The sequence below is a fragment of the Hyalella azteca genome, unplaced genomic scaffold (assembly GCF_000764305.2).
Source record: "Hyalella azteca isolate HAZT.00-mixed unplaced genomic scaffold, Hazt_2.0.2 contig12239, whole genome shotgun sequence".
Classification (NCBI taxonomy): Eukaryota; Metazoa; Arthropoda; class Malacostraca; order Amphipoda; family Hyalellidae; genus Hyalella; species Hyalella azteca.
The window spans coordinates 297,928-442,106 of record NW_025942202.1 but is presented as its reverse complement, the minus strand read 5'-3'; the positions used below and the strand labels follow the sequence as shown (position 1 = coordinate 442,106).

At 37.6% G+C, this 144,179-nt stretch overlaps 3 protein-coding genes across 4 annotated transcripts in view; 2 read left to right on the top strand and 1 right to left on the bottom strand.

Moving 5' to 3' along the window:
• LOC108667677 (ABC transporter G family member 20) overlaps positions 1 to 5,634 on the top strand; it is an 11,738-nt gene extending 6,104 nt beyond the window's left edge. The window contains exons 7-17 of one of the 2 annotated variants that reach the window (XM_018154725.2): positions 1 to 67; positions 181 to 234; positions 1,048 to 1,209; positions 1,582 to 1,682; positions 2,008 to 2,212; positions 2,572 to 2,728; positions 2,935 to 3,047; positions 3,683 to 3,753; positions 4,085 to 4,173; positions 4,485 to 4,661; positions 4,928 to 5,634. The exon at positions 1 to 67 is cut by the window's left edge and continues 17 nt beyond it. In XM_018154725.2, the coding sequence (XP_018010214.1) occupies positions 1 to 67; positions 181 to 234; positions 1,048 to 1,209; positions 1,582 to 1,682; positions 2,008 to 2,212; positions 2,572 to 2,728; positions 2,935 to 3,047; positions 3,683 to 3,753; positions 4,085 to 4,173; positions 4,485 to 4,661; positions 4,928 to 5,226 (1,495 nt within the window). In that variant the 3' untranslated portion in view covers positions 5,227 to 5,634. Of the gene's footprint in view, positions 122 to 180; positions 235 to 1,047; positions 1,210 to 1,581; positions 1,683 to 2,007; positions 2,213 to 2,571; positions 2,729 to 2,934; positions 3,048 to 3,682; positions 3,754 to 4,084; positions 4,174 to 4,484; positions 4,662 to 4,927 lie in introns of both variants that reach the window. The other variant, XM_018154724.2, reaches the window with a different exon arrangement.
• A 51,838-nt stretch (positions 5,635 to 57,472) lies between these two features.
• LOC108667672 (transcriptional activator cubitus interruptus) lies at positions 57,473 to 124,880 on the top strand. The gene is made up of 13 exons (XM_018154717.2): positions 57,473 to 58,191; positions 60,670 to 60,832; positions 98,559 to 98,851; positions 109,150 to 109,257; positions 112,298 to 112,483; positions 112,836 to 113,074; positions 113,671 to 113,958; positions 115,847 to 115,996; positions 119,611 to 119,775; positions 120,986 to 121,243; positions 121,619 to 122,368; positions 122,539 to 122,952; positions 123,167 to 124,880. The coding sequence occupies exons 1-13, from the start codon at positions 58,116 to 58,118 to the stop codon at positions 124,766 to 124,768; spliced, it is 4,692 nt and encodes a 1,563-aa protein (XP_018010206.1). The 5' UTR covers positions 57,473 to 58,115; the 3' UTR covers positions 124,769 to 124,880.
• A 3,042-nt stretch (positions 124,881 to 127,922) lies between these two features.
• On the bottom strand, positions 127,923 to 129,659 carry LOC108667671 (uncharacterized protein YMR317W). Its single transcript, XM_018154716.2, has one exon. The coding sequence runs from the start codon at positions 129,455 to 129,457 to the stop codon at positions 128,090 to 128,092; it is 1,368 nt and encodes a 455-aa protein (XP_018010205.1). The 5' UTR covers positions 129,458 to 129,659; the 3' UTR covers positions 127,923 to 128,089.
• Between the last annotated feature and the right edge of the window lie 14,520 nt (positions 129,660 to 144,179).

Genomic DNA, 144,179 nt, shown 5'->3' with positions numbered 1-144,179 from the left:
TGGCCACCTGCTGGCCGAGGCGTCGCCGCAGAACCTCATGCAGCACTTCGCTAACCCTTCCTTAGAGGACGTCTTCCTCGAGCTGTGTCTCAGGGATGGAGACTTGGACCCGTCCGCTAAGGTGGGTCTCTATATTCATCCCAGAACCTCATGCAGCACTTCGCTAACCCTTCCTTAGAGGACGTCTTCCTCGAGCTGTGTCTCAGGGATGGCGACTTGGACCCGTCCGCTAAGGTGGGTCTCTATATTCATCAATTTACTAACGTTTCACGAAGGTTATAAGTAGAAATTTCAAGAAAAATAACTCAAATAAGATAATGGTGCCCGAATTAATGCGGAACTCAGAAGCAAAAAATCAAAAATACTCGCATACACGGGTAGAATTTATTAAAAATTTGAAGCAAAATAGACGGTTTAAAATGTTGCGATTCGGTATCATGACGAGAAAAGAAGTCAATAATTAAAATGTTTCTCCATTGAAAATAATTTCAAAGCCAATTCCTCTTAGCATCCAAAAAGTTACTGTCATGTAAGATGATGCATGTGCAACGATTTTTGGAGAATTTTTCAGAATTCAACTAAAAATTAAATAAATTAATACGTTGTTCTTGATGATTGCACAAATATAGAAATATTAGAATAAGGAGTCAATCTAGTAATTTCTCCGTTTCAACTCCTATATTGATTTCCAAAATTGATTCCTGAGCGTCATTATTCGCATCATTGTTCAAACTATTTACGCACAAATGATTAGTTAGCAATTAATGGTCTTATGACATAAATAAATACAATGATAAGGTAATTTACTAAGGTTCATTCATACATTAATTTATTATCAATGTTTATTATTTATTATTGTTGTTCCATTTGGGATCGTTGCGGATCACGAAGTCAGAATTATATGGCTTCTTAATACATTTCTTCAAATCAAATACCAAATGTAAATAATACAATTGTCCTTATTGTGAATATATATAGTTATTATTCTGAACCTAACATCAAAAATTATCATAATTATTCCTCTACATCGAAATGTTGATGTTTCAGCAAAATTCCGGCTTTGAAAAGGAAACTGACATTGAAATGCAGCCGTCCGACGCTGTGATGACCCGACGTCAGAGCCAAGCGAGCACGGCGCTCGTTGTGAGGCTCAACAGCAGCGGCCATCACTCTATGCTGCAGGAGCCAACGATCCTAAATCATATCAAGGTTAGAGTGTATTTTCAATTGAAGACAAATCAATTAATTGAAAATTATAAATGATTCCAAAGTAACTTGATGTCGACTGTTAGGAACACAGATTTCTTTGCTCATCAATTTCAGAGAAAGAAAAATGTCCATTAATTCCAACGTAACGCATGATATTTGAGGGGATAAATCCGATGACTAGCCTCTATTAACTAGTGACTTTCCTTTAAGTTTCCACAGGGTTGAAGGTAATGTTTATTCACAATCTATAGTTAAAAAACTTGCAGTGTTATAATATTTTCAAGAGCGATTTTTGTTTAATTATTTTAATTTAATTTATAATTTTATAAAATTAAATTACCTTAATTTTTTATTCGTAAATCGCGCCTACAGAAGCCATGGACCGCCACCTCCAAAAGAGAAAAGTTCTTGTCCGGCGCTAGAATATCCGCCCTCATCGTAAAGAACATCATCAATCTCACCAGGAATGTCATGTGAGCTCAGGGATAATATTTAAGCTTCTATTTATATGTGAGCTTCTCTTCCGAATGTGGGATAACATTTAAGGCTTTTCGACTCGTGTGTCGTAAAATAAAATCCTAAAAACATATTCAAATCATACATAATCGAAGATTTCTCTGGGTGCTGGTGCTAAAACCTCAAAAGTCAGACGTTAAAAGAGTGCATTCTTTTACATGATGTTTAAATATATATACGCTTTAAACGCATTTTCCTATAAATTTCCTGCAAAACAAACATCATGATTCATATAAATTAGTAACGTGAAATAGATTACAGAAGCGCATATGTTCTCATCAGGTTCCTCCTTCTGGCCTTTGCCTTGCCAGCGATTCAAACCGTCCTATTTTGCGTCACGATCGGAGGTACTCCCAAGAACCTACACGTCGCAGTCACCAATCTCGACAATGGCATTAATTTCGACAATGTCATTCCAAAGCTCAATTACAGCATAAATATAGCAGACGCCTACTTGAATGAGTTGAATGATGAGATCATCATTCAGGTAAATAGACAATAAATATGATTATATTTCAAAACCTTTACATGTACTTATTAAATATGATTAACGAATTTCGTGATTACTATTTGTTGTTTATAGGAGTTGAAATAATGCTAGTGTACATATATGAATATTTCGTTTAAACTGAATTCTGCTATAAAGAAAACATGGAGTTTTCAAATCTTCAGTTATTAAATATTGTTTATTACTCACTTGATAAATCTTTCGTGACACAAAATAAATTTACAAAACCCTTCTATGGCGAATAAGCTATACCCCAATCTCAAGCTCAGCCAGACTGAGGTACCAGGAGAAAGTCATACCAGTCAGACTGAGACTATAATTCGTTTGGTATTTACAAGGACGCTTTTGATACTTTTGACGCTGGATTCGGAGCTGTGGAAGACGGCGACGCGTGGGGCCTGCTTTACTTTCCCGAAAATTTCACGGTAGCTCAGATTTTCCCCGACGCCTATAATGTTTCTGAGAGACAAATTCACGTCTACATGGACAACACCAGTGAGTTTATTTGTTCATGATAAGTGAAAAAATTTTTGCTTCTGATTTTTTGATTTTACAAAGAATCATCACGAGGTGCTTGCATGTAATAGAAAGCTCAGTTAACTATAATTGCTGTTTTTCTCCTGGAATCTTGTTGTGACAAGATTATATTTATGCCCGTATCAATATGAAACTAATTCATTAATTAATGCTATTTATTTCAGATCAACAAATTTCGTACACGATCCTGCTTCAGTTTTTTGCCGCCCTTCAGCGACTTGTGGTTGACTTTGCGTCAAATAATTTCACGGATGTGAGCATCGTCAGTCCTTTGAAGGTAATTTACAACCGTCAAAAATATCTCATAATATTTCATTTTCTGATTAATGCTCAGGTGACCCAGTAACCACACTAACTGTGCTCTGAATAATTTCATGCGGCACAGACACTTTTACTTCACTTTTGTTCTCTATCTAGGGAGTGACGAGTAATCACTGACACGATAAGAAAAAATTCAAAGTTTTCCAAGATGGGGAAAGGGGAATAAGATATATGTAGAAGATAAGCATATAGAAGATAAAATCTTCTAAATCATATAGAAGATAATCATTTTTTCATCATAGTAAGGCAGGACCGTACGATGATGATGACTGTACTAATGAGAGATTTTATGCAGTCAAAACTAAAATGTAGAGTATCTATCAAATGATAAACGATCCAAATCTTTTGAGAGGTGATATCACTGATATGGTATAATTTTTCAGCGGTATATTTTAAATATTAATATTAATTTCTGCAAACTTTATTTCATATAATTCAATGGAAATTTGTAGCAATTAAAGTGTATCATTTTACAGGACCTATGTATATGGAATATAGATTGTAGATTATCACATTGCCTTTTCCCTATTTGTTGTTTACTTCTATTTTTTCTTCTCCATATGTCAAATTTATTTTATTGATGTCATAAAGATTGAGGATCCAGTCTACGGGAGCACCAACCCAACTTTCACCGAGTTCATGGCTCCTGGAGTAATCTTGACGTATGTATGGAGGAAATGCTCATTAAATTGATGTATTGCAATGACCGAATAAATTTTATTTGTGATTAAATAATGAAGTTACAAATACTATTATTGATGCATGAAACTCAAATCACTTTTCGCTTTTCTAACATGTTGAAATTTGTATTGAAAAATTTCCTTACAGATGTGCAATGTGACTATAAAAGCTTTTAGTGTTACAAAGACATTTATTAATGCAGTTTCTAGCAAACTTTACTTCCACATTAGAAATTATTCTTGCCTCAATTTGGTTTTGTTTTATTTATTTAGTCAATACATTTTATTCCAGAATTGTAATATTTGTTCTCAGGTTATCTTATTTCATGGCCATGTCTTTGACTTCTGTTGCCTTCGTTATTGAGAAAAAAGAAGGTCTTTATAACCGAGCACTTGTCGCAGGTAAGTTATTAGCGAGACGCCAGCGAGATTGTGTACAATAAATTTAAAAATTGTGAATTGACAAATCTTCCACGGGCCTATTTATTGAATAGTCATATAATATGAATATTTTATACTATTTTGTGGAATTTAGATAATTTTGCACACCTTTTAATGACAATATACCAATTGATAAAATATAATTCTCGAGTAATGAACTTTGCAATTTGTTCCCCGAAATTTATTGTGAAAATTGATCGAATTTTAGGATAATTGTTATTGCTGAAACACGAATACTAATGTTTTAACATAATTTTCTGTCTCGTGACAAGGCGTCAACAACCTGGAGATAATGTTAGCTCACCTGGTGACGCAACTCGCAGTACTCATCATCCAGGTCGCCATTATCTTGGTGTTCATGTTCGCTGTGTTTAACATCCCGTGTGAAGGAAGTATGTCCCTAGTGATCCTGCTGTCTCTGCTGCAGGGTCTCTGTGGCATGACGTTCGGTGAGTCGTAGCAACTTCATATTGGTTCATGAATAGTTTAGTTTCTAGTTCAGGTTAAATATTTTTTCGATAAAATATATTTCACGTTGAGAATTTTTGTAAATTCATGATGAGTTGCAGCATTTTTAAGAAACGTGTGTCAGTTATTGAACTTATATGGCCCACAAATTCGTCTAATTGAGGATTACAATTTAGTGCGACGTTCAATATTCGTGAGCTTATCAAATTAGATTGAACTCACCACAATACATTAATTTTATCCCCAGGTTACTTCATTTCGGTGTCGGTAGAGGACGAAATGACAGCATTCCAAGCAGCAATGGGCGTATTCTATCCCATTCTGCTACTCTCTGGAATAGTTTGGCCAGTTCAAGGCATGCCGATCGGACTACAGTACATTTCGTACGCCTTGCCTCAAACGTACGCATGCGACAGCATCAGAGCGATCCTCTACAGAGGCTGGAACCTTACTTACTTTGATGTGTACTTCGGGTTTATCGTCACCATCATCTGGATGGCTATTCACGTCAGTGGAGCTGCGCTAGTTTTGACGATAAAGCATTAGATAAATGCTTTTCAATTTTTTAGAGTATTTTCTTCTTGAAACCATATTTTATATTTGTATAATAAATGCGATGTTTATATTTGGATATATGCATTACATGCCTAGAATTATGGTTATAAATGCTCTGAAGAGCACAATTTTTCCTTGATCAACAAAATTTGGAAATATTTTTCAAATTTAAAACCCAAAGCCCCATTCTCTGCATGCTATTTTTTTAAGTGATTCAATTTCGCATCTCATCGCATCTCATCACACTCAATATAAGCTTGTTATTGAGTAAGATATTGAATATGAAAAATCCCCAATTTAATATATGTTTGTTCAATTACCCCTCACATGGGATTTATTTACATACATAATTTTAAGCTACCATGTTGAATTTATTATGTTGAATGGTATACTCTATGAATGAACAGTTTATTTATTCTTACTGTCATTTTTCTCATTTCCATACTTCAAAATTTTGATACTCAACAATAGGTAATTCATATTCAGCTTTTAAAAGATTATAGTTTTATCTTCGATCACTCCTTATCATGGGCTGATTTAAAAATATGTGGCGTTACTTGTCATTCAATTCCTTGAGGTATCAAAGGAAATCACAAAGTCAATTCCTCGCTGATGATGAGAGTATTAAGAGGTTAACATCGACTAAAGTCAGGAAAGCGTTCTGAATCTACTCTGGAACGGCGGTGAAATGAACTGAAAACGTTTGTCTCAGGTCCGTAGACATTGATTGAAAATTGTAAAATAATTCTTTCTGCTGAGTTGCAGGGATGTAAAAATGATTTGAATCTGTTTTATGGAAAGCTGTAATAAGAAGAGTATAATCAAGATGGATTTAATGCTAAAAATACGAGCTCCAAGTTAATATCATCTTACGTGCAAATGTATCATCAAATCAACAAAGAAACACAAGAAAAAAATGAACAAAAATTTATATCATAACACAATTTAGATTTTTCAAAATTAAATAATAAAAAAAAACATCATTATCAATTATGTCCAGAACACACACAATTATCCCAGGTATATATTTTGACAACCTTGAAATTCTTAAGCCACAGTGACTTGTAGGAGTGAAATGGCATGGTCTGCTGCAGCATCTGAGCCGCTCACAGCCCTATGATCAAGGAGGTGTAACTGAGTGACGTCTGGTTCTGATCCTTCACAACATACAAGGCAATAATTTGCTGGACACGCCACTCAAATCATCTGCCTGATAAACCAGAGGCTGATGGCAATGACTATATACTTCAGGCGTCTGGGCTAATGTTCCTAGGCGACGTTCTCTACACACTTTGGTGTCAGAAGACACTCGCTAAATGACACGAACATTAATGTAGAAAATCTAATAACAAAAAATTATATTCTTTGTGATCAAGGTTTGGCCCAGATAAAAAAACGATGAAGTTGATCATGTTTTCATTTAGCAGTGGATTATTGTACCCAGTTTATAGTAGATGAGCTAACGTGATTAGTATCAAGTTTTCTTCTTTCGTTTCTGGCTAATGCATGAATAATAATTACTTATTCTGCTTAATTTCAGTTAGAACAACGTGAGGAATCCTTGTTGTTGATAAAACAACAAATTGTGATTATCACGCAGTCAACATGCACTTCGTTGTTTCCCTCGTTTTGTTTACAGTTCAATATCTAAAATTAAAAACGGTCAAGAAATAGCTGCTTCATATTTCTTTGCGAACTGAAGAATGTTAAAAATAGCAAAAACCTACCCCTAAAACCTTTCCAATAGCTTCAAATTGCGAGGGCGCTTCCTCATTTTTGATAGCAAAGAGGTTGCATGAATCCGTAGATGTCATGCAATCGGCGGTCAAAAACCCAAAAGCCTCTTCAACATTTTCAAGAGTTTATTTAAGTAACCATAGCTGAAAAATGTTGACATAAGTTAAAGCTGAACATGTTGGATCTTTTATCAGCTTAATACTAAAAACAAATCACCAATAATCACTCCAATTGTGTTTACTTATAAGACATGGAATGTATTTTAAAAAGTTTAGGCGCATATGACGAAAAGTCTATGGATATGCAAAGTTTCTGTGCCGATGGACTAGCCTGGAACGTGAGAACGAAGTGGGAGCTCCACACACCCACGGACCTTGATCGAGCGGCGTGGCCGATCGAGCCTGTCGAAGCTGCCCTCTTGCGGACAATAATTGACTGAACAAGATGGTGGCTGCAAGAATCGAACCATCATTAGGGTATCCTCTTTCACAGCTAGTTAAAGACTAGCTTGTACACAGAACGAAACATTTCCGGGATGTACCAATGCCGAGCATAGTGATGATTTATGGATTATGTCGAAGTTTCCTGTATGAGACACGGTGGAATGTAGAACTCTTTATTTAAGCGCCGTCTTGGTAGCTGTCATTGAAAACGTCGAGTAAGCTGACCGTCTCAATAGCGGCTTGATGAAACATTCAATAGGTCGGCAAAGAAGAGCTCAAAGATGAGGGCCTCGATCTAACACCAGTCCTTCGACGCACTTAATTCTCCTGATATATGCGAAGTCAGTTTATGAGGATTTATCGCCTCCTTAATAAATACGAATCTCACTAGGCGTAAGACTCAAATTCGATTGAGTCATTACATTCTAACTGGCAGTCAGAAAAGGTAGAGAAGACCACAAACTGGTCTTCTGCAGCGACTCCAGCACTGCATTTCTAAAGCTATGGTGAGATAATTCACGCCGGCTCTGCAATTACATTCGAGACTCGACGCGATGCCATTTCTAGATTATTCGCATTGAAGTCAATCATGCATGCAAAATGCACGATATTTCCAGCAAATCATCGTTGACTGGCATTTATACGCAGGTTATGCGCTAAAATTACGTGATTTCTTCCTCGTGCAGTCTGCATGTGCGAATTTGTCTGTCGAATTCTATGACCGCTCAAATTAAAGGACGTTGATCTCTGCATATAGGCAAAAAATGCACGTATTAGAGCTCCTGTATATATAAAATAAAGATTCTCTCGTTAAAAATTTGGTGAAGTTAGTTCGCTGCAAATGTATGACACTTTGTATACCATTTCCAAGCATTTAATTCCATTTAAAAAAAAATTGTCTCTTCGGGCCGGGGAACGTTTTAACCATGTCACAGAATTATTTACTGTTTGCGCGCAGTATTAAATCATTTAAATCTGCCGTTTTAATATGAGTTGAAGATCTTTACAGCAAAACAGTTATTATTGAATTGCTCCTTAAAATTCCGTAATTTATTCAGAAATGTTTTTCATGCTTTAAATAGATCGTCATGCCACAAAAATCCAAAAAATTATAGACCTTGCCCCTACTATTATTAACTATTAACTATTAATAGTTTCTTAACTTGAACATGGCTACTTTTGACACTGCGAGCATTTTATATTCTTGATGATATGCAACAGAATAAATTGCTTAATTGGTTAAATGAATGCTGCATTTGAATATTCTCATATTTTCTATATTCATGTATCTGCTGATTTCGTATTCTAAGTCACTCATTTTGTGACGTTCATGATAACAACTGTGTGTGACCAGTCATTTTCGAATGATAAAATGTTGTGTCGTTTTGGTCTTCTCAGTGTAACTGTCAATATGTCGGTCTTTCTCTAACCAACACTAAATAAAAACTCATTAACTAGTGCTGCAAAATTAGTGCCATAATAATGTTTCAGTCAAAAGAGGCGATAGCATAACGGTGTCCGCTCTAATGAATTTTCAGTAAATCAGTCAGTTCAACAGAATCGAAATTAAGAAAAGAAAATCTTTAGGATTCGTAAACGCGTTTCAGTACGTCCTTTACAAAGATTCGTTAACTGTAGACGTAACGAGTTCAATTTGTGCAACCGAACTGCGCACCCAATTGTTCAACAACGAAAAGAGTGAACTCTACGAGCTCACCGAATCCCATGTTCTCTCCGCGTTATTATGATCAATTGAGTATATAAGGACGAAATTTAAAATCCAAGAGAGAGCATTTCACTGCATGCAACTCTGACCCATATAAATAAAATCAATGTTGAGGTACCAGCAGCCGGTAATACTTCATCCAGTGATCACAGATATCACAGCAAGGCAAACACGTACGTACTGCACTTTTACGTGCGGCAAAGACGCTGATCTCTGGGCGTGAAGACGAGATCGAGGAGCGCTCACTATTTTGTGTATCGCGTGAGATGCTGCCGTGGCGCGCCGAGAGAGACAGAGACTGAGGTGCGAGAGATCAGGGCGCTGGATATTTTGTGTATCACGTAAGATGCTGCCATGTCGCGCCGAGAGAGACAGAGACTGAGGTGCGAGAGATCAGAGCGCTGGATATTTTGTGTATCGCGTAAGATGCTGTCGTGGCGCGCCGAGAGAGACAGATACTGAGGTCCGAGAGATCAGAGCACTGGATATTTTGTGTATCGCGTAAGATGCTGTCGTGGCGCGCCGAGAGAGACAGAGACCGAGGTGCGCAAGATCGAGCAGCGCGGCGAGGGTGTGTGGCGCGTCTTGAGATGCCCACACAGAGCCGCTGCCGCGCTGTGTGGCGATCGCCCAGCCTCCAAGCAGCTTGCCTGGATCGCTGCCCCGCGCGTTCACGCTCAGTACAAAATCTAGCAAAACCAAAGCACAAGCCAACGAACTGAAGAGATCATAAAATTAATTAGCCACTTCTGTGACACTAACTCTATAAGTTGATGAGAGTTCGTTATAAATTCTGAAAAGAAAAAATGAATACCGAAAGAAATTACTGATACATGCGATTTTGTGTTCGTCAATGTCAATTAGTTATTCAGGAATAATCGAAAAAAATTAATATTGCGGTCGCAATAAACACAATATTTGGTCTCTTATCGCCGTCCAGATCAGATTGCAACCAAACTATGCTTAGCATAAGAATGGTTACGTACATGACTGATCGTACAAAAATCATCTTTATTATATTGATGATCCGTATATATGATGCTGCTTGGCACGTGTAATATGTACACCATAAAATTTCCCCCAGGTACCTTTCAGCGTAAAATTTAATAATTGTAATTCTTAATACGACATTGCAAATATATAAAACAAGTTTTAGCATTCTTAAAACCAAACAGAAAGGTTGATTAAGCGATAAGAAATTTTACAAGCAAAACTTGTAACTTTTTGTTGCGTATGAAGGAAATTTTTATTTCCTGAATTCAAAAGTAAAAAATCTGCAAACATTAATAACGCGAATTATTTATTTCTCAAATCACAGGTCCGCACGAACACTTCTCCCAGACTCATTTGGCTTGGGTATTCTAGATGCATATATGTTTGGTCATTCCACTCGAGCAGAAGCGAATTTTCAGTCCTCTATCCATATTATTCAAGTGCTGTCAAGCTTGTTCTATAGAAGTCATGTTCTTACTAAATACCGATGTTACTTGTATATAGCCTATAAGAAACTTTAATCAGCATTATACGCCAGAATAGTATCGTTTGTAAGAATACAACTCTATAATCTCGCTAACGGTGCGTCTTTCATTACTTTGTTCATAGGGGATTTCCATAATGAAAGGCAGAAATAACCTGCTATTGCTCAAACTCATTTTTAACATCCTGCCACTGTAGTTTAGAACAGGACTCTAAAGAGAACAATTATTAGACACAATCCATTCTAACGCTAGATCAAGATCGCTCTCGAATTATGCATGCTGTATTTTTTAGCCTCAAGCCAGGCAATGTGTTTTCTTCTCGCCAGAGCCAAAGCTTTACCTCACACATTCTCCCTTCGACGCCCAGAATACTGATAACGATCGCACCCCCAAATATTTATTCCAACGTAATTATAGGTAACAGGCTCCAAGACACATGCCTTGTTTGGAGCGGTTGCGGCTAGTCGTAGCTGCGAGAAGAGATCGCATGCGGCTTGTGAGGCTAAACGAAGTCTTGAAGCGGCGGCCTCGTCGGACAACCTCAACCTGGTAGTTGCGAGAAGGCTGGCCGCTTGGCCCGCTCCTAACTTGATAGAGTCATCATTGAGAAGCGTGTTCGGCGAGCCTTGATAGAGGCATCACGCTGGAGCGCGCGGCCAGGTATGATTGGACCTGAAGAAATGATGCGCACCGCTCACCATTACCTCTTTCAAGACGAAATTTTCGAAGTGCGTTAATATGCTACAGTATTTATTTCTCATAGGTTCGTGTGGGAATTTGAAACTTATATCGAACTTTTGTCTATTGTATAAGAGAGGTAACAGAACTATGAAACATATTTAGTCACCGTTTATTGCATAAATTTATCAGTTGAAGCGAATTTCAAATGAAGAGGCCTAAGTCTGTTCTATGAATGAGATATTTACATATTTACAATTTTACTGATATATATATAGAAGCAATTAAAAAATAAAAAATTACACAAAAAACACACACAAACAAAGAATACTTCTGTATTCAACCTGATAATCTAGCTAGCTATCTCGCCACATGTCTGTCGCGCCTGCAGCCGAGACGATATTAAAGCACCCATTAAGCTCGTATTAGTATGAGTTAGAATGACACTGCGATGTGGCAATAGCAGCAGCGGAGGTAGTGCCGACACCATCTATTTGGAGTGAGTGGTGCAAGGCGACGCCGTTGATACCACCTAAGTTCTCGGCGACGTCACCACGGCCACCTAAGTTCTCGGCGACGTCACCGATACCACCTAAGTTCTCGGCGACGTCACCACGGCCACCTAAATTCTCGGCGACGTCACCACGGCCGATGCCCACATGCCGCCGAGCCAGTAAGCCTAGCTCCTTGTAAGCGATATTCACCACCCAGATAGAAGGATGTACACGCTCTAAAACACACTCAGCACGCCCACCTTAACAAACTATTCTCCGAGGAATGTAAAAGACAAGTCCTGAATAACAAGGTGTCTGAATTGGGCTCGGAGACAACCAGTTCAAAGACACAAAAAATGCTTCGAAAGATTTTCAAGCCGCATCTTTGCTTATCCCCGTGATGGTGGCCACTAATCTCAATTAAAAGGCAGGAGGAATCCTGATGATGGTCACAAGATGTTTGTTACGTGCCTCTAAAGGAGTGAAGTTTTAGGTAACAATTTCCTCAGCTCGAATGCGGTAAGCTGGTGTCTAATCTGAAGCCCAATCTCACGCAAGTATATCGTTACGTTCCAGCCAATGAGGTGAAGAGGAGTGGTCTCTTACTCCGCCTCATGGGGGCGAGTCTCCCCAAAGTGATTGGCCTAGGTTTGTGTTATCCAGCAGGCTATAGCCTGGACCAACCACCCTTCTATCGGAAATGTTTCGTGGATGCCGCTGCTCCGCGATCGCCCATCCTGTTGAAGCAATTGCGAGCTTATCGTCAACGAAATAAATTTTCTTTGAAGTCCACCATCATTCTTTTCATCCTGCTGCCCATGATTGCAATCGTTCCAAAAACGCATCTTTTTCATTCCAGCATTAGGAATTATTAGGTGTCTTAACAAAATATTTGGTCTGGAATTTACGGGCTTTAAATCCAGGAGAAGCATTTAGTACGTTCTTTAAATTACAATTATGAAATTTCGTTTCAAATCTTCGTTTACTTCAGCTAATTAATAATTCACCTCAGCTATCAATGAAGTCATTCCAAGCTGCATTGATCATACGTTGGTTCATTGCACAACAATATTAGATCATGCAGATGCGCGGAAAAAATTGAAATATTGCATAACAATTAACCACATAATTACAATTGACCATGAAAATTATTTGTTCACAAAATTTTGGTATTTTCTTAACCATCTTGAAGAATTAAGGTTCTGGACGAACTCTTGATGTTTTTAAGAGTCATGGTAAAATTTTTACTTCTTCTACTAATTTTTACTTCTACTTCTTCATCACTTCTCCCCGATATTTTTTCTTAGTCTGCTTATTTTCTAAATTCATAATATCGAAGATTATCTGAAAGCTCTTTTTCTGAATAATTATAAAATTTGAAAATTATTTTCCAACTAATTTCTGGACTCTTCTCTATAATTCTTTCTGCTTGGGTTGATTCGAGGAATGAGGAATTTTCAAAGGTTATATTTAAAAACTTTCCAGTTTTGAATTCAAAATTTATTCATAAGTTAATATACTTGAACAACACTTAGAATTCGACCATAAATATAATATTATCTATCGAAAGTTTGTAAACATCTCAATTTGCCGTTGTTTAAAGTTCAGCTGATTTTATCGTTACCGTTCTTTTCAATTGCAAAAATCAAAGAATTGGTGCCACGTACTACATGAAATCATTTTACGTTTATTCACAGTAGTATATAGTAGTTGCATTCTGAATGCCGCACTTGTGTTCCTGAATTCCTGAGTACAAAATTTATTATTATTAATTTTCAAGTTGATTATTAATTAAATTTATGATTATTAATTAATTAGACAAGAAACTTTTTCATGAACGGTTCAAGGAAAGGAAAGGAAGAAAGTATGTTCAGGAAAGGAATATAAAGTATGCAGGTGCTGCAAATAAAAAATTCAGATATTCATTTGGTCTTACAGTTATTTATAATTAAAAAAATCGCAGCACCCGAATATCATTGCTGATACAAGTTATGTCCTAAGCTTGAAGCATTATATAACAACTTCATGAATAATAAACAATCGTTCAATATCCATGAACGATATCTCTTATCGTTCAAGGATATTGAACGATATCCTATCCTATCTCTTTATAATATAGAGCTACATTACTATATTAATTATGATATATTGAGCTACATTACTTAGTTATATTGCAATTTCTCGCGATACACAATTTATTGCGATTAAATTTGCACAAGTAATTGGAACTAATTCTAACTAAAATACATTCCAATACATTCCATTAAAATACATTCAAATACTCCAGATAATTCCTTCCATTTATAATTTTACGGGTATATGCCAAGAAACTGTTGCCTTATAGGACTACATGCTCAATGTATCCTGTGTTTATCTGTTTCAAATTTAACTTTCGATTTATAAATCTTGCATATGCCCCTAGCTGTGAAAATCAAATTCACAAAATAGGAAATTTTTATTTGTTGATCATTCTCTTATTCAATAATGTTACGATTGAGAAGTCATATACGTGCGTGCCCCGGGTTTCAATGCTCACATAATCAATTGATCTAGCATGTCGAAGCAGAGGGAGACCGTATTAGCATGATCATAGTAGAACATCCCATGAAAAGCTGATCCAGTCATGTTTCATATTCATGAGGGCCGCTGAGAAGAGACAGTCCATGTCGTGAGGGAAGTTATATGACCTCATACAGCCCTGGCCTCCGCATCGCGGCTCCGCTTACAAAAGACGCGAGTCTCGCGCGCCGTCTTTACGAGTGCACAAATATTACAGCCTTTCTGAGAACTACAGAATTATGTAAGACTTGAGAATTTGGTTCTCAAAAATTCTCGCTGGATTTTTTACGATTAACATATACGGTAGTTAATTGGAGTCACACGTCAACCACGACGAACGAGTTACGTACGTCTCCAGTAAATAAAGCTGAGATACATTTCTCGGTTATCTGTGTCATTGGAATTTTCAGGCACCAATTGTGTCTCTCTTGCTAGAATTTATTTGTACAATTTTTTGAAATCATTCCAATTATGCATTTCTAACAAAATTAAATTTCGTGCAAATCTGAGTAACTAAAATATTAAACTGCACAAATTTCAGGCTGTATTCTCTGTTACACCATATATCTTGTTCTCTGTTTACGGTATAATTAATTTACTTTGATGGCTAGAATTTCGTCCTCGACATGATGCCTACCTAGATTTTATCATTTGCAATCTACATCAAGCAGAGAAATGAATATGAATGGATAAATTATTAATTTTATTAAACATATAATGAATAACTTTCGCAAACAACTTTTTGAACATTTAAAAAGTTGGAAAGAGAGTAATTACGAGTGAAAACAATCCGTGCTTAGAGTAAAGATCAACGAACAACTTCGCGATCGATATCAGAACACGCCATTGTAGCGAGGGTTGCACCGGTTGCAGTCTCCTTGCTGATGTCAGTGGCCATTTTGCGATGCGCATCATCAGTTCAAGCTCGATGCTTTCATTCAATATTACTCGTACTTTTACATTATCATACGCTGACACTATCTGACTGCTATACAATTATGACACTTTAGTCATAATTGTATTCAAGTTCAGAACAGCGCGAATTTAGTTTTAATGTTGGCCAGTCAGCCGCGCGTGAAATTATATAAGTCGACAATTGTTATTACCAAGATATAGAAACAAATTCGAGCAGTAAAATGAATAATAAATAATCCTGTCAGCTCATGCCCCTAATAATGCTGCCCGTGACACAAAAATAATTGTGCATTGATGCGAAATCGACCCAATGATTTAGAAGCAATAAAAAACCTTATTGTAAAAAATAAATTCGACAACAGTCTTAGGCCTGCTACTACCAACAAGCTTCAATTGATTCAAGTTCCTAAAATTTTATTTAAGAGCAGATCTCTCTTCAAAAAATAGTTTATCTTGATGGAATGGTGATTAGTGTGCTCTTTAGCACGCAACAGGCATGCAGACTGTGGAATTAATTCATCTTCGGAAAATGAGACGTCTGCTCTCTGCTCAACACGAGGGACGTAAATTTTGTTTATGTCCTTCAAAATTCAGTGCGAAATAAAACCTGGAATGTCATCATGAAAATCAGGAATAGCTACAGGAAGATTTATGACCAGTAATTTTTTATCTTGGACGTTGGTTTATTTTTCAAATTTTGGTTGTGACTGTGAATGACATAGATATAACCATCAATTTTTTGAAGAGTTGATTTATTTCAAGACATGACTTGCATTCTGTATGCCACGACAAGCAAGTATGAATATCGCTAACAAAAACTGGAGATGTTTAACGCTTGCAGTTCCTCAACCTAGATGGTATCCATCTCCATTTGCAACGCCATTGCTCATTTTAAGGTGCGTTTAAAGATCTGTCTGAATAGAGTTTAAGTGCATGTAGCTACATTAACCAGACACTCACGTCTTACGTGCGTCAAAACCTCATAATAAGAGCTTGGTTCCTGCATTTTTAATGGGGTCGACGCTCTATCTTTTTAATTGAGCAATAATTATTGCAACAATGTTGCACTTCTGTTACCTATTTGGTCCTTCTTTTGTTATGAATTTCCTGAAAGAGATGAGTACACCTTAATAAATTGTGTAAAAAACGGGATTCTTACTTAAATTCGGTTCTTTAATAAAATAAAATAGCTCATAATTAAATATTATGTTCAAATTTTCCTGAATTTATCATTTGTTTTGTTCACCATATCCATTATTAATTATTATTGAATTTGAGTCTGTTGGGGGTAGTGAACGACAGGTCCAGCCAGCCCACTCGTGCTGCTCATTGTAAGACAAACCCACAACTCGGGACACAAAAGTTCGTCTCAACAATCACTCACTGCAACGCGGGTATCATAAATAACACTTCAGAGTTAGAATTTCCAAGACTTGGAGCCTAATTTCAGTGATATGGAAGGATTTACGACGCGGCTGCCTTCCTGCGACGATTCGTCCACGCAGTATAGCTTTCAACATATGTTATCCTGCATGTATAATAACCAATGGACAATCTCAATAACTTGGAGTTTGAGCATGCCGTTCTATTTACCATCGATGACCTAAAATAATTAAGGACGCGATTGATTACGCGAAATTTTATCGGAATGCATGTAATTACAAATGATGTTATCACTCCTTCTTTTGAATGTTTGTGTAGTGCTACTTAGGGTTTTTCGATTAATGATCAGCTTTAATCAACTACCTCTAATTATTTTATTTACATAACTCTACCCAGCTCTGAGCCGATGCGGTGCTCTTTTTAATAAATAAGTATTTAATGCACATTTGGTAATTAAAAATGTGTGATACTAAAAAATCATCATGCTATTGGGCGAAGAGAAGTTTCGTAAATTAGTTATGTTGTTGAAGATTCGTACTGGAAAGAGGGATGAAATCCAGTATTAAACTAATGAGCTAAAGTATAATTAAAATGATCATTAATTTAAATTGTTTTGTTTTATGGTCACTTGAATTCATCGTTAAAGATATACCTTGAACATGATGGAATAATGCAAGACTGGAAATAATTGAAAAAGAACTTTACTAAAGGTTCATCCCGAGAAAAATAATTGTCCAGACGCTTTCAATCAGTTATATAATTAATTGTCCATTTACGCTAAGAAGCGCAGTCAATTTAAATAAATGAAATATTCGAGCGTAATGTAAGTTTGTGAATGGCGCATGTGACATCGATGGAACATAAATAAGTTGCCATAATCCCACGATAGTCTGCTGTGTCGGCTGACAGATCAGTATAACTGATGTCACTCGCTCCTGAGGACAGGAGCAATCATCGCAGACTGATAAACCGTGCTATCGCATTTGTCGGATATGATTACAGAGGGCCTGCTAATTTCCGCCGCTCATGATCTCTATTTTCCGCCAAAACATCGAACCTGTGAACGAGCTGGTAGTCGTTTATGCTATGATGCTATGACAAGCGTATTTAAAGCTTATCGCAAAAGACTCAATTATTTACTTACATAACAAATTGCTCAAAAATTCTAGCCCATTGTTCTGGCGGCACAAAAATGCTAAGAAATAGAATTTTAAAGCATGAATGCCATGAGATATGAGCTGCAGAAGTGAATATTAAAATAAACTGAATATGATAGGCCATATCAGGACTACACTTCAACGCCGACATCACTATGTTATGTTATGGAAAGCGTCAAATTTAACTACCGGTATATATTATATTCTGATATGTATTATTCAATTCTAAAATGGATTCTTATAAATCTATTAAACAACCATTCCACGAATATGCCTTGCATTTTTTTTCAAGTAATCAATTGAGCAAACGCCAGCCTCCCTTTTTCACCCCGTCTTCAGATCACCATCAACTTTACTGCGCAAATGCCATAAAGTAAAGGAAAGCACGGGCTTCCGTAGCAGCACAAATTGCCGCAGTTCTAGACCGGTATTTTGATAACGCTGTGGGACAAACGAGGAGGTTTTTTTCAACAGGGCACCTTTTCACACTTCTGCCTCTATTTCTTAATGCTTATTAATTGATATTATTGGCAGTTCAACTCAAATAACAATCTAGTAGGAGAATATATAAGTTGTAAATGTTTCGCAATCAACTTCGATAATTGAGAAAATTGGTATTTGAATTTCTTTAAAAATGGTATTTATCGACGTGTAGTGTCTAAATATTTTGTAATAATTTTTGTTTTTGCGAGCATTCGGTAATATTTTTTTTCCTTTGTTGGCGTGTAATATTATTAATCATTTGTTTTCATAAAGTTCTATTAAAAACTAAAAACATGAGATATAAAAGTCATCGTAACATAATACATTTCAAAATTTTTTTATTCCTTCAAATCATCCCATTCGTTATAACAGATTTTGAATCCTATTCATTATAAGAGAATTAAGTCAACAAAATGCAGGAAGCGTTCTCGCAGAGCGTCATTAAACGATTGATTAACGTCACCATTGAAATTTTTTACGGCTTGCAGGTTCACAAACCGGATAAATTTTTTAATGCTAATTGTAGTAATTTCAGTAATGGGAATATTAATTATTACTTATACGGTAAAATCCTGGATCTACACAAATGGCTCTCCGATTACTTGCTGGATCGTATCGTGGCTGCAGGGGCGACCTCGGCTTACGTGATCATCTCCACCATATAATTACTTCTTAACTAAAGTCATATTCGAGTGAAGTGCATGTCCATTTTCTCCTAAAACAAACACCAGTCACGTACTATATACCGAGCTCACTTGGCCCTCTACAACAGCCAACTTCGGCGCCCGTAAACAGCAAACCATTACTCTAACCATCAGTTACACGTCTAATTATATTCCTGTATGCTTAATAAAGCATTGCGAGCGAGCATTAGGGCCGCGACGCAGGATGCTCGGCTCCTGTTGGTTTTCATGCCCAATTCACTTTATAATTGACAGTGCTCGGCAATTTGGCCACGGCTATCAGGCGAGGAAGTCTCTGAAAGATTGTTCACCGTATGCGAATTTATTGCTTTGTCACGGAGCAGTCGCGTGCTCGGCGATTCGCCAGAGTCTCGGGGAATTAAATGCATTTTTGTATGAACATAATAATTGTTAAGAAACACGGTATTGTATAAATGAATCAATTACTTTTTCATGCATACTGTACTGAATCTTTCAAACCCACAATCACCTAGCAATCAAGATAAAATTATTTCTCTTTAAAAGCCAACATTGCTCTTTCACAACCGGTTCATTTTAAGCGATTTTCACTGATTTGTAAATTATTCATTTCAGAACTCAAAATACAATGACATGAAATATAGAATAGAATTTATAGCTGCTCATTGCTTACTTTTAACGTGTCTTTAGAAGACAGTAATAATATATTTTGATTTCTGCAGAATATCCTCAATGAATTTCATTATGAGGCTGATTAGTGACAAATTGAGTTGAAATAGCAATTGAATGTAATTACGGCGCATTGCAATTTATCCAAAGCAAATTGTTTCAACATTAGCCTTACTGCTGAAGTTGCGGATGTAAGTGAAGCAAATGAAGCTATTTAGCGAGTTCAATTATGAATGAAAAGCTCGAATAAGCTACATCTCGAGCGCTCCCGTCATTACAGAGCTATGCGTGCTCCGATTAAGATGCAGTAGCCTGAAGATGCAGTAAACTCGTACTCCGCTCGCCAAATGCTGCTCGTTCTCACGGATATTCGACGCCTGGCTCATTGTTGTGCCTCCATCATTCTGTTCGAGAATTAACATTATATTTTACTGCCTCGTAAAAACGGCAATTTCCTAAACATCGGCAATTCTTTGCAGGTGATAGAATATACTTACGTAGACAGCAAGAAATTTTTAGATTAGATTATCACCTCAGGCCTAACGACTTATAAGGCCTTAATTAGGTTCAACCATAAGATTGAGAATGATGCGATAAAGTCTACTGCATTAAATCCCTCTAAACGATAAAGATGGGCAATTTGTCGAAGAATAATTTTTTTTTATTATCACATATTGTTTGAAATTTTGCATTATATTCAAGATTTCATTTTTGTTGTAGATCATACGGACAGAACTCGTTGTTTCGTTGCAGTAAAAAAAACAATTGCAATTTGTTCAGGCTGTCTGAACAAAGTTTTGATTAATGCGAAGTACTCCACGATTTATTTGGATAATTACGTGCAATTTTGTAAGAAATTCATTGTCATAGCAGGGAATTGAACAAGAATTTGGCGTGTTGATGTACATACGTGTACATCTCGCATGCTACTTTGTTATAGATATTATTAAAATGATTGCAAATTAAACTAGAGGTGCGAGCAAATTACTTCAACTTAAATCCCATACGAAACAGTAATTATAATAACATTTGATCAGAAAGTTACATAAATAAATAAAATTTGTGAATGTCTTCGTGGGTGCTATTCCATAATTTGTAAAATGCAAATGACGGTACATTAAATTCAAATTGCAGAGGGAGGCTTGATTTTAATTTGTAAAATGTATATAAAATAATTTCTATATTATATGAATCTCAATCTATTGAACTGTATTACGATTAAAATCCATGAAATTGATTATTAAATACATCTCTTGAATACTCACATGCATTTTAGCCTAAGAAATAAAAATTGTCAGCTATAATATATGTGATAGAAACTCGTTCTTATTCACACAGAGACCCAATTACCCACTAATAAAATATGACAGTTTATTCCCAACACGTTAAAGTAATTAAAGTTGCGATGCGAATGAATTACTCGAAAAACTCCGCCTGGGAGGTTATGATCACTTACTCATCTTTATCGCTCTATTCGCGAGTGAGTCATAAATACAAAACCACAGAACAGCTAAATTTTTATCGCAAGTACTGGCCATCGAGTTCTTATCAGCACGCGCAATGTAATTTAGCTTCAAAAACGAGTACTTATCGGTCATTACAGCCGTCTCCAGAGCAGCGGATAATTCTATTTTATACGGCAAAAGTCTGAACCGCCACACAAGGTTCGCTTATCTCCCATCTCCTAATTAATATTGGGCATCGCTAAGTATAGATTCTGACCAACGCACCGAGAGTCTTTGGATGGAGCGCTTCATTTGATCGCTAAATCCACGTCTGTAAGGAATCATCGGCGAAGCAGAGACAGCCCATATAATGGCCCATTAAATGGCCAAAGATGATGTGCCAATGATTTTTCGTAAGGAGGAGAACTCGGCATTGCAGATCAGAGCTTCGCTTTGCTTTGAAGTGGCGCTCGCTAGCTCCAGGACTCGCGCTGCCAAATGACGCCTCATTGTAGGGTACACGGCAGGAATGCTCGCCGCAGCAGATAGAGACATTATTTAGCCCAGCATCTGTCTCACGACATAAGAATTTTTATGGTATCCTGAGAGATGGATGCGATCTCATTTTATAAATTACCCTAAAACATCAAGAACCTATCGTCAAGTATCAATGTATTGAGAGTGCGTGTTGTTAATCGGATTCCCAGGTATTCAGCTAATGGAGTTCTACTGTTGCTCGCTCAATGATACGTCTCCTCTATCTGCTCATTCAGATAAATGTAATCTGTGCACAATGGGAAGAATACGGACTAAAATTTGTTGAAATGTTGTGCTAATCAAATAATTCATTGATGCTATTTTTCTTGGGTTTTCCAGCTGGCTTTTTTTTTCATCAAAAGTCGTTGAGAAACCCAAATAAATCAACTATTGAAAAATTACTTGAGGTGCATTCTATTTAAAATTATTACCGCCCGCGTGTCAGCCGAATTACGGTATATTATCATATTAATACAAATATTTTACTGCAAATGTTTCAAAGTCTTAAAGGATTGCTTACTGACTCTATAATGACGATTGAGTTTCACGTGGGTGAACGACCTGGCAAAAGGCACAAGCATCTACCGACCTCCAATTGACGTGGGCGTTGTTGCACATGCGCGAAAAAAAGTTCTGATTTTTGCCATCCGGCAGCGGAGCGTTCCCTTGACTGCTACCCATGCATACGAATCTGGTTATCAACATGTAAAGTAAAGCCTTTACGTCTCCTCTATCTGCTCATTCAGATAAATGTAATCTGTGCACAATGGGAAGAATACGGACTAAAATTTGTTGAAATGTTGTGCTAATCAAATTATTCATTAATGCTATTTTTCTTGGGTCTTCCAGCGGGCTTTTCTTTTCATCAAAAGTCGTCGAGAAACCCAAATAAATCAATTATTGAAAAATTACTTGGGGTGCATTCTATTTAAAATTATTACCGCATGTCAGCCGAATTACGGTATATTATCATAATAATAAAAATATTTTACTGCAAATGTTTCAAAGTCTTAAAGGATTGCTTACTGACTCTTTAATGACAATTGAGGTTCACGTGGGTGAACGACCTGGCAGAAGGCACAAGCATCTCCCGACCTCCAACTTACTTGGGCGTTGTTGCACATGCGCGGAAAAAAGTTCTGATTTTTGCCATCCGGCAGCGGAGCGTTCCCTTGACTGCTACCCATGCATACGAATCTGGTTATCAACATGTAAAGTAAAGCCTATAACTTACGGCGACCTCATCCATCATACACACGTTCAGCCGGTTTCTCATTACTGAGCTAGTTCACCGTCCGATGTGCTCGTTTTTTTTCGGCTGATCGATACCCGCTAAATCAATCAGTTTCAATCATTGACTTCTTGTACTGTAGCGCAATATTTGAACTATTTCAATATTTTTTATTCGTTGTGTGTCATCACATTATTTTTTTTTCAACCTGGAAGTTTGGGTTACGCAGCTATCACCAAATGAAGCTTGTGATTTTATATTTTTTATCGTAAATTAGCATGTTCAAGGGTTTTTATTAAAGGGACTCTGCGGATATAAGTTCCCAGAACCAACTGAACCGATGATATTAAGATTTATAGCTCCCAATTTCATCAGTAATTCAAATGATTAAAAAATTCCATGAAAATTCAACATATCATTTAAATGCTTTGGAGACCAGCTACTATAACATAATCAGTTTGGACTTTCAGTAACAAAAGGAAAGTCAATGTTCACACAGAAGGGACCAAAATCTGGAACCATCAATGCTTATCGTTATCATAAACGCACAACAAATGCCACATGATCGGGTCAGCTTCGTTTCACTACTTAATTTTTGCTCTGTAGGTTACTCGACAATTTCTTTGATATCACAGAACTAGAACAATAAATTTAAAAAAAAAATAATTTTTATACCACTCATTCCATATATCATTGTAGTCATAAATGGTTTCATGACGACAAATTTTGCCGCCACACACAAGCTGCTTGCTCTATCAAAGCTTATCAAGACACTTAATCTGGCCAATTTTGTCGGGGAACTTAATATTGCGTGCAATTTGTTCAATCATCCGAATCTTATGGAAGTGCTTAAAAGCGTCTTCATATTGTGTGTATTACCCGATCTCATGGCCACAAGTTGAGCTTAAAAAGATGTTGGTGGCTGCAGTGGCAGTCCAGGGGTGAGTTTTTGTTCACGCCACACACGTCTCTAATAAATTTGTTAGCAAGTAATTTAGTTGTGAAGAAGATTAGATCGCTCCGTAAACTCGGAGAAGTCGTCTCGACGCTCGGCCAGACTTGGTTAGCCAAGCGTCATATATTATAGCAACTTCTTGGGTTGACAGGACAGGATAAAATTCATAATTTATCATCGAAATTTTTGCTTTCTTTCTATATTTACATGCTACTGTTTCAAGATTTTACGCTATGCTTGCCATTATTTACAACATGGTTAGTGAATTACGATCCTCGGGATTCGCAATTTATTTGTCTTTAATGTTCAACGAATTGAACGAATTTTCGAACCGAAAATAGATTTTGACTTTAAATTCTAAAGTCTTTTGCACAGATACATAGCGATGACTTCATATTGGCTCGTCATTTCAATTTTGATGGCATTCATCCCAATCTTGCTTATGCTCTGAGAACCACATAAAATTTATGATACGTGCATTAATTACCATTTCAAGAAAATTATTGGTATGGATGTATTATTCGGTTGCCGATTTCAAGCAGCGTTCAAACTTGATAGAATCATTTCCCGAGGACAAAGTACATGCAAATTAAATGTCCTTGACGAACAAGAGGAATGATGAGAATCTGAATCACTTAGTTTTACCTGCTCAAGGAATGTTATTTCGTAGAGTGGATCCTTCTTTGAGGAAATACGACCAACCTGATTAGTTCTGCATCGTTCAGTTTTAGAAATTATGAATTTGCTCCATGTTACCTACAGCGATGCCATCAACATAGTCTTCCGTTTTATTAAGGTTTTTAATGCTACTAAAGTCTTGAAAAGATGCGCCGCTCTTCGGAGGTAACCAATGAAATTTCCATGAGACAAGGTCTCCCAGTCGCTTTAGGAGATTTGTTTATGCAGATTCAGCGCCGCCGAATTCTTCTTTCTGAACATTATTTAATGTGGATTATTAATTAAGGGAGAGGGTTAACCCATACACTTTACGTTTTGAATGGAGTAATGGCCGAGAACGAGTTTTCGGGCAGTGAGAGATATAGTTATGTTTCCCTGTTAAATACGTACACATATAAATAGGAGATCGGCTGGTGCTGGTGAACCATATATTATATATTGTCTCAGCTAGATAACCATCTAAAGAAATTTTAGGTTAATCAAGATTTCAGGAAAGACCATCTTTTTCAAATTCCAGTTTTAAGACAGGTGAATAAATATCGAAATAGTTGACAGAATTCACGATTTAAATTGGAAAAAAATATGTTGGTAACATAGACTTTCAAACGTTTAAAGTTTAAAACGTTGTTCAACGTTGAGGCATAATTATAATCTAATGTTTAACAATAACATTTGTAACAACATACATATTAAGATATTTTGATAACAAGTGTTACACAAGCGATATTTTAGCGATTAAAACTATAAAAAAAAATTGCTCCTAAACTTGTTCAGTTTCGGATCAAGCAGGAAGCTAAATGTTTGAAGACCGAATTTTTTTCACTGTGTCAAGATGCTTAATTTAAAGATCCCATCAATATTCATCAAATTAATATAAATATCTTTCGCGCTAGCTTTTTTTCCCGCTTAGTTATAGGCACATTCCTTGCTGATCAGAAGCATCATGTTAATTTTTCGTGGGAACTCAAACCAGTTTCCTATGAGCCTGTTCACTCATTGTGTCTTAATAAAGTGAAGTGAGTTCAAAAAAGCTTTGTACTAAATTTAATGGTAGGTTGGGTGCTAACAACGCAATAGAAGACCCAGCAGCAGGGATCACAGGCTATCCGCTTCTGCAGATGATATCGCTCCAAAAAATCACAATGCCTCACAATACAACAACCTATGGCTGCCTGAGCATTCGGATTAAGAGCTTTTAATTGACCGTGATCTGAGTCACACAATGTGAGGCTAAACTCAATAACTGACCAGCTGCGAAAATGCTATAAAAACTGAAAACGTAAGCTGTTTTCTTCAAGAAAATTATCAAGAATGTTTGGTCAATATGAAGTTCACAGCGTTAATATGAATATGTACACAGCGTTATATAGCATATGTACACAGCGTTAATATGAAGCGCTAAATACTTTGATGACACCTGACTTTGATTTAAACAAGGTTCATTTTATTCAACACGTTCGCAGGAACAGCAAAGTCTAATCACCGCGAGTCCTTTTACAAACGACCTTAATTTGCCGAATCCTTGTTGAACGCCATGCACCGGCACGCCTAGCAATTTTCTAACCACAGGAATCTGTTTTATCTTCCGCGCATGAATCTTTCACAGAATGAGTGTGTCTTTGACAGATCCTTATCACTCTCACGGTAAAGCCTTTGCTGCCACGCCTTTTAAAATATGGGCTGTGGTCGGTCAGGGCTCCCAAGGAGATAACGACATGGTGTCCTGGCCGAGAGCTAAGGAGTTTTAGGACGATGCTTACCGTGGGATATTCAGAGGACTTGTCAATAGAGCTTTTCCCGACTTGGAATACTCGTTGGAACTTGGCAAATAAACGAGTAGAGGTGAGAAAAAAATGATTACCTTTTATAATTGAGTTTTTTAAATTATGAGAGGAGATAAATAATACATGTTTAAGGTCTTCTTGATGAATGTGTGAATGGTGTTGTAAATAACTGCAAATGCAAATAGCTGCGACCACAAGTGATACGATTAAGTATCACTTGTGGTAAAGTCATACTTAATATTTAAAGTGAGACAAGTGATACAAGTAAATATTTTACATTTTTTGCGAATAAATATTTAGAATGAACGCCTCATCAAGAAAATTTTATATTTTACCAACCATTAATTCGATTGAAACATTTTCATTCAATCTGTATGCTCCTAAATGATTGATCTTTGACACCAATGCTTGATAGAAGTTTTTGAAGTGTTTTCTGTGATTATATACAAGTAAAAGTTTATATATTAGTTAGTAATGTACGGTAGCATTACGGCTCACATACCCCGATATCTATTACATTTAATACCAAACAACAAATAATTGGTTTTTATGATCTTTCCTTATATATCATCTATGGAAGATATTAATGAAGAAGTGCAAATAACCGCTCGTAACTGCTCTCGGTAAGCACACATCGTGGATGCAATTTTGCACGGCGGCTCAATGCTTATCCGATAATCGCGAAACATTGATTGTAAGCGATAATGGGACACAATGAACACATCCCACAGCCAACAGAAAAACGCATTGGAACGGGCCATCATAAATAGGGAACAAAGAAAGGTCTGGCGAGCTGGAACTAAAAGGGAACAACACGTCGCCATAAAGACGTCGCTTGTTATGGAGCTGTTCGACACGAACAACTTCATACCGGGCATTTCTGAAGCGAGGACGGTTGGAGGATTGGGAGGATTTGGTGTTTGGCTGTGTTCACGGTCTCTAACAGCATGGTTACTCGGAAAATAATGTAAATCTAAATGTTTGAAATATGCATTTAATTATTTCAATCCTTCAGAATCTTCAGTAACTTCTAATCACTTTTTTTAACGTGTAAAATCGAATGTAACAGGATGCATAATTTTAATCATTCAATTAAAATTTATACAGTGTCACATCCAGAAGAGGCTTAATAGCCGGCTTCCAAAAGTTGCTTGAATCATAAGATTGTGCTTTGGGTAATGTTTCTTAGATTTGCCGTGAATTTCTGCTGGTGATCTCTCACTCAGCACGATGGATGATTTTTCCGAGTCAGAGTTACGGTGCAAACGTTAGTCGTCTTCAATAGAAGCGCCCAGCCAAGATTTAACTTTAGCTAAGCTCACTCGGTGCATCTTTTCATTTTGGTTCTCATCCCCTAACACCTCCTGCCTTTCATTCTCTACACGGCAACCTTTTGATCCCGAGCCTTTGCTGTGAATGGCCGACACCTAAAGGCAGATTTATTACATGTTACGGATTATTAAATACAAATCTAAACAGATGCCTCCCCCTATATGGTCGTAGTCGCCTGTTGTTAGCCAACTAATGCCACACTAAATGTTTTCACTTCATTGCTACGGCGTGTAAATTTCCTCACCCAACATGCAATGATTTATTCAAACTCATATGATACATAAAACAAAGTTTTTCACACCACGTGCCATTGCAATCCTGCGGAATACTGGACGGCTAGCATCGTTAAAAACATTTACTTTTCCACATTTTCTTTTCTCGCTCACATTTTCTTTTCCATTATTTCTTTTCCATCCAAGATTTTATTGGGTGAAGTAGTGAATAATTTCTGTGTATAAATCGGAGGGTTAAAATAGTTGCCGGTCTAATAAATAATTTAAAATACTCGTCAGAGGTCAACTAGACAATAAATGATTGCATAGGTCATTGTTTTGAAGTCAGCTTGTTCAACATGATTTCAAATTCCGATGTGATTGTTATAATGAATATATCTATATATATTTTGTTTCCTTACGATCTGCCCAAATGATCTATTATAGAAACCACGAATCAATATATTCAGATTGGGATAATTATATTTTCTGCCGTAGTATATACGCAACTATATGTATATCGTACGAATGTCTTGTTATTCGCTATAGTCTGAAACTTTTCATTTAACTCTTGGTCAGTTCGGATTTTCATACTTACTTCAAGAAGCTTTTCCATTACAAATTTAATTTCACCAACAATTTGATGAAAGTTTATATTTCCTGACGAATAAACATTCGAACTGAAAAAAATCACGGCCATATACCCATTAATCTCGTGTGCACATTTTTTTGGCTGGTTTTTGACTGTACAACAATATTTCTATTGATCACTTGGCTTTATCATATATAAGCAACGTCTTCCAGCTTCTAGAACTGATGTGAACAGTGAAACTATTTCATTTTTCTTGCATTCAAAATGTTCCAAGTGAATATGATAAAGTACTTCAGTTTATCATATTCACTTGGTTATTTGTCGGATGCAAGAAAAGAAACATTTCAAAAGAACATTGGCGATGCGACTAATATTGTTTTGAAAATATCTCATAATTGTCCAAATTCAAAAATTGAACAAATACTATCCCATCACAATTTTATTTGAAAGCTTGATGATAAAAATATGGATGCTGCTTCCTGAGAAAATCTAAAATTAGTTCAGAGTAATTAAGAGAAGTAAACACTGTCCCAATAATTTTCATGAAACACCTCAATGACAGTGCTACCCCATATTGTTTCTCGAAAATGCGTTAAATATCGTGATGACAGCAATATAAATTCTGATTTAAGATAGTATTTATTTGGTAGTGATCTACCAATTTTTGTACTTGAGCTCCGGAGCCTCAGCTGCGGCCTCCGGAAACGCTGTTGGTCCGGCAGGGGGCCGAGGCTTCCATTTATGGCCCGGTGGGAGGCCTCCATCATGATGACTTAATTTTCCATTGCAGAAAATTCCACAAACGTCTTTGAGAATTTACTATGATAAAATAGGAGTTTCCGAATGTAGATAATTTATTATGGAAATAAAGATTCGCAACTGATTTCTTGAGCTGAGTTCAGAATACCTGAAATTGAAATAGAAACTCTAAGATTAGAAATTCTTGTTCCAGATCAATTTTATAATTATTTGACATTTTATTGAACCATGATTTGTCAAAAATTATATACTTTCTACTCTGATTGTTGAACAGGATCCGTCATTTTCGGAGTGTTATGGAAAATGTTCCTAATTGTTGAAAATACAAACATTAAATGTGAAAAAATACCGAACCACTTTTATTGTGGAAATGATTATCCGCTCGAACACTACCGAAAATAATGAAGTAGAATAGTAAAAAATTGAAAATCATCAAATAGGCTTATCAAAAATGAACGGAGTATTTTAATTTGAAAAGAACGCCAATACGTAATTTAGTGTGTACAAAAGGAATTCGCATAACATTTATGCATTTGAATGACATGAATGATAGTTTAAAATAATGAATTTTCTTATTGAATTCCGGTTGCTCATTTTGACGAATCACGTATAGTGGACTATAGCAGTAAATTATTATTTTGTGCAGTATAAAAATAGTATTTTCGTGTGAACATTCCATTAAAAACTTACGAGCCATTTAAAAAAATATTAAAGTGGCATGTTAAGAATTACTTAGCTCCTAAATTTTATAATCATGGGCTATTAATTAGAATTCACATACGTACGATCTTGATCAAATCTATTCGTCTATTTCGGGCATACTTATATTATAAGTGAAATACAAGCCTGGAGATTTATTTGTTGCATCCTAGTCGAAGAACAAAACGATCAAACTTTTAAAAAAATATTGTGATACAAATTACACACAAAATAAAATAATTTCGTTTTATTAAAATCATTGAAAAGTCACTTGATGTTTTCTTTCATAAAAAAATTCATGGCCTTCGCTTTGCGTAAAGACCAAAAATGCATTGGCGAAGCAGCTTGTGCTCGATTTTTCCTTTTACGTTTACGAGCAGTTCGTCTGCAATCTTATAGCAATTATGTTCGGGTAAATTAGGTGCAATTTTCACCCATCGTTCATTAATAATACGTCGTTCAACCTACCAAATCTCAGGATTTTATGAGACTGCAACCATTTCATCAAAGCTAACACACCCAGTCTTCTTCCACATGTAGGGTAACTTTGGCTCTCGTGTTTCACTTGTGAGACAATCAAAAGGTTTTGAAACCTTCCTCTGATAATCAAAGGACAGGGAGGTAAGCAGCGTGATTAGCGGTGCAGCAAGGCATGATACATAGTCGCATTACTGAGCCTGAAGCTCAGTCAAATAATGCGGGAATCGTCAAGCCATTGAGCGAATTCCCTCACCTTGATAGCTGTTTATTGTGCTGAACTTCCGATATTTGTGAGCCAATCAGCTTCTGGCTCGGAGGGAGCGGCTATCCAATTGGAAAGCGGTTTTTTTGACGACCGTTTGGCTGGAATTATTATAATAATAGAGGGAACATTAATAGCTCTGCTCGTGATATATGAGGAGCAAGCATGTCAGCAGGGGTCGAGTTTTCTAAGCTTAGCGGCCGACTTAGGAAGACCGATCACAAACGTTGATCGTTGCGTGGCCCAAAATGACGAGGGAACAACATTGTAAAGATTCCAATAAATCATAATTGGAAAAAATTTACCGATATTAGCTACACACACAGAGATCGACTCAATGTTCACACATTCATTTATCAAGAGACCGTATGTAATAGTTTCAACTTGCATTTTAATTTTTTTTCTTACATAATTGTTTTTATATGTACAGAAGTGTACAACTGATATGAATGTATTAAAAATAGAAAATTATCAACCAAAAAATATCGATTCTTTTTTTTGCATTAAAAAGTACAATTGAATAGAATCATTTATAAATAAAATCTTCATTAAATTTTAAATGAATATTCTTTACGAATGTAAAGCGAATGATGGGTGTTGAAAAATTTATTTGAAATACAGTTGGTTGGTATCAACGTTCGTAACTTTATGCAATAAATTTTAAACTCCTAAGTTTCCATGTTCATTGGAGTTAATCGCAGTCATTTATCCCTCAAAACCGTCGTCATCCTCCCATAAGCCTTCATCAAAGAAGCCCCGCTCAATTTTTGAACTCCTTTGAAAGGTGTTTGAGAGCGTGGAAATCTGCCATAGCACGAGGTAGATTTTTTACGCCCGTGCATATCATGCACAGTCACCGAGATGGTTCTAATCACCGGCCTCTCAGCTAGAACCAATCGCGATTTCCGTGCGTGTTCGTCATTGCAAGGCTCGTTGTTCGCAGCTAAGAGACGATCTTATTTTGCGCTTCTCGATAATAATTCAAGAGCGTGAGACGTTCAGTGAGATGTTCAGTAGACAGCATGATTCTTAACTGAGCTGAGACTTCTTGGAGAACATGATGCATTACGTACTTTAGGTCTATCTCATTTATTCTAAAACATTCTGAATGTAAAATAATAACCTGCCAACATGCAGCCACTGAATTGAGATAGAATATTTTGTTAATGACTCTCAGTAAATGATTTAAAATGAACGTAAGGAAATCTGATTCATTTATAGCTCGCAATGAATAATTTAAGCGTATCGGTAGTAATATGTCAAAAAGCTAACGTAATTTCTCAATAACATTCGTCTCCTATGAAAAATAAATTACAATTAATCTTCTATTTTAGAACGTTTCTATATCAAGCTGAATGACACAAAATTAAAATATCACATCAGGTTAACTCTTTAGAGAGGTCATTATAAATAAAACGCTGTATCTTGCCTTACAATTTTCTGTTATCTTTGAGGAAAAAACTTTGAGTATTCAAATTCAAACAAATAAGTGCGGTAGCCATCGTGACTTTGATTGATATACGTTTTTACATTTGTTGCAACGTGAGCTCATTCATGTCTATTTGCATGGTTGAAAACCTACGTTAAAATCTTGAAGGGAAGAGAAGAATGAGTGGACGTCTCCACTCAGTAGACAATAACCCAGCGTGTTCGTCGTTCGCCAAGCCATTTTCCTAAACACTTGTCTCTAAACACCTCGCTCAAGTTCTATTGCTATTTAGCACGCAGATTTAACCAGATTCCGCGAAAGAAATAAACTCACAAAGCTCAACAAAGCACCAGAAGTCTTCTTAAGAACCACCGAGATGAACAACCGACGGCTTCTCGTGCATTTAGCAGGTCTAAATATTCTCGAGGCAGCTGAAAAGCGCATAAATACACGAATTGGACGTGGCTCTTCTCCACGGTCTCGACTACAGTGGCGGCCTCTTTCGGCACGCATGCTTCAGCGCGCCTGCCTGCAGCTGGTGCTGAGGTCTGTAGTATGCCTCCGCAGACACATAAACACATAAGAACTAATTCTTACGTGTTTATAGCGTGTCTCTTAAGAAAGGTGTCGAAGCTGCAATGTGCTTCTGGAAAGCCATCAGCATTCATTCTAGGAAGCTAACCTTGCAGTGTTTTTCATTTGCCTTTTAGAGGAAGCTTGGGCTGAAGTGAAGTGACAGAATTATGCAAACAATAAAAAAAATAAAATTCCTGGCTCAATTTTGCCTTTTATGATCTTTAGGGCCTTAAAGATGAAGAACCTCTTAATGATTTCGAAATTAAAAGCTGTGAGGTTTCTTCAATATGTCTCTTGAGACTCCGCTGTTGCAGTGTCATAATGCACAGTGCTCCTTTCATTTGCTTTCTTTTTTTCAAGATTGTTGGATGCCTTTCGATTATTTCTTGTCGACGAGCCGTTGATGAAGTTGTAGCTGCTGTCACTGTAGTTAGGCTCTACCGTTAATGTCCAGAGTGGCGGCAAGGGACCGGGCATCGTGCGCAGTCTGCAACAGGTATCCAGGAAGGTGGCCCAGACATGCGCTTACATTCAAAGACTCCAGTGTTTTTCTCAGAAATATTTAGGACTCAAAGTTCTCGGCTGTTTTCTAGTATAAATTTAGTTTTCAGTTACAAGTATTATATCCAGAAATTTAGTTAGGTAACGTCCCTGAACGATTTTAATAACTCGTTAATTAATATTAACAATAAATTTCTTCTATCACACACAATATTCAACTAAACTTTCGTCGTGCATAAATTTATTGACCTAAGGACGATAATATAGTAGCATGACCTAACGTTGTCAGTGCGACAGCTTGCACACCATTACGTTGAAAAATCCAACACTGCCAATGTCGGTTGACCGCCCACGTACCACCGGCCGCTGATAATACGCCCTTGATTTTTGACATTGAAAAGCTAGCCTGCTTACCACTTTACAGGTGAGTTTTATTTATCACGTCAGCCTGACCGAAGATAATGCGACGTACTTAGATACGCTCCATTAATGCGGACTAGAGTTAATTTTCACCAAATAAAGACGTAATTACTTCGCAGTCCGGTATCAAATTTACTGCTTCATCCACGGTGTTCTTGGCGACAGTTATTAGAATATGATGGTGTATTTTATGCTTGGTTTTAATGATCAATTGTTTATATTTGCTTTTGCATTAACCGCTTGAAGAAAGCCACTGAAATTTTAACACAACATAATCATCACGTCTACAGGACAGTGTGCACTGGTATAAAAGATTTCAATAGGGCTTTTCCCAAGTTTCTGCATTACAGAAACATTTTAATAGAACAAACATGATAACAATCAGCATTGGATGTTCTTTTGTTTTCCGAGAAAAATTGCAGTTCTCGGGCAGCTTTTATCGTCAACATATGAGCACATGTAACACTATCAGAATGTAAGACACAGCTAGCATCCATTGCTGTATTGTTTTTTAGAATCATTTGTCTAATAATTTACGATTCATTGGGAGCTTGAACTTACCAATGTTCTATAGCAAGTAAATATTTCCTCATTATATTAACATCGATGTACGTGTGAGATAATAGTTGATATGGTTGTTATAATTCACAAGTAGATTGGATATTCTGTAAACATATTAATCACACTTTCACTGTTTCTGAGGATTCGTAATTATTGTTCAAATTTAGATTATAAAAATTAATATAGAAGGCGTTGCTTCTCGGACTGATCGACCTGTCTTTAAAAAATTCGAAATACCTGATTATTTGGTTAGTTTCCAGTATGTTTCATGTAGTAAGTTAGCACTGTATGAAGATGAATGCAGAAGATTCCGAAGTAAGACAATTAAAATGCTCAACTCTCATGCATGGGAGTTCTTAACAAGTGAATTGCAATTTAAGAATTGCGCAAAGAATAGTTGAAAAATATTATAAGATAATTTAAGAAGTTTTTAGGTGTTATCTTTTACTGTTAAGTTTAGTGATATCTTTAATCCCGTTTGAGGGCGTAAAAAATTTATTTAGTGTATGATAAGTTTTGGATCTTATTCAGCCCAGTTGATTTGATTCCACACTTTCGGCGATGGTGGCGCAGTTTTTCCTTTTAAATTTATCGGAAATGAGAGGTCGAAAGAACTTGTTGCACTCATTGTAACAGGTAGACAAAAATCCGATAAACTCTTGCATTTTTTACCTTCGGCTAACGCTTTTTGTTCGCATAATGACACGTCTTTCTCTTCACCAAATGGCTTCTGTCCAGCGGTCAATTCTTTAAAGAGAACCGCAAGTTATGTGTCCGTAATTGCTTTGAAAAGCCAGCGGTTGAATGTAGTGTCCTGACAACGTTCTTTTTACTCGCTGAAACTTCCAGGCGACAATCCTGAACCCACTTACACAGAGCTGCCCCAACATGTACAGGCGCCCAGTATTAGGTTGGAATTTAATTCCAGTATTAATTTTAATTTGAAAATAAACTAATAATTGTACACAGTGAGAATATGGTCAACTTTTTATAAACAGCGACTGGAAATGTTTGAAAATTTGGCAAAAAAAGTTTCATGTCTATTACTTTCTAACTTTTTACATTTCAGAGTAGCAATATCGTTGATTAGACTTTTTGGCGATTCAAATTAGAATAAGTCAAATTCTTTTTTAATCAATGGCATTCGTTTATGTTCGCATATCACAGTGAGAATATGGTCAACTTTTTATAAACAGCGACTGGAAATGTTTGAAAATTTGGCAAAAAAAGTTTCATGTCTATTACTTCCTAACTTTTTACATTTCAGCTGGGCCGTATTATCAAAACTTCGTAAGTACGCACAATCGACTTACGAGAGGCGTTGCTATGACAACGTAATACTAGCGGTGGTATTATAAGAACATTTACGCGGGAAAAATTTGCGCGAAAAAAAAATTTAGGCTTTTAGCAAAGACTTGCGTACGAAAATTTTGATAATGCCAAAATTAGGGTGTATTTACGTACCACAGAATTTTTTTGTCGTAAGTACAAAAAAGTTACGAAGTTTTGATAATCCGGCCCCTGATTAGCAATATCGTTGATTAGACATTTTGGCGATTCAAATTAGAATAACTCACATTCTTTTTTAATCAATGGCATTCGTTTATGTTCGCATATTAAGCACATAATAAAAAGAATGTATATTCTCTCCTATATTCATCATCAAGCTCAAATTTGATCGGACGTTAACTAACTTCTTTGAACATTCTTCTAAACTTATTGTATTTTTACAACAAAAAAAAACTTGAGAATTCGGCTTGGAGTTGACAGTTTTCAAGGAACGTGTCGCCCGTCATCGGCTGTGAGCATTGGCCGGCTCCTCGCTCTTGATTGAGCCACCGCGTCTGAATTACAAGTGGCGAGGTTCACCAGAGCTGCGGCCCTGCGGTTGCAATTTGCTGGCTCGGATGACGCGATTAACGCCGCAAAAACCAAGACGGTGCTGCGCGGAACACGTTTGATGTAATGACTATTGGCATTGGCTTTTGTGAAAGCACGCTAATGAACTCAGAAGCTTGAAGATTGAGCCACATTGGAGTAGCTAAGCCTCGTGGCGGCGCTTCCTTCTATTGCTATCATATTACGGCCGTAATCAAAAGCTTTTAGCGCGGTACTCTTTTCTCCAGTCAACAAGTGGCAGCAGGAAGAGATTGCGGCTAAGCTTCTTGGGTGGGTTGGAATCTTAGTATTAAATATAGGTAATCTTATTGTATTTTAAGTTATGCAGAAGTATCTGTATGGCCAAGTCCCTGCTTGGAAACGTCTACGTACTTTAAAATCTTTGTTTTGACTACGTCAATGCTCTGTGAGCGCAGGTACAATTATTGATAACGATTTGCCTTCGGCCTTTGCTATTAAATATTGACCTATTTGCTGTAAATCAGTATATTTAAATGCAATTCGGGTTATGTTGTATATATATATTTTTGAAATAATATTACATTCAAGTGACGCTTTTTGCTGTTATTTCATATAGGAGCCCAGCCGACAACAAAGCTGTCTTCTAACTACAAATGTCCACTCGCACGGCGCCAGAGCAACGGAGTTACTTCGTCCCAATTATTGGCGAATCAAGGTTCATTTATACGACATTTCTTAGAGAACAAAGCGAGGACAGGTGAAGAAAACAATGGCTGTACACGCATTGCAAATACGATCAATGGACTGCATGCGCCCGGACAACTGCCGGCCGCCAGTGAAATATTGAGCGCGGTCAGTTGGGAATGTTGTTACCAGAGCTTCTGAAGCGCCGCCGTCTGAACATGGGCTCCACAAAGGCCGGTCTTGCAAATGCTATTTAAAAAGCTCCTAGTATTATTCGTTCGACTAAGAAATGCCTGAAGCATTCTGAATTTTGACTTTGTATTCTCTTAAAAAATTAGGCCTAAATGAATACCATTTATTGTATCCATCAGGTATGCAGTTATTCATGAAAAGATTCGTTCGCGTCATAACCAACTCAATTGCATCAAACAGTGGCAAGTTTAAAAAAAATTCATTGTAAATTTTCACTTCTTATGAACATTTAAATCCTAACTTCATTCGATGATAAATATGCTATTGCATTATGATGTGATTGTAAATACAAATAACTTAACAATTTATGAACCTCAAATAGAATTTAAGGCACATAAATGACCTATTGATACGGTTTAATCATGCCAATTTTGGCTTGAAAAGTACCCATGACTTGTGTTGTGTGAATATTGCAACACCGCAATATAAACAATGCCCTCGTGTAGCTCAAAACATATTCATTTGAACTATGATATCCCAATACTACGCGACCATCAGTTTCGATCTCAAAGTATTAATCTAACAAGAGTCCAAGTGATATCTCGTTGGCCCAATCACTGAGTTTTAACGATTTGAAAACAAAGGAGACTCACTTTAATTGGCTGTCAAATCCCCAGAGGAAACATTTTTAGCACATTCAAAAGGGCAGCTATGGCCTAATGACTGCCAGACTTCCTAATTAACAATACAGGTGTGTGTGGCGGCAGCGACTTCGTGCCTCATTGTTATAAGAATCAGACTCGGAATGGCCCGACTTAACAGACGCAATTGTTCTTCTCGGCTTTTGTGTTCAACTTGGTCCTTGGGTTCCATCCCGGTGAGTTGTGAGCTCCATATAAACGAGAGCCTTATTCTAAAGCTGCCTGTAGTTTATCTTACTCTATTATGTTAGGTTGAACAATTTTCCCAGTTTAATGGATCTCAATCCTTTTGATTCGTGTAAATTTTCCTCTCTACAAACGAATTCATTAACTGTAGTGTTTCGCCTCAGCTGCTTATTCAAATAATTGCTTTAATTTTCTATTGTTTTTTTTAATTTATCTGAGAAAAGTACTATTTAAGTTAATAATCTATCCTACTGACTGCTAATCATTTGAAATAACCCTCGAACTTACCAAATTGAACTTTCAGTTAAATACTAATGCACCAGGAGACTTTTAGCCAATCATAACTTACCTACGCGAAGCTGACTCGAACCCCGCCACAAGAATACCTCCGGCAACAACTTGGTTTTACGAGTTGAGTATGAGCCCTCAATTTATTACCTAGCTGGCATATTATGGAGGTGGACACGCACAGTCTCAGTGAGTGTCCAACAACCTACACAAGTTAGCGTAATAAATACTAACTCATTGGTGAAGCACAGGCCAGCAGGGGGTCGATAGTCGTGACTCGTTCGATGGACGACCCCCTGTTCTGGTAGACGAAAGCCATGTGTGGCTTTAGGGTGGAACGCTCTTCTGCGGTCCCAGAGTAAATTAGGCTTCGCTGTAAAATATGAACATCATACGTCTTGCTAAAGCTAACACTACGGGCATTACCACTCTAATTATCGAAACTGCTGGTCTCGCTGCTGGACCGCCTCAAAGACATCAACTTCACGCTGGAGATAGGAGTGGGGGATGGCCAAATTTTCGAGTTCTGTGGAGTAAGCACAGAAATAATTTCCGAATGCATAAAAAAAAATTTAAACAGGAATTAGTAAGACTTATAGTACTTATTAGAGTCTGTTTGGTCAGTCATATTTACTTCGTCTGTTTAATACCTTTCATCTATTGGAAAAATCTTGATACCCTTGTTTAACTCTGTATCCTAGAGGACAATATTCGCGGCAACATATTTAAGAACACAATGAATGGCTGCGCACATATGAATGTAGAACTGGAGAACTTATGTTAAGTCATTTTATCATAAGCATGAGTTTTTTTCGTGTAATTAATGTTAATGCGTCCATTAATGTAAGATATTAAAGCGTGTAATCAAATTTGACCCCATGTTTTTAGGCTTCTTCTTTGATTTGCTTGTATTTTTCTGCCGTAAAAGTACGACCCAAATTTATTCCTCTTGCCGAATCCACCGCACTTGTGCATGAAATTCAGATTTATTTAGATAAAGAGCAGAGAAGTGAATTTCCATGAGCGTCTTGTACGTTCACAGCACCCAGTGATTTGAAGAGCAAAAACACACAGGTTAGGTGCGCGAGGGCTGTAGTTTTGTCATTTTACAGACATTAGTGAGGACGGCTGCGTGGCTCATATGGGAAGCATGAGTGTGGCAATCTTCGAAACCTCCGCTTCGAAGCTGCTTGTTTGAGTTGCTTTTCATTCTTTTGGGTTCGAAATTTTTGAAGGTTCCATTGGAATCCAAGGATGGAAAATAGAAACTAATTGCAGCTGAAGTACGTTAAAAAATTATGCGCTAAACTCATCGTTCCTGACGTAAAATTATTGTGCTGCCGAAAAATATTAAAATTTTCGATTTTTTCTAACTTAAATGGCTATATTTAGAGGCAATTACTAAAGTTATCGACATCAACTTCGGAAAACCAGCGCTTCACCAGAAATTTCTAACCAAGGTTAAGGTAGATTACATGCTGGTCACTTTGAGATAAAATTAACTTCGTGAACGCTGGCTTCCTCCTCTGCTGCTCACACTCGCCGCCGCTGACGCGCTGGGCAGGCGAATAAGTCATAACTGAAGCTAGTACTCTAGCGAGCAGCAACGGCCGCAGGCGAGTCAGGGCATATGGTGTTGACGTCCTTATTTGGTGCACCTTCTCGGCCGAGTGGTGAGAGCGGGAGGGAGAAGTGGCGACTCGACGGACAAGAAAGATTTGCAAGGAGGTCGAGAAAAATCTCTCCCTTGATGGATCTGGGTAGAGGTGTCTTCATTATCCAGAGTATGGATAATGGAGGCGGCGCGAGCCTCGAGTTCCATGACGCTTCTTGGACGCAAATAATGACATCCCGGCGAGAACTTCAGAGCGCTTGCCGGCGGTTATTGCGCATGCCATGGCACGTATGTTCAATCAAAACCGTTCAAAAGAGGGCTGGATAAAAAGTGGTTTCCTTTTATTGTCAGTTGATGTATGAATTATAAGACAGCTATTTTAGAGCTACGTACGTATATTTGAAAGTATTACAACAGGAGTTTAAAGTAATTTCAATGAGCGAGTAGAACTTCACACCAAAAGGATTTTTTCGAGCTAGTAGAAAATGTTGATGTGATTTCAACCATGGATGTGATTATACAGTGCAACAATCTTCGAAATGTTTCGTCTTGGGTGCGCCACAGCATCTTAGGTACATGATATGAAAAAAATCAAACCTAATCAACTCAATCTTCAATCTATGCTGCGATCTATGCAATTCATAAATAATTAAAATTTTATAAGCAACACCTCTTTATTCGCATAGTTTTAAGCTAAAGCGTTCATTTTCAAACCATTTACGCTTTTGTTTGTTAAATGATGAATGGGTATTTATTTTTCTAAAATTCTTCCCGTGCGGGCCATTCGCCAGCTTATAGAATCATTTGCCGTATTCCTGGACAAATATTGCCTAAGTCAGACATTGAAGTTAACGAGTATATAGTGAAGTTGACGTTATTTAATTTGAAATCCATTGAATGGGAATCCATTGAAATTCAAGCCGCTATTCCCGTAACAATACGCATTTTTATTTTCCTGGTTTCCTTCAGTAAAAAAGCGTTACTTTCGGCATAGAAAATTGATCCGCAAATCAGATAAAGACGTTTGACACTTTAATGCTATTGTTACAGGGGATTGTTGCGCACTTGAGCCCATCATTGTTAAGGATGGCAAGCGCATTGTGCGCTCTTGCGCACACCTGAGATCCTCATTGTAATGTGAGGGCAGACTTTCCGTTACAATAGGAGTATCTGATGTCAGCATGTGTGCTTTCTATGAGCAATGGCCTCTTTATTGTACCATAGATTCCTTATAATGGGATGAAAATTCTTCCCTAATCGTATCACTAAAATCCCAATAGGTTGGCTGGTCGCCGCCGACCGAAATTTGAGTCTATATACATTGTTTCATGGAACGTATAAGAGCATTTCGTTAGGCGTCGAGCTGCTGATGCATGTAAGCCCATTTTAAAGATAATAAGTGAATAATTGATCAATTAAATTGGGTTTAAGCTCAGGATATGTAAATTGTAAATAAATTAAACCATTGTCTCCAAAGCTCTATTCCAATTTCATACCAATAATCAATATTTGCAAATGAATATTCAAGATTATGTACTTTATTTCGTTACCGAATAGAAGTTCAAGGAACTGAAATGTTTAGGACATCTGGAAATCTTATAGATATTAAGCCTATAAGAAAACGATGGTACACGAAGAACGATGTCAACTAGAAGAGAGCTAATGCATGACTCTCTACTACATTGTTGAAAACTGGTAATATACCTCATATAATCTAAATTAAAAGCAATGTAGTAAATCCGCTCTTTTTTTTGCGTGTTAGCACTCATTCGCAGAAGTGAAAGCCTGAAACATAGGCTTTCACATAGCTTTACATATGTTTCATCCTATGTTCAAAATCAAAATTTTTTGAACATAGACTCGAAGTCCCCGCGAGTTGCGCCCAGGCACAAGGGCAGCGCCAGGGCACACAACAGGCGCCCGCGCTTACCCAATCACGCCAGCGCCCCCAGATTACGACTCAACCATGAATAATATTCTGGAAATAAGTGGCAGGTATCAAGGGTCCTTCAATGGATATTTAAGAGAGATTAAGCCCCTATGAGAGGAATTAGCGCCAATCAATGAGTTCTCGACAGTATAGCACTGAGCAGGGGCGTTTGTAATCCCAATAGCGGCCACTTGGGAATTCCGGCCCATGTATGCCAGCGGTGAACCTTCAATAGCGCTCGCCTTGTGACTGCTGTCATCGCTCCACTGGAGATATTGACGAAATTTCATCATAGAAACTTTTCTCTTCGTGGACAATATCTTTTGAGTATTCACGTGGAAGCAACAATTTATCGCAAATACAAAAAAAATGCGAGTTTAATCAAATTTCGTAAGAAGTTATGCTTAATTTCAAGGAATTTTAGCTATTATAGTTAAGAAATATGCATCGATCAAATAGCATTTGATTTACTATGAACATTTTATAAACATCTAGCTCAATTTTCCTAATAACGAGAATTGAACAATATTATTTATATAACTTGCACAATTAGTTTATCTTGACGATGAAAACTCATTAGAAATTGAATGGACCTAGTAGAAGTAAATGCCAAGGGTACCAGTACGTAGTTAATGATATCTTTTACTTACGTTCAATAAAATACTTGTTTTTTTGATTTCTTGTTTCCACTATGAAATTATTTGGATACCGGAATGCCTAACGAAATACGGCTCCAAAATGTTAAATGATCCGACATTTAACTGAAATTTTATGAAAAATATAATTAATAAACACTGGTCTACAACAATACATTAACTTATTACCCGGGAAATTTCAAATTTTTTCATTATTAAACCTCATTTTTTATTCGTTAAGTAAAGGAAATGTATATGGAGATGTTTACTAAAGACGCTCGAATGATAATTGGGACGAACGAATTATAAAAGTAGTGTTAAATCAGAAAGCATTCGAGTTGTTCAGCTCGAATGCTTTCTGATATCGTTGTGTTCACCTAGAAAATATATAAGGTCAGTTTTGGTGTTCGTTAATCAATGGCAATCGTTATCCGGTCACTTTTTCGTACTTTCGAAATTCCGGTTAAAAAATGAATCGACAATAGTTACATCGTCTTGGTGACTAAGCAAACGAACCAGGCTTTTTTTCAAACAAAATCTTGTCTACACTTGAGTTCATTCAGCTTTCAACTGCCGTTTCTTCAGTTCACAGCTTTGTACAAAAGTCTGCTTGAATGGATTCAAACTCAAAAAATTGACCGCAAGTCATGAGGTTTAAAGTCTTTGTACCTTGCGTGACATTTGAGTGGCACCTTTAACAGGGAAACCTTCATTAGCGACCAATGTAAACTTGAGGGATGCGTGTGTTTGCTGCCAGACCTTCACAGCGAGATCACCTGGCGAGTGACCATTTCTGAAATTGAAACTTGATGGATCGTATGGACCTCATCATCTCATCGTAAAATGATCAAAAATTTATCATATTAACTAAACACTCTTCGAAACATGTTTGTTATATTAGCGATAAATAATAATGCTCCGTTGTTCGTAACGCAATGATTAATTCTCTAGTACGCACCAAATGAATGTAATGCTGGAAAGAGACGTAAGAATTTATCAAAAATATTGCAAAATTTCATTTTTTCGTTGATGTTACATACGGAACGTTTCTTTTTCATCTCTACTTTTTATTGATCCTCCACTTATATGTGACATCAACTTCATCTCAACAAAAGGTCTTCAAGATTTCGAACTCTCAAACAATGTCCTTGGAATTATGATGGATCGATGCTGTGCTAGAGAGTCCAAGCTCTCTAATTGGACGCGGAGAAGTAGCAACACGTCCGGTAAACCATTACGATGAGCGATATCTATATCGTGAAAACAACCATCCATAAAGATTTGAGAAAATTAATTGCTCTGATAACGGAAATTTTAGACCTGTTCAGAAAAGAATATTGAATTTCTGACGAGCACGAATCTGAGAACTGAAAGTAAGTTATCTAAATTGGAGTCATGCATAGTAAAGATTGTCCCAATTTTGCGCTGATTTTAATCCTTTCCTACGAATCCAACTAAGTGTTTGGTAACAATTTGGCCGAACATAGCATTGGGAATCTACAATAGAGAACGTGAACTGTCGTCCACGATAAGAGAATTGCCAACAAAACGCATTTCAAGATCCCCACGCCAGGGGAAATGTGAGGTACAATCATGACTCAGCCGACTAGTTTTCTTTCACTTGAAACTACCAAGTGTGAATAAAGCAGATGCGGGCATAAGTCTCACAGCAGATGGAGAGGAGGAAATGTCCATCAAGATGAATATTGCAGATTCTCTTGCAGCAGAAGCGTCCATATCATCTCACTAGAGGTCATTATGATACGTGTGCTTCGACAACTCTGATTGATGACGCCATCTTCAAAAGACAGTCCAAGAAATCTTGACAAAATTCTGAGGATTCTGTGAGAAACGAGAGCCGAGTCATCTGCTGATGAGTGGCAGATGGAAAATTTTTCACATTGATAAAAATTTGCTTCGAAATTTTCATGTAATTGAGAATATGACACACAACTTTAAAAATAAAACTTCAGTTCAAATAATTCGTCGTAAGTAATCGAATGTTCAAATAACATAATCTACATTTATTATGAGAGCCTATCAAACATGAAAAACAATTATTCTGGTAATATTTTTTCTTAAGCTACAAATTATCATTACAACCATAGTCTTTGACCAGACGTCCAAGAATGAGTCTAAAAATTTAATAATTTTATGAGGTATATATTAAATTTACTTTTGGACACCTACAAAGCAGGCTATTTTCTTCAGTGTAGAAACTATAGTTATTGCAAATTGTAGTAGGTGCAGGACTACGAGTCGAAATCAAAATGTGCTAAGAAATACACTATAGACAAGCTATATTAGTAGGAAGTCATGAAAATTTCTCAGGTAGATTTATTACGATTCAGAAATATGACAATCTACAATCAGAGTCATAAAATGAATTAGGGTCAGGTTAGGTTAGGTTAGGTCTTATATAATCCTGAACCTGACAGTGAGATAGAGCGTTCGACAGAGCGGCGCGCAATGTTTCGTGTTCCTATGGATCGTTCGCTGCTCACCGTAGAGAAACATCACCTAATTAAAGCCCTAAAGATCAATCCATTTTCCTTTAATGACTTTTCCAGGGCGGACGTAGGCCTTGTAATTGGTAGGACTGTGGATGTAGTCTCCTGCTACGTGGACTAGAAAAATACAAACTTGGATGCACTCAATGTTTCGATAACCTTCCGCACTCTTTTGACTTCACATCAATAGTGTGTTGAACTTTTAAATTTGCATCGTACTAATTAACGGTGAATGACGGAGAAACTTTACCATTAGTTATATATGTGAATGTAACAGTCGAGCTTGATGATGACGAATGTTCGGATAACTTCGATCTCCTTCAAGATCAGCTTGTCCAGAAAACAACATATTTAGAAAAAATACATAGGGTTGACTCAATTTATGCATATGAGCTTTCAATCTTTGCAGTAATTGATTTCAGACTATTTTGCACCACAATCATTTCATACCACTGCCGATTTCGGAGATTGCTTACAAAACTTCAATAAAGAGTCAACAAAATTCAAGACGCATTGCATTGAGCTTGTTAATCAAATAATAATTCATCGTAAATTTGTACACCGAGGACTTATCGTCGGCGTTTGAAATATTTGACATGCATCCATATACGACGCGAATTTTGCGGACTGAACCAATCGGAACGATGAAAGGCTCGGTGGGGGTTCTAATTTAAACTGGCAAAAACTTACTTTGATATGCTACTAGTGATGAACACGAAAAGATTTGATGCGAATAGTGTTATTAAAATAATATTTACATGGCATCCGCTCAAAGTCTTCGTCATGTAGGATCACTACCACCGACACGTCGAGGTTTCCAAGAATTTGTATAAATGGATATTTTTAATCTTATTCACTGAATTCAAATTATATATTAGAGAGTATTTTAGCTCGGTATGTTTTCAAAATAATAAAAAAAACTTCATTTATGAAATGTACAGGAAGGCCAATTAAAACAGGATTTATTAATTTTCAATTTAATTTTTAACTTGAAAATGATTGAAAGTTAAAAAAGTACAAGTGATCTAAAGTTAAAGTTTAGAAAGTTAAGCCATCACATCTTCATGTTAATGATTATTTGGTCCTCAAGACCAATATATTACATTTTGAATTTGGTAATTTACGTTGTATAGAGTTGTATAATTTTCAACTTTATCAACTTTGCGGTAATATATTTCAGTGAACGTATCCAATTTAATTCAGTTGAGAAAGGTTGCGATAAAGCGCCATCTTAACCCATCATTTTGTCGCTTTTTGGTGTGTTTGCGATAATTGTCTAATGGTTTTGCGAGTGCGATGCGGTGACAACAGTCGCGGCGATAAGCGACCAGCACGCGGGCTGATGGATTGCTGTCCTGGTGTGACGTCGGAGTGGAGAGACTACAACTATCGGCCACGCCAGCGACCGCAGAGATTAATAGCGCGCACGAGAGTGCACGTATTGGGCACCTAAATTGCACTTGTAGCACTGAAACAAGACTAATCTTCTCCATAGTGGATGGGTGTCATTTGGATTTCTACCTGGCGTTATTTTGGCTTCAATAGCATAAATCAATATTTTGTTGTTTCCCTTATGAAATTGAAATGCTAAACATTGAATCCTACAGTTCGTTTGATGAGTCTTGTCATTAACATTAACATACATTAAAGACATTAACTTATCATTAACTATTCTTTGAAAAAAGAACTATTGCACTTATTTAATTCAGTGTTATCTGATGGCAATAAAGTTATTTTTAACAACATAGTTTATTGGAAGTAATTAGAAGTATTTTACCTCACAGGATATGACCATTTTTAAGGGGTGTAATTCCAGCTTCAAGGTCGTGCTCTCATTTTCAACTGCTATGAGTACAATAAAAGTTCTAAATTAACAGCGCAGTGGTCAAGCAGATGGGCTAATCCCTATAGCTGATGATTAGCATGGAAGACTCTTACGGCAGGCGGGTGTAGGTCTCGTCTGTTGAGGCAGCCGTAAATCGTTGTCATGTTTAGGGTATAACGCCTTCTGGACAGCCACGGCGTGCCAAGTGTTCCTTCGCTTTATCGATAACAGAACGAAGAACGACTTCCCATGAAGGTCTCTTCTATCAGCAATAATTTCCCCGTTGATAGCTACACTGATAACTTAACATCGTCCAGTACGAAGGGAAGAGAAGCCGCTGCAAACGAGAACTTCATCAGTTGATATAAATAGACAGAAAGAGATATGAAATAATAATTATGTCATCTTTTTGCATTCATTTCTTTGATGAAACTTAAGAGGACCTTATTCTGTTTAGCTAAATTGCAACGCGAGAGGATGAGTAGATTTCAGCAACTTGTCAAGCAAACCCCAAACAAGAAGGAAATGACACACAGATAACTAATTGAAAATTAAAAAAAAATGTATAGTATTTTAGAATTATGATCATCTATAACCAAATCCCACAGATAATTAATGATATTGTACCATTTGTAAACTGAATAGCTTCGTGAAAATTGAAAAAATTGTTATTTCATGTAGGTAATGTAGGTATTCGAATTTCAAAATGCATTTTTAATCAATGTAATCTCCAGTATACACTCGATCTTTATTTTTACCCATTATTAAAAATGTATCCTTCAACCTTTTCCTAGCCTGCCGCGGCCAGGCACCTCCTGTATATGAATGTGTACCCAATGACAAACAACGCTGAACTCGCTGTCTCTCGCGTGTCATGACAACCGGAAATTCACTATCGGTAATTGCAAACCATAACTTCGCCTAGAAACTCATTAAATTCTGACAGCATTTCCATTTGTTCTGCACTTCTATCACTTAATTGCAGGTTCGAAACATTCATTGCCCATTTATTTCCAGCGACAGAGTCATTACCTTTGGAGCTGTTGGCCTAGGTGCGACTTCTGGTGAAATTTCTTCCATTCTACCATTGTTAAAGAATGTGTAAATTTGCCATACGCACTGATCGAAATTGTGCAAAACGTCTGTCAAATATTCAGAATTCATAAAACACAAACGTGAATGATCGCATTACTGGTCTTTTATATAGCAACATTTGGATAATTCATAAACTCCTAATCAAATGGTTTAAAAATGATAATTTAATATCTGCAGCTTTGGAATATTTAACCTAGCATTAACATTTCAATTATTAAACTCTGTAAATTAAAACTGCATTTTATTCGAAAGAGATAATTGTCAACAACTGGCAAACTGTTGGCATTTAATTTGTATTGTGCTGTAATTTCTCAGAATCTCACTTTATACTCTTCCATAAGTCCATACTCTTCCATAAGAACATTAGAATCGGCTGAGAAAACTGTGCAGCATGAGCGGCCTAATATTCGTATATAACAGATGTCGTGTATCGCTATATAGAACAAAACCATGACGGACGAGTTCATTTGTGGCAACATCAAATGAGAGACGTAAATAGCGCGACAAATAAGTCTTGTCTTGTCCACGAAGGAGAATCGGTTGGTATATAGACACAGGAAGCCACTTATAAGCCCCACCCTATAATCGCCCAAGGAGGCTTCGTGTTGATCTGTCTTGATGTCCACCAGCATTGGACTTGTTATCTACGATCAGCAAACAATTTCTCGAAGCCTAAATAGCCAATTCATCGCATGGCACAAGACAAGTATACTCCCTCGCATCAACTGACACTGTAGATGCTCACTAACAGGAAAAACGCCCATCGGTTCGCTGGTCTTCCGTCAATGAATTTATTGTCTGGTTAATTATAATTTGTGTATCAACACGTTCCTACTATTAATTAAATATTTCGTATTTGATGTGTTAGCGTCATTTCTTGATGTCGCACCTTGACAGCAATTAGTGCGTTGTGCATATACATAGATAAAAATCGTTTGCAGAAGCCCCTCAAAGGTACCCCATGCAAGAGCATAAAATGGTCGCAGTACCTCGAATAAAAGCCTAGCATCATCTCAACACCCTAGAAAATAACTTTATTGATATTAATTTTCAATATAAAAACAAATTTATATTGGTACAATGGTAAGTTGTCCTGTCGGAAATTAATGAGAACGGTTCTTTAGCCTGATCTGTGCATGTTGCCTTGGTATCTCACCCTTATCATCTGAACTCAAAACTTTGCCAAGCTAGAAGAAGAACCATTTATCTATACACCTGACTCTTCACACCTTCATGAACGTTCTTTATTTTGATGTTCAGTGAGCTTCGCCGCTGCTGCGCTTTATCGTGGAGGCTTCACCGATTTTGGGGCACCAAGCCTCCACTAATGAGCGTGGCCTTATCATGACATAGCTGGACACTCGCTCCGACTCGCAAATTCTGCGGCAACAAGGAATTTGCTTCGGTATTAGAAAACAAACTGGTTTCTAAATCTATTGATAAGAGAATTGCTTTATCATCAATTAAATTTATTGTCGTTTGAGAACGATGAATTTGTGTTAGAAATAGTTTTCATATAGTTCAGATCCGGCTGACTACAGAAATTTTCTCCTAGGGAGTTGAGCCTTGTAGCCTTGTAGTTTTTGACTAATGTTTAACTTATGACTGAAAGAACTAGCTTCTTACATTTGATAAGAGCACATTAAAATTAATCTAAAAATTTGTTCGCTGCTTATATATTTCATTTTGTTCGTCATTCAACCGTACTTCATTCTAACCATAAGTTAATTCCTGTCAATTGAAGAATCTGGATGAAAATATCATTCATGCATGTGTGTATCAATTCTAATGTCTTCCACACAACAAATCTTTCAAAATCCGACAGTATTCAAACAAGGAAGAAGATTTCTCTATCAATTTTTTGATTTACACAAACGAGCGTGCAATCTAGAACGAATGTTGTTGCCACTAATGAATTGTCTAGCACGTCATCATCACCAAGTAGATCACTGGCCAGCAGTGAGTTATACAGCAGCAGTGCTGTTAGTACACCTATGCATCATTTAGAAGGTGGCAAGTTTTTGCATGAGCGTCCAGTAATTAAGGAGCCAGCAAATTCTGGCAACAGCGCGTACATGCCACACACGCTAGGGCAGCTTAATTAGTTGCATTCTTCAGACCTGCTATGTTTGCCAACTGCGGCTCCTCTTGTCAGACAAATATTCTGCTGCCGAGAATCGATGAATGTTCGGACCGAGGAGAGACCGATAGAACGCTTATCGACGCTCTCATTGTGAGGTGTACCAGTATCCTCTCAGCACGAGAGACGGCGCTGTAATTGGGGGATTATAACTTTATTACCCTTTTATTTACATTCTGAGCGTCTCCTAACAAAGAGCAGAGTTGCTGATGGTTATCAGCAGCGGCCCAGTCGCACCACACACCGTGCTTCGCGGGAAAATTGTTTGAATCCCAGTTAATATTTAGCGTGGTCAGATGTTTCCATTAACAAAAGTGGTGAACTATATTCTGACTATGCAGACTTTAACCCGTATACAGTAGCCTATTATTGGGCAACTGCATAAATTATGCACCAAGAGGAAGATATACTTGAGACCACCTTGCAAAAAATTCGCTTAAAAATTTTCTGAGCATTCAGAGAGTCTCGAGCAATCTTAGATCAGCAAGCTTTACGCCTCAAGTTCCAGCTCCTGCCAGGCATCCAGCCACTTTATCTGTGCTCGACGTGGGTAGTTGCTTAATCTTTTTTACCCCCTACCAGTACTGTGTTAGTGGTCGCAGTCTACAAGGATCCCTGACAAATTTATTGGTGACACGGCAACGCTGAGATGCTGTAGTGATAGCGCCACTAGACGGCTTTTTCCAGCAAGATACATATCACTTAACGAATTGCTTAGGTGGCCCAATTTAATTTAATTACATTTTTAATGGCGTGTAGTGATAATTCCTTTTGGTTTTATGGCTAGATACTCATCTCGAAAGATCAAAATAGACTCAAGTGGCTCCATAGCAAAATTGGAGGGAACGATTCAACAAGCACGCCTCTCTCACGCTCAATCTCAGCAAATTTAAAATTATTGTACTTGAATAATTTTTGAGACAATATATAAGTTTTACCCAAGTTTAAATGCAGTTAGCGCTTCATCAGATCCATATTAAAATCGAAAATCATGCCACACTCACTGTGAATCCTTAATTTTTGAGCTCTATATTTTTCGGATGGTAGGATACAATCGCTTGAAATTTGCGGAGCGACAGTAGTTAAGATACTACTTATTTAAAATATACCGAGTATGAGAAGACATAGAACGACTTTTCACTAAAAAAACACAAATAGGAATACCAGCTAATAATTTTTTTTCAAGTGGTGCTTATCATAGCAACTAACTCGAATCACTTAATGTCGTTCATAGATGCGAACATTAATTTCTGTTTTTCATTTCAGGCGAACTTTGCCGCGTCGGTGGCGTGTGATGAACCGTCAAAGCTGCCAAGCCCTACACCAACCAAGCGATTGAAGAAATATCTAATTCCAGAGAGCCATGGTAATCCAGACACCCACAACATCCGCATTGCCTGTAATTATCCTGTCATTGTTGGGCACTGTTCACAGGTTCAGGTTCGTTTTTAGACACTTTATTACATTGTAAATATGAGACAGTGATGTTAATTAAATTCTGTAAATAAGTTAAATAAGAACAGTATCACAATATACCGGTATTGAACTTGAGGATGAGCTGAACCCAGACTTCCTTGCTAGACGGTCTGTTTAACTTTCGTATCACATAATCGAGGTAAGAACATCAGACGAATCTTGAAGTAATAATAACAGCCTTTTGCGGCGCCTGAGTCCTAAAATATAATCACTAGCAAGTCTCAGAATATTGATACAATTTAGTAGACATCTGCAGTCACTGTTGCCACTGTGCGCTGCCTACTAATAAGAAACCCGACAGTATAAATGTAAAAGCAAATAGATCATTCAGACCTAAACGCAATCATTAATTAAACGACATGGAAGATGGGATTTTCTGGAAATTCTCCAACGCGTTTTTCTTAACTGGGTAAATTTTGCTTATTATAAGCCATATATGCAAATGCAATGAAGTCTGTTGTTGCTTTTCATTAGATAGCACTCAAACTATTAATGACGTTGACTTGCATCTTGCAGCCACCATGTCAACATAGGAATGCAACACATTTCCTCCATACATCGGAAAAAAATTTTAATGAATCTCAAGACAGTTTAATTTGAAAGTGAAAATTTAGATCGTCACGACTCATTAGTGAATTCGCAAAATATGAAATGTCAGTTGGAGCTTGTTCCCTCAGCCTGCTTATACGCAAACGTATACGTATTTTGTGTTGATTAGTTAATTCATTTTTAGACCAAAGCTTGAGATCCGACAATTCCAGCAAGACGGAGGGTCCAGTTTTGGGGCTTCATCACTCGTCGCCGGCCACTCCAGACCTACCATTACATATGAGTTCCCCTTCAGTCATTTGGCTGGGCCTCAGTGCAGCATCACCAACTCTGCAGTCAAAAACACATTATTTGAGCTTGAATCATGACGTAGGAATTGCTTCGTACATTACACGACTCTCGGAATGCTTATACCAACGACTTAGGTGTGAGAGGTTTTCGGAAACATCAGAAAAAGCTGGCGGCGCATGAGTTAGCATTGGGTAGCGTATGAGACAGAGAAGGTCGTGTACGCCAGAGAAGGAACTGCTTAATTATGTAGTCTCGACGCCACCTGCTCTACACGCTCGCTTATACCTACACCTGACGCCTCAATCTCGACACGCCAGAACTCAAACCTCAGATTTGATTTTACTTTCACTTTACCTCTCAACTATTTACAGGCAAAGGATTACAGGAATCTTTTGATGCCCGTACAAGCATGCACGCCTTGGTCATCGGTTGTATATAGTTCCACATTTCTTGATCTCTAGAGACATCAATATAAATGTTTCAAACGTATTCTTTGACTCGTCGTATCAGTCTAACAATACCGTCATTTTTATCATAATACCGTCATTTTGTTATAATACCGTCATTTTGGCACAGGGTAATCGTACAGATTATAGAAGGATTGATATTATTATTATTCTCCAGAAGTCAATTTCCCTTCAGCGGGACATTTCGTATTGGCTCATCATAACTTTAATTCTGCGCTCCTACACTTTCTGTTATTTAGTAATCTATAATGATCTTGTAACTCGTGTGATTTTTTTATAGAAGAAACCTTACAAGGTACTTAAAACTACACTGACAACTACGGAGAATTCGTATTTTTTTTAGAACAGGTCAATGCATTCTTCATTTTAAGAAATTATGTATATAGTGATAATGCACACATTGATAATCGAGTAATATGTACAGTAAATTTTCAATAGCTTAACTTTCTTTTCACTTAAAATTAACAGTAACATATACTAAATTTATATTACTTTCAGTTATTAGACTGAATTACTTTGAACATTGGAGTGAAGTTTTCAATAAACATTTTAAAACAAAACTTGATTAGTTGATCACATTAGTTAAAAACCTACGTACACACAGAGACTTGACTATTTTTGCTAATTAAAGAAATCATTACTTCGATGAGTGATCGTAATAATTCATGTTGCTGTAAAATTCATTGATATTTATGTGAAAGTACGTAGGCATGAAACTGTATCAAATCTAAAACTTTAATAACAGAAGTTATTAAGAAATGATCTACGTAGTTATCGTCTCTTCATGGTTAAAGGAGGTCTGCTTTGCGCAGAAAGAATGATTTTTGTTGTATAAAAAAATTTCACATTAATTTTTTACTATCGTTTACATTCTCATGATTGTAATGCATTCGATTAAGTCAGTGTGAAATCTCACGCTTGTCCCAAATTTATGAGTTTTTTGCAAATATTGCTGACAATCCCGAAGCATTTCATTGCAAACTAATTTTAGACATTCTACCTTAAAAGGTTAATTATGCAAAAAGGAATTGTACAGAAGTAGTAGCGTTTTAATTCATTACAAGTAAACGAAAGGAAATGTAATTGCTGCGATGTAGTATAGGCTCTTTATTCCGTATACGTTCCCGTTGCCGCCTCGTGTGGGAGCTGCCGGGACTGCATGGAGTGTTCGCGTGCTGACTGCGACCGGCCGAGCCTCGCGACTTGCCGAGCTCGACTAAAGAGATTCGTAACGTGTGTTTGAGGCTCGATCATCCCGAGTTGCTTCTCAAACTATTAGTCGTGGTTGTTAAAGAACAACCTAAGCACCACAGCTGGAACAAATCGTCTAATGTGGTAATGTGGATAATAATATGCGAACTAAACACAAATTGTGCCCTGGTTCCGACCCGTTTAATGTGGGATAAATTTAAGGAAGTGGCAAGTTTGTTACAAGATTGTGATGGAATGGTTTTAAAGAGAAGGTTCTTTGGACCAGGTGTTGCACCTGAATGATTGATAGTTTGAAACTGTTGTGCAAGAACATAATTTGTCACATTTATCATGATAATAATTTATTTGCTGCTGTTACTACTAGAAAGTGGGCAACTTAGTTACTTTTTAATTAGAAGACTATATTCATTAGTAGTAGTCACAAAATAAGTAAATATATTAAATACCTCTAATGGGTTCAATTAAAAAGGATTTTATTGGTTTGCCTTGCATTGTAAGTAAAACCAGGTCCTCGCAAATCATATCAATAACACATTAACATTCACTTCCTTCAAATTTAATTATTTCTACGTCAATTCAAACATTAAAGGATATTGTAAAAAGGCTTCAAAATAAAATTGAAATAAATCATCGAATAACAAATATGCAACAGAAGCGAATAGTAAGGTCACAACGTTTGTCGTTGGCATCATTAATCTAAAATATGATCAGCAATCATAATTAATCAAGTAGGTCTTTGCACGTTTTTTTTAGTTCGTAAGCCGAAAAGTGCTTTTCCGTTGCCACGCGAGAGCACTAATTCACTTAAAAACACAATTGGTAAAAATATAGATATATAAATATTTACGTTTGTTGAGAATCACGGATAAAGCTTAGGAGCCGAATAAAATATTTAGTAGCACGAGATTGGACCTGTTTTTTTTTTATTTTGCTACATACATAATGTGACCAGCGGCAACTGGACTAATGAAGAATTTCAAAGGCATTCCCTTCTTTAACAGCCATAGAAAGGCCGGTGCTTTATTTATGTTTGTGGCGTTAAAGAAGAAGCAGCAAAACAGAAGACGTTGTACGTAGAGACGGCATCATGAAAAGATATATGTTCAAAGTTTGTTGGGGCCAGAGAGACTCATGGTCTCTGGAATGCTAGTTAATTAGCCAGAGGCAGAGTCCGGCACGAGAATACAATAGGCTCTGTCACTCGTTTCTTCTTTGCACTGCCCTATTGTAGTCAGATTTTTCAGACTTGGCCAAAATCCTTGAAACGAACGATCAGGTGCGAGTGATGAAGAAAATTTCAGTCCATTAGCACATCTGAGGTGTAATTCACGGTCGTAAAGTTTACACTTGTAAAGCTAGTGTAAAACAAATGTGCCCAGAGTATTTTTCATTCATAACTTTTTAAAAAAGCGACTAAGGATTTTGTTCGTAAGCTACACTTTCTTATTAAAACATTACCTCTGTACTCCCAAAATTAGCGGTAAATTGTAGAAGCGCATGACAATGAAATACATTAAATTATTCCAAATTAACTTATTCAAAATTTGCCACTGCGTTCAAAATTTCATTGTTCTACAGCCAACAGGTCGATGAACTCATAATGGTTTTATGATCACGATTTTGTGAAAGGCATCATGAAGATATAACGGTATACATGCCAACAAACGCTTGTATTAATTGTCATCAAGGGACAGGTTCCGCCCTTTGATTTCAAAGCCAATTAAAAATGATATGGAAGTCAGAGTCAAATAAAATTTCAAGGTCTCTGAAACAAATTCTTAGTTTTAGGATCTCAAAATGGAATAGTTATGAGCTTCATACAGCTAGATCATTGATATTGGACAAGCAAGCTGACAAGGAATAGTTTCATGGAGCTCTGTTTGTGGACTTGATTTCGTGTCCATACTTCAATATAGAGGAACTGAACATCTGTAAAATCCCAGCTCACTCTGAGCGTCATAATATTTGAGAACAGACAATGATTACAGGAACATTCCAACAGAGTGCCTGTGGTCACGAATTTAATAACGATATGGGAGAGTTCTAAGATTTCACTAAAGTTATTTGTATATTGGACCCAACCAGTGAATCAATGAGAAAGTGCAACTAGGTGGAATAATTCATTCACGATATATTAGCTGGAAATCAATTCATAATAATTAAATTTCCACTGCACACATATATTAACAAGAAGATAAGAAATTTTCTATTTATTTGTAACCGCTTTCAGTATTTTGAGTGCGACGCATAAGAGGAGATGCAAATGCCAGTGTGCGATTTTGAACACATGGATAGCGCTGTCGGCTGCAAGCAACGTCATACACACGTATGGCATTTCCGGACATACTGTCACACGGTGTGAGGCCAGATTTGGGTTTTCTTTTGAGATTTGTTTTCAATCTTTATCGTCTTGATTGAAAGCACGCGGTGTATGTTTCCGTCAAAATTTCTGAAAAGCTCGTTAATAAATTTAAGGACGGCATTGAATGCTTGAACCGTTCTTTACAGATATTTGATATAGAGCTAGAAAATATATCTTGATGACGCATTAAGGGTATTCTCCTTTGGTTTTACTCCTTAGAATATCAACCTTAGTTTTTTTTTATTAATTGGAAAGAGAATTCCTCCTAAAAGTTCATGAAAGCACGTAAAATGAGCGAGTTCGATTTATGTTTCGTTATGCTATGAATGATTTATGTTCCGGTTCTACTGCGATCATAGCTTACTGAATAAAAAAAAATTAAAATGGCAATAAACACATTAGAAAACGTATCACGTAGTATGTATTTCCCGTTCGATGAAAATCTTTACTTACATCAGGGAGTACTCCCGTCAGGGAATTTGACTCTGAAATATTTATTCTAAAGGTTCCATCAAGTCTCCTCATTATGTCATCATAAACTTTATTTTATCAATATAATGAAGTTACAGAATTTTTTTTGTACTGCAACGTAACGCCAAATCACGCAAAAATATTAACTCATATCTTTTTGAGATTCCTATAAACAGCTAGTCTTCTAGGCGATTCAGCCGTAAATGAAGTTGTTAACACCTGAATTGCCCGTAGGTCCATTTGAGCGATAGGACCATGGAAATTGCTGTGGGTTTACCGTCCCTTCACAGCTAGATTAAGAAATTAGCTTGTCGAGCCGGTAGGTTGTCGGTCTTCTGGGCGGCTTGGGCACAGGTAGCTGCGCGCGCCACAAAAACCTCGGGATGAATCATTGACGCTTAACAAGAAATTATCTTCGTCTTCAGGGACAGAATTTCCAAGCCCGGAATCTATCTGACAGCTTTACATCATTGCATCGGCTTGCAGTTCATGTCATGGTAGCTGAAGTATTCCTCCGGAACTCGATTTAAGAGTGCATTTTTTCATCACATCACCGTGTTGATGTTCGCTCGTCGAGGTGCCAAGCTACCCACGTCATGTAAGAGATATAGTGAGCGCTGGCAACTCAGGGGGTTACTCGTACGTGTGGGCTGGCCTTCAATACGCCTGTTGGTGAACAATTATCAGTAAATGAAGAGTTCCTAGAAAGATAAGATAATCAAAAAGACACTCAATAGTTTCAAAATAAATTTTTGTTGCCTAATGTTATAATATAAAAGATATTTAAAGTGAAATGTAAGCAAATAACCTTTTAATTGGCGCGTCCGATGAATTCGGCAACTCATCGAGCGGTGTAGTGAGCGGCATAGGGGGTAGGGTAGCGACAAACCTCGATCTGGGGGAAGTGCTCTGGTAGTGTTAGTAGTGTAGGCAGCTTACTGTTGCCTCTAAACTACACATGGTATCTTCTTCTCTCTGTTCGACAAGCAGGAAATATAGACAAGCAAGCATAAACGATAGAACATTGCCTGTGTCTAATTTTCATCTTTCTAAGAGGTAGCCCGCCGCGGTCATAGTGTTGTGGGTAGCAAAACTCACGAGTGTGTGGACCGAGACTGGTGGTGCTAACGTGCCGCCTCACAGGAACTAATTGAGTTGTCTTGAGACGGTCGTTGTAGAGAACTGTCACACTCGTCCTGTGAAGCGTCTGCCGTGTCCTCTCCACACTCTTGTCGTCGGTGTGAAATTACAGATCGTGGATGAGATATCGAAGTGCTCTGTGTAGAAGTTCGAAAATTTGTCCACTTTCGCGGTGAAGTAAACTGTTAATTATTATTTGTGAACAGTGTAAAAAAAAAACAATATGTCATTTAGGGAGACAAATTTATAATTCGAGGTTTTCAACTTGTGAGCTTGGTGACGGAAGTGTTTCAAAGCCTTAGTACTTTTTGCCTGTGGCTCATTACGGGACAATTTCTACCAGTTTAGATTGTGGTACCATGGAAACTTGTCAAAAACTGAAAAAACTAATTAAAAGTGATTTTAAAGATAATTATGGAATTATATGTCGGTCATAGACCGTGGTTGTGCGAAGAACCAACGCTAACCTCTTCCCTACAGGATAGAAAAGGTATCGTACGGGTTCGAAATATTCTTTTCTCATGAAATAGCACCAAATTATGGGTATAAAATAAGGTTGTGCTTTCTGTTTCTCTTCCTGATTATCTACATTTTCGTCTGAAATTCGGATTTCCCACGATTCTGCATTCAAGATATTTTTGCGCATCTTTTGCATATATTCGGTTTTTTAAAGGTTCATGCACTGATGTATACTCAATTTCACTCAACTCGTCCAACAGCGTTTCATGCTCGCTGTGTACCTAAATTGTAAATCGGGTGAGATCGTAAAACCTCTCTGTACATTCGACATTATTTTATCGCTTTCTGACTTGCATGAAAATTTTGAGCTGAGATTTGATGTCTATATGAAAATCTTTAGAAAATATCAAAAGTTTTATCCAGTATCTAAACTTAACGTTTATCCGATAACAACTTCAAACAATTGACAAATTTTCCACTAGCTGACTTCCTGACTAGGTATTTGCATGATTTAATATGGCGCGTAGCAGCGTACAAACATCGGTGATAATTCTCGCAGAGATTCCTGTTATTCTGCTGTGTCCTAACAAATTGTCCAGCTTGCTAAATGTGACGTTTAGTGACTAAAATTTCGTGGTGGTAATGATGTTGTAAAGGTTCAATTTCTAAATATAAACTCTTATTTCAGTATAGAATGAAATGTAAAGTATAATTTTGTGTGAATAAATATTTACAGTGTGGATATTCAAGAGTTTTTCGATATCATCTATTGCATATTGAGTCAAGGTGACGTTTGTAACTTATTTCTTGAAATTAAGCAATGTTACTGCTGCTTCTGACACAAATTCCAATTCTCATGTAAAAATATTTTGAAAGTTGAAAAATCAACGCTTGCATGTAGAAATAAAATTCCTGCAATGTTTTAATTTCCGTGTTAAAACTCAACAAATGATTTTATCGATCATCATTCTCCTCATACTATACACACCAAATTGTAAAATTAGCGTTTAACGTAAGTGATGAATTATTTTAATTGTGAATTACAACTACACTGCAGGACATCTGCACCAGAATAATGAACTTATTAATGCAGTCGTATTGAAAAGTTGTTAAAATTCTTCTAATTACTGTTGTGTTTAAAATTCTGTCCAAAGATTTTGTTTTGCTCAAGTCTCAGAATTAAATCCTGTGGGACGCAAATACTTCTCTATAATAGGATCTTATGCTCAGTTATTAGAAGAGGAAATCCCTATTTCTTGTTATCTGTTTTTTGATTAGTATGGAATTAGGTTTATTAGATTAGGTTTGCCTGAAAGTAATCCGAGCGAATCACAGGATCTGCTACATGCGGTCAATTCACGGCAGAGGTGGGCAGTTTCCTGAGCCTCTTGGTTTTTAAATATTATAATTTATGTGTCAGTAAAATCGTAAAAAGCATATCTGCTTGCATATTGAAGAAACGTCTAAAATTGAAACCAAATTTATTCTATGAAAATATCAAGTTGTATAACTAATATTAAAATGCACCTTTTGCAGCCATAATGCATATATGAGCTACCGCGCGCACACACTAATATTATATCTACTGCTATCACAATGAACATTTGCTACTGTGAATATGAACATCTGATTCCATTCAGCGATGATGAATTTAAGCGGTTGTTGATGTGAAAATCAGGTCTTGTGCAACCATGTTAAATATGTGGTATCGTTGTTATGTACATCCTATTTCACGCAAGCACACAAAACGGATGAGATGAGAGCCATGACTATCACGTTTGAGCGATACCAATAAAACTAGCTGATATTTTCAATTAGTTCATTACATTTATTCTCAGCCTTTATGGGTAGATGCTACCATGATGATGATAATCACGTTTCCATAATGACAGTATAACTAAATTATAGATTAATCAAGTATAAATCTGCTTGTCGTTGATAGGATGCACCTATGCTTCCATAATGATCATGATCACGCGTTACTGCAGACACGGTAAATAGGTGCCACCATAGTTATAATGAACATCTCGGAGGTGCAGTGAATCTGTATACAAGTCAAGTCTGAAGTTAGCGCGGATCAGTTGTTTGGGTTGAAGTAAACAAGCGCGCCTCTTCTTAGTCTTCTGCCTCTACTTACATACTGTATATGCTCTTGCTGCGCACTCTCTTTATTCTCTTTTAGAATTTAACGCTTCGGAGATGTCGTCTTCCAAGTTTACTCGATTGAGTTCGTAAGATATTGGATAAGATTAATGGAATTGATTATTAATATAATAATTACTATTGCACTTTGGCAGTTTCATACGCTTTCTATTTCTTTAATTAAAAAACGTGAGTCGTAGGACTGAATTTGAGCACAATTTAATCGATTAGTTTTTCATGTCTTCTCTGACTAGCTACATAGGTATACTTCCCCTAGAATATTATTCGACCCAAGTAATTTTTTTTTACGCCAAGATTTATTGTTTTGAGGTTTACTGAACTTGACTGAACTATTTTCTACCTGTAGTTTCCGCGGTGCCGTCAGCAATGCCCCTTGGCTTAGGATCGGCTTTTGCAACGCTACCGCCGCCGCCACCTCTGCCTGAACTGCGACTTCACCACCACGACACTTCGCGCTACCTCTGGGACGCTCCCCGCCTACTGCCGCACCATCCACATCCCGCTGCCGGGTGAGTACTGTTGTGAGGTGTGAGAACTGGTGTGAGGTATGAGAACTGGTGTGAGGTATGAGAACTGGTGTGAGGTATGAGAACTGTTGTGAGGTATGAGAACTGTTGTGAGGTATGAGATTTTTATCCGGAGAACTTCAACGCTGGCATGAATATCTCTATCATATTTATACTGATGATTGTGAACCTAAAAACTACTGTATAGCATGACACGAATGTGTGGATTTTCGCATCCCTTACAATGTTAGACTGAAGAACTTCCGCCCTAAACATTAATGTGGAATAGTCGAAAGCAGATGTACATTTGATTGCAGGAACGTCCAAGTATTATACGTTCGGCAATTTTGTCCTTGATTACCTACCGAATCGATGCAAAACGATGCAAAATGACGGGACGTAGACAGCTGCGGTGGTTTAAAAAACCTGTTTTTGTCTCTATGATAGTGATTTTATCTTCGAATTTTTTATTTATTAATTCCATTTTGTCGCCAGAAATAGACAATCATTGTCAATTTTAATTTGATTGATCGAATATTTTTGAATGACCTTTTTTCATTGTTCCGGTTGATTAATGTGACATTTTAAGTGTAAATCATATTTATGCGTTGCCGTTATTTCGAAAATGAGTGTCATGTCAAGATTTTTGTGAGTTCTCACAAGTCTAGAAGCGAAAAAAACTTTTATGTTCTAAATAAGTTCCAAAGAATATACATTATTGAGAACCGCATCAGCGAGTTATGGGCTATATAATAAATCAATTGTAGGATAAGACAAATTTGTCTATTTATTGTTAGGTTACATATACGTATATGATTTTTGTTACCTGCTGAGAATTTTGAGGCTTGGACATTTAGAAAATCTAGTTTATTTCTTTTACGGAAAAGGAAAGTAAAGTTCTCCACTAAAAACTTCTTAGGACAAAATGGAAACAGACGTAAAACTAATTTTTTTTTCATCTGTGAAACGAGTTTTAAATATGCGAACAAGGTCCACGAAGTGGTATGGTCTTAAAATAACAGTTATTTTTAAATCAAAATCTAAATTGAATGATCCCAGACTGCATGGGGCCGTAGATGTAAGATGGTTGCGCACGTGTTGTGCACATAGTATAATAAGCATATGAGTATATGCCCGACATTTAACTAGTATGCGATGCATCTGTGCATTTTTATGTTCGATGCATCTCTCCATCTTTACGTACGATGCGTCATTGGGGCATCTCTATACTATAACGATACATCTTGATGCATTATCTGCAAAGAGGCTTCAATTGTCCGTGATGAAGTTTATGAGTAAGAAAATCAAATTCTTGAGTGCGATGCCGAAAAAAATATCGAGATAGTCAACTATGACTCTGTCCTTTTTTAGTCTGTATTGTGCCTCTAATGTAAATGTGCTGAAAATTTTACGCTTCAAATGTGAGTGTTAAAGTTCACATTTTCATATACCTGCGGTGATTTGATTACTATATCGCTATCAGCTTCGGGCTAAACATTCTTCATTGAAAGAAGCTCTAACAAATTAGCGGAGAATGGTAGTTGGTGAGTGATTCATAATAAGATGTCCCATAGTTGTATTCTGCTGCTGCATTGCTCTCCGCTTTAAGGTTGGTTTGTCTTCAGTACAAGGGCCTCTATCTTTTCAGTCTGCGATCTCCGTGCACCAACCAGTGTCTGTTTACTTTTGTAATAGGATATACATTGAAGCTGACAGTGATGCATGCATCATCTAAACCGGCGGCAGCGTGTGTGAAAATCTAAAGCATACCCTAATGTTCGTCCACAATTTCAAACAAAAGCTTATGCTGCACGGTCAAAAATTGCTGAGATACCAAACATTCAGTACATGCATATCGCACGAGTTTGTTTTCCTAGAGCGGTTTCCTCGATTCATGAGTCATTCATGACTGGTGAACTCGTTACATGCATGCTGCATTTTTACGTATGGCAACTTGTAATCTTATCTAGTCCTACTGTATTTTTAAACTAATAGTTTTTTATTTTTATTTTATCTTAAGCTTTAGTTTTTGTCTCGCACCAGTAAACGTACGTAGAACAATTTTGACCTTGAAAAAATGGTTCTGTAATGCACTGTTGTTTCTTTTAGGTGCGAGATAAATGAGAAGTGAACTCAATATGCACGAAATGTGCATGAGTGTTCCTGAAGTAATCGTCGTTCGCAAGTTTTCTTCTCGACAAAAACTTGACAAATTGTTAACTCGTATGAACGCTTAAATACTTCTATCCTCTGCAAGACAATTATCAACTTCGGTTGAAACATCTGCCAACAAGTAGACAACTCGCTTTCAGCGCCTTTAATTCGATTAATTACTTTATTCAACTTATTTATGTACTGTGCTCTCTCAATAATGGAGGTTTTCATGCTTGGCTAAGACTTGAGTGACTGCCTATATAACGGATAACTTTCCTACATATTTATTTTAAATGGTAAATTTCATGATCGTATTTACGCTTCAAATTAAGGTGATCACCATTTATCTCTCACCGGCTGTCTTCCATTCTATAGACTTAGCGTTTTCTCTAATTATACAGGAAATATTGGTTTTATTTTTGCTGTGGGCTATTGAGATGCAAACTATATACTCTCCAGGAAAGACGAGATATTCACGGTTTTTTTATTAACATAGGGAGATGCAAAACAAGCTGCAGCTGTCCCGCTTGTCTTGTATTCGTACGGGCAAAAGTTGGGATCTGACTCTTCGTCGGGCAGATGTAAAACTTGTTTATATTCATTATTCTATCTAAATAAAATAATTAAACCTAATTTGGACACGTGGGTATCGATTTGAATACCAGTGCCATTAATTAACCCTCTGCCAATGAAATCTTTCCCGAAAAGGTGCATTTTCTGACAGAATTTAACGACTGGTAATTTAATAACAATGTTATCATCAATAATTATAACACATTATTGATGAAGATGCGATGATTGTCTCTCCAATCCTGTCACTCATTACTTGAAGGACCAAAATATAATGCAACAGATATTTGGCTCATAAATTTAACTGATACCCAGTTTGAGCTCACACAAATGTTAGTAAATTTGCAGTCCACAAATAATGAAGTCTTAATTGGCGCTTAATTTCATTCCCCGATGTCTGTGTTTTGGCAGAATAATCCACACAGCTGAGTCTATAGGTGCGGATGTAGTCCGTCCTGTGAGTGAGTTTGTCAGGCTATAAATAAAGAGACAGCGATCCTGACACTTGCCCGAGCTTCTGACAGCAACTGACGCCAGCCAAACGGCAATAAACGCACCCAGCGCCTTTTGTGGGAGTAGTTGCAAAGTGCCCAACTTCATATAAAAGACTTACAAATTGGTTTATAACTTACTGGCGGTCTCTCTAAGAGAGTTTATTTCTTATACGAACGCATTTGGTCCGTGCAAAAGCTTGCACAATAACACATTCGTAAATTAAGCTAATTTTTTAAATTCGTATTTATTCTAAATTCAGCCAGCAATTTTTAAAATATATGACCCGAAAAACGTGGATTACTCTGTGCAAATTTCTTATTAAGTTCTGAATTTTATTTATGTTCAAAATGAATTTTATTTTCTATGTTCATATACCAAATCTAATGTGTGAACATATTTTTGTTCATATACCAAATTAATAAAATATTTAAGACGTGTCATCAGCAGACTGAACGCAGTTACGATGTCTATTTTGAAAGTATATCAATACACACAACATTGGTGAGCTCCAATTTACCGACGATTATACCCGTATGTTAAGTTTTGCTCATTATTTTCTAGTGTTTCATGACTACGAAGTTCACTTTCAAGAACACATCTCATTAGGTTGGTTTATATTTGGCAGTGTCTGCCTCATTCTGAATCGTAGCTGGTTATACTGTTAATAACAGCTGCATCATACGAGTATTCAAAGAGATCGATATTTACTGATACTAGTTCGTTTACATTGGATCAACGTATGTTAATTATAATCGTTATTTGTTCAGCGCTTGCCATCTGATATTATTTTTTGTCAATAACCGCAATGGTTTGTGAAAGGTGATTTAGTCGTTCACCTGTATAAGAAATGGCAGCATATAATTTTTTTTAATTTGATTTGTTTGAGAAATGGCAGCATATAATTTTTTTTAATTTGATTCGTTTGAATTTATGCAGTGACCCACATTTATTTCCTATAAAGCAAATACAAATTGTTAGTTATATACGTCAATGAAACGACTGGTTGTGTACAGGTCGAACTATTTACATTTTATAATTAACAATACGACTATAAAGCGTCGAAACTCAGATATTACCGGGCCGAAGAAATGACAAACGTCGACAACTTATCATCACATTTAGTGACACAAGGTTTTGATTTCTATTTTCCTGAAAGTCTTTGTTGTTGTTGAATGGTGTTATTCACAATATGAATAAATGTTTCATTCCAAAGAACGCATTGACGACGATCTTGTGAATTTCGCTTGCTGTCGATCGAAGTCTGAATATTGGTCCTTCTTCATTCACGTAAAAGATAACAGTATAAGGTGATTCAATTTGTTGTTGAGTGTGTTCTGGTTTCCCGTAATTTTCCTTCCTTCCTCAATACGAATGGCATATCTTATAGTTCAGGCCGATTTGGGCATATATAGAAGACGAGCATGCTATTGCCAGGCAATATCAATTAACTAACGAACACATTGCAAAATTATTTCTTACTTGACGATTCCGTACTTGACAATTAATTTTATTTGATTCATAGAGCATGATTTGTTATACGATCTCTGATGAGCTCATTGTCGGCGGCCATGTTGCCGAACGTGCGTGCATGCTTTTATCTGAGAGCTTCCCTCAATGAACGCAGAATTCATGTCAATATTGACGAGTCGTAATGGCGGATAAGCCGGCGCGCGCGATAAAGAATAAAGAGGCTCTTGCATGCGAGGGAGTTGAGCGGTACTCTTTCCCTCTTTTCTAATGCTCTCTCAATCTAGAGCTGCCTTCCGAAAAAAGTGACCCTAATGAGTCTGGGGCAGCCTAACTTATTTTGCGTACGTATTTCCAATGGGCTAAATACTGGAAAAGAAGGTTCCTTTTAAGTTAAAACCTGTCAATATATTTTAGAGTAGGCGATAAGAGATGTCACGTTATATATAAATTGTAACATTCACACTTTGATTTTTTCTTTAACTTCTAGCTTGTTCTCTAATTTACAATTTGAAAATGAAGGAAAGATTTTTTCACAGTAAGATCCTTTCCGATACTGCGGCATGAATCTCAGCTATCTCAAAGATGCTTGATTCAGTCATGATTGCATGCATGAATCAAAAGCAAGAGTCAGCGATTGGGACAACCATCCTGCAGACAAAGAAACGTGGATCGAATTTCTCGCTTTTATGCCACACTCGTGTCCATAACAAAGGCTGAGCTGCAGGCGGATCCGATTTTGACTTCCGTTGAAGCCCAACAACGGCGCGCGCTGTGGCGGTCGCAGGGCACGGCTGCCATCAGAGGAAACATTCTCAGCGCATTTGACACGCGCGTGAACGCCTCAAGCGCATGTTGAGAACATCATTGCGCTTTGATTGTATTGAAAACCCTTTACAGTGCATTGATCTCTCCATAAATCTTAATCTGGTTTATAATTAAAATTCGCCGTTGCGTCATTAAATAAAAAAAAATTCCGACATTGAAGCAGAGTGGAAGTTTTTTAAGATTGGTATTTATGAGATGACATCTCTGACAACGTCTTTGAATGAATAGCCATCTCTGCTTATAACTCGCCTGAAATACCATGCCAGAACTTCTGTGTTTTAGCAGCCGTATTACTGTAGTTACTGCCTAAAGTATTAGAACATCGGGTGATGATAGACATATGCATGTAGCATCCTTAGTGATGGCATAAACCTACCAAAAGAATCACTCTGCATGGTGTTCGTGGCACAGATGTACGAGAATATGTTTTTTCTCACAAGATAATAGCGTTGTGTATCCCGCGGTTTTCTCATCAAAATATTCCGTGCATGATAGAGCTCCATATATCTGCCGCTAAGTGACGCGACGTATCTGTTGTTTTGATTGATAGCTTCCTCTCTATCACCGCGGAAACGTTATTGCTGCAAGGCTTAGAAATTTTCTTAGTAATTTCATTGTGTTTTTAGCACTGCACACGTTGTCACTACTAACAATGGAATCGCCATGCATTCAATAAGAGTTAGTTCAAAATTCTGCTATTATTAGTAGACGTATTCAATGTAGATTCACTATTACAAAAGCTTTCTTTTTTTTTTGCATACTATTGATTTTTAAAAACAATGCAAATCTAATCTGAAAATGTTTTGAAAATGTGCCTGACTCCCGGAAGTCGGTTTAGAAGAGGAGTTTTAGTACCTGCCTTTATAGATCTAAATTCGTCAATTTAAATCGAGTTTACTTGTATTTCTGATAAAAATTGTTCCTAATTAGTAATAATTGCGAGGCATGCGGATGTACTGGTCGAATTCTCCCAATTATATCGTTTGAAAAGATCCGCATCATAGTTTAGTATAGATTTTTCATATGTTATAATTCGTGTTATCCTGATTTTTGGTATGATTTTATAAGGATTAAGTAGTCACCGTCGCTATATAGGCACAATAACGTGATCTGAAATGTACGGTTGTTCATATATCTATTCGTTGGAATGCTTATAAATGATTGTATTACGCTAATACGCAGAATTTTTTCCCTTGAAAACTTGAATGAAAAAAATATCGCTCAAGCACGGTTAAGATATATTGGCCATTGATGCCTATATGGCGCATCCGTTAGGACTTGATATACAATTCCTTAAACTATGTACGTCTTTTTATACATGATTTTGCTGTTGGGTCTTTGCTTTGAACGTCCGTTCATTCTCCAAATTTTCGGGGAATAATCCAGGGCTTGTGTTTGCCTGTAAGCCAAGGGTGGCCGCATTTGGGAGCTTAGGTCGGGGAAATCTGGCTTAGAGTCGCTCTTTAAGAAAGCTTGAGCATTTCTTAATCGCGCTCCTCTAGCTCCCAATAGGATAATAAAGAAATAAGAAGACTGAATACTCTTAATGAACTTCTTCTTCTTTCTCCCAATAATCTTGCTCGCTGAACAACAAGTAGACTGAACTTTTCAAGGTTTTTCCTATCAAAACTCTTCATTTATAATTTTTGACCATAAAGTTACACTATGGATAACCCTGTCAATAACATTCAGGTCTTGATTTCCAATTTCTAAGACTTATCATTTAATTGTGAACAACTTAAAAATTATATTTCTGTCGGTTGTCTACATTGTTCAGCTCTGGTTGTTTATACTGTTGTGTTTCCTTCAGGGAACAAACTTTTTTCAAACTCGTATTACTTCATTGGTTTTGAAACTTCTTAATTTACGATTATTACTTTTTATTAAGAAACTTACATTCAGTATATCACAATCCATAAATATTGTAAGTACCTAGGCTCTGTTATAACGAGCAAAATCATAAAAGCTTCAGTATTTATACTTTTACTAATATAGCGTTCTAACTTAATACGTCAGTTTCGCTGTGCATGTACAGATATAGTGGCCTCATTCGTGCGAACAAACACCAAACTTAAACGACATTTCTTACATGGCGGCGGAATCTGAATACCGTCAGCTTGATTGCACTGAAATTCGTAACATCAAACGAACCTATCACAACATTCTAGGGCACTTATGAGTGTGACTGCGGCTTCATATTAGAAGTGATTGGTAATGTAATAATATTCTGCAGCAACCTTATGCAGAGTTTGCTGCAGCTATGAGAAGCCATGTCGTAGCCCAAGCTTTAATTTGTCAAACGCCATGTTATTTGAAGTAATATAGCAGAATATGACCTGATTGAACCCAAGTTGAACATTAAAATGCCACTACGAAAAATCAATGTATTACAAGTTAGAATTTAAGGTTCATATCGGATATTCAACATGCATTACAGACCAGCCAATACCTGCAGAATGAAATCTTATTCCAAGCTCGATCATCTAAATTGAGCTTTGCATTTATCTCGATTTGGGCTTGGATATATCCTGACATTGAATGCATATTAGAACATAGCAGTTTCCATCCACTTGCATATTTTGTATTGTGCATCCTAAATGTCTATATACGTGACTAATTTAATTGATAAAAACATTGGTTATGTTTAGAAAAATAAAATCGCCAGCACGATTTGGAATGATCACAACTCGGCCAGTGGTAAGCAATAGATTAATTGTCTACTTATTTCTTGTCCCTTTGCTTTTCGACTTGATGTCTCCGTCTAACTCGTAGGATTTGTAGAACATGGCTTCACACTGAGCCAGTAAAGCCGGTAATCAGGATTATGTAATTGTTGAACGTGGTAAAGCTCCAGACCGTCTTCGATTTATCGAAGGCCGCCTCGTAAAGGCTTTACGTTCTACCTTCGTGGTAAAGTTGATGTATGCCGAATTGGAAAACAGACTTCACTGAAAAAGAGATTCTTACTGAGATTCTTGCTGGCATAGTTGCTTTTGCAAATTACATTTTATAAAATTGATTGTGGTTTTAAATGTATTTGTTTTGTTTGCTAGCGGCAGCCACAAATCATCCAAATGAGTGAAGGTTTCATTCCATACTGTTTCCCAACACGCGTCGGATAAAAATAATCTGTTTAAGGGACATAATATGCAGGTATCGTGCTATTTTCTCGATTTGCGCTGCTTCCATTTTCGACCAAATATATAAATGCACTTTGTAAATCAATAAACTCAATAGGTAAATGCACACATTATCATTTTGGTTATCGTAGCTCTGTTGAAACATTTGAACAATTTCTGAATGAACATTCTGAAATATTCGTTGAAAAAAAAATCAAATCGATCAACTCTATCTCTATCGCCTCGTCAGGATATAAGAGGGCGGTCGTGGTGAAAACGATGTGGTATCTGTAGCGGGAGTTGCGAGAAAATTATGCCATTATGCCTGAATAATTTATAAAGCGAGTTTATGGACAGGAAACGCTGCTAACGCACGGCTGTCGACACCAGGTTTACGTAGCGAGGAAGGAAGCCCTTGTTAGCAACGAAAGATAACTGCAGCCGAGTGTGTTTTGTTGCACCTCGCTGTTTTTCCAGCATTCTATTGATGGTACTTGGTAATTATTTGTAATTTAATACTATTTTGGCAGCGGCCTTCTACTACTGGCCTTGTATTTTTGAGGTTGCCACAGTGTTGACGGAGCAAATTATGAACGCATCTAAAAATTCCATTGATCCAGAGTTATTCATAAGTTTCTCTTGGTTCATGTGAGAAACACACATAGTTTTAGCTGTAATTGTCACTACTTGTCACATCTCTCGCAAGCTCATCCGCAGCTTGCTTCTGTGTGAACAGTTAATTCAGGTGGTATTGAAAATGCGATGTTTATACCCGTAGAGTGTTGGAGATGTGGGCGCGTTGAAATGACTTAATTAGCCATATAGCTTGAGTAATTTCCTGTCGCTGCTTGTCGTTGTCAATGACTTTATTGAAGCATAATGTTTACAAACGAATTCCTGACAGCTCATTTGCCGTAATAGATTAATTGATGGACGCTCATGCTAATAATGCATAATATGGAAGTTAATTGATAAATTATTGAAGTAAATCGTCTATATTCAGTCGAATTTTTCAGTAAAATCACAAACTTTGTTTTAAAAAAACGGGTACTGACAGCAAGTATTCATGCTCTGTCGCACACTCTTAAATTGTTTGATATTTTTACCTTTATCGTCCTGTTGGTAATACATTTATTTGTTGTAAGATATTTTACGAGCATTGGGCTAAATTATTTGACAGTGTTCATTGATTGAGCTCAGCTTGGGTTTGAAGTGAACGAATATTTGCTTGGAACCAAGGCAACAAGTCTGCGGTGTTCGAACGCCGCCCTCAACGACCCCGAACGAATTTGAATTATTTTGTCTGGAGCTAAAAATGCTGATCTCAGGGATATATTGTACATATTACATTCAGGAAAACTCGTGCGCAGTATAAATAGTAGCTTATTGTCTGAGTTGAACTACCATTATTATAATCATAGGAATATCTTATTTCTTTGCTGTGACAACTAAAAAGATGCAATGGGAACCATGCCTGCATGATATCAAGTATTAGGTGCAAATCGTTCGATTTTGTGTTTCAAATCTGTGTTGATAACTTAGTTTCTATTATTTAACAATTAGCATATCAGCCCTGGATGGCCATACAGACAGTTTTGATCCGCAACTGAAAAAAAATGAAACGTTTTAAGTCAAGTGATTGGCATTAACCCTCGAAAATATCTTGACCGTGTCAGCTTTGATTGACTTGAGGACTTTGGAGCCCTTGTGCAAACTGCCGTTTCCATTGCAGTTGTTGATTTTGTCCTTGATGCCTAAATGGAGCAAATAAAGACATTTTCAAGTGTGACTTGCCATTTAACACGAAGCCCGAGTGTTTGTCTTGGTAAAATTCAGCCCTTCTTTCCATTTTACCTCTAAAGACTATAGAATCAACTGAATAAATAGAAGCCAGCGCCGTGAGGCCCTCTCTACATCTCAAGTTATGAGAGGAATATTTAACTGTATCCGAGAAATAAAATTTATGAATGGTTTTCTCGATCACACAACTCATCATTTTACGTCTATAAACTCAGGCATCCATTTTTTTGCTCATAAGTAGCCTACGTATATATATTAATTATCCCATAGTACAGAAGAATCGTTGGAGCTCACTTCATATACGTTTGAAATGCTGAAGCATAATTAACTGATTTATTTTGCGTATTTTTTTTATCGACGTTTTACTCTTATATTGTTTTTAAAACTGACCGAGTTACGGACCTAGAGTTCTGAAATAATTGTAAAGATGATTTCAGAAGAAATTCGTTTTTGTCATATTTATTTCATTACAACATTTTTGTTGCCTTTGTACCAAACTCCTTCAATTGCTAAGATTTCGCTAGCCAAAAGACAAGCCAGTAATTAGTTCTGTTTAAAATAAGCCAATACCCCGATTGCATTCGTTCGTTCTTTGTTGCTTTCAAGTTTTTTACCGGACCCTCGCTGCAAGTTCTTTCAAGTATACCTGACCACGGCAGTATTTTAAGCTGAAGCCTGCTTGAGGTGGGTGTTCCATGAACCCTGCCTTAGCTTCTACGGCCCAGCATCCTGCCAGTCCAGATCATATCGGAGATAAAATTTTGCCACGTCCAATTTCTTTCGCGTTCCGTCTCAATCATGTGAGATTAATTTAGGCGATAGCACCCTGTGAACAGCTCTCTTCTGCCCACACGCCTATCTTTTCTTCGTTCATGCTGCAAATATGGAAGGAAATACGACTTCACAAGCCGATTTTTTTCAGATTACTTGCTTACAATTTTTATAGCGCTGAAATATGCTTGCTTGTTGCGCAGTATCGTCAGCCATTGATTGGTGAATAATTTGTAGAATTTGATTTACTCAAGCTGGATTTTTTTATTTTGTCTTATTCTGTATAATGAGTGAATCGAGTTGAACATCAAATTCACTGTTAAATTTGCTGTAATTATCTGATTGGTAAATTAAAGTATTTTATGCTTAACGTTGCACTGTTCTAAATTATATTTTTGCCGGTTGTATCTAAGATATTTCCTACTGCGCGGCTTCATTTCAACTGCGCTGGTCGTCGGGTGATACAGACATTATTTGACATTGCTTTATAGTTAGTAATTACGGTGGACTGCGCCATGACGTCGTGTAGAGACCTGGAAAACCGTCCCACCGACCTTTCTGTGAAAAAAACGAAACACGCTCGAAATGCTCGCCTGTCCTCGTGTGAAAAACATCCTCACGTCTCCTGAGATGTTTTTCTCCAACCCTGATGCGTTGCGCAAAAATCTGACCAGGATGGACTGACTATTGAGCACTTCGAGTCTCGAGCGGATGTTCTCTGAATCAATTACTGCGCGAGCTTGATTGCTTTATTCATGATCGGGAATGTGCGTGCGGAGCATATTTTTGCCGATTACCAAATTCTTTTCATTCTCTTCCTCAATTTAATAGACAATGTTTTCCTGTTTTTTGCTAGAATAAGTAACCAAAAATACGCCGTTTTAAACATATATATATATATTGCGGTATTTTGGAAGGTTGCGGATGGAAGGTTTAGATTGTGCGTTTAATGAGGAGGTTAAATAAATGAAGAATTCATATGAGGTATCGGGAACGAAAATAATATTCACGTTGAGGCCCTTACCATTGCGGTCTTTTGTAGCGCCAAGATATCTCTATTTCTTGATCCCTGCACAAAGGTGGCAACCCTCATCACATCTAGCGGCATGAATTTCCTCTATTGGAAACGCCTACACCCCCATAACCCCTCAAAAATTGCTTTAAATTCTTGGCTCCATGATTTACCGTCATATTATGCTGGAAAATATTCGGGAATATTGTGGAAATGTGCATGTTTTTGGGGGATTTTGCGATTACAGAGGTGGCATTGGGCTGGGAGTGGGTGGCCGTGGGTTAGGCCCTGCTGTATCCGTGTGCGGTTGGAAGGCTCGTGCGCTCACAATCCTTATCTACGATCGCCGGCATCGCCACAAAAGCCTCGACGAAAATCGTGAGCCCCACGCAACTTCCTCGCTGGCCGGCCGACAGTTCCGAACATGTTCGAGGAGATGAGTCGTGACTTGAGTTTCGAGCAGGCATCACATATTATGACGTAAGGTGACAGGAAGAGGTGGGTTGTGTTTCAGACGATGGATGGCGATATATTTCATTGGTAATTATCCGCTCAAGGGTTAGACTAAGCGTCTCTGCAGTCGGCAGTCAGGTCACATTTTATTAGCGTGCATAGTTTTTGCTATTCTTGGGGTGCATACAAATATTTGAACGCTTCTTCACTCTGGCGCGATGCGTTCTTACCTTCATGCAATCAACATTTCGTCCTGGCCTTTTTTCGACGATTGAAGAATTCTGTCTACTTTCAACTTATATTAGTTTCAATATATGCAAATATTTTCAATGTTTGAAAGACAATGAAATTATCATGTAAGTTGCTTTGAAAATTTCGATTAGATTAGCACTGAGACCTGTATTTATTTAATTATCCTCATTAATTAATTAATGAGTAAGTAGGCTTCAGTCATAATATAAATAAAAAAATATTGTATGGTATATAATATAATAGTAAAGTATATAATAGTAGGCTCCAGTCAAAATATTGATATTAGCAAAGTTATTTCAGGCGTGAAGGTATATCTCCTATATCTAATCAATAATAATTATTGATTAGATATAGGAAAGAGATGAGACCGGTGGCGTATACGCGTATAATATAAGGAATAGAAGAGAACTGAGAGGTCAGGATTGAGGTGTTCTCGTGCAGCGGTATAGGAGAGGATCGAGGTGTAATTGCGTGTAACGTGTAAGAGAGAAAATGTTCACACGCGTGTAACGTTTAGGAGAGCAGAGGTGTACACGCGTGTAACGTGTAGGAGAGCAGAGGTATACACGCGTGTAACGTGTAGGAGAGCAGAGGTGTACACGCGTGTAACGTGTAGGAGCAGAGGTGTACACGCGTGTAACGTGTAGGAGAGCAGAGGTGTACACGCTTGTAACATGTAGGAGAGTATTGTGTTCACACGTGTAAGAGACCCAGCCTAGCCAGGCTCGTCGCCGATGTCTGTATCAGAGCAATGAAGCTATTAAGCTTCCTCCCCCAGCCCGACCCTAGGGCGCGTCCATCGATGCCACGACTCAATTTCGCGCGGTTTGCCTCTTCCACCGCTTTCTATATAAGTTACTGTATTTTTGATCGCACAAAGTGAATAAATGAACTTCTAAGGCATCTAACTTTAACCTGACAAGAAGCGCCGCTATTCTTGATGAGGCCAAATAAAATGAGTTATGCTGATTTTGCACGGTGGACTGCATCCACTATATAGGCTACCTAGTTTCATGTCATTTACACCCTAAGAAATTCTTCATAGAAGTTCATGTTTTGGTATTATTTAGAAGAATTTTTCTTAAGGACTAGATTGAAAGTTGCATGACAAAGCTATTCACTATATACAGTATCACTGTTTTTTTTTTCGGATAATTCCGATCTGTTCGAGTTCATAGAACAGTATATTTTTCTTCAAACTTCAAACCATCTGGAACTTTGGTAGTACTTTTCGTTCATATGGTGATAATCTCTTCACATTTTTCAGACTTTCAGCGGCTTGAGCGGCCTGTTCCTTTATCTGCTCCCATTGTAATTTAAGACTTGATCTCCAAGAAAAATTGAATCTCTTTATCAATGTTTTTTCGTGCTCATGCCTTGCCCTGATTGTGCAGCCGTCTGTGTGTCCGTCATCGTTCTAGATGATATCGCTAAATTACACCCCTGATCGGCCGATCGCCACCCGAAGATATCATAGGCAATTTGAATATAATCACATAGTCGCGCCTAAGGTTGTTGGTGCACCCAGACCAGATCAACTTGCCCAATCATAAATAATAAATGGAGCTGCTATAGACGCTGTTTCGTTCTCCACAACGTGGAGAACGAAACAACAACGAGAACGAACAAGTACGGGCTCGTCCGTACTTGTTGACTCGTTAGAATATTTACTATTTCTGTTCGCAAAAAAAAACACATTTGTACGTTAATGTTATTACTCTAAATTAGGATTAGTTACACTTTTTAGGTGTCTTAACACACACGCTCTATTCATCTCATTTTAAAAGTGGAATGCAGAAAAAAAACACCGGACATATCTAAATGGCAACTAACTAAAACATCTCGCACATTTAGCCCCGTAAAGTCAACGGAGACATTGAGCCATCACGAATATCCATTGGATGTGCTCGTTCTTCCCACGATCAGAGCCATAGAGCGACCAGCGTGCGAGAAGCAAGTGGAGTCGCGGTCGTCTCGTAGTCACCTAAACTTGAGATAAGCTATACAGAGGGACGAGAGAGACCAGGCATGCTGAGGATGCTAACCGAATGCAAATTAAGCACTAACCTGGATACCAAATACCTTAGCATCTTGAGCTCTCCACCCCCTGCCTCGACACGATCCTTCGATCACTGACCACGGTCATTGTGCTTGTTGCTCGTGCATGGTGCCCCTTTTGCTTCACCCGAGTCTTTTGCGTGGTCGGTATGTAGGTTCTTATACTCCAACGGTATAATCATAGGCTTCGAGATTATTTGACACGTAGTAGTTAGCAGCACCCAATACGTGTACTCAATAGGAATAAGGTTGCATGTTCCTCAGAAGAATATTATTATATATGATGCACGTAGTCTACGCAAAGTCTAAAGTAGAACAAACTTTTCATAATTAGCCAGTGCCTTGCTTGCTCATAAGTCAAGTTAACTGAGTTTTATATGGGGACCTACTAATGAATTGTTTTCCCCCATTTAAAAGTTACGCATTCGTTGGTTTCTAATTAGCCGTCCTACATAAATTGTAGAGAACGTTGAACATTAATTTGTTGTAGCTAGATTCAGTGGGAGAGCTTCGGTCTTCTTCCTGCTGTTTATTTACATAACCTGTTCCTTGGTTCGTCTCAAGCAGTTGAAACATGAGGAGTTCATTCATTACGCTCATAATATTAGAGTTACAGAGTAAATTCAAATTGAATATTGTCGCGTTTATGCGTACTTATTTTCTCGAGTACTAAATTTTTACCTACAATTAATTTCTTTAACGAATGTTAAATTCAAAAGCGATACATGACGCTATATAGTGGAAAAGTTGTGTAAGAAAGAAAACGTGATGAATAAATTGCGGGAAACCCCGTAATAACGAGTGTATTTTTATATTGGATTTCATCCTTATACAACGTATCAACTCATGAAATCAAGGTAATATTTTCTAAGCTTTTCTTCCATCGTAATCTGGCCAGGTAGAGGATGACTCGCTCAATTATTCGTATTTTATATTGAATTGCTTCATTTTCCGGAATACATAGCTACCCAGTTTGATTTTTGAAACTTAGCAATCACCAGTGAACGTTCAAGCTTTGAAAATTAACGTGTCCAAGCTCAAGAAACGGCACGGCAGTCGAGCAGAAACCCCTCCGAAGCTTGCGCGATTATTGACTCTTATTGGAACCGAGCCACAGAGCAGCATTTTGCATGTCGGCCGCGCACAGGTGGGTTACGTCTTTGATTCTTGTGGGGAACTCGTCAGACACGTCGACGCGTGAGTGGCCAACGACCCAAGTGATAAAAGCCCTGACGGAATAAATGCCGACTATGAAACCTTTGATAAATGATGCTTGCCAATTTAAATAGCCCTTTAGAAATGCGGAGTAGAATGAAGGACGTAATGAAGGTCCATTGGTGATTCCAGATTGATGGATTAATTCTTAGGTTGATCCTCATGCGATGAGCGATGAGGGTACTGATGAGTTTTCATGTCTGATGCATGTTAAGCTACGGAACATGTTTCGTTTTGTTTTCAAGACGATATTATAAGGTTGACATGATTACTTTTTATGATGCTGGACCGTTTTTGCATGGCCTGAATGTGATTAAACCGAAGTAAGATTAGCTACTGGGATATTATCATAAACTTCGCACAGGACAGCATATTACAACATTCTCGGCAGTACAATCAACTTGGAGTGCATGTTGCCAAGCGCAGGCATGACGTTTATTCAATAATATCAATAAGTTCAGCGACCATTAAACTAATATCGAATTGCTGAATTGAATTTGCGTCGTGTCTAGCTGCCTCATTAGAATGACTCATTAACAAAGCTACTCATGCCATTGAGGTTATAAATACGAGAGAAATTCTCGTAAGAATGCTCACCTCTTTTTGCTGCCGTCGGCGTCGCGTTCAAGGCCATCTTTTGCTCGCTCTCGGCAGCTTCTGTTCGGTTCTCTGGATCGCAACCGCCGCAACAAATTACCTCTGCAACATGATTATCGCCGAGAAAATTGAGATGCAGGCTTTTAATGTCTCAATGCGCAACATACTTGACTTGCTGCGGCCATGCTTTTGCTTGTCAAGCTGACTTAAAGCTTATACCTGCAAGCACTACGGCTGAACTTGTATTTCCATTGTACAAGCATGCAAAAATTTCATAATATGCTAGAGCTCCTAGAGTTCATTTTTTAATTCGTTTATTCACAAAGGTGTGATTTCATATATGCTCTAATGGTTTTTTTTGCTAAATTGGAAAGATATATTTGCGTGTTCGTGAGTAAATAATCTTTGAAATGTTGTCTTCGGTATTACATTGATTAGGGTACATATTGTTCATCTTTATTTGTTCATCGTTCTACGCAGAAACTCTGTTACTTATACCAAGCAGATAAGTTATATTAGATTTAAAATTATTTGTTATTATTATTATTATTATTGTTAAATTATTATTTTATCACTATTGGCTGACTTTTTTGCCGATATTTACATTATTTTAAGTCTAGTTTTCTAGTTTACACTAACTCGATTATTTAGCGAGAACAAAGATGCTATGAGGCACAGCCGGTGAGCAAAGTGAGGGAGAACATTTTAAGATGAATTTTAAGTGTAAACCTGCGCTGCATGACGTTCGATGCAGCTCTTGGGTGGCTCTAACTTGTTTAAAATTTACATTCTAGCTGGCAAAAAGAAAAGCTTCCCAGCCCCAAAAGTTTTTTCGTTTATTGCCTATTGGATTCTTCAATGTTCATAGTCAAGGAAAGTTCAGGACTGGATTTCAATGAACTGGCTAAAATTATGGTCGTGCAATAATGAAAATGAAAAACCTAAATTTTATTTTATTGCAGTTTTAAGTGTGCCTTAATTTTATCATATCATCAGTAGTAGGTTCTAGTTGATAGAAACTCGATATCTCATTATATGAATATTTGATCTCCGTCGATGAGTAGTTTGTTTAAAAATATATATTTAATATAGATAGATTTGCCCGTTTGAAATCTGCATGTGTGTTTTGGCGGTATACGCTCTTGAAAATGTCGTGAGGCAAAATTTTCTAATTTCTAATTTGAAATTTTAGCGACATGAAAAGCAATATCTATTTATTCCTCTAGAAAGGTTTGTATTTAACGCTCTGTGTTCAACCTTTAGTTCAAAGAAATAGCCGCTTTTTACGATATCGCGCGGGGTATGGATATTAATTAAATCATTGTTGAAAATAACGTAATCTTCCCCAAACCTGTTCCAATGTGAAAGGTTTAGATAGTCAAATACTTTCCGATCATATTGCTGTCATACTGCGCAAGATGGTGCACTTGTACTGGACAAACATCGAGCGAGACCTTTCACTTGAACTGCTGGTCGGTCTCTCGTTGACGAGTTATGACCTGTAATTGGGTCGTCTTATGGCTTGCTTGTTCTTGTCTGACCTCACCATGAAGCTATAAAGTTGTTCAAAATAATTCATATCCAACGCCTAGTCATTTTCGTCTTGGATTAGAATATCAATGCTGTGTGTCCTTGAAAATGACTCAATGAAAAATTATTGTAAGTGAGGAATTCGCCTCAATGTACCTCAAGTTTCAAGAATTTCCTTTTGGCAGAGTTCGTAGATTCACTGCATAAAGATCAAGGTGGTCCACCTAAAAATCTTGTACGACAAGTTTTGCGGAGTAGGATGGAAGTGCTGAATTATGCTGTGGTCGAATTACATTCTAGCAAGGCACTCATTTTTGCACACACGTGTGAGACAAGGTCCAGGAGGAAGCCCAGGAGCTGAGGCGATATGTATGCGTAAAACTTCTGCTGTCCGCAACAAATAGAACTTCTCGAGCGGTAGCCGATCTCAAAATCAACAATGCTAGCCTGTTGCACCATCATCGAAACAATGCCACATGACAGGCAACTGATGAGGGCAGAGGGAACTCAAGTCGGCAGCATCCCAGCATAATAGAGCCCTGGCTACTCCAGACAGCCGCTGTAGCAACCGAAAAATGTGATTTATTTCGCGCCAAACAATATGGTTCAACATATATGGTTCAACAGCGAAGGTAGAGTGTTGTTATATATATATCGTGAAATTATTCAGTGCTTCACATATTGCCATGTGTTTGTAAAGAAATTTATGCTTTCCATTAACTTCATCTATTTGAATTGTTTGTTTTATTTTCGGTTTATTTTCGAATTAAAGTCATTATCAAATACGCTTCGTTAGAGATACTACATTTATTGATAAATCGGCTTCCACGCTCAATTATGACTGAAAATATGCGTAGTTATTCCATTTAGCGCACCTGCTTATGACAATTCAATTAATGCACTGTAGCAGCAGCCTTGAAATTGCATTCTCTGTGGCGTTTCATGCCTCGCTGCTGTAAACCAGCAGACAGGGCTCTGGAAGACAGTTTACCGCCTGCGCCATGCAATCAATTGGCTACATTACAGTAACTGTGGAGGCTCGGGCTACGCTGCCTCGCATATTCCAGCCGCTGCCACGCTATTCACTTTCGCTCCGAGACGTTCATGTTTAATCTTGGTACTCCGGATACTCCGTCAATGAGGAATGATCTTTTACATAATTAAGCTCCACGTGAATATTACTGTCTGAAGTATGGCTCCATTTCAAATCAAATGGAATTTATTATCACGATAAGGTAGTGCTGTAGTGAAAATATCAATCAACAATTATTACAATAATTATAACATTTCTCATTCATTCATAGGTTTTTGAATTCTATCGATCATGAATTCGATTGACAATTACGGAATAGCCAGCTTCTACGTTGAATTTATTGTTTAGAAGAATAAAGTATTCAAATTTCATAGAACAATTGTTCAAAAAGCATAATAAAGTGACAGCGTGTGGCGCACGAAAGTGATTCCAAGAAAATGTCATTCAATAATGGCATTTATTATGATAACATAACTCCTTAAAGACAATATAATGACATACTGTTGGTACTTAATAATGAAATTAACCGATTTATCGGCATCTATATGAAAGATCCGAACAAATTTTTATGCTTCAACGACGCCTCTTCAAACATACGTACATCTTTATATTTATTTGTTTTAATATCAATTTCTAACGCAAAATAACAATGTTGGGGTCTAGAACTAAAGGGCAAGTTTAGTGTGCTTTTTCATCGTATCGATGGGAATGATATTGGGCTCGTCTTAGGTTTTTTTTTTATCGGTGAGAGAATGTCCCGGCGGGTCGTAATTATAGCGTCTTTCTCGGCAGTTGTTCATCAATTGGCAGCAGCAGGCGGTCTGCTTTAGAAATCGCATTGTATCCGTTCGACTCGAGCTTCGTTATGTTTAACAGCACGAGCATAATTATAAAATGACAACTAGGTTTTTTACTCGAGGTAAATGTTGTCAAAGTAACGAATTTGTTATAAGGAAAAAAAGCAATTGGCGAATTTGACCATTCTTTGCTGTTCACATTTCGGAACGGAATTCACTATTGATATAAGAATTGTTTATTTTTTATTCACCTGACTCAATTATAGAAGTAAGCATCACTTTCATTCCGTGGTATTGTTTGTAAAATCCGCATTTTTCGCTCGTTTCGCTGAATAGATTTTCTATTTTGAAAATGAGTTTTTATTTTGAGCTTTTCTATCACGGAAATTCTCATCGTTATATTTCCGAAAATGTACTATTTAAGTTTTCTGACTGGGATAACGTTCGCTAAGTAATTTTCAAAGCATTTAGATTTTAGAGGCTAAATAAGTAATGCGTTAGGAGAGTGAGAGAAGAAAAGTCCGACTGCTTCAAAGAACTTATGATGCGCGCCTTGAGTTGGCCATCCGTTCATCCAGACAACTCATTTGGCTGAAACTGGCATGGGATCCATATCCTCGTAGCTCACGACCTTCGATATTCATGAGATGTTCCTCCCACGTTCATTTTCACTTATCCCGTCAATCTCTTTCTATCTGTGCGTAGATCTCTGGTTCTCCCCAGTATACATCGTTCCTCGCCAGCCAGAGCTTTGCACACATGCGAACTATGTATTTCTGAACCCGCGGATAGACTACTGAATGAGACGTTTGTCCGCTTTACTGAAAGAATGTGTTGTTGAGTTTCATTTTTAAATTATCAATTAATGATTTGTACACAGATATTAAATTAATAGATTTAAATTTGAAAGTAATACCATTCTAGTTAGAATTATTCTGCAATAATGATTTAAAAATCATATTGCAAATCACGCTACTGCCACAACTTGTAAAATCTGGCTAATTTTTCCCAGTTCGCCAACAATTTAGCCTTGTTAGCATTTGAATTTGTCTCGACGAACTTCTCTATATTTTTATTGCATGTGAGTCGTGAGTGTAAGCTTCGAATTCTTTTAATATATTCAAGCTCTGATTTGATTTATTTACATGGATTACCTTGAAGTACAGTCGTTATACTAAATCTGTATCTTGTACGGTCAGCGAAAATGTCCGGTGACATCGATGCTGGAAGGTAGTTATCCTAGTTATAGCGATGACTTCTCTGACCATCAATTGGGATGACCAGTCGTCAGAACTACGATTGAACATGGCGCAGTCATTGTATAACCACAAGATTTTAGTATGCATAAAATTATTCTCGAAGTTTGTCAAAGTTCGATTACACTCAGAACTTGGTCAATTTTCAATCCCTCTTTTCTACACTTAACATAGTGATCGAAAATGTGTATATCCATTATCATTGGATGTGCAGAAAACAACGCTTTCATAGCGTGAAACATGTTCTTAGCTTTGCACCATAACCATGGCCTCTTTTTCCTATGGATGTCGTGGAAGAGCACCTGAAATTGATGGTTTGGCCAGGTAATCTGCGTGTGACAATCGAAACCTAACAGAGCCCTTCATTAGCGAGATCTCATTCCTGGACGTCCGGCGCTGTACTAATACCATGTAAAAGGCTATCCACACAGAACGAAGCACCAATTAAAGCGCCACAAATTTATTTCCATGATTGAGAATAATTGCTTTGTTACGAATTTTTGTCTCATATTTTAATTGCTGGTAATCCTGTTATGATGAAGAGGTATAAAGAATTGAAGTTTAAACTAGTTACCAAGCAATAGATCAATGTTTGGCTCTTGTAAAAATGGAATTAGGACTGTTAAAACTACAGTCATAATGGGTTCGTATTTTCTTAGTCCGCCATAAACCATCCAAGCATTTTATTATTAATTTGGGCTGCACGTACGTGAGAACTTTGAACGTATAATTTAATTTCATTTCATTCTATAGAAATTTTGTTAAATATTTCTATCCCTTTTAATGTTTAAAAGCAAAACTAAGTTCTTCTAATCGTGTGGGGCGAATGATTCTCATTTTTATATAAATTCCTAATGTTATTCCTCTTTTTAATTATATTTCATTAATCCTATACTGAAAATAATCTAGAGATATCAATTTAAAATAAGAGCTGTTTCTCATCGTTTTTATTGTTTATAGTAGCGTTTTACTTTGGTTGGTTGCGTCTCGCATAGTTTTCGAGAAGTCGCTTAGCATAGGGATAAGGGTTCGAACCATAACATGATTCGATCAGTCACAAACAATGGTCTGGCAGTCCGAACATGCAGTGTAAGTGTCGCTTGAGGTGTTCCGGGCGCCTGTGTCGGCAGTGACAGCTTCCTTGATGAACAGCTTCGGCAGGTAGGTGGAGGTTGTCCTGAGGAATGTGAACATTGTTCATGATAAATTTCGAGCTTGTAGAGATGAAAAGAGGTCGTCGAATCGAGGAATTTTACACTCTGTTGATATGAATTTATCTGGAGAAGTATATTGTTGAAGGCCAAGATTAATCGAATTAAGCTCAACCTCAATTTTTCAATTTTCTGTTAATGACCTTTGTTTGCTGAGTGTATCTCTTGCGGCTGTCAAAAAATCCGTTCACGATTTTCGAGGAATTATATGTAATAAATAAACGTGATTGTACCATATCTGTTTACCAATGCTATTATTTTTCATTCTATTACGTGAATGGTATACATGTGTTGTTTATGTTATTAGTTTCGTGTAACTGCTTGGCTGCAATATTTGACAATGCATTTATTTATGACGAGAAGCCGTGTTAATGTGTCTTATGATATATTCGTTGGTAGTAACAAATGAATGATGCACCTCGTTTTATTTTGTTTTACGGCTGAGTGCAATTCGATCTTATTATTTAAGCAGTTAACAGTTGCAACGGGGATACATTCAAGGGCGTAAAACTCTATTCAAGGGCCTTAAAAAATATCGAAATTCGTCACTAGAAAATGATTTTAATTACGCAGCGTTATTTATGAAATCGAATCCTCTTATCAATAGCCAAGCATTCTTATCTTCGGTAAGAGTATAATTTTCGTCGTTATTTCTGCTTTAATTCCTGCATTCCTATACTTAACATTGAGAGTCTCATAGTTTATTTCTCCATATTTTCTTATTTAACGACTTATTCAACTATAAAAAGTTTACTTTGTGCAGTGTTCATCATTTATGGCGATCATCTTATGTTGATGGCCCATGCATTAAACTTGTCTCGCCTCTCATAAAAGTTACGTCTTCTGGAAACGCTTCTCTAGCTGGAGGAAGCGCTGCGGCTTCGACCAAAATGTTGGCATCTTGTAACTGACGTTATAGTGCAGCCTCGACATAGGGTTTCATGTTAAAGTTGTTTGTGACATTTAGTGCAATTATGTTATGACATCAGATATACGAGGTTATAAATCTCAACTCTTACATCTCAGATCCCTATATTTCTCAAAGAAGATGCTTTTTTTTCAATACGAACAAAAGCTTCTGACAAACTTCGTTAGGGACTTGTTAACTATCGAATGAATTTTTTTTTGGGGACGAAATGTTCAGGATCTAATGTCAAGTTGCACACTTTTCGCTATTACACTATGTATATATGCTTGACAAATAAGACTTTGCCGCGCTGAAAATGTGAAAAATATAGCTCAAGAAAAGGGAATAATTTGCAAGTTTGATGTTTCTTCATTTCCATGGCTACAGTTGAGGTGTCGACGATTCTATTCCCTTTTGGGTTTTGAACGGCTGCCGCTATTGTAGTAATAGGCTTCTGGGCTGACTTGCGCCTGTTCAACGTCGCTCCTGGCTTCTTGACATCATTCTTATAGATGTTCCAAAGATGACTAGTCGATTTCACAGCGCCTTTCCTGGACTCTGGGGTTAGTGCAAAGCCCACGCTTGGCTGGTACCCTATAAGAGGAGTCGACTCGCTCGACGCCAAGGTTTTCTGACGCCTCAAAACCTTCACTGCTTGCTGACGTCCTCTTCGCCAAATTTTATGTAAGATTTAAACAATATTGTATCGTGCAATATTTCATCGAGCTTCCGTTATTTGAGTGTAATGTTTAAATAGCAATCTCATGTTTGGGGGTGAAATAATAATAAATATTAATATTCAATCTTGAATTTTATCATGTCGTCAAAATTGAGTGGAGATTATCATTGATCAGTAGTATCGCCTTGAAAAATATTTCTTTATTATGCGTAAGTCCTACATGGTAAAAAGTCGGTGACTTGATCCGTTTTCCGATAAAAAGTGGGTGAATGTAAGTTGTGACATTTACAGCTGAGCGTGCGATAGAATTTCAGGTACTGTTACCACCTCGAGGCATCAGGACTATATTGCTCTACGATGGAGATATAGTTCTCACTGTTACTGCGATGGAGCTGATTAATGTTTTTTTTTCAATTCCTTCTAAGTCCATCAACAGGATACCTCTATTTTTATATTAAAATAAATATGTTACCATTCAATTTTGATGTTAAGTTTATTCACCTATTTAACAATCTTTTTCGCCGCATATTTTCGGTTGTGGTTGCGAATCCAGGAAATTTAATTATCCAAACCTGAACTTGTGAACAATTTCCATCTCATCTTAATCAAATTTGAAGTCGAAATCCAATTAAGTGATACTCGACAAATTAAAATGGTAAGTTTCGTCGAATAGTTTTCGATTATAGACATGCATAGATGAGAATACGAGTCTAGTCGACTCAATTCCAAATTGAGTCGACTAGACTCGTATTCTCATCTATGCATGTCTATAATTATAATTTTTAAAGCATTGTAATGTTCAACCTAATTTAGAATAATTCTCAAAATTTTTGAGCTCATGACTCGGCTCCTGAACCGATTTTATTTCAGGTCCAATCGGTGCAATTTTGAAGAGTTAAATAAAAACGGCACTGTTTAAGTATTCTAAGCGATTTTATTTCATTTGAAAGGAAACAAATGAAATTTTAATGAAATCAGTTCTATCCACTCTAATAGCAGTCGGATAAATTCTATAAGACCTTGTATTTCGATCTGTGATCATGTGGCCTTTAGCACATGATGCGGTCTGCGATGTTGGAGAAGCTCTTTGACCAATCTAGCAGGTGTCGTGGCATCATCTGTTAAAACCGGCGCGTTTGATCTAATTGACCCATTATGCGTTGCCAATTTTCTCTCGGAATGTATGTTCTAGCGAGCTTATACCGCTTTTGATGTGCGCCTAGTCTGCGCTGGGGCCCAATTTTAATGCTCTAAATTCCTATACCTTAATTCAGATTCCGCCCCTTGCTCATTTGTGTCTCTCCGGCCTGCTCACAAAATTTCAGCTTCGTATTAGTATCGTTCATCACTAGATGTCCAATTGTAAGCCTGAGTTTCTTGTTTCAACGTGAACAACTAAAGCGAGTCAGACTCATTAAGTAGATCTTGACAGCAGCATCCATCTTCATTGGAATTCATTACCTCTAACTTCTTTTGCCGCCCGATAATTTTCTTTTAAAACGTACGTCTATTGCCACTTCCATCACACGGTAGAGAGTTCATCTCCTCGTGCGTTTCAAAGTGCATGTTCTATACAATGGGACTCGGCGCTGTAAGACCAGGTATGTTGAGACAAAGAAGTCGTAGCTGTCGGACACGTTCTCTTCAGCCGAACTTAGCAATCCATCTTCTCGAGAGCCTTGGTTATACCCAGTATTTCTGCCTCTTAGATTCTCTTCGTAATGAAGTGGCTTCTGTACTCTACGATTGGCTCATACGAGATGCACGTACGTACCTTTGGGCGCTCGGAGTGAACTCCATACCTGCCTCTTTCATTTATTCTGAAGTTGCCGATGATTAACAGGCACCAGATAATCAGTCAAGACGACTTGATCACAACCTTCCAAATTCTAAAGCCTCTTGAATTTGGATGATGCTTGGCGGCTTTCTTCATGACTTTCTCCTCGAATTTGTTTAATAATCATTTGCTTCGTTCAAACATGTTGTTTTTGTAGATTACCCAATTAATTTTTCTTTGAGTTAGGATCTGAAGTATTCACTTGAGTAGAATTTCATGACTTAATTTCTCAACATTATATAATTTCTGAATGACTTATCCTGCCGCTGAACCAAGATCTCTCCTTGCAGCCGCTAAACTTGTTTAATATTACAAGTGAGAAGCCAAGGCCGCTATGAAGTGTGGTGGCAATTGGAGGCTTTGTAGCCTGGGCTGGAGCTAATAGCTCAATCATACATTGCCGTTCCCCACCTTGATTTAAGGACTGCTTCGAGCAACAGATGAAACATTGTCGTTTGAAAAATTGTATACCATCAATAGCTCCCATAAATGTTTTTTTTACAAGTAGACTGAATTTTCAGCTACTCATTTTTGCTTTCTGATTAATTTATTAGGGCTTGATAGCGTGCTTATTTGCAGTTTCAAGATAATCTTGGCAGTCGTCCACTAGACGTGTCTTGAATTCGTAATCATCGCAACGGCTGTCCATGCCGCTTTGAGTTCATGCAACCCCATAATCCTCAGATGGACTGCTGTCACCTCCTCCGAATTCCGCAGCTTATTGCTTACGACGTCACATTGAATGTATTCCTGCTGTTCAATCGTTAGCAGAAGTCAACTGGTGTCTCTGTCTGCCGTGTAATGAGATAATACTACGAGACTTAGGTAATTGACCAAACACTTCGATTAAAGTTTATCGATCATCAAGTGTCAAGTGTCACTGTTGGCACTCCCAAGGTGAGCGTGATATGAAAGTAATATACTGTTATCAGCGCACCTGTTCGTCTCAGTATAAGGCTCTTTATTCCTTAGAGGAAATGCCGTTGTAAAACGGCATTTAAGTCTCTATTCCTCGGGATCCAGCGCCTGGTCTTTGGAGGTGGCTTGCAACTCCGACTTGAAGAAGGTAGGTGATGCGAGGTAAATTATCCTTTCAACCTGTCCAGTTCTTTGGATATCGTCTCCAATTAACCATGTTTTCTGCTCCTCGTGTCATTATTTCGAAATTTTATCATATGCATTTCAGTCTTGCCTCAAAATGCAACTCATTCATACACATCATTTGTCTATAAAATTCTTAAAACTTGCGAACTGTGCACTAATTGAGCTAACATCATACGTAAGATTGTGATTGCATGAGCGAAACTCAGTGGAGATGTTGTGAGCTGCTGAACGCGAGGTTCCAACTCAACGGGCTGCGTGTGTGTGGTCCGCCTCCCTACCGACTCTCTCCTCCTTCTTCTTCAGACTAGACACGAGGCTTTGTGCTGCCCTTACCAATTCAGTACCCATCGAGACTTCAGGCGGGGATCATCGTTGATGTGATTTTCTCCCTTTATCTTAGTAGTTTACAGTGCCATAACCGAATTTTGAGTGATATATCCATTATGGTGAAGTGTGAGGTGAAATTCCGGTGTTTATATGCAAGAAACTCGGTAGGGGAGGGCTGGGGAGGTGCAAGCATCTTGCTGTGTTGACTAGCAGGTCTCGACCGAGGCAAGGCAATCATCGGCGTCCACTTCGGTCTGCGCCGCTAGTGAAGTTCTTACTCCTGACGGCTCAATTAGCAAGCGGCTCAAGATCTCGCTTCATTTCTTCAATTCCATGTCGTGCTATTCCCACTATATGGTTTCCATAAGTGTTCCCGTGTACAAGACAACTGCATTATCATATACACTGCATATATGCATATGGTATTCACCATAAGATAGGCCTATAACCTTTTTTACCGATGAATTTCTAATGCTACTCAAATAATGATTAAAAACTTTTTTTTAGCTCACATGACAGTAATGAAAATAAGTTATTCTGTTTAATACTTTATTTATATTTTACTGTGGTTATTGTTAAACTGAACGTTGAATTTTAAAGGTTTAGAAGTGATGGGGAGAACGAACATCTCACATCCGAATTGATCTCAGAAACCATATTTAACTCAACTGTTTAGCTCGGATTGGATTGAGTTCCGTCCGATAATGATTGGTGGTTACTATTCGCAAAATATTTGTTTGTTTACTGTCATTGTAAGAATAGAAACTAGATGGAATAGTCATATGACATTCAGGCTGGTCATTGATGAAGTCTTTCAATTCAGCCTAAATATCAATTTGTCTAGGACAGGCTGAAATGTCTTTTTTTAATCCTTCCATATTAAGTTTCCAAGGAAGTGCAACGTGAGAGCTTCCCCTCGACATTATCGATGCTCGGACAGAGCCCAGAATTAATTGCTTGTGCAAGTATTATGTGTCGCCTTGAACCCATAAAGAACCGCGAAACCTGACACCTCCAAAAGCGATCGGTATATACAGTATTTATGCCTCCACAAGAATCTTGGACCGAATCGCATTTAAGACAATATTAACGACCAAAGATATCTGGTGATAATTGTTATATCGCTATTAATACGTATTTAACTTATTTCATCATCACCAGAGGAAAATAAGTTATTGTTCGTCAGAAATTTTAAATATCTTTTCTCATGCCAACTTCTTCAAACAATGCTCACTAGTTAAGTGCATTTATTTGTAAAACTTGCTTCACAATATACTGATAAAACTTTAGAGTTCTAAGCTTCAACCATAAATAGTGAAGGCAACAAGAGTTGTTCTCAGTATCAGAGGGTTCATCACGCCCCCGTCAAGGTAGTTACTCTATCTGCTTAGTTTATTGCACACGGTATCAGCGCGCGCTCAGGCTCCGTCCGCGCCGTAGGCCTTCCCTGCCTCAGCTCTCGAGCGCCGCCACATTTCCAGCAGGCAATACTCACAAGGTGTCTCTCTCCAGAAAATCTAACTAAAAGTCCACGCTTTCTGTTATCCTAATGTCTTCATTTTAATGGATTCTTTAACGAACTATGACAGTGATCTTGGTTAATTTAATCATTTTTGGTTTAGCTTCTAAATATTATTGTCGGAAAATATTGGTTGTGATTTGTCTTCAATGTCATTTTGTCATTTTGGTGGATGGATCTGATTGAATTCATGGCTTGTCTTATGAGGCTCTTCTGTAAAATGATTAGATTCGTTCATTTGTTTTGCTAGATTCGTTCATTACATTTGTGTTTTACATTGTCCTCTTCACGTAATAACCAATATGTGCGGTTACAGGTTCAAAACCTCGCGTAAAATAATGTAATGGTGCTAAATGTAATGCATTGCCTATTTTAAATAGGAAACATCATGAGTGGTTTTTAAGTGTGTGTCGGTATCGTGCCTGAGGTGATGACGAGTGGACAATATTCAATTTCCGTACAGTCTTCGATAATAATTGACACTGGACCTTACTTGAAAGAAATTCTGCTGCGCTTGGATTAGCAGACATCACAATAGGGTGAGTTATCGTTCTTTGAAATTTAGATTTTTCTAGCAACTTTATTAATGATAACCTCTGTATATATTTCATTGGCTTGTGAGAAAAAAAGTCTAACTATCGAAGAAAAAATATCCACACATACGTCGTAGAACTACTTTGAGCGCATGTTCAAACTAACGTAACATGAGGTGCTAATTTCAAGGAAACCTTTTCAAATCGGTGCAGTGAAAGCAATACAATGAAGATAAATAATCAAATTTCTATCATAAACTTTTGTACAAGCCTTTTGTTTCATTATTATTATTATTTTTATTATTTTGGCATATTTATTTATTTTTTTGTTATGAACTGAAGCTGATTCTCAATTGGATATGTGTCCATAGATTCTCTTCTATGGAACACATGATGCCGTTTATCAGTTATCCTGAAGCCGTTCCGGAATGAAAGTACATAGGGCGTTCACCTGCTCTGTGTATAAATGGAATGCCTTTAAATAATTGAGTTTAGGTCGTAAAATTGAAACTGCTCGTAGTTTAAAGCGGGGGGAGTTTGAAACTTGAAGTTAGCCTTGAGCAACGTTCTCAAGAGGTGCATTTAATGAGAGCTCCGAAGACGGTCTATTTGCATACACGTTTTAAAAGACCAGAGGCTGAACAACTCAATATTTCTTTTCTTCAGTTAAAAACTCGCTCACACGATTTTTCTGTAAAATTCATTCAATTTTTTCAATATTGACCTTTAAACACCTAAACAATTTCACCTAAAATTATTCTACCTCGGCGAATTTAGGGCGCTGTTTTAAAAATTTTTACGTCGATTTAGTGTTCTATTTACCGGTCAATTGCGTTTTTATTTTGATTTCAAGGTAATGATATCATTAATCTAATGATATCATGATATCATTAATAGAAGATATTTTTAGTTATGCGACAATGTCTCAGACATTTTACTTGCAGAGTTGTACCTTTTGAGACGTGATTGATGTAAGCTCGAAATCAACTAAAATAATTAAAAACAGTATTCAATATCACACGAACTAAACTACGTCCTCTGTCGAATTCTTTTCTACATCCCTTGACTTGTCTTCTATTAAAAATGGATCAGTTAACACCCAAACTAATGAAAATGATTACTTTACACGGATTTTTATTTTTTAATAATAATTGGTAGGTAGGTATTTACTATGTCCACTCATATTTGAAGAAAAATATTAAGTGAACCCCATGATTTCTGTATCTTTTGCTCATAGGAAGTCTTTTGATTATGATTTAATACCAACCATGCAATGATCAAATGGGCTTATAGCTTATGATTCATAAGTAGAGTTTGATATTTATTAATTGACAACCTGTGATCAAATGATATGAAATTCGTGTGCAATTGTTGATCACGACATATAGGAAGTTCAAATTGAGCAGTTAGAGGTCCCCCTTGCTTCTTGGCCGCAGACGACGCCAGTGCGCTCTGGAAAGAGCAATCTTCTTCGACAGTTAAACTAAGCCATCGTCTGGTTCACAAATTCCTAATTTACTGCGATATTTCTCTGTTAGTCGTTTATTATGACGTTCGAGGGTCCATTATTGTGGCAAGGCTTCCTTGATATTGTGTTGTTCTACCGGTTTATTACTGCCGAACTAATTATAGCTTGGGCCAAATTATTCCATAGACATGGTAAATTATGGGCCACACGAGATCGAGCCGCCTGATAGCGCCAACTCTGGGGCACGCTGCACGATTGTGTTCGCGCCCGATAACCGCGCTGTGTTGACTCCGAACACACTCAGAGCGTCGGAGCAAATGCTCTCGAACAGGTTCTTCGACAAGCGTTTCTTGATTCCTTTCTTACATATCACTTGTCCAGTTTGCGGTAGGCGAGTCCAAGTTAACTTAAAAAGTTAAAGGATTACCGGCACGGTCACGTTGCATTGTTGCTGCCAAGATTTAGATTTTAAAGCAGCCCTGCACATTTATAACATCAACTATGCCCATGTATTGGAGAGAGGAACTTTGATTGAGTAAGTGTCCTTACCAAAAATATTCGTCAACAAGCGTTGGGAAAATCGGCAAACTTCAAAATCTTACCTTGTCCAATAGTCGAAAGTTTACTATTAAGAATTAAAAATAGTTCTGTAAATTAAGTTAAAAAAAATATCAAGGAAATGTATTTACATTTTTACGATTAAATTTTATTATTTTGCAATCTTTGGAAAACTATAATTCATGAGATTATTTATCGTTGTTTAATAATTTCACATCTTAATGTGTACTAAATTTTGTTGAATTCATACTTTTTTTCTTGAGGGGAATAGTTGATACTGTATTAACAAATATTTGGCTGCCTTTCATAAATTGCATATGACAATGAAATTTTGCCAGTAAAAACTGATCCGATTTCCTTTTGGTGCTACCGTACTATACGTATGTTTGTCTGCGAATTGAATAGAAATCTCCGTGCGAGGCAAAAATTCCATTTATGATTTTTATTTGTCTTGTGATTCCAAAAGACATGAAAAATTCCAAAGTGCAATCTATTCAAAGGAGTTGTACTTTATGATGATAGGTAAGAAAGTTTTTGACGGCTGAATTTCGGGTTGATTCACTCGTTTTGAAGTCGTTGATTAATGAGTCTGGGCTTAGCTGTTCCTTGCACACGTCGGTCTGCTCCTGCAGCGACTGTATACACAGAGACGTGTCTTGTTGACCGTTGGCAAATTTAGTTGTTAACACGGTTTCTTCTGGTCAAATGTTGACTTCTGATGCTAGGTAAGCCAATCAGTGTCACTTGAACTCTTGGTGACTGCAACGATAGAAAAGTTCAATGTATTTTCCCTGTTTTTTCCGAGGCTGTACATTCTTCATCTGAAATAGTTTGATTGTCCTAAAAAGTTTTCACGAGCATGTTTAAAAATTTGATTTTCTGTATGGGAAGAGAAGAACGTACGCGTGTCCTTGTATAATTTCGAGAAGTATTTTTACTTGTGGTCGGAATCTTCAATTAGTGTTCACGTAATCCTAATTATGACTTTTCGTTCATAGAGCCGTTATATTTGGTACAATATTTTCATTTTAAATTGGCATTTCGGAAACGGAATTTGCTGTGGAATTTCGTTACTAGGTTGTCCCATGTGAGAATGTGGGCATGGTTATTTGTTAACTGATTCATATGTTTCCTCCATATATTTTTTTATTGAGCTGAAATATAGTTTTGAGCGGAACCTTTTTATAGAAAATCAGGGTTTCAAGTAAGAGTTTTTACTTAAACATCGATGTGAATACCAAAATAAAAATTTTGACTCTTTAATACGTCTATTGTTTATTCGTCTAACGCATTTTCTATGAGTTTTCGTCGAAACGTCTGCGAAGTTTCTAAACATATTTCGGAAATTGAAGTTTTGTTATATGCCTCACGTGTCTCAGTTCATCGACTAATTTCCTATCTCTATATCCTTGTATTCACATTGCTTATATTATTTGAAATTGATGTGATGGAGTTGACTAATTTGATAATATGAATCCTTCAAGACTATTTTCCACTCAGAAGGAACTACTTTCATTGATTTTCATAGATATTATATATGAATATGGATTACCGTTGCTATCCTAATTGTGACAATGAAGATTTTGTAGGGAGGGAGGGTTGTATAAGGTTGAATCATGTTATTGAGCATGTGCTAAACAGCACGCTATCGTACAAGATAATTAAACAACCTTCGATATTTTCTAGGCATACTTATATTGTTATTGTACTATAAGCTTTAAAGTTCCCGAAGAAGGCTCTATTTGTATATCTTTTTAATTAAAGATCACTTTACGTTTGAAAAATTCGATACGAGAACATCTGGTTGTTTGGCACAAAAAATTGTTCAAAAATATGTTCTATTTTCCCCAATGAAATTTTAAAATCAAAGAATAGCTCAGGACCTAACGATGAAGATTGATCTTTCGAACGATTGTTCTTCGGACGATTAAACGCATATTTAAATTCAAGTTCATAAAATTGAACAAGAATATGTTAAATCTAAACCGACGCTAGATTAATATTCAGAAAATATAGCAGTATAGGTTAATTGGAAGTACAACGAGTAGATCTTATCGCCGAATGTAACTCGAGTTGAGATTTCGTTCCCTACCTGTGACTATCGCCGAGTGATTTCTATTTCTATAAGAGCGCCTGTCGTACGCACAGCGCCCGCGTGTTAGTTTGTTTTCTATGCCAGCGCACCTCTCCCCTCACGTCACTCACAGCTCACTCGATTCCTACTCGATGAAATTATTTCGTTTGTTTTACAGACTTGCATTGTGTGCCGGCAGCCTCGATGAACATTACGGCCTGTCACTCAGACCGTAGAACCTGATGTTTATGTTCATATTTGTTTATGCTCTTGATTGTTTTAAAAAACTTGTTTATGTTCAACATGCACGACTTTATATTTTGTTCAAATTTATTCGTGCTTCTTAATTATTGAGATTTAAAAAGTTCACTGTGTAGTTGCTGTTCTTTGTATTATGTTTCGGTACCAAATGAATGTAGCACAAACATAGATTTGAAACAGGATTGCAAGTTTTTAGAGTTCACTTCTGCTGCAAATTCCCAAAATTTTCTGCACTTTTGAGTTATTCAAGCTTGCCTGCACGTGCACTGGTTCCGCTGTCTGAACTACTTCCTGTGTACATGTGTGAAGATGATCTTTTGTGTTTGTGTAGACACTCCCTCTCGTATGTTTGCCCTTGTGCCAAGCCTGCTGCGTGAACGCGCCTGCTCTCCCTCCACGCTGCGAGCGCTTGTTTGATGTTCTTTCGTTCGGTGTATTTTGGTAGATAATCGAGCAATGTTTATACGCGCCATACACGGCCGAGTTATTAATGTCTCTTCAAAATGACGCCTCTTGTCGGACACGATCTGAGTAAGACTTAGAGCATCATCTCGATAAATGATAGAATATTCATGTTATCGGGTGTGCACGAAATTTGACACGATGAGCAGGATATGTTGTAGGTTTGAATTTTAATTTTGTTGTACGACTGAGTCAGGGGTACATGATAAAAAAATATAACTCAGTAGGTACTCACTGCAGTTAGTGACAGAGAGCGCATTTTCTCGTCGACGAAAACTTGAAGTCACGGACTGACAGGCGGGGCGAGCGCAATAGTGCATTTTTATAAATATATTGCCATAAATATTTTATATTTAGCGCAATAGTGCCATAAATGAGAAAATGCGCTGAAAATAACTGATTGTACCTAATATAATCAATTCTTTCTTTAGATTCTGTTTTCCCCTAAATTTTCCTCTTTATATTTTTCGTGCAATTTCATTATTATTTATTTCGCAAAATGGAATGTCAACAAGAAACGATGATAGTATGTCGTATCTAAACTTTTTGTAGCGATGTTAAATTATATCTTCCAGGGATATCATCTATTTGGATATCAATTATCCTCAATTATCTAACGATATTTATCAGTTATAAAATGAAAGGAAGTCCATTTTGTCCTGTGGCCAGTGACTTGCTGTAATTAATTGGGCTTGGAATATAATTTTTGTCCAAGATTATTGGACAAAATATTAAAGCCTGTGCAGTACAGTTATCCAAAAGAAATATACGATCAACAAAATTATTACTAACCTCTATATTAGCTAACAATGTATTTTAACGCCGCTAAACATTCCCTCAGGAACTATTCTGTGCTAATTACAACTCCGGTGTAATTGTAATATTTATTTATTTGCGAATAGTGTCTTTTTTTATCGACGCATAGTTTTTTAAACTTCTAATAATGCCTTCTGTTTTAAATGCCCGATTTGATGAGCTTTCTAACGTCCCTTGAAAAACGCGCATTTACAAGACGAAGCGAGTTGGAGTCGAGCGCTGACATGCACTCTCAACTTCAGACCCCGGCTCAAGTTATTGTTACGGGCGTGAGCTCACGCATGTTGCATGCATTATTCCCCGGGGGAAAGTAAATTGCTGATGAAGCCCAGCAAGCCGCAAGAAACCTGAAAAGAGGCATCGCCGAGCGTGTCTTATGCGCAGAAAAAGCATCTCGTCTTGCACTACATGCGTTCGCGCTGCTCAAATGGTGCTTCAGTTCTCTTATTGTGTCAGCGCTGTGTTGCGATGCCATCATTTAGCTAGGCAAGAAATACGACGGCTCGTTTCCTAAAGGAATTTTTGCTACGTACTAAACACTACTTTATGCGTGCTTAATGGACTCTTTATGGCCCAAAATAATCATCTTGAGACTTTTCTTTAATTATGAATGGATTTTTTAAATCAACCTTTGCCTGAGAACCTTATTATATAGGAAGTGTGAAATCCGGCTCAAAATCGATAATTGAATTATGACTGTCAAGTAGACGTCTTATATATTGCATGGGATGTTTGTGTTATTGTCGATATGATCTTTAGTGACCGCCCAGAGTGTTTTCAAGTATCGTGCTTTATCAATATTACGGTTGTTCTACAAGGAGTCAGCCCATAGCTAAAAATGACAGTCAATTTCATTAAGAGTTGTGCAGTATTCTAATTCTAATCAATAGTGCTGCTTTTTCATGTCATTAGATTCTTTGACGTCTTCTGTTGGGGCTCCAATGATGCTTCTTGATGAGGTTTTTATCTAAATTTTGCGGTAAGGCAGATGGACTAAAAACCAGTTATCAGAGTCGTGTGTTAGCTTCTATCTTGAAAAAATAAATTTCGATTTATATCAATTAGTCTTAATTTTTATAATAAAAATAATCCATGGTTTTTAATTATCTCTTGTTATGTTATGCCGTGTCAATAGTTGTTTTAATATTAGGTAATTTCTACTAAGGTAGCCTTAGCTACCTTAGCAAATGGCCTTTTTAGCGCATTTTCTCATTTATGGAAAAAATGCACTATTGTGCTCGCCAGCTCCGTCTGTCTGTCTGTCCGTCCGTCTGTCCGTCCGTCCGTGACCTCAGGTTTTCGTCGACGAGAAAATGCGCTCTCTGTCACTCACTGCAGTGAGTACCGACTGAGTTATATTTTTTATATCGTTTAAAGCTCTATATATAAAGTTAACTTTTACGAGCTGAAATGTTTTAATCCATATGAGCTCCTCGTGGCATTGCAAACTGTTTGTTCCTCGCCATCCGCCCGTTTATGATAACAACGATCTGTACACCCGCTGCTTATGCAGATGCAAATTCTTCGATGCGATACGATATTTTGCGTGAATTCAAACGTTTTTACTGATGGGAATCACGTTATTAATGTAGTTCTCCTGTTTTCCTCGCTCTGAGAAGTGGTAAATGATATTGATTCTAGATAATAATTTAAATAAAGTAATAATTTTTCCAGGTATTCAATTTTTCTTAGTCCGCAAGTCCTTCATATTGACACGTTGATGAATATGCTAAAGCTTTTATATAGCTAATTTAATATCATGCGTTCATGTTCTATGTTCTAACTTCCGCGCTCATCATAAACACGACTAGAAAGTAAAAAAAAAAAATCGAATACTTGAAAATATAAGTACTGGGCTGTGATGTCCTAATCATTTACCACTCAGTACTAGTCTAGTACTGTGTTTACCCGGTGTGTCCTAATCATTTACCACTCAGGGGCCGGATTATGAAAACTTCGTAACTTTTTGTACTTCGACAAAAAAGTTATGTGGTACGTAAATACACCCTAATTTTGGCATTACCAAAATTTTCGTACGCAAATCTTAGCTAAAAGCGTAAATGTTTTTCCCGCGCAAATGTTTCCCGCTCAAATGTTTTGATAATACCACCGCTAGTATTACGTTGTCATAGCAACGCCACTCGTAAGTCGATTTTGCGTACTTACGAAGTTTTGATAATACGGCCCCTGTACTAGTCTAGTACTGTGTTTACCCGGTGTGTCCTAATCATTTACCACTCAGTACTAGTCTAGTACTGTGTTTACCCGGTGAGTCCTAATCATTTACCACTCAGTACTAGTCTAGTACTGTGTTTACCCGGTGTGTCCTAATCATTTACCACTCAGTACTTGTCGAGTAGGTACTATCTTTACCCGGTGTATCCTAATCATTTACCACTTAGTACTTGTCTAGTACTATGTTTACCCGGTGTGTCCTAATCATTTACCACTCAGTACTTGTCTAGTGCTATGTTTACCCGGTGTGTCCTAATCATTTACCACTCAGTACTAGTCTAGTACTATGTTTACCCGGCGTGTCCTAATCATTTGCACTCTTTTCCCCCAGGCTTGTAGGAGTGAGCAGCGCACCGAGCCTCGACCTCCCCTTACTCGGAGGCTCGGGAGGGCGGCTCGGAGCTTCTCCCCTCGGTGCCTCTCCCTTGGGGGCTTCACCTTTGGGTTCTTCCCCTCTGGGAACCTCTGCCCTCGGTGCCACCACCCTCGGAGTGTCAAGCTTGGCACTCAGCGGGGACCCGCATCATCCATATCGCATCACGCCGTATATGGAACATCTTTATCACTCACTACACACATCGCCTCAAACTTCCCTCAGAGGATTATCTCCACTTGAAGCTCGTGGTAAGTTATGGCATCCCTTCAATTTATTTTTATGGTTGTATTTATCATAACATTATTAGGAATTGTTTTCATCCCTTAACCTCTAAATTTGTTGTCTGTGACAGTGTATGCACCCCGATCCATCGCGCTTGCCCGTCCCCATCCACTTCGTCACGAATCCTCAGTGCAAGGATTCGTGGCAAATAACACTTAATACAATACACTTGTCGCGAAAGTGCGAAATACACTGAAGTCAAATTTAACTTGCGTATCGTTGCAATATTGCATCTAAGTTAGAGTTCACTAGGTTCTGACATGCATTACGTGGCCTTGAATCGAGTTGCTCATTCGCGTCCGCCTCCCGTCGGCGGAACTGGATATGGCCAAGGAAACGACCAGGACCTATTTGCCGAAGACCATTATATGATGTCCATATTTCAGAAGCGCTCAATTGAGGCGAGAGTGACGGAAATGCCAGCATTATAACTATTATCCGGTATTGTAGCAAAATTTTAAGAAACGGAGAACTAGCCCTTCACCTGAGATGCTTAATTGCGGATGCTAAGGAATTATTCATCATGAAAGTGCAATTTATGTCCTGATGATTATTTGGTCGTGATGTCTATGAGTTTTTCCGCACTACTTTTAGATGAGTGTAAATAAGAACGAAACTTGTTCTTAATTCTCTCGACTCGAGTAGTTGGCAAATTAATTGTACGCAAAGACTAGCTTGCTAGCCACTCAATGCTTTAAAGAAATAATATCGTCTTTCCACAAAGTTTGAATCTTGATAATACATAGCATTCAATACCGATGCCGATCATGTATGGGGGAACAATTTTACACTGTCGAAAATATAATCAGCTAAATATTCTGTTGATTGCGAAATATAAAATTTTGTGCTACTTTCAATTTCACATCCTACGCTATTGTTCGCGTATTGTGAATAAACCAACATTCCAGGTTTCTCGATAAATCCATTATTCTTGCACTCCGTATACTATGAATTCCCTATTATCTCGTTCACAAGAAGTGCATTAATCGATATTATAATTGTCAAATTTATATGAATTCTTCGATGCGATACGATGTTGATGTTTTATTAACCAACATCCTAGTATTGCTTTGTTGGTATCTGATTTAATCGATGTTTCCCTAGCCAAATTGCTAGTATTGTGTGGTTATGAAATGATTTAGTCGATGTCCCACCTGCCAAATTATTGGCATCTTTGTTATAATTTTCCTTAATTGATGTTCCACTCAGTACATGTCTAGCACTATGTTTACCCGGTGTGTCCTAATCATTTGCACTCTTTCCCCCCAGGCTTGTAGGAGTGAGCAGCGCACCGAGCCTCGACCTCCCCTTACTCGGAGGCTCGGGAGGGCGGCTCGGAGCTTCTCCCCTCGGTGCCTCTCCCTTGGGGGCTTCACCTTTGGGTTCTTCCCCTCTGGGAACCTCTGCCCTCGGTGCCACCACCCTCGGAGTGTCAAGCTTGGCACTCAGCGGGGACCCGCATCATCCATATCGCATCACGCCGTATATGGAACATCTTTATCACTCACTACACACATCGCCTCAAACTTCCCTCAGAGGATTATCTCCACTTGAAGCTCGTGGTAAGTTATGGCATCCCTTCAATTTATTTTTATGGTTGTATTATAACATTATTAGGAATTGTTTTCATCCCTTAACCTCTAAATTTGTTGTCTGTGACAGTGTATGCACCCCGATCCATCGCGCTTGTCCGTCCCCATCCACTTCGTCACGAATCCTCAGCGCAAGGATTCGTGGCAAATAACACTTAATACAATACACTTGTCGCGAAAGTGCGAAATACACTGAAGTCAAATTTAACTTGCGTATCGTTGCAATATTGCATCTAAGTTAGAGTTCACTAGGTTCTGACATGCATTACGTGGCCTTGAATCGAGTTGCTCATTCGCGTCCGCCTCCCATCGGCGGAACTGGATATGGCCAAGGAAACGACCAGGACCTATTTGGCGAAGACCATTATATGATGTCCATATTTCAGAAGCGCTCAATTGAGGCGAGAGTGACGGAAATGCCAGCATTATAACTATTATCCGGTATTGTAGCAAAATTTTAAGAAACGGAGAACTAGCCCTTCACCTGAGATGCTTAATTGCGGATGCTAAGGAATTATTCATCATGAAAGTGCAATTTATGTCCTGATGATTATTTGGTCGTGATGTCTATGAGTTTTTCCGCACTACTTTTAGATGAGTGTAAATAAGAACGAAACTTGTTCTTAATTCTCTCGACTCGAGTAGTTGGCAAATTAATTGTACGCAAAGACTAGCTTGCTAGCCACTCAATGCTTTAAAGAAATAATATCGTCTTTCCACAAAGTTTGAATCTTGATAATACATAGCATTCAATACCGATGCCGATCATGTATGGGGGAACAATTTTACACTGTCGAAAATATAATCAGCTAAATATTCTGTTGATTGCGAAATTTGAAAATTTAATGACCTTACCTAGATAAATGTGAACATTATGAATGTAACCGAGAAGCGAACGAGTATATTTATTTTGCGATACATGGTGTGGAGTATCATATCTAATCCGCCCATCATTTATCGGATTTTAATAGAGTAAGTAATGAGACATTAAATCATCAGGGCAATTTGATCTACACCCTATTTTATATCTTTATGCAGTTTAGGAGGAAGAATGTATTCATCTTTGCTCGGTATCTGATTACATCGCTTCCATTGACGTCTCGTTTGATGGTCGACTAATGTAATTATTTCTTTTGATGAATATCCTACCAAGCATTTTTAGAATAACTTTGTGTACTCTGCTATCTGAATGAGGTGGAGCAGACTTGGTTGAAATTCTTGTTGTGTTATGTCAGGCGCAGAAGGCAAACAGAAGACGTGTCTCCGGCCCTTTAGCCGTTATCTGAAAAGGACTCTAGGGTGACCGGCGCTGTACAGCGCTTACTCTGTGTGAGCTTCCATTGCAAGCTCTCTCCGTGTTTGCTTATTTCCTTTAATTTATTGCGGCCAATGGAAACACTTGTGATAGGCCAACACTTGTACACGCACTCCAACTGAGCCTTTGTGGACTCGTGAAGCTCTCTTAATTGAAGCAGTCTTTCATGACGGGACGCGCCAGACCGTAGCGTGCGTTCGTCTCAGCTTGGCATAAAAAATCTTTTAATTTCCATGATACTGCAGTTTAATTTTAAATTTATCTGGATCCTATTTAATGACCCTCTAAAAAAGAACTTTCATTCATGTGGTCGTGTATTCATGATTATAAATACCTGCATGTTATAGACATAATTAGATGTATGACAGCGAACGATTATCTTGAGCCAAGTCGGAGTATCGTTCTACCTCATATCGATTCAGCCTGGAATTATGGCTGCTACGATTTTTCTGAACGAATTCAATACTCGAAGATGGATTGATAATTGATTTTCCTGTGGCGCTTGCTTTAAAGAAACGTAATTCCTTTGATATGCCTATTAAGACTAGGCATATTATTATATGCCTAGTCTTGGCATATGTCCTCTGTTTTAGCATAGATGTCATCTGTTTTTATCATCTTGTGTTTTTTTAGCCGCTTGTAACGTGCCCTCGAAGTTCGATCTGAACGAGACGCCACGACAATCTCTTCGTGGAATAATAATAATAATAATAATATTAACAAAGTTCAAACATTCAATTTCGCAAGTAAAATGAAAACTAGAAATTATTATAAATACAAATTCAATATTAATGAAAACGCAGTTGCCGATTGCTGACAAATCTTGTTATTGATTACTTTGCGGTGAACAAACAGTAAGAAAATTCCGTTATCCGATGTCTTTTTTTGTCATGAGACAATTATCGTCGGTTTGCAATAGGAAAAAATTTCCATTATTAGCACAAAAATGGGCAACAGTTTACCTGAAAATGTCCGGAAGCAGAAGCTTTAATTCACGATGCTCTCCCTACATGATTAGCGAGGACATTTAATGAGCTCGCATTATTTTTTTTTCGTATCGACGCGATCCGGTTTGGCCGAGCTTGGAATCTCCAACGAACTTGTGATCTTATACCTTATGAACGAACTTATCAGATATTAGTCTCAATTATTAAGAAGTATTGCATTTATCGAAGACGTTTCATCTTACATCTAAATTTCTTCCCGATATAGGGCTTGTTCCATGTTAACGTTTCATTCGGGTGAATATGTCGTGACCTATAATCAATATATGGTGTATGCACATGTATGGTAAATGCATTTGTATTCTTTAAGTGAAGATTAAAACTGATTAGTTCGGTTTTTAATATGAGTGCCTGAACGATTAGCATAGTTTCAAATTAATTTAATGAAAAATTATTTCTGAACGAAGAAGACTTATGCTTGTATGAAATTTCTTTTCGCAATGCTGAATAATTATACTTATCTGTTTAATCAATCGAGGTAAAATTTAAGCTATGAATGTTTACGAGTGCTAATTTACGAGTGCTACTTGCTTTAATACACAAATTATACGAAATGATCAAATTATGAGCTGTATTCAAACTCGCACATTCAGCTTCTTGCTCAGTCTTATTACATGCGTTTTGCGAGGGTACTGTATTCCCTTCACTGTCGCTACGAGGAAGTTAAGGACGTGAGGAAGTGTAACATGAGGGCCCCACATGTTGGGGTAACTACACTCTCCATCTTTCTCGACGTGTTTCCCTTCAAATGTGGCCCTAACTACTTACCTTTACTCCCCTTTTGACGCTCTTGGTGTTGCTGCGACGCAACGACGCGATGACGACCAGCCATTCCTGACGTAATTTGTGAGCGAAATGATTTACCTCCCCTCTTTACTGTTTACACCTCACCTTGCCATAAACGGTTAAATGCTGGCCGATGTATACAATGCACTTCAACTTGGCGTTGAATGCACTGAGTTAGGTCAGATAAAAAATGGTTAGCAGAAATATAGTTTTCGATGATATTTCTAATGAAGTTTTATTAAGCGATGCAGTCATTTTAGGGGCATAGGTGGTGTGTATTTCGAGAAATGTTTCAGGACGTCCTTCAGTACCTGACATACACTAACAGTTGTCTCTCTAGTGTACCAACGATGACAATCTTTGTAATCTGATCGCCTGACAAGCTTACTGTTGATGTCGCCCCGTGTTTGTTGATAGGCCACCAAACTCAAGCTTGTGGCGGCAGGTTTTGTTTAACTGTCGACTATCTCCGACTATTTGCAGCAACATTATCGTTCTTTAAGTCGTTCTTCGTATTTTTACTAAGAATTCTCAGATTATAATAATATAAACCTAATGCAGTTCTTGTTATATCACAAAAAATGCATACTACGGTTCAATGTCTGGACACCAATCAAAATTTTATATTAGAAGGATCGTGGCGATCAAACTTTTTTAGACCAATAAGCGAGTCGCAAACGATGTTCCTCAACTATTTGACAAGGTGAAGGCGATTAGCGTGTTTCGAGCTCAAGCGTTTCTTGTGCTTTGAAAAGCTTGACTCTCAGTTGTTTCTTGGGTGTCTGAAGATTAGTGACAAATCTTTTCAGTCCCGCCGGATTAGTTGCTGCAATTTCGGTTGTAACAAAGAGGAAAGGCGTTAAAGCGGACATATTCCTTTACTTGTAACTACAGATTCTGCTGCGCTAAATTATGAAATGTGAACTTGTTCCTTGTTTTTTACTTGATAGCAGTTATTGATGCATTCTATACCATAATCTAGCAATCCTAATATTGAAGCCAAGGGCTCAACTTGTTAATGCTTTGCACAATTTTTCTGTGAACGCAAACGAGTGCGTCGCATAAGCGAGTGCCGGGTCAATGAAGAGTTCACTGTTCTGTCTCCTCGCTCCTCATTTGCGGCATTCCGGGCAGATAAGAAAATGATCGCGACTCTTCGCCTACGCACTTTCAAGGAAGCTATCTTTGTTCGTATTGAGATATTCAAGTAAAATTTGTCTGTTTCCTCGAATTGGGCCGTGTAGTGAAACTATCTTTGGCAGTGCTTGATGAATTTATTGCCCAACAGATAAATTTTAGTAAGGTTTTTTAGTATTACCCACTCGTGAGCTTGTTTTGCTTATCATTAGAGAATCCTAACATTGCTGGCTATAGTTTATGTGGTGGGTTTCTATGAAATCCTACTCGACCAAATACAAAATTTACTTTTCGAGAATTCATGATTATTTGCGGCTTATTATTTAGACGATCTTGAAGCGACAATTTATCTGCATTCAAAATTAATCGTTTATGTTTTTTCGTTTGAAAATTGTTGACCAGCCCTGTCATTTAGGGTCACTAGAGTAAGCTGACGACCGCATGATCGTTTTGCTGTCACCAAAACACATTAGTTCCGGCGGATGGTCATCGCCTCTCTTGTGAACTGCGAAGTGTGGAAGTGTAACGTCCATCCAATATTCCTTTCAGGTTGTATACATCATACCAAGTCGAACACTGCAAATTTTATTGTCTTTTTGAGAGTGAAATTATAATACTTTGTTCTATTGCAAATGCTATTTAACATTTTAGCCTGCAATATTACATTTTGTAGGAACAATCGCTTATCTAAGTTTAGTTAATCTCTCATCTGGAAACGCCGGAGAAAAATTCACCATTAGTATACGATCATTAGAAATTTCGTTAATTGCACTAACGTGTTCTTTCTGACCGGATGGATTTAACGATCACATCTGTCATTATCACTCTTTGCTGTCCAGTGCAGTTCGTCACTTTTGAACGCAAAAACCGGAATTGAGGCTAGAAATTTCCATCAAACTTTTTGGCTAAATTTAGAGCAAAGTGGTTTCTATGAGACATGATGTGGTTGCTTTGATGAAGTAACGTTGAAATCATTACGAAAATTTTTAGATTTTACTCACATCGTACCAATATAAATAATACAAAAACACATGAAGTTTTTCCTGTTTTAAGTCACAATACAGAGAAGTACCGGCAGTTTTTGAACATAAGCAATACGTCCACTGCTAATTAATGAGTTCAGAAATATTTTTCTGTTTTATTGAGTCATCGTCGCTTTTCTTATTATTCACGCATGTGCTTATAATTTATAGTATGCGTTGATTTATGGATTTCAAATTACTAATCCGAATTGCAATTACTATAAGACAAAAATTCTACATGTACCTCAAATGTGCCCCAATGGTAACCAAACTTTCTTGCTAACTTACTTGTCTTAATTTTCTTCAAAAATTCCTTTAAAAATAACTCGAAAACATTCGCCAATAAACATTCATACAATAACATTTTGCTTTACTGCAGGTCGTAACTCGAAACTATAAATCCTTTTCTTCTGCAATGCTCCTGTTTATTCTTACACAATTCAGCAGGAGAAGAAATTTCTCGCGATTGCGAGAAATTTCAAGCTCATAATTCATCTCTGACTATCAGCGTCACACGAGACACACGAAACAAATTTCTGATCGATCTATCATCGCCCAAGTACCGGATCGGTGTTGAATTTTTTCTCGCTATTGGTTGGATGGTATCTGTTGGTCGTGTAGATGAAGCTAAGTGAGCCAACACCTCAGCAGCCAGCGTTTGGTGATGGTCCTCGATAAGAGTGCGCTTCGAAGACATGGCTCGCCACTTATGTCCAACCATCTCACAGATATTGAAGACCTCGATCGTAGCATAGCTACAGCTATTGCTATTGCTTCGTGTGCCCAGCTTGCTGCCAGCTACAGCGTCCCAACTAAACTCAGCTAGATGAGCGGCGCTCTCTTGGTCGGTTGCGGTGCTAATTTGGCGACAAATGAACGCTTTATTTTGCCTTTACTGCTTCAGTGACAGGCGTGGACTGCACTTAATTTTAATGATCGTGAATGTCTAATTTTTTAGGGTTAATGGATGTGATAAGAATCGTGGACTCAAATGTGCGTGGGAATTTTTTGTCCAACTTGTGTTGCGCTTTCACGATATGCCATGATTTTATGAAGCTTGTCTCAGCGTTTTAACGTTTTTATTTGCTGATGATGAAAAGATGTATTTTACTTTAATTGAAATCGTGAATAAGATGCCGCAGTTCAAGTGGCATCGGATGAAATGCCGTCGTTTTTCGCAAGGCTATTTTTTTCGTCAAAATATATACCGCCAAAACCTTGCTGATTTTCAATTTTATATTTACGATGATACTATTAATCTTAATTTAATATTTTTTGTTTTTCAGTAAAATGTTTACAATGCACTTAGATAAAGTTTTATTTTCTTCCTCCAGCTTTGAGGAAGATGTAACGAAAAATTCCACTTTAAGTGATCACACACAAAGCAGATCCCTTATAGACATTTCGGCTCGCTGTCGATTGTCAATGCTCGTTTACTTCTCCGTCCGTTGCTAGTTTTTTGTCTCGAGAAACACGTATGACCGAAACGTTGAATGTCGAGATAAGTGCACGTGCCTCGTTCACTAATAAACACATCGTAAAGAAAGTAAAGCAATTGTCCGGTGCTTGAGATTGCAGCCTGAGAGCTTCACTCCCTCTCTCGCACGTACGGAATGCGCTCGTAAAAATCGTCGACGGGAATCCAACGACAGATCTTAATTATTCCTAATTATTGTTACTGCTTCTTTTTAATGTAACTTTTTGGGAGGTAAATTTAATGTAATTAAATACTTGCGCTTGTAAACCATTAATATTATGTATGTGATTTTGGTATTGATTTTCATTGCATGCGTTTAACGATTAATCATTATCATGATATTTTTTGCTGAGAAAATGAATTAAAATTGCCTGCTATCTCTCCTGCGGAACCTCATTTTCCCACTTAATGCCGAGTTAATCTATCCTGCAACGGATGTGACTCCATCAAAATATCCTAAAAATCACATCCAATCCGGATGTTGACAAGATGTATCATGTGCCTGGCATACATAACGATAAGGATTTTTTAATGCTAATTAATACCGTATTTTTGTATTTATCATAAAACGATCGTATTTTCTGTGCTTCTCACACTTTCCGACTTGAATCACGTTACTACATGTTATCACAGCACGATAAATGAAATATTTGATCATATTAAAACGATGGTTGCAAGAAAAATCATTACGTTTCTTCTATTAAAAGATCGTAGCTGTGGAATCATTTCATTTTATCTGCGGTGATCACGAGCGTCGCGACGTAGCAGCTGTACAGCTCGGCTACCCCAGCCCTCATATATAGAGGAGGATTAATGAAAGCGTCTCAGTGTTCGTAAGCCGCGTCCTGTACATATCAGATGACGAGCTGATGATCTGCATGGATGACAGTGTCCGGCCCAGACCTTCTAATGATGTTAATTATTGTCCTTATTAGCTGCATGCAACTCATCCTATGACATCTTCTTCCATGCCCCCAGTGAAAGCTGCATGTGCGCTACTTAGATGTGGTCTATCATTCTTCTGCCATTATACCTTAAAATTAGGCAAGCAAGACAATTTAATAATTTTGTGAAGTTCATCTCTTTTTTTATGGTTTATTATTATTCCACACTCATTCCAAATATTTCATGAACATTCCCCCTAATTATCATCATTTCTTGCTTATGTTTAAAAAAATCCAAGCATTTTTCCTACGTTGAAAAAATTCCAAGCATTTCCGTCTACAGAACGATTCACTCAGACTACCTCAATACGTCGCGAGGTGCCAGCGAATGTGTTATCAATAACCCAAGCTATCACCTAATCTAAGGCGAAGCTTAATATTCTGTCTTTGTAGGATTATGAGCTCGTAGACGCGCTCTATTGTGACGCTATCTCAATCATCACCTGGAGAATTAGATGTGTACGTCACCGCGTGATTAGCCGTTGCAAGCCTTAGCTAGTCGCTTCGCTCCCATACATTTCAATTATCTTCTAAAAACAGGCTAAGAATAAATACGAGGAAAAAATCAGTTATTTTTTTATATATTTGTTGTTGTAAAATAACATCCGCTAATTTATGTTGATAAAAATTCTTCCGTTAACGTCACAATTCTGTTGAGAAAGAACTAATCGGAATTATTTATGTTTGCGTTTAGCTATTGTGTTTAATTTGGCTAATTTTTGTTCTGATAAGCTGTCACAAAAAATTGCGAAATTGCGGACAAATTAATTGCGAATTATGACAACGTAGATTATATGTTCTAAAAATGTGCCGCATTGAATTACATAATTGAATTTACATTACATAGGCAGTGGATGGGGTAAAATTACGATGAATTCTCTCGTAATAATGATTTTTGGAAATAATCTAAAAGACAGATGATTGAATTATTTTAACCATGTAAATTTCGTTCTCATTTAATTAATTATATTGGGTTGTCGTGGGCAGTAGGCAGCGACTACCTCGGGATGAGCGGCCTTGCAGCGACACGTCTCAGCGACTCCCACCTCGTACCGTCCACCCTCACCTCCGCCGACCTCTCCTTCTCCATCGATGGTAAGCGCCCCGGGCCCATACTTTCAAAAAAGTTAAGAGATCGTAAGTTCATCAGCCAATCATTGACGGCCTTTCAAGCAAATCCGCCAATCATAGACAAGAAAATAGAGCGTACATACCTACGTTCAATAAGCGAATTTTGAAATTATGGCCCCATGTTTCTAATAACGATTACTAGTTGCTATTCTCGCCTGATTTTTATTTGTATGTGAACAGTATTTGCGCGGAATATTACAGTATATCAATGCTCCTTCTGAAGCTGGTACCTATTTAGTTCATATCACAGAGAGACTTTTATGATTCAGGATACATGGTATTTTGTACCGTCTCCGTCATCTTTAGCTTGTTATAAGACGTGAAAAAGGTTTTTCTATTAGGTATGTTTCCATTAATCATTTATTTCAAGTTACTTTTACTTTAGTTTATGTATGTATTCTCAGTCAGCAGTGATGCATAAATATCGGCTTCCGAAAAAATTATCTGGGGTGATCATCACCTATGCTTTCAATAAATAATGTGTATTTATGAATATTCACTTCCAAGCTTGGAATTTTTGTCTCAACATTGCTGTAGGTGTTTATTTAGTCAAGCATTAATAAATTAATGGTTTAGCTTGTCAGACAGATGAACAACCAGTGCAATGGAAGGAATCTCCCTCAAATGGAATCTCCCGCTCAAATAATGTTTTCTATGTCAAATCTTTTATTATATTCGTAATCTTTTACTGAAGACTTGGCTAATTTCACAAGGGGATAGAAATGATCTGGAAATAATTTCTCATATGTGCGAATAATTAAAAATGCGCTTATACTTTTTTCGGATTAAAGCAATATTTTTTAACAGAGGAGCACAGGAAACTGGCCCTCAAATAGTACTCCACTTGTAGAGAACATTACTTCATTTCCGGTTTCAAAACAAATATTCAACGCAATTTATTTCATTTGTGCTTATGAGTTTCCCAAATTTTAGTTTTATTAACCGATATTCAGTACGAAAGAGGATTCAGTAGCTATATGCGTCAAACTTCATTGATGCAAGTTCACGAGCGTGCATGGGTAGTTTAAATTGCAATTCAATGGTGCAACATCGCTGTGTAGAAGCCCCATACCGGGCGCTGTTCTGCGAGAATAGAGCTTCGTTGTGCTCCGAGATTCACCAGTTGGGCGTTTCTCTTAAACGAATGCTTCTCGAGTTTTACACGTTCTCTCATTTGGATGCTAGCTGTATTTCGGTCATTAGTTGAACGGAGCTCTAATAGGAAATACTACGTCGCCGTTCTTTTAGCAGTGTGTGCTCACCTAATTAACATATCTGATTTTAAGCAAGGCCTCGGTCGCACTTGCTATGTGAAGAATCCCCTTGGAATTTCCCGAACAAATACTTGCGTATGTGTTGATATTTTATAAAGAAGTGAATGATTAATGATCTGCGCCTCATCATAGTGACAACATTTCCGATGACTGTACAGGTAATAGATAATTATTTTTCTTCATGAAAATTTTCAGGAGAATTTTAAATGATTATTAAAGCATCTCTATGACTATTAATTCCAACTCCTCGACTTCAAGTACCATCAAGTATTATTTCTTTTAAAAAATTAACTCGCAAGCATTTCTACTGCAACAATTTTATCTGTGGCAGAGGCGCTCTATAAGAGTCGGGGCGTAGTTTCTGGTAGGCTCAATTGCATGCCATCATTCTATGTGTCATATTTTTTTTGTAAAATATATTACATCATCAGTTTTTTTTGTAGAAATTTGTCTCGTAGTATTTCTTGTTTTTTGACTCACTAATGGGCGAACATTTGAACTAGCGTTGCTAGGCTCATGCATTCACCATGTCTAAGCTTCCCAGCTAGCCAAATTTGCTGTGAATAAAATATCGAATAAAATAGAATGAATTGTAACTGAAATAAGCAAAAAAATGAATCTAAATTCTATTTAATTCTGATTGTAAGACAGATACAAGGTAGAAAAAAAAAAAATCTTGCATCTATATTCTCAATACCTACAGCGTTATCTGAAGAAAATGATTGACGAGAAGCTCGTTAGTTCATGTTGAAAATGCTACAATGTAAGAGTACGTAGGAGAACTGTTTAAATAAACAATATTGATAAAATTCAAATAAAAGACAAATGGAAAGTCTTTTACAGTCAAACCGAACATGTGCTCATGAACCTAAAACCAGCAAACTGTCACGTTTCTACGTGTGGGTAAAGTTGAAACTGATTTTATACAATGAACTTGAATACATAAGCGAAACGCGATCTATAGTGCAAGCAATAAAAACTAGCACTAAAACTCATCCACTGGTAATGAAAAAAAATAACCTAAAGATGCGACCCAGGTTATATAGTGTGGGTATAGGAGACTTGGTCGAGCGTGCCTGCGATAGAGACATTAGCCTGTGAGGTCGTGACTGACCACCAACTTGCCTGGTACTTGAATCCTCACCTGTCCGGAGCCATTGCGTGCTCCTTCTTTGGTGGCATGGATAAAGCAGGACTATACACGTGAAAATAGTGAGCTGCGTGAGCGATTACTCACGAACTTCGAACTAGTCGCGGCGTGTGTATTCCTCGGAGTCGGAATCTTTCTTTTGAAGATTGAAGAATCCTTCCGGAAAAAGGAAATTCGATGATAGATTTGTCGTGGTTAGATACCATTTGAGTGTTGATGGCTTGATGAATCCTTTGTTAAAATTTTTTCTTTCCTTGAACTAATAATACAACGATGATTCAAGTAGTAGTAGAGCATGAAGCTTGTTGGAAATATTAATTTGGTGTTAATGCAGTTCATTGATTACACAAAAAAATGCCTCTCGCAAATGTAAAAAGAAAATGAAACGGGCTAAAATTAAAACGGGCGAGCCTAATTTACAGTGACGCGGATTCGATTATTTTCTATGGCTTACCTACATCATAATTGGATTTCAATCGACTTATTGATTCAAGCTTTAAGCACCGGATCAATCGACTTCAGGTCCTGATTGTGTTGCACTTGCGATAAAAAAAAAGATTGTTCATTTCCTTTGTCTCAGGATCTCGGCTGGCGTCTCCGCGGCCCAGCTTGCGGCAGAGTCGCAAGAGGGCGCTGTCGTCGAGCCCCTACAGCGACTCCTTCGATCTCAATTCGATGATTCGCTTCAGCCCAAACTCGCTCGTTTCTATAATGAACGCCTCCAGAACCTCCTCTGCTAGCGGGTCGTATGGACATTTATCTGCTGGTTAGTTTCTTGATTTTTTCATAGGAACTATTTCGTTGTGAACATTATGCTTATTTTTAGAATTTTCATATCCATTTATTAGTTTAGATGCTCTATACGCATCATATTTAACAATAGTGAGTACCGGTAAAGTATATGTTTTTAAATATTTTCTGCAGGCTAGCCAATTACCGCAAACTGAGTAGGAAATTGTCTTGCGGAAAGTTTGGCCTTGTCTTTCAGATGAGACGATTTATGCGGAGTCATACATTCATAACTGGCAAGCTTGTGTATTACTCATTTATTGTACTTTGGATTCCCTCATGCACTTTAATAATATTGTGTACTATTATATTTATTTTTTCCACACCAGGCGCAATATCCCCGAGCCTGGGAGTTCACCCGTCTGTTGGGGCAGCTACGACTCACCTGCAGCAGTTGCAAGCCCATCTCATGAGGGGAGCTTCTCTCCCCAGCTCCCCTTTCCTCGCCCCTTCTCCTCTCCTGCAACATTCCCCATCATCCCTCACGCCTCATCAGTCTCTGTTCTTACCCCACCAACAACTGCAGCCTTCTTCTCTTGCATCCACCGTGGCGCAGAGCAAAACAGAGGTAACCACAACGGCTTCCTGTATCAGCACTTCAGAAAATTCATGACTATAGAGATTTCATGCGTGAGATATACTTGATTAATTGCTTTTTTTTAGTAAGAAAACAATGGCTATTCTTGATAATTATGCATCGCACCATTGAGCAGTTTCAACCCCGTTGGGAGCTGTTGTTTCTGTTAAATTAATTTGTTTAGATGATTCGGGTCTTCAAGAAGAGAAATAACAAGCATTAATTCTATCTTGATTTATTTTATTTAAAAATTACTTAATTTGAAATAACACTTAAGTTTTTGTTCTTCGCAACTGGAACAGTATTAAGTAATACCTACCACTTTGTAGTCAATATTGATGTAGAAAAAATGACCACTGTTACTTATTTCCGTTTTCATGATTAGTTTATTATTTTGAAACATATTTTTTGTAAGTACTGAACAGATTATAGTATTAGCCACATGAATCCCAAAAAAACGGCACTCTTTTAAATTTGCCTAAAATAACTTTCTTAGTCAATTTTTTCATAATTAAATTGAAATTAATTTGGGCTGAAAGTTTGTAGAAACATATTTCAGCATTCATAATTTTCCTGTGTAATGATAGAGTGAGAAGAAAGACTCCAGCTCCCGCCATGGCGACGAAGAAAAGAACGGCATCTCTAAGAACAATTCGAAGGACACGAACGGCCTGATGAGCAACGGTGGCAGCAACGGTCCTCCTGTGAGCAGAGCTGGTGGACAGGCCATCAACGGTGGTCAGTCCGCGGCTGCGATGGCCGCAGCAGCGGCCGACGATGACGGACTGAAGGAAGAACCTCCAGACTTCATTGAGACGCACTGTCACTGGAAGGACTGCAATAAAGAGTTCAACACGCCTGATGAGCTCGTCAAAGTGAGTACAGGACGGCAGTAAAGTGTTCAAATCGCCTATTTGATATTTCTGAACCTGCTCGAAAAATTTTTTTATGATTCTATCTTAGGTGTCTAATGCCTCCGATCTTTGCATTATACTCTCAATATACATTTAACTGCACGGTAAACTTGAGTTTCAGCTGGTTTAGCAAATATAGGGCTAGGTATCAACTATGGACTTGAGATTAAGAATAAAGAAGGCTCTGTACATAAAAATGCAGTTTGTTATTTTGGTTCCATTTTTTTATAATAAAACAATTTTTCAGATCGTTGTTAATAGTTTCTAATGACACAGTCACCGATTCTAAATGAATTGAATCTCAAGCCAGACTTTGATCTAGGAGCCAAATGGACTCATTGAGAAGCATTACTCGTCGCTCGAGATTATTTATCCGCAAAAAGCTTGTGCCGCTCTGTGTAGTCTGTCATAAACAGGTGTGCGCTTTATATCGCCGGAAGCATAAGCTTCACTCTAGGCAAGCATATTCACAATGCCATATTGTTGGATACGCTAAAACACTAAGTCATGAGGGCTCATTTCTTATGCAAATGTTTCTCGACTCTGCGGTGAGATTTGCTTCTTCATTCGGTGGTGAAGTGTGACGAGAGACACTCATAGCCAACATAGAGCCATACACGTCTTTATTTAACGCATTTTGGACCGTGAGAATTAATATTACTGATGAAATTTAGTTCTCTCGTTAAATAGGCTTGCATTTGATATTGCAATGTTGAAGGTTTATAAGTAGGTTGCAAGTATTTAAGAAGGAGAAGCAATGCTGCTTTATACAGTCCGTCAGCTTCTCTCTTCAACGAATTCGTAAAAAGAGTTGATAGAATTGCGCACGGAGAACATCTGCTGCCAGTGACAGGTGTTGTCGCTCTAACAGCAAAAATATCTCAATAATATAAGAAGGAAACTCTCAAATTCTAATCTGAATGCGATTAGAGTGAATGGTAGATATTTGCTGAAGTTATTCATTATAATTGTTTCGCCATAATAATATATACCGTCGCAAATATAGTGCGATTTAACCAGATAAATTATATTTAGCAGGTCCAGCTAAATAATAGTTAGACAGATAATTTCCTCAACTCTGTTTGATATTAATTCAGAATAACTAATAAATTTTACAGCTTTTTCCGTTTATTCAGTTATACTTTAGAAACAAGATCCATTGGCAGAATTTCGGACGTATGAACAGCTTTCATTATTACTTTCAGTAATAGTTACTTATATTTCATTATCACCTGCAGTAATAATGAAAATGACAATTTAAGAATTCTTTACAAATTTAATCTTTCTTAATTGTCGCAAGTAAATATTACTATTGAATTTCTTCAGTTGCGTCGTATTGAGTAAAATGTGAAGCAACATGTACCCTGAGTAGCACAAGCCGCTCGTCTCAGATGAAGGTGCTGTCTTGAATGGTAATGCTCTCATTACTGACCTCAGCAACACTGAAGAAACAAATCAAATTCGTACCCATCGTTGACTAGGTGCTTCATTTGAATTGATGACGCAAAATCTCCGGCGCACTTTAATACTAACCACAAAGAGAAAGTAGTTGGTGAATATGACCGCATGTTTGTGTTGCACTAACTTACGAGTTAGTGAATCTTCTTGAGGTTCCGCACGTGAAATGAAGGATCAATGAAAGTACTGGCCGAATTTCTTTGCAGTGTCAAAGTCCAAATCTTGTTTTGGTTACAGAGGATGAACACAAATATATAATTTAGGTTTTATATATAAAACCGGAGAAACCAGCGGGTAATTTTTAACATTGGATGATTGTCATGCCCAGTATCTAGATCCAACACATAAAGTCACATATTATCTCATAACATCTTTGTTCTTATTCGTGCAGCATATCAACAGTGACCACATCCATGCGAACAAGAAATCTTTCGTGTGCCGCTGGAAGGAATGTTCTCGCACCGAGAAGCCGTTCAAGGCGCAGTACATGCTTGTGGTGCACATGAGGCGACACACTGGCGAAAAACCACACAAATGTACCGTGAGTACAAGTTTTTTCATGCACATATTTTGTAAGCTCCTGAAATTGTATGATCATGGACCAGAAAAAATCGTGACGCCATGTTCATCATCAAAGTTTAACAGCAAGTTTTCAAAAGAGTACTCCAAGATCGTTTTATTATACCGCTTAGCATGGACACTGAAATGCGGTGTTAATAATGAGTAATAAATTGTAAAAGACGACTGTGAAATATAGTGTTTAGATATTCCACCCTCCACTCGTAGTGCTCGCTGCTTGATAATCAATAAAAACTACGTAGTGTTTAATGAATTTATTATTTCCTCTATTTTCAAGAGATTAATATAGCTATGTTCGATTAGGGTTGCATTCTTTTGGTGAATAAAAAATGCCAGAATATTTCCTGGTACAGAAACAAGAAAAAATATTTGCTACACATGCAAATATAGTACGATGCATATTTTTAGCGCATTTTCTCATTTATGGAAAAAAAGCACTATTGTGCTCGCCATGTCCGTCTGTCTGTTCGTCTGTCCGTCCGTGACCTCAAGTTTTCGTCGACGAGAAAATGCGCTCTCTGTCACTCACCGCAGTGAGTACTGAGTTATATTTTTTAGATGTGTGAACGCTTAACATTAAATGGAAAAATGTCAGTAAGATTTCAGCCGAAGACAGTCGGCTTATATGCTCTGTTGTCTTCAATAGAGCCGTCAGATGATCGAGCAGGTAAGCGGCTACGATCTTTCATAACCTTTTTTTTACCTGCTGTCCGGCTGCTTGCATTCGTGTATTACTATAATCATGTTGCTGCAAGCTAAATCAACACCTTCATTGCCTCTATTCTTTCATAAGCGAACCTCGATAAAACTTCACATTTTATGTTCAACTCATGGGATGAGTTCGCTATGTATCGTAAGTGCAAATATGTCTTAGTTCGAAACTGACCTTTAAAGCATCTCATCTTAGATGCCATTGTTCGCGAGACAAAACTCAGCACCCAAGTCTTTTGTGCAGATGAAAAAAAATTGAAATGTGCAGATGAAAAATGAAAGCCAGAAAATTTAATGAGATGAAAAAATGTCTACAAAATTCAAATTTTTTTTATGGAAGAAGTAATCCGATCATAAATTGACCAGAAAAACTCTCTAGATACATGTGAATGAACTTCATGTTGCCGCAACTTAAAGAACTCATTTTAAATAGTTTACGACTTGTGTAGTAAAGATTTTTTTTTCGTCGATTTAGGACTTAACTATTCACTTGTGAGCTTCTTACATTGAATATATGTATATATTTATGAGTCACAGCACACGTTGCCGTATACTCTTTCACATAGTTAAATACAACACTTTTTTTTATTTAGTACGTTTATCTATCTATATATCAAAGGCCAACGATTGTTTTAACTTTTTAAAAGAAAAACCTTCACTTTGAATTTGGGCGAATGGAAACGTGCGTGGCGTTCGACAGTCATTGGCCAAAAAAGCTTGCGATTCATCGCCTTAAAAATAGCCAAGAAGAAAACTGTTGGCCGGAGAGTCTCGGCGGCGCGGTAATAGAGACATTGAACTGAAGCGATTCTCTCCGCTTGGCTATTTTTGTGAGCAATGTGCTTTGTTCTCTTTCTTGTGGACAGTTTCTAGACTTGGCCACAACACGCAATTCAGGAAAAAAAGACTCAACTTGCGATTTTATATTTCTGGATTAGGAACAGAAGGTGATTTTTTCTCGCTGGAAAAGAAGAGCTTGAAACATTTTTGAAGACGAAACTTAACCGATTGAAGTTTTCTCGTTGTCATCGTGTGAAATATTTGCACCCTAGGAAAAATAATACATTAAAGGCTTCAAAATTACAGAATAAGACTTTGCGTCAGAATTCTAACCTCTATAAATTCAAGCGGAAATTATTTGTTTCATTTTACAATTCTTGGCCGGTTCACCCCTTAAACCTAGACCAGAGCTGGTAGACAGAACAAAGCGGAACAGAAGGATGTGTACGGAAACATCCATAGAAAATGCCAAAGCAAAACAACGAATTTTCTTGTGGCGGTCTGTACGTGTCCGTACACGTTTAGAAAATGTGAACGTGCATAATCGAAGAGATCTTGCCAGATCAGTGCAATTTGAATTCCTCTCATCAGCGAATTATTCTGTTGTAATTGAGTTGTGGACTGCTCAGTATATTTCCCATCTATAGATCCATTAAATCATACATTAGGTGAAAGTGAACGCTCAACCAGACTTGTATTTAATGGAAATTGTGATTCTGTAACATCAGACAATTTTCCTCCGAATAATTGATAGGCTCAAATATTAGCTCAGTAAGTTGTTCATCATTATATGTTTGTGGATGATCTAGGTAGGTTGTTTTTCTATCTTCCTTACGTACCGAACTTTCTCTTAGATTATTGATAGTAGTTATATGTACATTGCATGAAGTTATTCATTTGATATTGTGACGTGTTATACCTAAACGAAAATTTTCAATTCTGCCATGAGAGATTGATCTCGTGTTGCTAGAGTTCTCGTTAAGATTCCCGACTTGATTTTCGAGTAAAAACTTTGACGGTTTAGAACGTGATTCAGTTTCGTGTCGCGGTGTTCTGGACATTTGGGATCACCATGAAGCTTCCAATTTCACAGATTAACTCCCGGAGCGTCTCTCAAAAAGCCTTAAGGAAGAAATTAGATCTTTAACTTTTTGTCCCGTTGACCTGATCATGACTTCCGCTAGGAAAGTGATTTGAGAAACCTAATAGCTTTCTATTTTTATTATTAAAGTTCAAGAAGTTTCTAGAGCTGTGTTGATTTACGCTGATTAGATTAATTATGCAACTGAATGCCACTTGCGTTTTTCCAGGTTTAATTTCACGCTTGCTTGGCATCTAATTTCCGTTTTTGTAAGAGCATAACATTGATTGAACTTTGCTGGGTTATTACCCATAGAAATGGTTTGGTCATTTAAATCGGAACGCTTTTCAATTAATCTTCCTTCCTGAAATCTATTCTTAATTCCGCTTGAAAACTCGCACATTACGCGTTGAAAGAATAAATGACATGCAAACACGGGATTTGTTAGTAGCAAAACACATAAACGAAGATGATAAATGAAAATAACTAAGAAGAGTGTGAATGAATTCGGAATCCTCATTGGAGTAATTCGTTGACAATCTTGGGAATGTTTATTCGGACATTATCTTAAAATATTGCTTCTTTCCCCTATTACAATTTCTAAAATTTATAAACTTATTGTATTGTGTATCAAAACTTATTGCATTTTCCTGCTCTGAGGCGACTGTTTATTAATTCATGTTTCAAAAATGAATTTTCTTACTGAAAACTTGTTAGATTTTTTACAATGTCTCTACTCTATGAAGTTGTGATAAGTTATACAAGATTCGTAACTGATTTTCCAATAACAGTTCGAAGGCTGATTCAATTGAATGAATCTCGAAAAATTTGTAATTTTCGTAACTGATTTTCTACTTGCTGTTCGAAGTCTGCTTCAATTTAACGTATATCGAGAAATTTGTCAAATTTTCGTAACTAATTTTCTACTTACAGTTCGAAGGCTTTTTAATTTAATACAGTTCCAAAAATGTGTACAATTCTCTAAACTGATTATCAACTTTCAGTTCGAAGGCTGTTTCAAGGCATACTCGAGGCTGGAGAACCTCAAGACGCACCTACGTTCACACACGGGAGAAAAGCCGTACATGTGCGAGTTCCCAGGCTGCACCAAAGCCTTCTCCAACGCTTCGGACCGCGCCAAGCATCAAAACCGCACCCATTCTAATGAAGTGAGTATACGACGATTTTTTATTTCGATTTTATATTCTCCTGGCCCCACTATTATTATTATTATTATTATTATTGTTATACATTGTTATTATTATTATCACATGGATCAAGCAGAAGACTTTTGAATTGACTCTAAGATTTACCACAATTTTTGTGTACCACGGAGCCACGAAACACTTGCTAGCGGGATAGTGTGCCGCTGAGTAATTAAAATGAAGTATGCATAGAGATTCAAGTCCATTATATTAATCACATGCAGATAAATGAAATGTGTCGTCGTCTAATTCAAAGGTAATACGTTCAGTAGATAACACCATTATTCATTCTGATATCAAAGCTAAAAATCGATTGCACCTTTGTATAAATTCAATTCTAAACCGGATTCAATGTGGAAATTTTATTTAAAAATTAAAAGATTTTAACATCTACATTATCAATATTTAATATTCGGGATCCAAATGATTTTTTTAAACCTGGTATATTGGTACGCGAAAATAAATTGAAGCCTATTTACAATTGAACTCATAATTCCGTATTTACGAATCAACGGCAAAAAACTAGTTGAGCAGAAAATGCTGGTAGAGAAAGAGAGCAGGAAGGCAATATTGGCGTTCCAGCCTTCGTAAACCGGTCTGCTGCTCTATAGAGTCATTCCCGCTCGCCTGAGGTATGGTGCGCTGCTAGCCCAAGCTCGTCTTGCCGCTCTATTCTACGGCGCTGAAGTTTTAAATTAAGCTGTGCCTCTATTTTCTTGGTATTGATAACGCAAGTATTGGCTTATTGAACACGCGACGGTAAATATCTGAGAATTACATTCAAAGTTTCGTATTTAATTTAAATTTTTGAAATTGCTCTATTAGCATGTCTATAATTTTTGTCTTCATGAAATAAATTCGTTTTAGAAATATTCAATTCATGAAATAATTCACCAATAAATTCATTCATTTCAGGACTTGAAATTTTACGGTACATTCATTTTTGAACGGCTGGCTAATGAAATATTCTTATCAAAGCCGTGCGCTCACAGGTGTCGGCGCGAATGACAATCACTGGAGAATTCTTCGCATTGAATGGCGCAGGAAATCAGCTCGATTGATTAATTACTTTGGTGGTTGAAAACCATTAATCTCTTTTAGGAGACGAATGATAATCAGAATTTCATGTAGGTCAATGAATTCAGTATTAACAATGACATTAATATTGTTGCAGAAACCGTACGTGTGTAAAGCTCCCGGCTGCACTAAACGCTACACGGATCCTTCGTCGCTACGGAAGCACGTGAAGACGGTGCACGGCGCTGAATTTTACGCCTCGAAAAAACACAAAGGCAACGATCATCCGAACGGCAGCGCGGGCGGACCGGGCGGCGGAAGCGGAGGAGGGAAAGACGTCGGGCAGCCGGACGGCTCGCCTCACTCCGACAACGGCAAGGCTGGGTCCATGTCTAGTCCGTCCGTCAAGTCCGAGGTAAATCAGCACCATTTTTAGTTTGGCCTATTCAATTATTCAAATTTATTCAACTGTGATCGTTAATTCAATGAGATCATGAAAAGGGCGCTTGTCTCATCTGTGATGAATATCTCGCGCTATTTCATACCAATTAAGAAATACGGTACCTGTACCTGTCAATTGAAACATGATATACTCAACGTCAGTCAACGGGTACATAGATGTTTTACCTCATACGGGCTGTTCCATGATGTAACCGAAACGCTTTTTATTATATTTTCTTTTATTCTTATTTTCGCCCTATAAAACCCTGGCATGGTTTCATGCGAGTTTCGGGTGCACGATATTGCTCATACACAATTGTGTTTCTTATCATTATATTACCCGTGGCAGGAGGCTACGTCGCCGGGAGACCAACACAGCCCCGAAAACATAGTCGGGGGTGTCACTCCGATGGATCAAAGCAGACTCGATATTCCTCTTGGAGATGGAACTCTGTCATCGGGAGGCAGATACGAATCACGCCTCGGTATTGATGGGTGGGACGTTCCTGAAGACGATTTGGACTCTAGTATCGATATTCCTGTGGGCTTGGGTGGCTCAATGAATGGTGGTAATGGACTATCTGTTGGTGTAGCCGTACACGACAGAGCCACGAGATATCGCCCTATGAAAGGAAGAATGCAGGCAAAAGGATTCGTTAATATGCTACCAAACATGCCAGGCATCCCGCGTCGACTCAATGGAATGAACGCTGACGTTGACTTCGGGCAGCGTTTACCTGATCCCAAGATGGCATCCGTCGCGAATATGCAACAGAACAGAAAAAACACCGTAGATTTTAGATCAGGACAAACTGTTGTTAATAATAGACGTGACTCTTCGTCCACTGTAAGCACAGGATATTTCAGCATGCAGAGCCCTAACAGTCGAAGAGCAAGCGAGCTGTCACAAACATCATGTTTGTCCGGCAGACAGGGTGTTATGTCGTCGCCCTATGATCACATATCTATCGGGTCTTCGAGAAGATCGTCTGAAAATTCAAATTATAATTTCTCTAGTATGGGACCGCAAATGTTCAGACCTAACCAACGAGGAATGTGTGGAAATGAGATCTACAACACTTCTAATTTGGTTGTACAGGTTCGTTTTAGTTATTTATTGCCTCATTTAAAATATTGTTGCTTAATCATAAACTTAGAGTTAGAATATCGACACTTCTCTCACTCATAAATGTTCATCAAAATTTTATTTTAATGAATCATGGGACTCTTTATAACACATAATGTAACTAAACCTAAACTTTTTTCCAGACCCAGAACATGTCGCTGAGTCAAGACAACTTGTCAGACTCACAGAACTGGAATACCACGATGGGCCCAACAATGGGCAACAGCATGTCTGCTGGCATGGCGGCATCAAACGTACCTGACGGCAGTCAGTTTGGTTATCCAGGACCCATGGGGCCAGTTTGCTACGGCAACATCAGTAGAGACATGAGCACACGCAGGGCCTCAGATCCCGTGAAGCCTGTTGATCGACCAGCCAGAGGCAACGGGCGTCTGCAAAGAACCAACAGCTACACCAATTTCTCCCACGCCTCCGTTATGCGCCCTATAAATCACAGCCATCCTAACCAAGGGCTCCAGCTCGATCAAGTGGGAGATGACGAACCGATTGAAAACAAACTTATCCTTCCTGACGACATGGTCAACTACCTCAACCAGGTTTGAATAAATTGTTAATTACATATATTTTTAATTTGACTAACCTATTGAAAACAAACTTATCCTTCTTGTCGACATGGTCAACTACCTCAACTAGGTTTGAATTAATTGTTAATTACACATATTTTTACATTTATAATCTTCAACCTTTGTTGCGATAAATTCACAGCGTCTAGCCCATCGAAATTAACTGATAATTTTTTTTCTCTTACAGAAGGAGAAAGACAGCAAACTGAGTCTTAAAACTGAGGAATGCGATGCAAATGGAGTGACTGGTTCAGTAGCTGTTGGATGCACCGCAATGCCAAGCCCTGCTTATTCCAATCAACCTGTCAATAGCCCCGCTTATTCCAATCAAAATATGAACAGTCCAGCGTATAACGGCACTGCAATCAATAGTCCAGCATATACCAACCAGCCTGTAAATAGTCCTGCCTACTCACAAACTCCAAGTACTCCTCAAGCGTATCCTAGTATAGCATCCCCTACCACTCCGTACCAGTACGGTGCCACTCACAACTTGGGCTACTCAGCTGCCCCATCACCTGCCTTACCACAGCACCCCAATTTCCCAGGACAGAACCTTGGGTCACCTGCTGCAGGAGCTCAGGCTCATTATAACACCCCAATGCCTTCCCCAGCTCCTTCTGCTGCGACCTACACTCCCGCTCCTCCAGCGTACGCCCAGGGCCAAAACGGAACGCAAGCGCAGAATTTCATGCCACCTCATCCTATGCATCCTAATCAGCAAAGCTTCACAGCGTTTAACCATCAGCAGGCCATGGTTCATCAACAAATGTTCAATCAAATGATCTCTCATCAACAGCAGATGATGCATCATCATCAGCAAAGATATTCGACTAGCTCCTATAATATGGGCGTCAGTGGATACCCTCAACATGTATGTGGACATTTTGGGTCTATGCATTCGCCTCCTGCTGCTCTACAAATGCCGTGCCCCTCTTGCCAAGGACGAGGCGTCAACGATCTTTCTTATACCCAAAACAATGGCAATTGGCAGAATAATGGAATGAGCGTAAATTCTAACTATCAACATACGTATAATCATATGAATGGGGTTTACAACCATAACTATAATTACATGAATTACAACGGTGTTCATAACATGGGACAAAATCTGACTAATTGTGGCCAGCCTCCTCGCGATATTCAATGTGGGGATGTGAGTCAATCGTCCCAACCGAAATCCAAACCTAAATCTCCTAACAATGTTGCAAACGTAACGTCGGGTGCCGCTAAACCCTGTGTTCCAAGTGGCAAACCTAAATCCCAAAAAGACCACAGCAACGAAAGATTATCCAACTGTACAAATAACGTCGCAACTTCATCTCCTGACGACCGTAAGCTAGAATGTCCAGTACAAGTTGATCAAATAGCAAAAACACAAGCCGAGGTTATATTACCGAATGGCACAGATAGTGCTAGTGATAGTAAAAACAACTACATGAAACAAGACACTTATCAAAGAACTTTGGAATACGTACAGCAGTGCCAGAGCTGGAACACGACTGTAATCAAAGAGGAGGTGAGCAGCACCACGGACCAGAAACCTAGCGTGACCACGAACGACGCGCCCTCAGGTTATGTTCTGCCAACGGCCTCTGTGACGATGGCTCCTGATGCTTCTGCGACGTTCTCATCCTCAACAGTTGTTGCTCCTGTTTATGACACTGATAATTTTCTAACGCCTTTGCCTGCGTCTATAGTAGACACACCAAATATGGTACTTAACAATCTCACGTCGTCTCTTAATTCGTTACAGCAGGAAAACAAGTTTCTTCAAATGTTGCAGTAGTATAATATTTTTAATAATATACCGGAAACGTGTATTATATTGACCATTTATGTCTGTGATGATATTGTAAATATTGTTTGATATGTTTTTTACTTTTTTGATCAACAGTGAGCGTGTACAATTTTATTGATCGGTGTTCGTTAAGTATTTAAATTAGTGATCTGTTGTTTTATTTAATATTGAGATGCCATTTAGACACAAGCTCTTGCCTAACTACGTTGTCCCTCAGGTTATACTTCATTATTAAGCACATTATTTAGTGATGAATGTTGTTACGGTCCTTTTGATTTTTCCTTTGTTCTGTGAAGTCAATCATAGCTTCCGTAGAAAATTTGTATTGGTTCTTGTTCTCAAATCTTGTGGGTATTCTTGAAAGAGAATACATAACTAAAGCCACAACGATCGTTGAACATAAAAAAAAAACTATATTCTCGAAGGCCAAATCACTCGCACACCAGAATGTTAACTGAATTTTCCTTTGTCTGTATGGTTGTGATTGTTATTTTAGCAATATTTTGTTGCAATAAAGAGTCAAAGAAAAGTTATTTAAAGACTTTTGTGCGGGAAAAAAAATAAGTTTGAAAATTAAACCCCTTTCAGTTTTACGTTAAATCGTGCTAATTTAATATGAAAAGTTTTTCTCAATTGTATGCCATTTAGCTTTACCAACAAAAGATGGGGTCCTCTTCAATAATTAGTTGGTTTTACTAAGAGAAGTCGTCGTTTCGTTGTCATTCTCAAATAGAAAATATTTAACTAGTATTTGAAAACATAATCGCATTCCAGTTTTATCCGGTTCCTTTTGAGTCACGAGTTATGTGGTATAGGTACGACCATTCGTAATTCAGATTGTTTGATCTCAATATAGAGAAAAAAATTATCGTTGTCTGCGAGAAGGATTGAAAATATTCGATTGATTCATCATTGTAAAGAAAGAGGCATTTTTCAATTTATTTATGAGTACTCGGTAAGGTCAACTCTTCTCCGGATAAATCTTTTCTCCTGGTCGTTTAGTTTGGGAATGAATTTTCTCTAACTTGACGCATTGTTGATGTAATAAACTTTTTTTTGGGTCATGGAAAGTTTTGAAGTTTCCTCTCTACTGGAAGGATTTATCAAGTGTGGCATATAGTTTAATATCGGAAATCGCATTTGCCTGATACAATTCAATGCTCATTTGAAAAGAACAGTGTTCGACTAGAGTCTAGACTGTACTGACTTATTAACGAATTTATTAATTTGGCGAAAATATAGAAAGTTCAAGCAGTGCTGTTGCCATGTACCTTGAAGTACAAAACAGTTTAATTTATTAAGTAAAAATACAATTCTACTTAAACCCAAAATCATAGTTGGGAACAGAAAATTTTGGATGAAAATTTACAAATTGGGAAACGCAGACACAGGAGAGAAAATGTCACTCGCATCCATTCGCTAACCAAATGGCACATTACTCCATATTCAACGTTCGTTTATGTTCTCTACATTTAGTTGTTCATGCTATGTATGAATTCATTTCATTTTAAATTAATACAAGCTGTAATGTAGTCAGTGGTGGGCACAATCCGCTAACCGCTTATTAGCGAAGCTGACGGTTTCCGTAGCCGGTGTGCCACACTGATGGCTGACTACCTTAACATATGTACATCCACCAATCACGTCTTGTATAACAAAAGACGTGATTGGTTGACGTAGTCAGCCAGAAGTATCGCACACCGGCCAAGGAAAACGTCAGCTTCGCTAATTAGCGATTAGCGGACTGTGCCCACCACTGAATGTAATATCAAATAAGCTTAGAAAATTGAGACTTTGAGACTAAGTTCTTCCTGAACAGTCGCTGCTCACTGAGTCACTCTGCAGCTTCGAAAATCTGGTTGGAAGTAATCCGGTTTGGTGCTCCCAGCACAAGAACTTCATTCAATTTTCCCCAGCTTACGGAATGAGGAAAGAATTCGTGAATTTTTGGACGAACTTTTCAATTTGTACGGATAGTTGTTGGTTGCCGTAACGTGGTCTGTCATGCGTTGCCATGGTATTAATTATGCCTGGCTATTCCCTACAAATTCACGTCCTTGAAAGCTCGGCACGTCACATTCAGCACACTGTTAGAAAAATTACCGTTAACGGTATTACCGGCATTTCAGTGGCCGGTCGGCACGTGAAAAGATACACCGTTTCACCGTTTTTATTCCAATTTAACACCAGAAATCCTACAGAAGGCATCGGACCAACGTGACGATGGGCGTATAACATGTCAAGCGGTAGAGCCAACAATTCAATTAAGCCCTGCAGCTTCTGTCTGGTTCGTTATAAAAACAGCTTCATTATTTGTCAAAGAGACTAAGAATGAGAAAGGAATTATATTAGTTTTAATTTAAATCTCCGCTGGCGATAAAAATTCTACGTTAACCTTATTGCTTGCCTCACATTTATGCTGACTTATTTGAGGTTTTAATGTTTTTTTAACGTCATTCAAACATTGAATTATTCTTCATTAAAGACAATTGCACTTATTGATTTGCAACTAACCATAAATGAAATTCACAGTAAAATAGAGCTCTTTGGTGCAACAACATAACTCTATATTATTTCTTACCACACACGTTACAATTCAATGATGCTTCACAATAAGTGATCTTCATGTATGACTCATTACCTCACGTTTTTCTTTGGAGCCTTCACTTTCACTGCTAAAATGAAATTTAAGCCAATCCAAATAATACAGATGCACATGAGAGCTGTGGACGCTATATACAAAGTCATTGAATTCCATTAAGTGAAAGCATGAGGAGAATGACTGATGTGAGAATACAATAATTAATCCAGGGAATCTGAAAGTATTTTATTACCAAATTAGTAGAAAATTCATCGGCACTGATTTCTTTCAGTGCAAAAATATATGATACAACAATAGTTGCTTCAAATGAAATGAGACAATTTTTTGCAATATCAATGGTAAACTTTTATTATTAAAATAATGAAGAACTATTAAAAAATGAACAATTCCAGGACGTACAGACCTACTGGAATAAATTGAAAGCGATTTATTAAGCTCATTTGTCAACTTCTATTGGGCTTAGACAGATCACCCTTACGAACATGTGAGTGGTGGGGCAATTTTCATTACCGATATATGTGATGGTAAAAAAAAAAGAAAAATATAAAAAACTTATAATCAAACCATTTTCAATACGTCACATTTCAATGAATAAATAGATATTACATTCTTATATTACATACTCATGATTTAGTAGCGCAAAAGTATCGAGAACTTGTGTGCCAAAAACGGAAGATGTTGGTTGAGTCTTGAGGAAATCATGGCAGTTAGCTTTTTAACAATGCGGACAACCACTCTTCAGAAGGCGCTGCAGCTTCAGCAGGCAATCGCGCTTCAGCAGCTGCAGTTTCAGCGAACAATGGCGTTTCAGCAGACGCGGCAGTTTCAGCTGACAATGGCGCTTCAGCAGGCGCTGAAGTTTCAGCGAAGAATGGCGTTTCAGCATACGCTGCAGTTTCAGCGAACAATGGCGCTTCAGCAGAGCCGCCAGTTTCAATTGACAATGGCGCTTCAGCAGCTGCAGTTTCAGCGAACAATGGCGCTTTAGCAGACGCTGCAATTTCAGCGAACAATGGCGTTTCAGCATACGCTTCAGTTTCAGCAAACAATGGCGCTTCAGTAGACGTTGCAGTTTTAGCGAACAATGGCGTTTCAGCATACGCTATAGTTTCAGCAAACAAGGGCGCTCCAGTAGACGTTGCAGTTTTAGCGAACAATGGCGTTTCAGAAAACTCTGCAGTTTCAGCGAACAATGGCATTTCAGCATACGCTACAGTTTCAGCAAACAATGGCGCTTCAGTAGGCGTTGCAGTTTTAGCGAACAATGTCGTTTCAGCAAACTCTGCAGTTTCAGCGAACAATGGCATTTCAGCATACGCTACAGTTTCAGCAAACAATGGCGCTCCAGTAGGCGTTGCAGTTTTAGCGAACAATAGCGTTTCAGAAAACGGTGCAGTTTCATCGAACAATGGTTCAGTAGACGATTGTTTTTCAGCGGAAAATTTGACTAAGGTCGACTCTGTGTCTGTAGTTCTCGCGGTAGTTACAGCACACGCTTCAGTGTCAGTGAACCCTGGCGCTTCAGCTGCCACTGAAGGTTCTAATTTCGGCGACAGTTGTAATTCTAGTAGGCAATGTCGATTCATTATTGCAGTTTCTATTAGCATTGTTGTTTCAAGTGACCGAGCAGTTCCAGTAGACGTCACTGTTTCAGGAGTTCGTAAGTTTTCAACAGAGCACAAGGTTACAGCCGAAGCGTTTGCTTCCGGTTGAGTTGTTGCACCGATCAGGTTGGGGTCTTGTATTGTGGTGTCCCATTGATTTTTCAGTTCATCGTTTACTCTGAGGTCCGCTTTGGTGGAAACGTTATTGGTTGCTGGCTCTTCGTAAGAAACATCGTACTCATGATTGATCTCGAAGTAGAATCTGGTAGACATGGCGTCGTCGTTGCGTGGTGCGGAGTTGCTGGAGGCTCCATGCCTCATACGACGCAAGCGTGGCTCATTTTTCCGTTGCAGTCCTTCAGCATCATGCAGAGGGTTACTCGAACAGGTATTCTTTGCAGGTCTGTAAATTTGTAAGCTTTCATCTGAATTCTGTCGTCCACAGCCCAGGAAAAGATCAATGAGACACATTTTGCAGGCAAATTCCGTAAATATATTTTTTTTACGAATTTTCAATGAATGCCTATATATCCAGTACTGCCGGCAAGCATGTATGACGGATACGGAACACTGACACTGATGGTTGCAGCAAGAATTTATGAGAATTTTTTGCTTGAAATTAATAATATGTGTAAGAAAATTCCATTCAACTTGAACCTGCTATGGTATCACGTTTTCCACGTCGAGGCATCGTTGTCGCATATATTGTAAAATTGCTCAAGGTGTGGTGAGTCGTATGTAAGATACAATTTTATAATAATTTTAGCAATGTCACTAGAATAATGCTGCGTGGGAAAATTTTCCCACCATTGATCATTTGTTTTTGTCTATTGGTAATTTGTTCTGGTTTGCTGTTGTTGTTTCACTTGTTGGGCCCCATTTAAGGGTAATTTTTTTCGCTAAGTAATAGAGGTAAAGCTTGTAGGTAGGGCCAGTACGTGGCAGTACGTTCATAACCATACTATCTATCGGACTAGCTATGTATATTCGCTCCGGGTTGCATTGTCTTGCGTACGCTGACTAGTACCACGTCAACATCAGCATCAGTGCAGCCACGACCGCCAATCAGTCCACAATAAGTTTCAATTTCATCCTGTGCTCTATTTATCTATCTTTTCGTTTGTATGAATGTTGCTGTTTATTCTTTATTTTTACTTTCGTTCTGTTATTAAGCTTGTTTACTACGGTACTCTAGTCAATCAAATTAATCCGATCCTGCCAACTTATCGATCAAAATTATCATCTTATCAATTTTACAATTTCAATTATCAATCAACTTTATCAACCATTCAATCAATTTATCAATTAATTTATATAGCGAGGCATCTAAAGTTCATGCGGAGCAGGCATCCGTATGTGTAGTCCGCTGCTATATAAGCTTTTTCTTCCTTTCAAAAGTCAAATCTCCTACTGTACTAACTATATTTCCCGTCTAGAGTACCTACCTTCCACTGATTTATCTAAACTCAAATTTGCCACCTTCCTAAAAGCTAGTAATTATCACTGAGACGCATCTAAATCTTAGGTTTGTGAACTGTAGACTTGTCCATTCATATATTTATTATATATATAGTTGTCACTTATTCTGATTTTGATTTAGCGATAGCGAGGGTGAAGGAACAATTGCTTTAAATATTCATTTATATCTTGCAGTATTCTGTGCTGGATCCTTCTGAAGCAAAGCCGAGGAGGATATATCTATTCTGTTGCCTGAATAAATCATTAAGAGATCAACGTACACCATCATTTACTTTAATAATTGCCACCTTCATCTTCACCACATCGGGAAGTGGAAAATGTTACTTCGTCCATCTTGGGAAATCTTTGGATTGAATTAAAATCCAATTGCATTATTTCTGTTTTATTCGATCCGATTGTGTGAGAGCCAAATTTCTCACATTGCAGTGAAATGTGCTCATGCATGGGCGTACGATTGTTATCAAAACGCGAGGATTTTTGGTACCAGCTGCATGCGGACTACATTTATGAAACATTGTTTCCAACTTGCACCGTGAAAAGATCAGTTCATACAGTGCAGCAGTCAATCTGAGTATTCATATAACACCATATTTAAGAAATTAGTTGATGTCAGCTGCTTATTCTAGGCGGTATCAAGAGACGATTTTTGAAAATTTAGTGTTGCGCAAATTTCCTCCATTGATAATTGGTCGTTGATGAATTTTCGTTCGGGTTTTCTAATATGATCATCAGAATATATTATCATCATTATAATAGTCGTCATCAATCATCATAATCAACTGACTAAACTGGAGTTCAATTTAAAGCGATGAAGCTTTTACAGTAATTGAATTTACATTTCAATCGGAAAATCCGCCTTGGATACGCCAAAGAAGCAAAAAAATAATAACATGATTTCTTCAACCATTGTTACAAACAATTTCCGCCATTGCTGAAACAAAAAACAATTATAGGGTATTGTGCTCCATATGCTCTGGTGAATTGAAATGCTGCGGACAAAAATCCATGCTGAACCTCGGAATCCTGCTTTCTGTAATGAATTATCAAAATATGATTGACGTTTCTCCCGTGTTAATTTGTTCCGAAACGCGCTGTTAGGGCAACTACATCGATTTTGTTACATTTAATACATATCAGTAAATCTTGAATTAGTATGAAATGAAACGCTGTTCATATGAATGCCAGATAAAACGTTTAATTGTAACTTGAACCTGTCTCATCTGCAGTTATAGAGCGCACAATCTTTTCGAATGTTAGATCATACAATTATTCATGTGATATTTTGCGTGTAACTACAACAGCGATCATGGAGCAACGGTTAATAAATTGACAGACTCATAGATAGCAGCCGCTTAAAATGCTTGATTGGCATTTTACTTCCTTTTGCGCTCGGTTCGAGACGATTGCTAGTACGACTGGATTCTCGATACAATGTTTATTTTGACAGAGATCAGGCTGGTGGATGCCATTGTAACCGCAAGCTTTCAACATAACTATATAAAAAAATTAAATTAAATGGTTATTTCAACTTCTCGTTTTAAAATTAAATGAACTTATGCATCATTTGATCCTAATGCTCCTCATTCATCTTTAATCTTGGATGTTAATTTCATTTAAAATAAATTACGTAGAATATAAGTTCAATAAAATCTCAAATCAATAATGTTGTTTTCATTTATGCTCTCAAATTAGGAAAAAAAAAATTAATTTAGACGACGGTAGGTGCAATTTCATGCGATTCACATGCCAATTTCACGCGATTCACATGCATGGGGATGGGTTGTAAACATTGCGCTAATGTAATAGCGGTTTCAGCTTTTATTCGGCCATTGGCTTGTCGCCTATTCCTAGTATCGAAGAACATTTACGGCTTGTTGCGGTTCGAACACGCAACTTACTGCTCCTATTTTTGCTTTGCTTTACCGACCAGTCTCCTCGCCGTTTCTGACCAGGAACTGTCGCAGGCAGCTGGGATCAAACCCGTACTACCTTTCTGGTCCAATCCTGGTACCCTGAACTCTAACCACTGGGCCACTCTGCTTAGTGGAACTTATGGAAATACTCGAAAACACGTGAACTTACGGTTCATACTCAGGGACTGATAAATTTAATTTGGGCAGCACAAATCACATATGTCGGTCATACGTATACCTCTGCAGCATAAATTAGTTTCGTGTGTACGTGAATCTATTCCTAAAAAGAGAAGAAATGGGAAAATGTTCTCATCGCTGGGCAGCCTGGGCCGCGGCCGGACGACTATTCAGGTACTTGAAATGATTTTCTAATGTCGTTTTAATTTAAAAGTGCAATAAAGGAAAAAAACAACTGTCGATATTGCCCCTGAGTGCTGTTTCAATGTGAATGTGCCAGCAATAATCTTCACTCTCATTAGCATGCTTTAGTTTAGAGTCTAAATGACTGAGTTTAGTTCAATCTGTTCAAACCGGGACCAAGCAATTTATTGTATTCAATGGTGTTCCATGCAAGTTGAACCGTTTTCTTTGAATTGAAGAAGAAAATGGACGAACGAAAACGGACTGATATGGCGCAAACTATTATATGCGATAGCGAATAATCGCATCATTTCGCTTTATGCACAAAGCCATGAAAATTGTTGTTCAGAGTTTTCTATTTTCCATTTTGCAGAAAATCGGAAATAGGCATCACTAGTGGTAGACCTAAGAGCTAAGGCGTCAATTGACGGCAAATTTGATTTTCAACCATAATGAAAAATTGTGAAATGACCAAATACCAATGACCAAAAGAAAACAAAAATGACTGACCAATGATCTCTAACTTGGCTGGATGTACATATCAAATCAAGACAATAATGCTATCAGACAGATATCTCATGCCGTCACAGTATACTAAAAATTTCTTTGAGTAATAATGAAAATATTATTGTTTTAGTGGAATATCTCGATGAACACTTGTGAAAATTTAGCGTAATACGATCATAATTAAAAACTAAAATAAGTTAAAAATTTCCATCATAATTTTGGTTGTCCATCTTTTACTAGGTTTAAGTTTACACTATTTTATGTGTTTTCTGGTCAAGTTAGTATGATTTTATTAATAGTGACAAATTGAAGGCAGGATAGTAATTAAATTTTTCCTAATATAAACAACAAAAACTCAACTTTGAATATGATACATAAGAAATTTCGGTGCTCATTAATTTGCAGGGGGACGATGAACTCTCAAATAAGGGTTGATTTGAAAAAAAAATCAAATTTTACATGAATTAATTATCTATAACCTAGACTGATATAGTTTCCGATAAAAAACAGCTCGTTTTTTAAGAGAGTCATTCCTTCTTAAAAAAACTTTCGATGGCGTACTACGTTGAAAAAAAAAATAAACTTCATAAGGTTGGCTATCTAGCCTATCTATTGCTGTGTTATGTGTACTGTGTACTTCTCAGCTAAGTCAGCTTCTGTGTGTTGTGAATCCGACATGATTGCACAAAGAAGCCTTTGCTTCTGTATAAATAGATTGAATTAGTAATTCGTACTAGTCCGAGATTCAACTATGAGTTCACAAGATTACGTTTCCGCGGGCGTGTTTGCCATTATTTAATTAAAATTATGCTCACGATTTCATATCCACAAGACTGAAACTCGTGTTACGCACATTCACTAAAATAATTATGTATTTAAACGCTTGTCTGGACCCCAGACGTAATAAGCATTATTTATCCATAGAATAACAAAATTTAAATGCTAAAATTCTACGTTTGGTGCTATAATCTTATTTTTATTTCAGCGGTTTTTCGTTTACTCCGAGGAGTTTGTTTGAATAGAAAGTTTTACTTCGCATACGCTAACAACGTCAATTCTCAAGCCCGTTTTCGTAACTGGGTAAGAAACAAAGCAAAATTCTGATGCTTTGGTGCTGAGAGATTTTCTGTTTATCCTTTAGTGACTGAAGGGACTTCTAGGTCCCTAACCGCTAAGTACGAATAGCATTAACGATGGTAAACGAGATTTATTTCCCGTGTCAGAATTATAAAAGCAGAGCAGTAACATCAATTAGCGAATAAATGTTAGCTTATTTCCGTCGTTATAAATTATATCAATGTCACCAGCTAAAAGACCGATTCGACACTACCTAAATGCTGTTTTTAGCGCATTTTCTCATTTATGGAAAAAAGGCGCTATTGTGCTCGTCATGTCCGTCTGTTTGTCCGTATGTCCGTACGTCTGTCCGTCTGTCTGTCCGTGACTTCACGTTTTCGTCGACGAGAAAATGCGCTTTATGTCACTCACTACAGAGAGTACTGAGTTATATTTTTTTGTCATTCTTATATTCCCATGTATATTATTTTTTTAATGTTAATTTCTGTTAGGTTTTGGAAATGACTCAACCGAATGAAGATTAATTTTAAATTTCCGTAGAAATTGCGGAAATGCTTCAGATGCTACAAACGGCCACTGCACAGCCACAAGAATCAAATCGTAATTCTGTCAAACAATTCCAAAAAACATGCAAAACTCATAACACGGCTTCAACGAAAAGACTAGTTAGTTAACAATCTTCTCTCTAATATTACTACCACAATGAAAAATTGCCTTATATAATCTAATATCGGCCTTCTACTAAGCTATCACATCATTTATTCATAGATAAATTTGCAGTGTTACATGTACATTTGAATGACGAGTGGTTAAAATTAATTTTTATTTGACTTTCGCTTGAATTAGATTCATGGAGTTCGGATCAACACGGAAACGGATCCATGCTTCTATCCCAGCCTTTTATCGAGTCATTTTGCCCAGCACAGGGTGGAGTAATTATTCGCTGTACTCGTAGTGTTCACTGTCGCTAATCTGAGTAGAGATTGTGATGCTGTTAATGCAAATTTCGTATCAACATCTCCACTGATTGCTTTTAAACTCTAGAACTGATTATTCATTTTCGATGAAAAATTAGTCAACAAAGTCTTGAAGCACGCTTTAAACTTTGGGATTTTTTCTTAACGACGAGCCCTTGTTGTGTCAAGCTACACTCAATCATAATTTGCATGAATGATAACCGTCAGTGCAGCGGAGGGTCATACGTTATTCTACTGTCTCTATTTGACCTCACGACCGTCCCTGCTTATGCTTCGATCAAAGCCCGTATAACTGCCTGAGTACGAGGGCGTGACGGGCAAGCTCTCTGCTTGTTCAATGTCTTCTGTCCAAACACTTGAACTGTTCGTCCAGTGTAACGATATGGCCGCTATTGAGCATTCAAAAGGCAACCTGCTACAGAGATCGGTCCTCGCAGACCTCTCTGTCTCGTAGGGAGACAACGGAATTTTTTCGCGATGTGACGGGTGCGCGTAGGCAGAGTCAACACTACGCAGCGCAGACAACTGGTCCAGTTTCTGGACGAGCGCCATGCGTCTTACGAGATTGTCGCTGGGCGCACAAGTGTGTGTTTATTTTGTTCGATCGATGTCCTCTTGAAAGATTGGACGCTAGTGTGCATCTGACATCAATGCTCTTACGAAAATCTTTAAAATCCAGCACAGACATACGCTCCTCACTGCAATAAGATATATGGGATACATAGGATCCAAAATATGTTTTTAAAACGATGTCTTTTCATTCTAAATTTCTTTTCTACTAATCATATTTTCTGTAGAGTAATAAAATCCTTTTAAAAATTGCTAACGTATGGTTCAAGGACCTGAAATGATTTTTTTTTTAATTTTCATGTGTGACTCTTCTCCGTTCTTTAGGAAACGTTTGTTTGATCATTGCTAGATCCGTTGGCTAACAAACATCGTGTGATAAATATATTTTTTTATGCATTATCACTTTTCGGGACCTTCCCTTCTCAGTAGTCTCTGATCCGTGATAACTATGATCTTCCATTCAAACTTGTGTCACTATTCTCGCGCTATAATTTTTTTTAATTAGCGCTGTATAATTTCTGGGCGTATGTTGTATTAAGGAAATATACTTTTTTGATGAATTAGATAGTTGATATAAGATAATCTAATTAATAACTGCTGAATTGGATTGAACCAAAACATTAAGAGAATCGTTCATGTATGACTCTACTAACTCTTCCGGGAAAATATTTATTCAAACGAATTAACCAACTTCCAAGGCGAAAGTTACATATGATTCATTGGTCAAAATTCATTCATTTCGTATATAAAATTAAATTTGTACTAACGTACATTTGATGTCAAATTTTTCATTTAAAAGTTAAAAGTGAATATGACGTTAATGGCAAGCACGTAACCTATAATAAGTCGCGACGCTCGTTCAGAGAGTTACATCTACAATCAATTGTGTCCAGCCTTCTTATCCGCATGAAAGTAGCTAGCTCGACAGCAGTTCCATCAATTCGCACTCCATTAATTAGAAGCATTTCAAATTTTTTCGTTACCTGAAAACTGCGTTGTAATTCAAGCAAGGAGCCGCCGCAGCCAACGCGCATGCTGAATGTAATAACAAACCGTGTCGATCGACGCTCCTTCTTGCCTGAATATTACCAGGCCATAAGTATCGACCCAGAAACTCTTCCAATTGTTTATTTGAACACTTCTTCACTCATGACCGTGTACGACCATGCCTCAATGGAGACCTGCTGGGCCTCGTCATTTATTGATTAGTTTTTGTTCAATAAGGTCGGTCTATTAGAGGTTCGCATAAATCAAACTCAATAGTTGCTAACGCGCTGAGAACGCCAGCGGGAGCCATCGCTTCATAACTTTATGCATGCAGGTCACAAGAAATGAAATCATTTACTCTAATCATTGTCTCCGATAAACGGCTCCGGAGTCTGACGCATATTGCATCATCAGTGTTTTATGGCAATCGTAAAATTTAACTTCTATCGTTGAATTCCTTTGCCAAAACTCGACTGCCGCCTTGCTTCTGCTGCAACATGCTTTGTCCTCATGCGTACAAATTCCTACTGGTGGTCATAAAATCAGTTTTGAAAAGCATGAACAAGATTCACGTTCTTTGAAATAAGGATTTATGTTGATTGAAAAAATTTGAAGTTTCTAGAAAAGCTTTATTTTTGAAAACTTTTTATTTGAAAAATTCTTTGGTCCAAGAACGCTATTTAAAGCAAATACTATAATCAAAATACTAACGATGAATATACCGAAGTTGAGCCAATCTACTTAAAAAACCAAAGCGTAAGTTTAAGTTTTTCAATCACATTCCAATGTTTCCATTGGCGTCAAGTTCAGACGAGAGTGGAGCATACGAGGCCTTCCTAAAATAAACAAAATAACGTTTGTGATATATCTATAGCTAAAATAATTAAAAAAATTGACCCCCGAAAATGGTCAATGACGATTAAAACGACGCACTAATGTTCGTTATGTTATCAAAAGCGATTGAAAACGTAAACATAATGCATCTAAACTTATAAATTTTTTGTACTGATATAAATTGAACCTATTTGCTCAATAACAATGCCAAGCTACTAATGATTTCATCAAGTGACCATGGAAAATAAAAAATTCAATAATCTTGTAATAAATTTGATTTTCAAAAGAAACTTGAGATTTAGTTAAAAAAAAACTAGGTTTGAAATTCATCGCACTTCCGGGTAATTTTTACAGCCCTTTTTAATTTTTGGCTCAGTGAATTCGTTTTTGAGGTGCCACAAGAAAATTGAAATCTGTCCATAGCCCAGCTCCCGCTGGTAGCGGGCTTCAGAAATGAGCTTGACGAGGTAATTTGCCAGCATCCCTGCAGTGCAATGAACCAATCATGAACGCAAAACATGGCTGGATGGAACAGAGGACGAGTTCACGACATCATCACGACAGCTCTGGACATGTTGATGCCGTGTGGCCCCTCCAGCTGTATTGCGCTCGCTCAAGAAATAACCTGCAGTGTGAGAGGCAGAGGTCATCACATAAAGTTTGATGGAGCTTCGAATCAATGGTGCAGTACCTATTCAAGGAGTAACAAAACCTATTTCGATATGATTCTTGTGAGTTCGTCAGATCACTCTGCTCGCCTCGCAAAAAATCATATCATTAATATGAGCATACAGATATGAAAAATTTAATTGGATTTCACCGAAACCCAATTTACGCAGCAGTGGAGTCTCAGCTTTATTAATAATTTTCTGTCATTTTTCCCAAAATGTGCAAAATTTGACCAGAAAATTTATTGTATTAAAATTGAATAATTTGAGTACTCTAGTTTATTGAAGTCCGTCACTCAAAGCGAGTTTGATAACTTTCTGTTCTAAGATGCTGTAATGTCATTAATTAGGGCTATTGAGATCAATAAAATTGTTCTTAATGAGTTTATCTTGATCTTTTGCTTTCGAAAAATGTGTCCTAAAATAACTTTAGGCCTTGACATATTAGCCGCGGTATAAAAATAAAAACGGGCTTAAGAAGATTTACAAGTTAATTTATGCATCACAAAAACGTTATTTAATTACCTCCTTTATTACTTCATAGGAAGGAAGAGGACGGAACTGTATGCTATCTCCTCATGGACCAAATTTACAGCAGCAATAGCGATGCTCTTCGTTTATCTGGCAGTGTTTTATTCCAAGCCTAAATTTAAGGATGAGCAGGTTTAGCTAGGCGTTCGCCTAATTGCATCTCCAAAGAAAGTTACTCCTGACTTATGACGAACCTAATTAACGTCCAAGGGGAGAATTGTTGCAACGGCCATGCTTCTGTTCTGCCTCACTAAAAAAGCTCAAATGAAAACAGTGTGAAGCGCCACTTAATTTCATTCTGATGATAAAATACAGCGGCTGGTTGCATGCAGGTCAAGAAGATCTTCATGAATAATTTCTTGCTATAATGTGCTCATTAAATGCATACAATTGCCTTGAAGGTGCGAATAACCAATCGTCTCGGAAAGTAATTTGAACCGTTGTATGTACTTCTTCTATTTTGAAAAGGAATTTAAAAGCAAAGAAAACGCCAAGAAAATTCACCATATCGATATTGAAAACGTTTCGGAGTCCAGCTCCATCATCAGTTCGACTAAACTAAAAATGAATAAAATCACTTTAAAAGTCAAAATTCTATAATTTTCTTACTATCGCATTCAGTCACAGTTTCAGAAAATTTGTTAGATAAGAAGCGTTTGATTTTACTATACACAAGGCACGATGGAAAACCATTAAGCTGAAATATATTACGAATGAAATCGAATTCCAAATGCATATCATGGAAAGTAGAACACACCCTATATCCACGGTATATCAAACCACTCCGAAACGTTTTCAATATCGATACGGTGAATTTTCTTGGCGTTTTCTTTGCTTTTAAATTCCTTGTGAACTTGCGATATAAGCAGACTAATGATATAAGTACTTCTATTTTGAATTTTAGAGCCTGAATTGAATAGATAAATTTCAGTACTGATTGTCTCAACATTCGTTTTAAGGTATGTAGTTGTGACAGTTTGATATGTCATAGGAGTGATAATCGGTACTGAGAAAATAGCTCATCAGAAATCACGTGAGGAGCTTGTGAAGAATTCTATGGAGAATTTTGTGATTATATGAATCCCTCATTTGTGAAGTTTGATCAAGAAAGCAGCAATCAGGCTACTTGAATCGGAGAGTGAGCTTATTTTTAGAGCTTACAATCTTATTTAGAGTCTTAAATTATTACAGAATTCATTGCCCAAAACATACTCACTACAATGTCATTAAGATCAGAATTCATCCCTGTAATTCACTAGCACCTGAACGTCTTTTGCGCGTTGTAGGTGCTGCTTCAATTGAAGATCGTGTTGAGGCATCGGAAAAAGAAGCACTTCGTTATGCGAGGGAGTCCAGCCGTCCCTTATATATAGTCATGAACACCCGAGACATCAAAACAAGTGGCTTTTCTTCGAATTAAGAACATGGTTGCTTCAAGGAACGACTTGCGATGACCGCTGCAGGATCACCAAGTCATCACCACATGGGCGTGAGCTTGAGTCCAAATGTTATTATGGTCACTTAATGATCTCCTGTACAAAGAACTTTCATGTATTAATACTTCACATTTGACATCGGAGACTAATTACGCATGATTAAAGAGGCACCGATCTGTTCATTAATTGGCTGATGTTGACACGCGGTTCGATCACCGTAACTCCTGAAGGCTCCTGCTATTTAATGCGATCTCTTTGCTTAGATCGAGGAGCAGGCATGTGATTAATGGACGTCCTCTGCTGTGGGAAATCCTTCATTATATTTCCAAGTGAATAATGGGAATATGTGCCATCTCAGGATAACGAATCAGACTATATGTATACTATGACGGATCAATGTGCTAATTGTGCTAATTACGCTGACTTTGCATACAGCTTCAAGCGTCCTGGATTTGTTAAGTCTCGTGGGCAGAAACCCAGTTAAAATTACAAATAAATACTTGCATCAATTGTTACCCTCATTGTGCCAGAAAAATTTAGTGCTGTGAGTAAGGGCCCGGCAAAAATCATAACCTATTAAAAAACCTGGGAAAATAAACTCTTCCAGGTTCAATGAAGTGTCAGGAAGAAGATAATTGACCAATAACTCAATGTACCAATTAAATCGTTTGTTTGATATCAGTGTTTGAATGAAAACAGTTCTCAAAGTAAATTGTTCAGGCACGACAACAATGTAGCACAATAATGCAAAATATAGCAAAGCTTGTTGTTTGGCAGTGGTTTGGGAAACCTAAGAATAATTATAGTAATTACGTGATGATGATAATGATAATTACTCTCGCGTCATGGATGACATAGTGAGCATTATTAGTTGCCCATTCTTAATTCTCATAATTCTATGATTGGTCAAAATCTCAGTCATATACAGGCATTTTACAACAGTGTTTTGAATTAACAATATTGCCAGGCTATCGTTAAAAATCTGAATAAACAACTGTTCCAGGTACTCGGGGAGGAACGCAATCAAAAATTTCATGAAAACTTGACCTTTCAAACGCATGAAAAAATATAAATCCACTTAGCTTGCCGCACTGTGATCACGCCCTTGAAAAATACAATCCGATTACTGATTTCTGATTGTGATTTCAAATTAGAAGCGGGTTTTGATTCTATCGCAACGTTTAAAATGTCAGAGACTTGAGCTTGTTAGGAACCTGAAATTTCTGTGAGCTAAACATCCACGATAGCATTTGGTTTCCTAAATAAGAAACGAGTAATGCCGAAACTTGTTGATTCATATTTTATAAACTTATTGGGAGATTCTTAACTTGATGATTTGCTGTGGTTTCTTTGTTATTTTAATCGAGAATCATCGGAAAATTCCCAAAATATAACGCTTAAATAATCATCGTCTGCCGCAAATTGGAACGATCTGTTCCCAGGCCCATATGCACCACGCAATATGTAAGCCCATATGTTAACACAGGGCGGAAAATTTTCAACTGTTTCTATATATAAGAACATAAAAAAATAAAATGTTCAGAATTAAATTCTCCACGTACTCAGTGCCACTCTTCCCTTATCGGGAATAGCTTCTGATCATTCTGTTCAAGCAAAGTTTTGAGGGGAACATAGAATTGAGCAACATTCTCCAATATCGAGGAATGTCCAAAAGTCAGAAAATATCAGTCTATAAGTTCAAATTGTAAACAGTTTTTTAGAAATTGTTACATTCGATGTACAGTTGCAAAGTTTAAGGTATACTGCAGTGATGACACCCCAGTTATTTTCACCAACTTGATATACGACACATGATGTGAGCGAATGACGTGATGCTGTCACTGCATCAGCATGAGCGTCACCCAGGCGAGGTGCGAGCTAAAGAAAGAGCTATGTCACGCTGCCAGCACATCGTCTTGATGAAGCTCAAGGCAGCGGCCAGCCAACATTGACACTTGATGATGAGCTTCTCTCTTAGCTGCATGGGAACCAACTGGCATGCCGCGACCAACACCAGCATCTGCACCGCCTATAGGTTGCGCAGGGTATCTTGATCTCCCTTCTCAATTGTCTTGTTACTGCAACACAGTACATCAATATACATTCAAAAGGCAAGAACTATTAAGGACTTTAGCCTTATAGTTATTCATAAACGCCACCAGCAAATTCTAACTTTAATTTAATTGTAAAAACCTATGATAAATCCAGTGCTAATACTTTCTCCGGCTTATTTTTTGTCTGCGACCATGACCCACATTAATAGTAATTCATCACAGTTAACGTGCGATTAATACAGTACCTCTTAATCCTAGCATGACATAGCATATCTTGGTCATATAATATATATATATATATTATTCATAAAAAAATATATCATACGCCATAATGCATTGCACGAAATAAAAAAAAAACGTTTTCCTGGAGTTTTCATGTCGTATACATTTCACATGAACTTAATTATGAGTTTAGAGCAATCACAAGAACGTATGTTAAAAAATCTGCGACACACCCTGTCTGTGAAGATATAGAGAGTTTACCTTTCAAGACCAGCAGCACTTCTTGCCAATAACGAAGTCTAAAAAGAAACAACATAATAATGGCCTATCTCAAGCGTGCATTTTTGTTACGTCTGAAATTTCTGAGAATGTACTTTGATGTACGTGGAGCTAACGAATTTCGGTGCAACTGCTGCCGCACGAAGACTGTTCACTGCCGTTTACATGCGAACAAGCGCACATATCATCTTAAGTTGCGCAAAGGTTATTCAGATCTTTTCATCACCAAAGCTGCAGTCTACATTTATCTCATTATTTCGAGTCGACGAGACTGGCATTTCTGGCAGAGATAGAATCGAGTCGTGAGGTCGCGCCGGCCAATCCGCCCGATAGCAATGAGCTATACAAACACAACCGAGTGAATAGGAGTCGATACTCACTTAATAATGGGGCAAGGATAAAAAATAAATTGGATGATACGACCTTAGTTCTTGTCTGACTGGAGCAAAGGGGGGAACTTTTGTGGAGTAATTTAATCTGATTCCAAGTTCTGGTCTTATCTTTTGCGCCAATCAAAATACGACCACATGCCCGTGAATAGCTTCACCAATAATTTTCTTCGATTGCTCTAGCACTTTGAGAATCTAATCGCAGGCGAATTCTTAAGACAAAATTTTTCGCATGATTTATGAAAAGAGACATATATATAAAACATTCCGAACGTTAATTAATTTAGGGAAATTTGTTAATTTCCCAAAAGTGCTTGCAATGTAATTTTTTTTATTAGGCTTTCACAGAAATAATTAGTTGCACCAAATTTGGTGAACATTGTGCCGTGAATTAGGAAAAGTGTTGCTGTATTTTGGAAGCTTTTGATGGACGACATTCCTCAAACGTAAAAGTTTTCGCTCTTAACATATCCATTGGGAAATATGCGAAAATGGTCATTTTCACGAGCACGTGGCGTATAAGACTCTATTTTGCTCCTCAGGTCAAATTGTGTTCATAAATGCCCTCATGCAGTCCTCTTTTACGTCAACGAATATATCTTGCAGCTCTCTAATTGATGCCTGGGCGCTTCCCACACTTGTAAAACTTTCAACACGTTGCCAAGAAGGCTATAATATTGGCCGCAACGTCATGCAAATATGCACCTTGCTGCTGCACGAATTCTCAACGCTCGCTCTAGGCATGCCTGACCAAACTAGAATGCCGAGATAAGCCAAGTCCTCCGTTCAAAAAAGCTATAATTCCATAACTTGGTCGATTTTTCGATCACGCTTCAACTTTCAGCCACGGCAATAAATCTTACTCCCAAATTGTTATTTGCACGCAAATAACGGGCAGTGTAAAGTTAAA

Coding starts and splice junctions, on each gene's coding strand:
- LOC108667672 (XM_018154717.2), top strand. CDS start 58,116: ATGGAATTATATGTCGGTCATAGACCGTGGTTGTGCGAAGAACCAACG. Junction 58,192..60,669: donor TTCCCTACAGGATAGAAAAG/GTATCGTACGGG, acceptor TTCTACCTGTAG/TTTCCGCGGTGCCGTCAGCA. Junction 115,997..119,610: donor AAAAACCACACAAATGTACC/GTGAGTACAAGT, acceptor ATCAACTTTCAG/TTCGAAGGCTGTTTCAAGGC.
- LOC108667671 (XM_018154716.2), bottom strand. CDS start 129,457: ATGTGTCTCATTGATCTTTTCCTGGGCTGTGGACGACAGAATTCAGAT.